Raw genomic sequence first — 125689 nt, 5'->3', positions numbered from 1 at the left:
GATTTTGATTTAGTTTTTTGCATATTTGTCACAATTTTAAAATGAAAAAAGCAATCCAAACCTAACTGGCCCTGTGTTAAAAAGTACTGTCCCCCTGTTAAACGATGAATGATGAAATGATGATTAATCACATTTCTTGGAATGCAAGAAACCGATTTCACTGGAAAACACGCAGTCTTGATTACTGCCAAATCTGATAGAACCTGTCTGACAAAGCATGACAAAAGATCTCAAAAAGCAACACATCAAACTTGATCTAAACAAACTCAATCATTGACATCTATGAAAAGGGTTATAAAGCCTTTGGAACTCCAGTGAACCAGAGTGAGAGCCATTATTCACCAATGGAAAAAACTTGGAATGGTGGTGAATCTTCCTGGGATTAGCTGGCCTGCTAAATTACTCCAAGAGCACATTGAATACTCATCCATGAGGTCACAAAAGAAGCCAGGACAACACCTCAGTTAAGGTCAGTGCTCATGATTCATCAATAAGAAACAGACTGGGCAAAAAATAACAATAATGGGAGAATTCCATTATTTGTTTGCCAAAAAACATCTTTATGAACACCAAGACTCTTTACTTTGTGGAGAGACAAAAGCTGAACCTTTTGGAAGGTTTGAGTCTCGTTACATCTGAAATAAAACTAACACAGCATTTCATGAAAAGAACATCACGGTGGTCGTGTGAGGGTCTGGAGCTGCTTTGCTGCTTCAGGATGACTTGCAGTAATTGATGGTACCATGAATATCTGGCTATGGATTCATACCCTGAATGCCAATAGCACCTTGGTCATGCAGCAGGAAAGTGATCTGAAACGCACCAGCAAGTCCACCTCTCAAGGGCTCAGCGCTAACAAAACAAAGGTTTTGGAGTGGCCTAGTCAAAGGCCAGATTTAAAAGCAATCAAAATGCTTTAATATGACCTTAAACAGATGTTCATGCACCAAACCCTGCAATGTAGCTGCAAAGAAGAGTGGACCAGAATTCCTCCACAGCGATGTGAAACATCGGTGTCAGTCATCACAGATGTTGGATTGCAGTTCTTGCTGCCAAGGCTGGCGCAACCAGTTATTACTCTTCGGGTTCAATAAGTTAATGAAAGCATCATTTCAAAATTGCATTTTTTATTACTAAGGTTGCCTTTGTCTAATTTTTAAATGGGTATGTTGATATGAAACTTGAGAAATATTAAATAAAATACTAATCAGGAAGGGCATTATGTACTTTTTCACACCTTTGTATCTCCATCCTGAATCATCAGCTTGGCAAGAACTCTGTTTTAGGGCTTACGCAGCGCTTTTGAATTACAAACTTATCAGATGGACTGAATGATCAACTAATACCCCCTACTTGGGGAATTTCTAGCAGATATCATCGGAGCATGTGAGTCGAGGGCAAACTGAGGGAGGTCTGTCATGAGACAAGAATTTAGCGAACAGAGGCACAAGGAAGAGGAGTTGGCTGAGCTCAGCATTTGGCAGTGAATGCCCACAACAGAACCTCCACCCTGTGGGATTACTAGTGGACGACCTAGATTGCGACACAGTCCTCCATCTTTTTTTTTTTGCCCTCGCTCCCTCCTCTGACTGGTCAACAGAGATTACACTCAGAGAATGAGCCTGGCAGTCAGACAGAATCACTAAGCATGTGACTGAGTGACACACAGAGGGACGGGAGACAAAACAGCATTTCTCTTTCTTCACTGCCTCACATCTCTTCCCTAATTTATGCTTCATTTTGTGCACTTTGTGTTTTTAAGCTCCGGATTTTACAACAACAGACAAAGTTTCATATGAATATCAAACAAAAAAAACAAAACAAAATACAAAAGGAGTGGCAAGATTTGTTATAAGTGCACAGTGAGAGGAAACTGGAGCTCGTCAGCTCGTCGACTGTGAAAGATTAACTTGCAGGTTTCTGTTTACTGATTGAGTAAACTGGTTCAAGCTTTAATCCCCTGAACGCTATATCGTGCAGAGAATCCTCACCGGCATATTAAACTAGTACTGATACGTTGATCTCTGGGTGTCGAGGACTTCCTTACTTTACACTAATGTAACATATCGGATCACACACACATACCAATCCCACCAAGCTGTGAAGATTTGTTTCACTAACAAAACCAAACTGCATGTCTGTGTGTGTGAGGATGCACCGGATTAATCTCCACACGGTTTTTCTGCCGCTTGTTTACAAGTAGGCCAGGACACATGGCCGCTCCACTAGGGGAAAATGAGCTAATATTAGCCCTCATACATCCACATCCTCTCATAAGACTGCCTGCCTCTAGTGTATTACACAAATATTTTACTGTCATTATTGCTTAATGCCTTAGTTTTTCCATTAAAGACTACTAAACCTACTTAACTGGGCAGATCAGTCACGCCATTCAAATGGCTCTGTAATAGTCAGCTGTTTGTTTTTATTTTGGGGTTTTTCACTGGTTTGTCTGTAATAGTGTGTCAAACTAATTTTTCACTGTGGGCCAACTACAACCCAAGCAGGTCGGACCAATTCATTTCACTTCAGCTCACTTTATTTCATTTATATAGCAACAAATCACAACTGTAACCTCAAAGCCAGCAAAACCCCCCTTTCTGTAAGTTTAAAGACATTAACTAATTGCTGAGTTAATATTATTTTTTATTAGTTAATACTAGTTTCTCTAGATAATAAAGAAATGCTTCTTTAGTAAATGAAAGACATGTACCAGCACTATAGTGTTGTGAGAAATAATTAAAAAAAAATACAGAAATGTTATTGTTTTCTGTTACTTATTACTTCAGTGTAGTATCAATGTAGCAAAAGCTGTAAAAGAAAATACAGTGCAATGCAATGCAAAGGGGCCAGACTGGAGTTTTTGCAGGGTTGATTCTGGACCCTGGGCCTTATTTTTGACACCCATGGTTTATAATAATAAATCATATAGCATCTTTACATGAGATAGGCTGTTTCAAAGTTGAGGTTAGGTGAGGCTACATTACACCCCTGTCACTATCACTGATTTCACACGTGTGGGACTAAAAAATCCTCGAGGTTTGCGTCGCCTTTTCCTGGAGCTTCGCCCCTTTTCGAACCTCTCTGAAGTTTAGCAGAGAGCAGCTAATGAGTCCTCTGAACCTGCTCGTCGTCCCGACTAAGCAGCTACTGAGGTTTCCTGAAGGTGTGTCACTCTGACGTAAGAGGATAAATATGCACAACGTAGACATCCTTTCACAGCGCTGGGCAGTCACGTCGCACTCGTCTTCCTCGTCTGGGGTCACGCCTAGCCCCGCCCACAGCAGCTGGCGTCACCCTCGAAGCACTTTGTCATCCTGTCGGATCAGCCCGCGGAGATGCGCTGCAGACAGGGTAGAAAACAAAACAAAACACCCATATGCGGATATTTTGGTCATGCCCCTGTTTAACCTGTGACTGTTTGTTTATGTTGTGCACTGATTCTTGTGAAAGTGAAGCAAGCACAAGCTTTGTTTGTATGGACCACAGAATTACGCAGACGTTTAAAAAGATGTAAACAATAGGCCTTAACCTACATTTTATTAAAATAAATATTCCTAATCTTTCATTTTTCTGTATGAATTGTGTGAAAAGCGGTGACCAAATGCAGTGTTTAGCACTACAGGAAGTTGTGAAAGTCTTGAGTAGTGCTTTATTTCTTGTCTTGAGCAATAGTTCTTCAGGATTTCTGAAGGTCTTTCAAAGTTTTTTATTTCGACATTGGCTGCTTTTCAGTCCCGTCCTTGTACCTGACCATTTCAGAGGTATGTTGTTTTTGTTTGGTAAGCCAATCGACCCTGACCTTTGAACCATTCAAGCATGAAAAGGGCACCCAACTCAAGGAACCAACCAGCATTGTGATACACACGACAACATAACAAGCAAAAGACAAGTTTTAAACTGTATTTTCAGAAACGTTTTTCTACTAATCTGTTTTTTTGTTGACAAAAATGAGAAATATATTGTTTAAGAGGCATAAAATAGTATTTTTGCAACCAGCAAGATGATCCTTAAAGAGCTGTTAGCCAAAAACAACAACAACATTAAAAAAAACCCCAAACTTGGCATGATGTGGAGTTTGTGCTTAAATAATGAGGAAACTAGACAGGTGGAGGACAAAAGAAGAATTGTTAGGCCTGAAAAACTACCTACAACAGATGAACAGTATCTGAAAGTCATGTCCTTAAGAAAGTGGGAAAAAAATCCAACAAACATCTGACATGGGACCTAAGAAATGCCGTTCACATGAGCCAACTGCTGTTCACTGAAGCCCCATTTCTTAGGGTCTTTGACCTACAATAAAAGTGCCCACTGTGGTTGTGATTTTGAGCTACATAAATAAAATGGTCTCAGTGGACGGCTGTAAAGATGCCATTCTTGAGGAAGGGAAACAGGGAATAAAGGCAGAGGTATTCCACATTATACAAGAACTGGACTGAAAATCAGTGGCAACAGATCTGATTGGGTGATGAATCCAAATTTGACATTTTTCCTTGAAATCATTACATGCATAACTTCATGGCTTCATGAGTGTGGTAAAAAAAAAAAAAAGTTACAGCATTATGTTGTTCAAACACAAGTTCCTTTTATTCATGTTAATGATTTTCATGTCTTCAGTCAGACTTGCACACAGCAGCAGTGGAGAGTGCCACGGTGGGTGGGCAAGTGGGTCAAGTCACATATTATGTGAGTTCAAAGTTTTCTCATGAACACATGGGGGACGTGCTATACGGACACGTTTGTGTTAGTGTTACTGCTTTTCAGGACTTTTCTCCTCTTTACTTTTTCAGTTTCAGTTTAGTCGTTGAGGCCTGACTTTACAGTTTGGTGGATCCAGTGCAGAAGTAAAGCATGACTCCATGGGTCTTTGTTTTTAAAAAAATTTGACTTATCAGAGAAAAGGCTCTGGGGAGGACACCTGTTGCAAGGGGCATATTAGCAGAAAAACCAATGTCCCCATTGTCTCAGGAGCTTGGAAAGAAAGTCCAACTGGTGCCAGCTGGTGGAGAGCTCTCCACCAGTTGCTCTTAGAACTGAAGAAGCTTCTCGGATGAGAGGTGAAATGTCTTCAAGAAACTTAAAGAAGTCCAGACGCTTTTCTTTCCAATCTCCTTAAACTACAGTGACCTGGATAACCGAGAACCTTCAGACAAAGTCCCCATTCCATGTGCTAATTGCACGTTCAAGTCCTTTGCACCTCATAGTACTTTTAAAATAACTTTTATCAACAGTACTGAGCATAGCACTGACCTTTGATTTACAGCGGTCATATTTTGGCAATACATGACATGCTTTTTTCAAGGGCGGTGTTTGTTTATCCTCACCGTGTGCCTAACAAGGGATCATTAACATCTGGGCTATTTGGGTCACCTCCTCATTCTCCTTGGTTTACCCACTCCAGAACTGACAATCATTGATCTGAAAACATGGCAGACAATTTTCTCCTTCAAGTAGTCATGTGTAATTTAGCCAGCGCCGAGTTAATCAATTGTAAATTTTCCATTACGCGTGAGGGCACGTGCTTAACCAAAACAACCTTCAGACACAGAGCCATGCAAGAGTCTCCTTTTAAAGGTTTGCCATCAACTTTTAAGTACCCTGTAAAGCTGTTTGGCTAGTTGGAAAATATATTCTTTGTTTTCATGCCGCAAGATGGGTGAGAGTGTCATTGCATCTCTTGTAGATGTTTTTTTAAATATATACCAAAGCAGCCAGACATTTCGCCCGGCTTTGTCAGAAGATAACAAAATCCCCACATGTTTCTTAAAGAGGAGTCGAAATTTCCTGCAATTGCCACTGGTTGCCTGACAAGACTAGACTAGCCTTAAAGGTGTGAGTTGGAAGACCACTTTGGGTTTAGCTTTTACATCCTATACAGCCTTGAAACTATATAGCCATGTCCACTATTTCCAGTGGTGGTAGATAGTGAACACGGCTCTGACTTTTGACATGAGGTGAATGAGGTGCGTTCTCTAAATAGTCACAATTTTGAGTCAGTGCAGTCCATAATTTCTTTAATTCCCACACCAGTGACCCTCACCTACTTTCCATTCTACTGATGCCTATATCAACAGCTACACCCATCCATCCTTTCCTTATCTATATTGCTGGACACCACCTTAACCACAACCCAGTTATCCAAGCAGCCGTGCACTCTGTTTATATATAAACACAGTTTTCCTGTTGCGCATCAACTTTTCCTGTGTGAAGGGCAAGTTAGAGCTGAAACCCACCCGCAACACAGCAGGGGCTGTTATCACAGTCTCCCCTCAGTATGCCACAGACCACAGACCCTCCCATTAAAAGATATTACTCCAGCCATTACCTCCAACAATACTTGCAAACTTACTAAGTAATTAAATTGTGCAGTGGAATGAATATCTGCCCAACAGTCCGCATGCATCCCTTTAGTGGGGTGCAGTCTTGCCTGCCAGCTAATATCCTGGCATTCTGACCTCACATATTTTACTCAGGAACCAAAACACAGGCTGGTTAAGGTGCAGTTTCCACTTTAGCGAGCGGTCCAACTTTGTCAGTCGAGGCTGATCTGTGGCTGTTGCTGGAATGTGATGCTGCTGCCAAGATTCACTGTAAAAAAAAAAAATAGAAGAAGAATTAGGTGGGATTTCCACATTCCTGAAAAAGTTACATTTGTGGGAGAGACGCCATGTAATAGAGCGCAAGAGGCAACAGAGACGCTTTAAAGGGGTTGCACCAATCCTAAGCCTGTACACAACTGCGATTTAAGTGTGGCACTGTGTGAAAACCCACTGAGAGTGTTACTGCAGCTTTGTTTAGCTGTCATCAGTACCCACTGTGCCCTGGCATGTTTACTGTGTCTAAACTTGGTGCTGGCGATAAAGATATTAGGCCTATGATGGAGAGCTTGACGAACAGTGACTGTGGCTTTGAGGGGATTAGGGTTAGCTCAATTACGCTCACTGTTTGCATCTTGTTCTGTATGAACCGAGTGTACTCAGGTACGTGCTTGTGCTTCATATAAACGATTTTTAAACGAGCTGCATAGTTGGGTAGCCACTGTTTTGCCTTTTGTTAATAATTTAATGAAATTATGGTTGACTTTAAAGGGCAGTGCACATAACTGGTTATTTGTTAAACTTGATATGTTACCAGTCTTGTGCTTTCGGCTTGTGTAGATAAAAGCCAAAGGTTGCTGATTCCATTTTTAAGAGTGGGACAAACATTGTGGTTTGTCCCACTCCTTTGAGAATGAGTCAGCTGACTGTCTGGTTGTGACTTTCTCTATGTGACTAAACTACTTTCAACAATGTCTGACAAACGGCTTTCGTGTAAGAAGACTGCTCCTTCTCTCTCTTAAGCTGCAATAAAATTAGCTGACAATTATAAATACCTGAAGACAAAGGCATACTTCAGTGGGCAAGGTTTAACTTTTGCCCCCAGGAGGTCACAGGCAGAGACAAACAGTGCTATTAGGATGTCAATGTTCCCTGATTCTATATATCAGGAACGTTTGCCTTGGTTAGTCACTCAGTAACAACCTTATCAACATCAAGAGGACGGTCTTATCAGAGCACTTACTGCACCTTATTGAGACAATCAATATTGAATACAGGTCAGGCTCAAATTTATGATTCAAGAGATGAGAACATGACTACTGATAACATCTCTTTACAATCAAATAAAATGCAACAGTTTGTTTTGTTTGTTGGCGTGTGATGTGTGATAGCAATTGCACAAATTCACTAAACATGTGGATGCTCTCTTTAAAGGACTAAAACGATAACCACACAAAGCAAGTCTGCTCATTTTTTACACTTAAATGCTTCAAATCTTTAAACAAATGTTAATATTAGACAGGGAGCGATTGTGTCAATTATCATGGAAGCTGAGTTCAGTTTCACTAAACACATCCAGACTTGATTACTGTCATACCTGTTGAATCAACAAATCACTTGAAAAGCATCTGTGTGACTAAGTAAGGTACGCTGTAAGATCTGAAAAAGCAACACAAAGCCATTTCCAAGTTTCTGGGACTCCAGTGAACCACAGTGAGAACCATTATCCACCAGTGGCGAAACGTTGGAACAGTGGTGAATCTTGTGAGAGTTGACAGCCTACCGGTTACTCTAAGAGTGCATTGATGACTCATCCAGAAGGTCACAAAAGAGCCAAGAACAACATCTAAAGAACAGTAAAGGTCAGAGTTCATGATTCAACAATAAGAAAGATACTGGGCAAAAGTGGCATCCACGAGAGAGAACAAGGTGACCAAGAAGGACACAAAGGCTCGTCTCAAATCTCTCCCCAAAAAAGTGGAAAAGCCTGTGCAGATGTGCAGATGAGACAAAAGTTTAACTTTTTGTGAGATTCAAGTCCTCTTACACCTGGCATAAAACTAACACAGCAATTCATGAAAAGAACATCATAACAGCTAAACATGGTGGTGGTATATGCAGCTATTAGTTCATGCCCTGAATTCAAAAGCACTTGATCTGATGATCAGTAATCTGAAACTCAGCCTCAAGTCCACTCAAAAGCAGTGAGTGTGGCCTATTCAAAGTCTAGATTTAAACCAAATTTAAACGCTTTGCTATGACCATTAACAGGATGTTTATGATCAGAAATCCTAAAGTGTGGCTAAAATAAAACAACTATGCAAAGAAAAGTGGACCAAATATGAACTGAAATGTGCAAATACGTACTTTAATGGCAGTGTATGTCAGTCATTTCCCTGTGTCTTCAGTCTTTATGCTAAGCTACCAAAGTGATCGTAGCTTCAAATGCAGAACATTTGAAGTGGAATCTTTTCATTTTTTATTTCAGGTGTATTTTCCACAAATATTGAACTATTCTTTTAAAGCTCTCCTTGACCCACGAGAGGCAAAGGTAGCCAGCACACTGCGTTTAATGATTCATCTGCACCCTACTGGTAACTTTGAAAAGTCACTTTTCCACTTTGATCATTTTCGAAAAAGTTTATAAACATTTACCGGTCGAGTCCACACCCATTATTCTCCAAAATATAATGCATTACTCACACATTCACAGTCTCTTACTACGTGACCTACAAACACATGTCATGTGTGTCTGAATCACCTTTTTTTTTTCAGGCTTGTTGCATCATCTCAATTTTCATGACCAGTTGAATCTAGCTCAGAGTCATGCAAACAACCTGGTTTAGGTGTGCGAAATGAATAAAGCAGAGGAAAAACAGATGTGAGGAAACAGCCTACAGTCATGCTGTATATGGTGTAAATACACTTCTGCTGACCAACAGCTGTCAGGGCGATCTTTGACTTTCAGTACAGAAAGCTAACTTTCTGCTCTGTTTGCACTGAACAGCAGCCATGAACTGAGAGATCAAGTACTCTTCAACCCGTTGACCCATTAAAGCCTTGCAAAAAGACAGAGGGCACAAAACAGATTTCCCCTATGACACCACTGTATAGTCCTACTGTATTAGAAATAGAGCTAAAAGTAAAAGAGAAACAAGAATGGAAAGAGCTAACGTCCTTGAGTGCTCCTTTGTTTACGTTATTTATTCCCATATCAGTCTTTTGCTTTATGACAGGCCTTACACTCTGTCTCCTTAGACTATCTCAAGTTTTATTGTTCTTTCCTCAACACTGTGTAAAAAGAATGAACGAACACAAACTCACTCAATACAAACAGCAAAATGGAAAGAGAGTGAACCTGACTGTTAAAACAAGTGGGTTTTTTTTTTTGTTTTTTTTAAAAACATTCATCTTAATTACCTTAATTCTTCCAAACAACCCGTGGATGGTTGCAGGATGTGCTGGAAGAGTTTTATTTCATTTATATTGCCAAAAGAAGTCACCAGCTGCTCCCACAAACACAGCCAGGTGAAAGTCCACTGGTTTTATCGTGTACCGAGACACCACGACCTACATATGCTGCACTAAATCGCTCACAGCAGTCTTTCAAAGGTTGTCAGTGCTTCAAAATAATAAGTGGGATGAAGATACAGAACTAGGAAGATGCTCCACAAATACAGGAAATGCTGCATTCTGTTTATACACATTAAGGTGTCGGGTATATATTTTGCTTGTTTGAACTATGCCCATCAGCACTTTTGGTGGTGTCTTGCAGTGTAAGTGACTGACCTGAAATTAGCATAGTGCTCATATTTTTCCCCCCTCCAATGCGCCTATTATCCGATGTGTTCCTATTGAGGGCCTCACATTACAAGTCCACAGTAGTGCTATTGTATCCTGACAAGGACCTTTCACACAGTCATTGCCAATACTAGCACTTATTAGCAGATCCACAGTATAGCAGTCACAGTTTTGCAGATGTGGAAATTTCCACACACGAAAAAAGACCCCTCCACGTTTAACTATGCTCCATGAATGAAAAACCTTTAAAGACAGACTTCACACCAGATGTGTCTGAAATCATTTGTATCGGGGGCTTAAAAGATGTTTCACGCAGTTTCTTGAAGTAACATCTCCACATCTACTCACACAGAAAAAAAAACATCCTCCACCATGCTATTGATTATATAGGACAGACCAGCTTTGATTAGTCAATATCCATGCGTTATCAAGGAAAGGCGTTATGATCTAACGCGAGGGAAGGGCTTCCCTTTGTACAGACTTATCTCCTCTTGGCCTCAAATCAAGGTTGCAGGCCTGGCTGCCTTCCTAACTCGGCAGACAATGGCTCAGACACATCTTAAAAAACGGTCACATGCTGCGACTGCAAGAATGTGGAAACACTCGCTTAGTTACAGCAGAGATAATTTGTAGGTTGGTCTAAGAAAAATAAAAAATAAAATATAAGCATGCATGTTAGAGTCTTTGCACAGCGGAGAAAAGGGGCACACTTGACAGAACTATTAAAGGACAACGTGGGTCTTTAGAAGTTGCAATGCACGTAGTAAGAATGTATACAAAGGACAGATCAGAGGGAGATAAAATATCACACAGTCACTTTAACATTTGAGCTGCGGGGTAGCCCCCCAAATTCCTAAAAATAGGAAGGCAAAAGTCCTAAAATAAAGTCGGCTGTCACCGGGGATAAATCGGGTGGGCGTTCTTTTTTCGTGCATCTCACCCGAGAGTCACAGCTTCCTGGTCATGCAACCGCTGGAAAGCTGCATTCTCAAATCCCACAGCTGGTGTTGCCCAATAGAGGCGGCGGTGGGGAAAGTGGGCCGGGCTGCACGCCCCCAAGCTTTATAAAATTCCCTCATACATCCGCCTGGCGCAACACGTAAACAAAGCAACGCTGCTGTTTCAAAGAGAAAGAAGGAGAGAGAGAGAGAGAGAGATTGCAAAAGTTTTGAGGACTTTTTTTCTCCATCTCTTCAGGAAGTTTTCATTTCAGGACAATCATCTGCTAAACCAACAGGTAGGTTTCTTTTTGGAATTATGAACTCTACTATGAACTCCTTTTTTATGGGTTCCAAGGAATTGTGCGCTCACTTCCTACTCAGTTTCCCCGTTATTGACGTTGTCTGTGCGCAACCGCTGAAACACAACTAAAATAAGAAACTAAGGCTGCATTATTTCTTTCCTTTTTCTAACCCCTTTATAGAAACTGGAACCACATTTTTATTTTTGCACATTTAAAAAATGCTTTCTATTACATGTCCACGTGCATTTTCCGAGAGAGCTTTCTCGCACTTTTGGGCATGTTTCTCAAAAAAGATCAAATAATCTGTGGAATGTGTTTCATAGCAAGGAAGGTGCCATGTGTGCAAAGTGTAAAAGATCTTCGCAGATCAACGTTCATGTCACACGTGACACTGGTGGCACGCGAGCACACGGGAAACATGCAGTTTTATGTCAAATGTTGCACTCATCGTGAGGCCAGATAGTTGCATAACAAATCCTCTTTGCTTTCTAGCCTTGGTATTAATGTAACAAACAAACAAACAAACAAACATGCACGAGGGTGGGGGCTGGAGGAGGGAGAGAGACTGGGCTGTGGCTGATGCTGATCGAAGTATTAAACATTTTCTTTATTGACTTATGGTATTAACAGCAAGTGTTCCAAAATGCATAAATAAATAAATCTTTGCTAGGAAAAACAAGACTGCTCCCCATCAGATCTGCGTGACCCCTCCTCACCAACTTCACTATAGAGAGGAAGACGCCCACAATTTGCTATCTCTTACAGTGAAAATGTAGGTCTGTATGAGCTTAGTCCAGCAGGCCTGCTGCTGCTCTGCTGATATTCCAGAACCAGGGATTTGACAGATTAAGCGAGTTCCCAAAGATTAGGGAAGCAATCATTGTTTCTGCAGATGGATGCAGCAGGCTCGTGGATTTAAAAGTATATGGAGGCAGAGGAGTGAAGGGATGACCTGCCCTTGATTCTGGCTCTCTGAAATTGAGACTCTGTCCAAATCTAATCACTACATATGCTTCTTTCTGTCAGTGAACAAAGAGAGTTTGAGCCCATGCTTGTTTTGTAACTTGGATGTTGTGGCTTAAAGCAGCGCACCCCATCTCCTGGATTTACTGTGGAAAACAAGCGCTGATGTTTTACGTAGACCTGAGCCAGAGTTGTTGTTTTCCTCTAAAGCTCAAACCGCAGCATCTCATTGTCAGGTGATATTTTTTAATATTCAGAAAGCCAACAACTGCCCTAATCAGTCATCGAAACCAGTCGGTGTCGAAGCTTGAAAAACTAAAACCTTGACATGAAGTCAAACTGTCAACAAATAAAAATGCTTCAAATAATTTCGAGTTTGTGGTTTTTTTGGGTTTTTTTTTTTCTGAGCTACACTTTTAGGATCATCTCTTAGAAACGTATATCCTCCCACTGTTTCCTGTTTAAGATTGCATAACAGTCTCACTTCTGCCAAGCCAAAGCTGTTTCAGTTACTGCTTTTGTTTCGTTTCTTTCCTTCTGCAATGACATTTTTCTAACAGGAGCCTTTGCATGCAGGGACAACTGCTGCCACTGGCACCTCTTTGTGCTGAGGCCGGTTTTAAAGAAGGCACCGAAGGCAAATTCCTGTGAGGGAACACGCTCATCTTAAAATCTGAGAATAGTCTTTTACCCAATGTGGCCAAATTTGAGGAAGCGATTGTGCTCGGTGTGCCACAATATTAAGAGCAGCAGAGCAGCCTTGCGTTCAGTGTTATTCACTCCATCTCATGTTATTCATCGACATTATAAATACATTTTAAGTGTAATGGGCCACTGTTGAATATTTATCTCTTTCCATGACAGTCGTTTGAAATCATTTCATAAAACATGTCACAGCAGCAGCACTCCTATCGTGTTGCTTAGGCTCAGACTCTGGCGTGGGTAAACTAACACTTCCCCTTTCTGCACTCCTCTCAAAGAGGTGAAACATTAGCTCAGCTTGGCTAACACCACAGGTGTAAACAGCAGGTGACCTAGTTGTCTTAGCCTGCTGCTCTGTCAGAGCTTCTCTCTGATGTCGACATGCTGGCAGGTAGTGACTGGTAGCCAAGCTTGAAAAGAGATGCGTGCTTTTATTTCATTAATTTAGTTTCTGTTGTTTTCCATTTGGTCCCACGTTGTCATTTACTCACCAAAGTGAGTAAATCAAAGTACAGCACACCTGTAAGTCCCATAAGATTTACAAAAAGAAAAAGAGACACCAGATATGATAAATGTTGCTTTTCCATATGGGTGAACTTACTTGTCTGGTTTTATTTTTGCTGTTTGCAAAAAAAGGCTTAAAAACAGAAAACAGGCCGAGAGGTTTGCTCATGTTGACATGGGAAATTACATCCCCCCCCCCTCCATTTTTTTCAAATTATATAATCAAAAATGGCCTGAGCATTTTCTTTTTCTTTCGATATTATGAAAATCATAAACATGGTTTCTGTTACATGGCTGTGGAATCTCAGCGGGGGCTGCTCTCTTGTCCTCTTCAACAAAGCTCCTGCAGTGTAACCGCAGCCATGTTTTTGGAAGGGCCGCAGTGAACAAACGAACCTGTTGTTTGATACTCCTCTTCCTCTGCGGCGCTGTGAGAGCTGCCTGGCGCTGGTGTGTGTTCTCCTCATCAGAGAAACACAGGCATACAGGTGTTTGTGTGTACCCAGGGCGTATTCTGCCAGACACCCATATCTGAAACATGAGTTGCTTCCTCTAAATGGCAAACTTGCTCTGATGAGCACTCTGCAATTCTGAAGGTTGATTAAGTTTTTTTTTTTCTATTTTCTATTTTTGCTGGCACAAAAGACATTGTCAAAGCCTGGAAATGGCAAACGGAGAGACTTCACCCAAACAGAAACCAAGATAAACACAGAAAGTGACAGGAAGCGCAAGCAGGGCGCTGAAAAGAAGCTGGGAAGTTTAGATGGGAACCAGGGTGTCAGTTGCTTCCTGTATATGGATGTGTGTCTTGGTCATCATGGCCCCCCCGCTTCAGCTGTGGGAGAGAAGTGGGCAAGCCCCTGGCCTGCTGCGGCCAGTGGACAAAGGGCTCTCTTAACTGGCTAATTTGATTTGCATGCAGAGTCACAGCCTACATGCTCTATTCCAACACAGCATCATGATCTGCACAGCCTGGCTTCTCTTCCAGTTTTCTGCCCCTCTGTACAACTCTTCATCTTTCTTTTCCTTTTAATGTTGTCATTAAGCCCCACTTTGATGTTATTTTATGAAATGTCTTCCCAATCCCGAAACCTGGATTTAGGGAGGGTCTTTTTCAGCTCTAAGTTCAGTGGATAATTAACTTGAGTCCAATCTTCAAAGTGCATGTGTAGTAGATCTTTTTTTTCTTTTAAATCTTTCAGCAGGGTGAGAATTACCCAAAAATCACACTTCCTCTTCCCCTCACAGCCAAACCTTGCTTTGTGCCTGTCAGCCACCTTGCGCACTGTCTTTCAGGTTATCCACGTGTTTCTCATGTAGGCGGTTCGCAGGTGTGGTCCGTTATGTGAGCCGCATGTTACTGCAGATAACTGCTGCAAGCCTCTGCATGTTGCGAGTGTGTCTTGGACTATATTAAACTTAAGCCCTCTTTACTTTCGTGTGGAGAAACACACCCAGCCAAAGTTCAAGCAGGCCTCATTCTATTGTCTGCAACTCCTCAATTCTGACAAAAGTCTCCCAGCAGTCCCCTTAAAGACGCTTAGGAGCAAAAGAAAGGGACAAATCTGTACTTTAACAGGCCTTTAATCACTCTTTTATTTTAAAATACAGTAATGCATATAAAAACCTTGATCCTCGTACACAGAAATATGCTGAACCAGTCATTAACTAATTGCTCCAATCTCTCCCAGGCTCTGCAGCTCTTTGAAATGGATGATATCCAGGTTGTTGAGTCCAAACCCCTGCTGGTTGACAGGGAGCTGCCGGTATGTTTTGTGCAAAGTTTTGTTTAACGGTGACTCTCAGATAAATCTTAAGCTGTTGGAGTTCTATGCTGTCAAGCTTTGTATGCTTTTTGCTGATTTATTTGTGCCTCTTAGCTTGACTTTTCTTTAGATATAACTTTTGGGATATTGGTGCTTTTATATGAGAACGTAATCACTGAACACTTCATAAATTTCTATACACAGATTTCCAAAATATGCACAGTAAAAGACAATTAAGCTGTCTGTGGTCGGCTGTGTGTTAGAAAAATGGAACTAGTGCAATAAGAAAATCATGCATATGCACCAGAATACCACAGTATGATTCGCTTTCACATAATTTCACAGAATGTTCTTCATGTTTGATGCATTATGTTGACTGTGCAGTCAAAATTATACTTGATTCAGGTTGGGTTCAGTGATGGGAATCGACTTTGGGATATTAGATTATAGCTTGTTGCACCGTAATCATGTTATCTTTTATGTTTTCATTCCTCTTTTCTCTCTTTCCAGGGCTTGAGAGAGGCTGTGCAGCAGCTTGTAACCAAGGTATGTTTGCATAAACACACATTAAACACTTTATCATTCTGACAAGTTGCAACATTTTGTTTTAGCAGTTAAATCCACTGCTTGGTATCTCATAACTTTACCTTGAATAGTACCATCTAGTGGCTGATAAAATGAAATACTTTGATAATTATTAACATAGCTGTGGCACTACCTCATTGACCTTTTATCTGCTGTGATTTTATTAGGACAGAAACCTAATTAGGGTTCCACTAACTGAGTCAGCTACAGGAAATGATGAAATGCATGTTGAACTGGATTTGATGATGCAGCCTATCGGGAGAAACTGCATGTGTTTTGGTGCTGCTGAGTCTGGGGGCGATCCTAACACCCTGTACAGAGCTCCTTATAGTCAGAAAACATTTGCTGCCTCTTGAATCTGTGTTGTTTTTAAATAACAGTAGGTGTGAGAAGTGCATTGGTTTCAACTTAAAAAAATCTTTTCTTCAAACTTCATGCGAATTTAAGGGTTTTGTGCTCAGGCAGTGTGTGGATGGGGTTCTTTTACTGAGAGTCTGAGCTCCATCAGAGTCCTTCTGACTTTCTTTGCTGTGACACTGACAGATTGGTTGACCTAAAGTATCCAGGGCAAGTGTTTGATGTCTCTGTGGGGACTAAGCTTCCAACAGTCAGTCGCGCAGGATTAGTTGGCTCTGATGATATTCCCTGATTTTTATTAGCGAATGCATTCATGACACCTGGACACACACACACATACACAAAAAAGAAATTCCACTGTAAGTTTCACAGATGTGCGTGTGTGCTTATGAACACTCTGTACACACAGACACATGCTCGCTGCCTTGCAGGATTATCTCCACTGCGTAGTCTCCACGTTTGAGTGTGCCCTGCAAAGCGTGGGTGGAGCGAGCTGTGGTGAATCCTGTACATTACATTTCGTAAATAGGTTTTACCTCCTTGCTGGATGTTCCTGACAAGTAGATCCCATGCAGTTAGAACTGGTTTGGGGGTAAAAAACAAACTACCTAATAGGTTGTCTCGTGACATACCCTTGACCTGCTGATGGATCACCATAGAGCTGCTGTTGGTTAATAATAAACCTTCATATAAACAGTTTAAGTTTAAAATTATTAGAAATAAAGAAATGAATGACAATGTAAAAGCAATTTTTAGCTAATAATCACTCTACATATTTAGATTTTATAGAAAAAAACTTTTTTTTAAAGGAGTTAAATGTTTTTTTTAGTCTAGTTCTTAAAACTGATTTATTCATGGATTATGGCAGTATTTATATTTGGAGAAATTTTTAAAACTTCGTTTCACTATTTAACTAAATTTTTAATGTATTATGGGTGAGTTTTAACCAAATACCGAATGTGTAATTTAGAAACAAATCAAAGATTTTCATCAAAAGGGCTCAGTCTAGTCTCGAAAGACTGTTTGCTGCCGTATATCGTGCAGGATCTATATTTAATTACCAACACTAAGTTAAGTCTTTGTTTTTGTAAATCTTCTCCCCTAAATATTACTGAATAATAGCTGCTGCCTCATTTATTCATCATGTTTTGCCACTCATCGCATGCTCATACTTATCATGTCAGCGCAGTAGCTGATGCCCCTCTCTGACATTGGCTGATCCAATTTAAGGATATCTTCATCTAGAATTAGCTTGTTTTGACCAGCCTGCAAGGCACCATGGGAGGCCAGGAGCTTAGGCCAACTGGTAAGCAGCAGGGGTATAAAATGCAGTTCTCACTGAAGGGCTGAACGACTTCAGAGGCTTACCAGCTCTTGGATCTATAGCTCAGAGAGCCACTGTAACTACAGTTTTCAGTAGCAAGCAGTGTTTAACTCTATTCCTGCAAACATGGTTCTGGAGGATCCTGATGTGGAAATGATTGTCGCTGAGATTGAAGTGAGCGTGAGTAGACTAAAAGCTTTATTAAAATGTTTGCTGTAGTTTCCAGCGGATTTGTGGGATTATGCTGCCTGCTGGACAATCGATACTAAAGTTGGAGTTGTTGCACAGGTGCTAAACGGGGAAAAAAATATTCTTCTTTTGTGGCTCATGTGGAAAAAATGTGTTGTGTTTTACAGTGGCCAGCCTTTTGAAATGGCTTTGCTTACTTTTCAGTTGGTAAAGTAGATAGAAAACTAATATATTTAATGGAATGATAAACCTCTGTAACGAGATGCGGCATGGTTGGGTAAATTATTCCTGGTGAAGAGCCTATCATTTCGATTTTCCATCAAAAAAACAGGCTAATTATTGGAGGTTGTATTTAACAAAAGTATTTCAAATATTACTGCAACAGCTTTACGTTGTCATATTGACTATGCAGCCCTGTTGCACCAGCATCAAGGAGTAACTTTAAAGAAATATATATAAATATATTTATGTATTTTTTGTAACCTGGAGCTATAAAAGTATGGTCATGTCTGTGTATCTATAGGAGCACGATGTGGAGACTCCTAATGGAAGAATTCACTGTACAATGAAGGGGGTTCCCAAGGGGGACAGACCAGTCATTCTCACCTTCCATGACGTCGGCCTGAACTGTAAGCCTACCTCATTATTTCCTTTATCTTGGTGAAACGTGCTGTGGTACCGAAGGCCTTGTGTGTTTTGAATGATCATACCAATTAAAATGAAATTAGTTTCTCTGAACTACCTTTATATTAAGTCTATCTAAGTATCTAAGCTGGACTTATAACCCTTGTATCCACGCTATCATTTTACGCTCGGTCATGTTTGTGTATCTGTAGGAGGAGGTGTGGAGACTCCTCGTGGAGTCTTCCATGATTTCTTTTTTCTTTTTTTTTGTAATGAAGTCAGATTTTGTAAGATGATTGCTCACGGCACCTCCAAACCTGAGATTTGCTCATCTATTCAGGCGGTTTGAGTTCTTCTTTCCCCCTCTATTAAGAACCACTCATCCAACTCCACCATCTTTTCACTGTTTTCCAGACAAAACCTGCTGGAACACGCTCTTCGACCATGAGGACATGGCGGAAATCATGCAGCACTTTGCTGTGTGTCACGTCGATGCCCCGGGGCAGCATGAAGGAGCAAACACCTTTTCCACTGGGTGAGCCAGATGCACACATGCATGTGCGCACACAGTCACAAACAGAGAGACACTTAATGTATGTCAAGCAGTCTGTGACCTCAGAATCAACAGGTAGATCACTGTGAATGTGCTTAAGGTGACCTAATTTGACAAGTATTATCTCTTGTTCAGCCTAATCTCTGCTTTAATGGTGAGACTTTGCCTTATGTTAAGATTAGCTGAACACAAACTGCTGTCAGGAGTTGATAACGGTAATATAAGACCATTGCTGATTAGATAGTGTCTGTAACAATACTCTTTTTGTTTCCCCAGATATGAGTACCCTTCTATGGACCAACTCGCTGAGTCTCTCCCACTGGTCTTAAAGCATTTTGGGTAAATTGAGCTCCAGTTCCCAGCCTGACACTTCACCCTTTATATTTGAGACACTTTCTAACCGGTTGTTCTAACAGTACCCCTCTACTTTTGTGCACTCTAGCCTGAAAAGTGTGATTGGCATGGGCATGGGAGCCGGGGCCTACATTCTGTCCAGATTTGCTGTGAGTTTACCCCACGCTCTCTCAGTCACACTTAATATTTTCAGTATTAATCAATCTTGGATTAGCAGAGCTGGCTAATGGGTTTCTGCTCTTGGCTGATTTTTGGCAACACACTGCCGCTTATTGCTTGAGCCTGCAGAGCCATGAAAGCCTCAGGAATGTACAAGATCAGCTCACCACTAACACTGTGCTCAATAGTAAGCCCCCCCTCCCCGCTGACACAAAGCTGGCAAAGATGCAACATTTAACTCTTTGCAGCCTTTACTTTAACTAGTTCTATATTGTTCAACAGGGCACGATATAACATTAAAGAGCTTTAGATTAAAACCTAACCCTCACCAAATTGGGAAACAATAAATAAATAGATGGGCTATACAAAATATTTTTTTAAATCGGTTGTGGGGCACATATTTAGCGAAATGTGTCGTGGTTTATTTCTAAAGTTCATTTATGTATCTTTTAGCTGGACTACCCAAATATGGTAGAAGGCCTTGTTCTCATCAACATCAACTCGTGTGCTGAGGGATGGATGGACTGGGCTGCACACAAGGTAATGCGCGTATAAACACACATATGAGCACCTACAACTGTTCAAACCATTTCCAAAAACTGTGGTAACTTTGACTTTTGGATTTGCAGAACCATTAAAGCTAAACATAGCTTTTTCTGTTTTTTAGATCAGTGGCTGGACTCACGCAGAGCCCGACATGATCATCACCCACCTGTTTGGAAAGGTAAAGATTCAAATTCTCATTATTAAATTAATTAATATCTTCATTACGCTTAAAGTACCTCTGTAAACTGAAACTAGGATTTTAGTTAGATTCATTTGTAGGTCGTGGGTTTAACCCGTCTTTTGTTTTGGGTACCGCAGGAGGAAATTCACCACAACCATGATCTAATTGCCACATACCGCCACCACATCATGAATGACATGAACCTGTTTAACCTGCATCTCTTTGTCAAGTCCTATGAAAGGTAAGCACAGCATCTAGTTTATGTAAATGTTTCATGATATAATCTTGGTGTTTGAGTTCATACACTCTAATGGAAAGTGTGGTGGCTCCTTAGTGTAGTGCTGTACACATTTGAGATACCGATCCCTGTGGAGTTGAGTCAGGGAGGCCATCGGGTGCAAAAATTAGGGAGCAGCCGAAAGTAGCGTGTTCTGCGCACTAACAGATGTGTCTGTCTACAGTCGAAGGGATCTGGAAATTGAGAGGCCAGTCCCTGGAAGCCATGCCAGAACCCTCAAGTAAGTTGTTCTCAAAAACGGCATCAGCTTAAATGAAACAATGTTATTTCTAACACGGAAACATTCACTGTGTGGTTGTGTGTCCTTTATCCAGGTGCCCTTCTCTGCTGGTGGTTGGCGATAGCTCTCCTGCCGTGGAGGCCGTGGTGAGTTCACATGGCTCAAGTGCTAATGATTAGACTTCCCACTGCCGTTAACACGGTTCAACTTGTGCTGGACGTGTTTTCCATTCGCTTCAGTCGTCTGCTTAAGCCCAAGAGATATGCAAGGATAAGTGCTTAAGGACAACAGTTTAGCATGTCTTAGGCAAGAACCGAATTGGAAACAGAAACGGAGTGATGCAGATCAGCTTTAATCTGTTAAAGTTAAGAGATTTGTGTGACTGCTGCTGCTTTCAGCTGCAAACAGGTCCCAAATCCAAAACGTATTTGTTAGTATATATTATCCATAGGAATAACTGGATTAAGCACACAACATTAAAAACTTGTTGGTCATCACACATCATTTGCCTAATAAATGTTTTGCGTTTGTTCCTGCAGGTTGAGTGCAACACTAAGCTGGACCCCACAAAGGCCACCCTTCTTAAGGTGAGGGCCCCACTCATTCCCTCTGTTGTGGCCTTTACCCCACACCTCCTGTCTCCTATTCTCATCCAGATTATAACCACCTTGATGAAAACTCATCTGCTGATAAGATTCCATTGGCTCAGCATTTACCTGGTGATATATTAACCAGTGGTATGACAGCTGAGCGTTTCCCCAGAGCTCACTGACCTACTTCGGCTGGCCTGTGGCGAGCTTTTTATGAACCGCATCTCAAATCAAATGGCTGTTTGACTTAAAGTGGTGCCTTTTACTGGGGTTAATGGTTCTGCGTGTTCAAATTGGACTTAATGAGCGCTGTGGGGGGTTATGGAGTGTGCACGATGCTGCACGAATACACAAGTGACAACATGCAAAATTCTAATTTTGTGTTCTTTTACTCTTCTCCCCAGATGGCCGACTGCGGTGGCATGCCCCAGGTTGACCAGGTGTGTATGTGTGAGAAAGAAAATAGGGAGGGGGAAATAACATGAGAGACATTGATGCTGTAGAACAGGCTGGACAGGGCTGGATAATCAGCACACGGGGTCAGGTGGAGGGGTGGATGGCGTAGGAGGGTGGCACTTAAGAGCATTAACAAGTACCAGACATGAACCACAGTTGTCAGGTTGTAATCCTCCAAACTGCACAGCACCTGTTCATAACAGCTGTCATATCACAAACCCTGGGAAGTAAGCTGGTGGCTGAGAGCTTGAACCTGTCAATGTTATGCAAACAAATATAATAATTACTGAAAAGAGGACTGATTATCTTTATGTTCTTCTCTGCAGCCTGGCAAGCTGACCGAGGCGTTCAAGTACTTCATTCAGGGCATGGGATACAGTAAGTATCACATACTTTCACTTTGTTTTACTGAGATATGTTCAGATTAAAGTTTCTTCTTCCAACGTGCATGAAAATAAAAACGACACAGAAAAAAATGCCTGCCATCACCGGTGCTTACAGATTTAATTCTGTAAAAGATGTATATTCTGCCACCTTGTGGTGAGAGAAAGATCTCTTAGCCTTCGAGTTCACCTCATCCAGTGTTGAAAATCAAACACTCTGAAAACATTAATGCACTAATTAATTTTGTTAGGCTCCTCATTACGTTGCTGAGACCAGTAATATAATTTCTAGTTTAGAATAGCACATTAAACCTTACGTATTCCCACACATCAGCACAAACAGCTACCCTAAGAAGGACATGCACAAGATCTGAGCACTCGAGTGTCACATTCTTGTCTCTTTACGTGCCAAAATTTATTATTTATGATGAACTGCACTGAGAATGCCCCCTTTGAGAATTTTTGCAATTGGTCAAATGCGCTCCACAAAGTGAGTTCAAAGCATGTTTGATTATTCAGATACTTTAGGATCTTGTGTAACTCTTGCAGGTGACTCAGTTGTTTGATTTCTGACTGTAATGTGATTAATGAATTTGGGAACGGGAATGCTTGACTGTACCAATGTACACACAAATATAAGGTGATTATAATAATGCCCCAACACAGCCTTCGCACCCCTTGTTTTTATGATTGATTAGGGCATGTACTCACTATGATGTAACTAATGCTCAAAGGACAGACCATATGTGCACCCACTGGCAACTTTATTATACACAGCCATTCAGCTGATTTAATAACTAATCAGCCAATCACACGGGAACAGTTCAGTTAATTTGGGCATGTAGACATGGTCAAGACAGCCTGCTGAAGGTCGAATTGAATTTGACAACTTTGCACTACTGCTCTCAAGCATAAAGTATTCGCTGTTTAGTTTAAATGGTGTCCGTGTGAACTTTCATTTGACTGACACGTTTGCATTTGCTGATGACAGTAGAACCAATTTTAATTGTCTGCATCTGTTTGGATGGCTTGCTTTCATTGTAACAACACGTGGCAATTTATATGCTCGCCATACATTTATTACAAAATTCTGCAAATCTTCTTGAAGGTTGTGATGAAAGGTAGTGAGCAATGGGAAAGTGGACGTCAGTAAATTCTTTTCCTCTTCCCTCAGTGCCTGCTGCCAGCATGACCCGCCTTGTTCGCTCCCGCACTGCCTCTGGCTCTAGCGTCACCTCGTTCGACGGCAACCGCTCCCGCTCCCACACCAGCGAGGGAAACCGCTCCCGCTCCCACACCAACGAGGGCAGCCGCAGCCGCAGCCACACGACTGAGAATCCGCACGGCCGCTCCCACACAGACAGCTCCATGGACACCACGGCCAACAACAACGTGGACCAAGGCGTGAGCAAGTCCGCCGAAGTGTCCTGCTAAATAACCCTCCACTCAGCAGACATCCAAACCTCTCAAGGATCCCCTTCAGTCTCTGCTGCGCTACCTCTAATTCACACCTGGCCCATCAACCTGGAATTGTTTAAAAGAGAGGGGAAAAAAAGAAATAAAAAAACGCACAATACACACTCACCTGCAGATTTCTCAGTGCAGATGAGTTGCCCTAGTTTGGAAATATGTTTGAGTAAGAAGTTGAGGTCGTGTTTATTGATTGCAAGCAGAAAATGTTTGGGGCCACAGTGTAATTGGAGGCAACGCAGCATTTGGGGACATCGAAGCAGAGAATGTCGGAGAAAGCTGTGGCTAAGAGTACACCAGCTTGTAATATATCCCTCATAATCTCGCATACAAAAAAAAAACAACCTCCCCTTCATCTTTCCCTCCAACCTCATTTTTTTTGGTCCATTTTTACCCTACTGACGCAGCTTTCTCAAATTTACCCGACTGTAAATGTGTTTCCTGTTCTCACTGTAATTGTTCGATCATTTATCCGTTTATTTTTCATGTATGAGTTATTGTTCGTATGTAGGAGCAGACTTGTAGATGTGGAGAGTGAATGGGGAGGCACTACACGTATATCTTTGAAAATTGAAAGGGCAGACTTAAAGTATATCATGCACAGCAAATTGTTTGACCTTGCAAATGTCATTTATTTCCCCCCCTGTGAATTTTCTTTCCCCCAAAAGATTGTTGAAATAGCAGTTTGCAGGTGAATTTAAAATTAATCTAAATTGTATGCTTTGTCGTCAATCAAAACACTGAAAAACCAATGCTAAAGCTTCAGGATCACATGGTTTATTAATGGATCAAAAACGGTTCTCTCTTAATGATTTTTATGATGATTTCTATGCAATCAATGTGCCATGAAATTGTTCACCTTTGTTAGATTGTGCTGCTCCTGTGTGTGGATTCTTGAGTGAGTGATAAAAGAGAGGTCCACATGTAAACACGAGGATAGCCATAGAACTTACCTGATACTTTCTACTCTTTCTTCTGTATTTTACTTGCACTACAAAAACATTTGGCTCTGTAGAACACGTACATACAGCTTTGTAAATACACAACCTTCTAATGCTGTAGAAAAGCATTAAAATGACATAACCGTTTGTATTTATTAAAAAATGACAAAAAAATGTGTAACAGCTTCCCTGATTATCCTTATTTCATATGAATATGTAGTCTTGGGGATCTTTGTTCATCTCTTAACACTTATAGGGAGAATTTAATGAAATAGATGAAGAAAAACCTACAACCTCCGTTGATATGGGAGTTTAAAGGCAGGCAAGCAATGTCCATGTGAGACGTCGTCCAAAAAACATAGCATGCCAGTACATATGCCAAAAGCCTCATAAATAAATTAAACCTTCAGTATTTCACATGCGTTGTTGAATATTTTCATTTGCAAACACTTCTTTAAATAGTCTTCAAAAGCACACCATGCTTTATGAATACACATATGTGATATTTACAGATTTTTCCAATAGGAAAAAGAAAACGGAACAAAATCCCTTGTACATGATTGGACTAAAAAAGGAAAGGAAAAAACTGCATAGGAAATGAAAGTCAGGAAAAAGTTCTAAAGCTCTTTACAGATGGGACAAACCGACAGGTCGCTTCTTAGTTCATAACCTCTGGATAACCGTAATAATTCTCCAGGTCAGCAAAGATGTCATTGGGGCTTCTGCAGCTGAGGTTGCAGAAGCAGGCCTGAACCCACAACATCTTCCAGGTGAATCCCGTCCCGTTGGGACACTCAAACTCCACGTCAATGGTTTTGGATTTGTAGGGGATGCAGCAGCGTTCGTCGGTGCAGACGCCGCAGTATTTGGGCCGGTACGCTTTCTTGCTGGTGCAGCCGGAGATGGTGAGGTTTGTTGGCTGATCTTCCCTGTAGATATTAAGACATTTCTTCCCTGGCTGAGGGAGCAAAGAAACAGGAAGATTTTAAATATAAAAACCATTTCAGTTTGATCAGTTATTGTACGTGTTTGTGAGACTACTACCTTGATGTGTTTGGTGATGTCGACCTCGCACGGCCGCAGGTTACAGAGACGAGACTCTTTAAACAGCTCGCATCGCTCATTGGCATTGGAGATCCTCATGGACAGGCCGCGGCCGCAGGTCTTTGAGCACGGGCTCCATGAGGTAGTCTGGGTAATGCAGTTTTTGTGCCAGCTCGTGGTCTCGGCTGGGAAAACTAGACAGCAGCATAGACAGAGAGGTGTGCAACTAAATTACGTTCAGCGCCATTTCATTGTCAAAGTGCTCCAGGTCGCGACAACTCTACTCCATTTGGCAAACCAAGAGTTAAATATAGACAGTTTTAATTAAAGTTTTAATGAAATTAAAAATTCACAATATTTCAACCAATCGTTTGGTTATTAGAGACCAAAAAAAAAGTCAAAACAAGGATTGTTTTTCCAGCTGCAGTTAAATTTAGCAGCATGGCTCCCCGGCAGACCCCAGCATAATACAGAGCAGTGATAAAAGATGTAACAGGAGTCAGCTTTATAATAACTGGATCAATAAATAAACGGATCAATTAAGGAATTTCAGGAGAACAATTCCACTCAATCAACCAATCACATATCCTCTTGTTTTAAAGTTGTCTTTTAGCAACATGAATATACTTGTTTAACATTCAGATCATTCAGATCCTGCACATGTAATGTCGGAGAGAACACGAGAAGCACAGTATGACTGTCTCCCCTCGTGTCGCATCTGTTTTTAATCCAAACTGTTAAATTGTGTCTGCCTAGAAGTCTGGATCTAATTTGTTTCCTTATGCAGCACAAAGAGATCTTCATTCACATTCTTGCCTCCACTGGCTTCCACAGGAAAGGATCGATTTGTCACTCACACGTTTACGACAAACACATACTTCACGATGCGTCTGGACTACCAGCTTTACTTGCACAGCTACTTTGTGAGATGCAGTTTCAAACAGAGCAGATTCTGTTACTTCTAAAGATTTATACTGGTGTAAATAACACCACTCAATATCAGAAATATTCACGGTGTACTGTATGTATGTCTACATTTCTGTGCAAACAATACTGCCCAAGAGAGCTCCAATTAGTCATGTAAAATCCTCACATTTTTAAGAATACTGAGGGCTTCCTAGTAATTTGTTCACTATATTTGTACTTGAAGCATTCCCTTCCATTTAAATGACCTCTCAGCCATCAACTCTGAACATTAGATTTAGGGGTTAAAACATACAATATTTTTTATCCAAAGCTTCCTACCCTCGACTGCATGTCGCAGCGCTGTCTTGCGCCCTCTCCTGGGCTCGTCACAGATCCACTGCTCGCAGCACTGTCCCCGGACTTTGATTCGTCGTGGGGTCTGGCACCAAACACGGGGAGGCTGAGACTCTGTGCACAGCCCCACACAGCCAATAGCACCGTTAACACACACGCACTGGTATTTACAGTTGGGCTGGAAACTCTCCCCGTTACGGTAGATCACGCCATTGTGCTCGCAGCCGATTCCCACCATGTCTGCCAGAGAGGGATGACAAGCAGGAATATATTATAAAAGCAGGGCAAACACACAAAAGCTTGGACTTGTGCGTTGCTGCTGAACTGCGTCCGCCATTATTAGGAGGACATTTGTCTTGCAGAGCTTGGAAAATAAAAGCAATCGATAAATGAAACATTTTGCACTTCAGAAATGTTTGAAAACTGTTATATTAGTCTCCATTTTTTATTTTCTTATTCCATCTTCAAACTGTCATCAGATCATGTGTAGGTAGGTTTTAAATGAACCTTCTATTAGAGATGGAAAATCTGTGACACCATAGGTCTGTTTTTACTATTTTTTTAGCAGCAGACATCATTTAGTGGGAGGTAAGTATTTCATTTCTCCACAGCTTATTCCAAAAAATAAAGTCCTTAAAAGTGAGCACAACAAGCAGCGAATGAACAAAAGAGAATAATTAAAAAAGGGGGAAAAATGGTGTGAGTGAAACTAAAATGATAAATGGTATGAAAATAACAACACATAGACGTATTAAAATACAAAAAACATGTAATGCAATAATTACATTAGAAGCTAGTGCTGTGCAATATCTGGGATAGATTTGATCTCGACATCAGGCAATGATTAAGTCTGCACAGTCTGCAAGGATGTAGAACAAAGGCAAAATAATAAAATGAAAACATGAAAACATGAATAACACAAAAAGTTATTTGCATGTTGGAGACTTGGATATAAAACTTGCAGATATGTCCCTAGACTGAGGTCAGTAATTCTCTTCCATGTGTGCTCTGTGCTCTTTGTTGAATAATGTGCACATGCTGCCTGTGCCATGAAACCAAACCAAAAATAGCTTTTTCTAATATTCTCTACTCAAGTCTGTGCTGTGCTGCAGTTTGTGTGCAGTTTGGACAATGAACGTGACTTGCAACATTACAAAAATGAACTTTTGATGCGGTGTACAGCGGTAGTTTGTTTTGGTGAGTGACACTTACATGCACACACTCCTTTTTCGTACCTAGGCTTGTCTGAGCTGTAGTCGCAGTACAGTCCCTTGTGGTAGTCACACATGTCTGCCTCGTTGCACACCTCGCCCACCTGCCGGGCGCAGGTCTTGCAGCAGTCGCAGCCATCCATGAGGAGGCTTACACCTGGCGGGCACTTAGGGGGGGTCTCTGGACACTCGCAGGGCCACTTGCAGTACTGTGTGCGGTTGTACAGGTCTACAAATGGGGATGTGACAGCTGTGGCAGGCAGCATGGTGGTGGAATTCAGGGAGTAGGCCTGCAGAGAGGAAAGGGGAAAGAAAATGAGATTCCCAGTTCATATACTCTATATTTTATTAATCTAATATGTCCAATAGCTTTCACATCATGCGTACAGCTTATGTCACATCATCAAGCCTGAGCCTTTGTTACAGTGATTGCACAAAATAAGTCATCTGCAACTACTCTTTCAACCTGTTTGTCCGGAATTTTTTTTTATTGCACAAAAGGTATTTGACCCCTTGTGTGGGGGCAATATTTTTAATGCCCTTAATCATGATTTTTTTTTTCATCTAGCCCTCTTTGGTAACCATGTCTCAGCAAGTAATGGACTTGAAAGGTTTAAAATCCCTTACTTGTACACTTCTGCTTCAGTGCTAACATGTGTTCGTGCTGTGCAATAAATTAAATAAGACTATATAAATGAATTAAACACCCAGTGGAGATAATCTTATTAAATCACCATCGCCCCCTGGTGTCTTATGTATTAACACTGGTTTCCGTTGCCATATTTCAAACAAGAACTGTGCTACTTACAGTTATAAAAATCCTGCCAATGAAATGAATTTCATCTCCCTTGGCATTATGACTCTTACAATCTGCTCTGTGTAGCCAAGATCACACAGTAAAGAGCTTTGCAGCTCTTAAAAGCAGATGTTCTCACAGCAACGCTGCACATAAGGCACATTAACAGCCCAGAGCTTAGAGGTTAGCTTTGGACAGAGAATGCATGAGCCTCAACTGATGAAAGTTTGGGAATGTGAATGTTTTTTGTTATTGTTTTTTGTAAAAAAAATAATAAATGGTTGAGTCTGAACTGAATTCTTTTTGTTTTGAGAGCATGGTGTGCTTGAGAAAGGAGCAGGAAATGATCTCCAGGTTGTTACTTCGTGTGACAGAAACCGAAACTTCCCTCTCAGGGAAAGTGAAGTCATGTTGCATTTATGATGCAAATCGAGCAAAACTTCAAACGCAGATGAGTCAGTTTTGTAGCAATAATAAACCACAAAGGCTCTTTATGAATAAGACTTCAGCTGAAGCAGATACCGTGTCCATCCTAATTAAAAGTACAGTATGTGGTCGGGGCTGGGCGAGAAGTGAAACATATAAAATTAGCTCCAGTATTGTCTCTACAGCCATAAATACTTATAGCAGAGCTCTTAAATGGGGAGCTTGAAAGATACACGTGCGTGCACACTCTGTCCGCGGTTAACTGTGCGAAAAGATGCTTAATCATCTTAAGCACGGTGGATCCGTTTTCCTCGGCTTGTTCTCAGCACTTCAGTAGAATTATGGTCATATTAAAGATAATGCAGATGAACGACTTTTAGTCACAGTCGTGCCACAAAGCTGTTTTATCAAAAGACTTAATTTATTCTGCAGCCATGAGGCTAATTTGCAAAGTGGCATACATATTGTTCCCGCTAAGGAAATCATCACCCTGACACAGAAAAAGGAGATCATGGAAATCAAGATGTGAGTGCTTCATAAATTAATTATAAAAGCTGGGCTGGGATTGATACAAACATCTTATTGAAATCATTTATCTCTGATGAACACATTTTGCATGTAGGACATTTAACAATACCAAGACAGAGAGATTATTTAGTGAGCTATTTGTGGTTATCATCATCATCTTTTCCCCCCCTTTTTAAATGCTTTCTAACGTGACCTCAAATACTTGTCATATTTTTGTGGCAGCTGGTTACAAAGAGATTACAAGTGCTGATGACCCTGGCTCCACTCCTGGTTTAATCTCTTCTTCCTGTCAGCCTGCAGTCAGGTCAGATGACCCGCGGGGAGGTGTTGGCTTGATTTACCCTTCCTCAGAGCAGAGGAGAAAGGACTTTTCCCAGGGGAAACTGTCACTCAGGCGTTGTTGTTATTTCCCTCCAAACCACATGAGTTTATTATGCAATAATGAGAATATATTTAATACTGACTATTCACAACCACACTGTTTAGGGGTATATTTGACATTGATGCTGAATAACCCAAATCTTACAAAAACGAAGAATATCGCCGTGTTTAACGTGTTTAACACAAAATATCATTAATTTAAACACTCAGTTTCTGAGGTTAGACCACAAACTGATGTCTTTATGAGTAGAAAGGCTCTGAGGAGGCAGTGGGATACAAGAAAGCACATGAGTACCCCCAAATATCCACCAGGTGGCACTAAAATATAACCGAACGAGCCTAGACACAACTTTGAGCATCCCACAGTGCAAAATTAAAGCCAGATAACGGATAATAATAAATAAAGGATAATAGGATAATAAAGGACAACAATCAGTTTTTAAGCAGATTTTAATGGAAATATTTATTCAGCCAAAGGTTAAAAAAACTATTTTTTTCTCTTTTTTTTTTTTTTTTTTTTTTTTTTTGCCATAACCTGACGAATAAATTGGGGGGGGGGGGGGGGGGGGCTAAAACGGAGGAAACACTGATTTCGTTTATTACGTTTAAATGAGCTTGTCGTATAGTGTATCTCAGCCTACCTTACTAACTTTAAAATAACCCCCTATGTCTTCTGCAACTTGCATTAAACGTCTGAGTTACATGCAACCTGGACGTTAAAAGAAAGAAAGAAAAACAAAAGACAAAAAGGTACTTTGGGAAATCTGTCCTCCATCCCACCTCTTGAATCCCGGCTGCTGTTACAATCCACAACAGGAGCCAACTCATCACTGGTGAGGAACTGCACACGCATTGAATCCAGAATTAGTTCCGTCTCTCAAACGCGCCACACGCCGCTCTCCTCAGGTGTGCTACATCCTCGTCCCCTCGCTGACATCTCGGCGCCCTTCGGTTTGCGCTGACAGCCTGTTAATAAGAGTCCGGACCCGCATAGCCTGCCCTCAGGTTTCCTCTCTTCCCCTCAGCTCCACTTTCACCCGAACCTCCTCTTCTCCAGAGCGCTGGCAGCTGTGGTGGTTAGGGCGTGTCTGGAATAGTCTCTGGAAGGACTCTGACACTCCTATTACTGCTGCTTAATTTAAAGGCTCCAGATATTTCCAAGTCAGTCTGAAAAGCAGTGCGCGTATGCTTACGTAGGCTACAGAATCATTGCCCTCTACTCCACAAGTCATAATAAGTTCCTTTGAGGATTTCAGTGTAGTTAATGGGTCATTCTGCACAGGCAAAATAGAGATTCAAGTTACTGTCTTTGTTGCATGTGAGTCTCCTATTAAGATAGGCCTCACATACACAGACATTACAAATACAATCATGTAGTTTACACTGAGGCCTGGACTTTGTGTAATGCTCCCGATTTGGCTTCCTCTGAACTTATTTACTTCAGCAAACATATTTGGAATTATTTATCATGCGCCTGTCATTGCATGAGAGTATTTTCTTTTAACACCACTGTAACTACAGCAGGTCGCCTACCTCTCGCCCATTGTGTCTATTTTAAGGCTCCGACTGTGCCTGGCCTCCAGATGTTTAGTTTAAATCAAATGATGTCATCTATCTCACAGTCTGCTACTTTGCTTTCCTTTCATTTTTCTGGAAATTTGAATGTGTCACATTGAGGAGATGCAGGTGAGCACCAAATGCGCCATATGGAAACTCTCTTGTAATGCTGCACCTTTTACCACAGCACCTTTTGCTTTTAGTCTGCTGAGTCTCACCCAGAATAACCAAACGTCTGTGAGAATTCGACCCCACAGGCAACAGAGAGAAGGAAAGAGTGATGGATGAGAAATGAACACTTTGTCAAAGAGCAAAGTGCCCCAGGTCTGAACCCCTATTATTTACAGGCAGTCGTCTAATCCCTGTCAGAGAGCTGTCAGCTTCTGGACTGATCTGAGCAGGCTTTCCTCTTTGCCCTGACCAGGATGACCCGCCCCATCCACAGCACAATGCACTCTGTCTCTCTCTTCTTTCCTTACTCTAAAACTCAGCGTCTCTTTACTTTCCATCTCTGCTGGTCTCCCCACCTTCTCATCCTTACTCCTGCTGAAGCAGGGCTGAAGCCCGTTAACCTCCAACCTCCAATTTCAGTTGTTATCAAAGGTTTTTTCCCCATCATCTAAGATTGTGTATCTTTTCATTTCTTTCGTTTCCTAAGACATTACTTTTGTCTTTTTTTCCTCTTTGAAAGCTGTGAGGTAAAATCTTTCATGAGTAATGATGGGGGAATTCAACACTGTGAGAAACTAGTGCTGATATTAATTATTGCCTTTAGGTGGCAGTCAATTAAAGTAGACACTGTGTGGGTTCATGGTCACTTTTAGGAACCATTTTCAGCGAACGCAGCTTTTGCTCCATCCATAAAGGTCAGCTAAAAATGTACCAGAAAAAGAAAGAAAATTACATATATAAACCACACCTGCATATAAAACACAGACAGAGCCATGCTGAGGTTTTCCACTAGGTTTAGATTCTGCATTTTAAAGTCAGGCTTTTATCAGTGATTTCTATCAGTGAACTATAGCAAAGCTACTGAGGCTACAGTCATGTGAGGAAAGAACGTGCACCCTCTTTCAATTCCATGGTAAATAAAACAAAATAATCCTCTGGTCCCTCTCGAAATTATTTAAATACAAACTTTATTATATATTATGTTATTTATTGAACAAAAAAGACGATGAAGAAGCAGTGTGTGACAAAGTATGTGGCATGATTCAGGACCTCGTAGAACCACTTTTCTCAGCAATAAGTTTAAGAAATCATTTCCAGTGTGACTTCGACAGTCTCTCACATCATTGAGAAATAATTTTGGTCAGTTGTTCTTTACAACGTTGCTTCAGTTTTTGAGGTTTGTGGGCATTTGTTTATGCGCAGCTCTGTCAAGGTCCCGCATCAGCGTTTGAGCAATTGGGTTGAGGTCTGCACTATGACAGGGTCATTGCAACACTTTGATTCTTTTCTTTTTCAGTTCATGGTTGATTCAGTGACAGCAAGGTGCCCGAATTATCACCCGTCCACCACCGTGCTTCACCGTTTATGTCTTGATCTTTGTACTGATGTTCTGTGTTTGTCTTTTGCTTAATGCAGCACTGTGCATTATGACCAAACACTTGGTCTCCACTTTGGTCTGGTCTGTCCAAAGGACGTTGCTCCAGAAGTGTTGTGGTTTGCTCAGATGTAGTTTTGCAAACGTAAGCACTGCTGCCAGGTTCTTTTAAGAGAGAAGATGCTTTCCTCTGCAAACACTTGCAAGCAAGCAAAACTTGTTCAGGCGTTTTCTAATCGTATTGTGATGAAGTTTAACATTAAACATGTAGATTTTAGGTGTGTTGGAGCTTCTCTTAGCGTGACACGCTCTGACCTTGAGATGAATTTGCTGGGACGACTGACAGCTGTCTTCAGTATTTTCTAGTTATGAATAGTCTTTCTCACTGTATAATGACAGTGTAAAATTTCATGTGTTATTCTAGGACATTAGTTCTTAATGTCCTAATAAGGAAACCTTAGATCTGAAAAGGCGTCTTTCACTTTCACATGACTTTATCTCAACAGACGCTGTGCTAGTGGCAGAGTGTATCCTGGATAGGGTTAGAAGTCTATCACTAACGCAGTGATAACACAGGAAGACATTTACAGCCATTCACACTCACATCTACACCTACAGCCAGTTTAAAATTACCAGTTAACCTAACCTCCCTACAAACCAAGAACCTTCTTGCTGTGATACAACCACAATGCCACCTTCAGGGTCTAAACGATTTGTTCATATTTCCATTTTACTCAGTGTTCCAGCTTTCTCTGAAACACAGGAATCTAAAACCACTTGTTTAGCATCATTTAGACAATTCTGAAGTTGTACTTTTCCAAGAAATTCTTTTGATTCCTTTTTTCCCTTTCATGGCTTCCTTGTGTATAACAGTGATCTGTAAGGAACTACTGTACCATTACCCTGACGAGATCAGGACTCAGGCTTAGATGTGTACTTATGCAGTTGCATAAGAGACAAGTAGTAGAAATCATAGAACTTAAAAAATCCATTATACATGGTTGTCTTAATTTCACAAGTTAATAAGGCCAAAAGCAAAACTATAGACCCCAAAAAATGCTGTTTGCTCGTTGTCTTCATTAGTGCTCCTGATGCTTCTCTCTTTAATTCTCTAAAACTAACACAGGCTGCCTCTTTGAACAATGCAAAACCTCTTCTGAAACAATTCAGAGAAAGAAAACGAGCCGTATCTTGTTCGTGCTCTCATGTTTCATGTTTGCATTTGTCTTCTATTTTCGGTTCTGATATGGTAACTAACCTATAAACGGACCAACAGCAAGAATAATTAGATGTTTGAGTAGTATGAGCTCAGTAGTGTACTACTTATTTTTGCATGTTGAGGTCAATTGAACAGAAATAGCTAAAAATGAAAACCAGGTCTGAGGTGACGGCTGCTCTGTTTTCAATGTAGCTCCGTGTTCTCGGCTCACTTGAATTATGGGTGTTCAATGACTCAGATGGTGCTAAGAGGCGGGGGATCTCAAACATTTTACAAGTAACAGCCTTTATTTGTGAGCCACACCCAGATCAAACCTGCATTTATAAAACTGTACAATTCTAAAAATGTGATATGTGTATTTTTGCCAAGAGCTTTGCCTTAATAAGGATAAACAACTGAAGAAAGAGCTGCTTTAAAAGCTTTATAAGTGGACGTCACCGCCTTAAAGGCTTCAGAGCAAGTCAAGCTGTTTCCTAGTGTTTCAAGTCTTTAATGTAATCTAAATGTGGCATTATTGCTTTAATCCCAACATGCATTAAGCAGGAAACAGACACATTTCTGTCACCCATTCATGCAAATTCAGTCTCAGTTTGTGTCATTGTGTATTGAAATCCTTGACAGAAACATCTCCGAACACAACTATTGCTGACCCACATTATGCCCTCTATTACTACCCCAAGTGTCATGTGGGTGAGGTAGTTCAGGTAAAAAAAAAGTGTGACAGATGACCTGATTATAGAAACTGACCATCTACCACTCAAGTCCTGCATAGCTGGTCAAACCGAAAATCCCCTCATTAAAATCCCCTCATTAAAATCCCCTCAACTCCCAGAGAAGCCTTGAAGTCAAACCATGTTTTGGAAATCTTACAGCTTCAAAGTCAAGTGGAGTCGGTAATCCTCCTTAGAACGGGAGAATGAGTTTACAACACCTCGAGGCGAACAGACACCACTAAGGTGATGCATAAAAAAGTTCTTTCGTGGTACAGTACATGTGTGGGAACATTTTCCTTTGTAGCTACTGGCCTCAAAATCAAAGACATACAGACTGCACTTTCAAAAAAAAGGTTAAGAGGTCATTAAAGTTAGAGTAACTTTAGCAGCAATAAATAAAATCAAATAAGAATAAAGAGATGATCATTCTGAACAAATGTGCTTTTTAAACAACAGGCTGAGATTTTGTTTTTCTTTCCGCTGGCACTTCAAAGGTGCAATATGTACGATTATCACCTGAAGCTGTCACTATAACCACCTAGCACTATAAGTAAAAGTAACTAAGCACAAGTTATTTATATAAAGCTTTTAAAGAAAAGAACCAGTCACAAGGTGCTTTGAAATGAGAACACCTGGACTAAAGCCCGACTGAATTTATCAGCGTAGTTTCCAGTCAGTTTGGTTTTTGGCCCATAGCACCGCTTGCTGCACTTATGTTTCCTCTCTCGTTGCTCTCAACATCCCCTACCCTGGGAAACAGTGAGCGATAAGGGCCCCAGCATACCCACCGCAATCGTCGCTTTGCATGCTGCACACACTCGCTGCAGTATTCTCCTGAGCGACAGGTATCAGGCAGCACTGACACAGCGCTGGTATATGAGCAGAAGGAATTTTCCACAAAGTCTCATCTTTTCAAACTGTTGCAACATCTCCCCTGTAAAGTGTGAGTCTCTGAGCTTCTGCATCGATATATCGCAAACCAACACGATCGTACAAGGTGCCAGGTTACAAAAATCGAGAGAACCAGCAGAAACAGCAGCGGCTAGCAGCAGTGGATGTCACTTCAATTTGTTATCAAGGCCCTAAAACTGATCCCTACAGCAAGCCAATATCACGTAGCTTGAATTTTGTGAACCATATGTAGGTCTTGCTTAAAGTGTACAGGGGATTTGTGTATATGTGTGTGTGTTTGCCAGAAAAAGGGCATGGCACGCCGTGCTCAGACTGGTCCAGTAATTATACTGTCTTTATATAGCTGTGGTCTGAGACTGCTGGACTGAGGAAAACATCTGCTGAGCTCCAAGAGTCTCACATAAGGTTGGGGCAGTTTAATAGGCAACGATTGCTCACGATGGAGGCATTTGTGAACACTGTTTACCGGCTAATGCGGGATAATTGACGGCTGTTGACCTTCCAAGAAAAACCAGCAGCACATGTGTACTGGTCAAATCGAAACTAAGCTCAAATTATTCCACATCCAATTCAGCTAATTAACTCTTAATTTAATGGGTGAATTGCACACACTGGTCTTATTCTCGTCAGATTGCACAACTTTATAAATGATACTGTCTTTAGTGAATTAAAATGATGAATACAGACATTTATATGAAAGCTGACTTTCCATTCATGCCTGTTTTTGTTGTTAAGTGGATAGGCTATTAAGTCACAGCTGTGCCAAAAGCATCTTTGATTTTAGATTTCGATCCAGTGCTGCTGACTCCGTATAATTGACTTCAGATGAATAGTGAAATGCTGGCCTGTATGTGCAAACACACGCTGCATTTCCACTCGTGTAACTGAGCTTTTATACAAATTCCCAAAAATCGTAATGTTGTAACTACCCGGTTAGACTATAACAGATTATTCAACATATTATAATAATCGACATGCTGCATGGAAACAAAAAGAGAAAAAAATTGTAGCTCTCAGGTTTGAGACCCATTTTAAGATTTTATTTTATTGATTGTTGATTGTTTTTTCTCTTCTCACTTAAGTATATGTTCATCACATTTAGCCCTTTTCCATTGGGGTTGTCTCAGCACGGCACGGCTCACCTCTGTTTTTAGGGTTTTCCATTAGGTGAACCATCAGGTACTTTTTTATTCAATTCAGTTTTATTTATACAGCGCCAAATCACAACAACAGTCGCCTCAAGGTGCTTTATATTAGAAGGTAGACCCTACAATAATACATACAGAGAAAAACCATCAATCATATGACCCCATATGAGCAAGCACTTTGGCGACAGTGGGAAGGAAAAACTCCCTTTTAACAGGAAGAAACCTCCAGCAGAACCAGGCTGAGGGAGGGGCGGCCGTCTGATGTGACCAGCTGGGGTGAGAGAACGAAGACAGGATAAAAGACATGCTGTGGAAGAGAGACAGAGATTAATAACAATGCAGAGAGGTCTATGAACACATAGTGAGTGAAAAAGGTGACATCATGGAAATCCCCCAGCAGCCTTCATCTATTGCAGCATAACTAAGGGAGGATTCAGGGTCACCTGACCCAACCTTAACTATATGCTTAAGCAAAAAGGAACAATTTAAGCCTAATCTTAAAAGTAGAGATAGTGTCTGTCTCCCGAATCCAAACTGGAAGCTGGTTCCACAGAAGAGGGGCCTGAAAACTGAAGTCTCTCCCTCCCATTCTACTTTTAAATACTCTAGGAACAACAGGTAAGCCTGCAGTGTGAGAGCGAAGTGCTCTGATGGGGTGATATGGTACTACAAGGTCATTAAGATAAGATGGGGACTGATTATTCAAGATCTTCAATGTGAGAAGGAGGATTTTGAATTCAATTCTGGATTTAACAGGGGGCCAATCAAGGGAAGCCAATGTAGGAGAAATATGCTCGCTCTTTCAAGTCCCTGTCACTACTCTTGCTGTAGCATTTTGGATGAACTGAATGCTTTTCAAGGAGATTTTTTTAGTACCTACTCGGCTGGGGTTCCAAGTGATCCCAGGCGATCCGAAAACATGATGTCAGTAGACTGCATGCCACTGATTGGCTAGTCAGTGGCGTCACTCAATGAGTCATGAGAAAGACTCCTTCCCAAAATCAAAACCCGCCATTTTTAAAATGATGTCATGGGACTTTCGACCGCATTGTTATAACGACCCTGTGCACATCAGGTGGTTCTTGACTGTAAAGGAAAACCAGCAAGACTGATCATGTCTAGCTGAGTAGGTACTAGTGGAAAATGGCTATGAGACTGTAAGCACAAGGTGGACGTGGTATAAAAAGTGAAGCTAGTTAATGCAGACCTTGAAACATGCGTTCTTCATAATATCCAGTAGGAGGCAGGTCATCTGGTTGCATAACAGTCTGCGGTAAAAGAATCCTACTTCTCTTCTTGATTTAAATGTTTTCTTCACGAGTTTACGATCTCAAATGTTCATTTCGAGTCTTCTCCTTCAATACAGCACGACACTCCTTTTGTAAATTATGGTCTCATTTAGTGTGAAAAAAAAGATAAAGAAGGGCATACTCTGGGGTGCAGCTTCCTTGTGATTCACACGTTGCTTTGGCGAGAGATGCTTTAATTTAAGTCAGCTCACCCTTAAAAACAAGATGGCGACAGATGAAATGGGATGTTAGACTAATGTTTTCAACAATGTTTTAAAAACGTATTTGTCTTCTTAACACTAACTTGTTAAAGCCTAAAAATACAGAGGGGGTGAATACTTTCTCGTTGCACTGTAGGTTTGCGAGACAATGTGCCTGCACCCAGCTGCTGCAGTGCTTTGTTCATTTGTTTGGTTTTTGGCCGGCAAGAGGTGGATTTAGGATGCTTTATGATGCCGACTGCTCTCAAGATCACCACTTTAAACAAAAGTCCTCTTTTATAGTATCTGTGTGTAGATCAGCAATAAGCAGCCCAGTGAGGCATACACATTTCAGCTCACTATGACTTTGGCTGCAATTCAAACCAAACACTGGCTTATGTTTCCTTTAGCTCTGTGCAGACTTTGACTTCTATGGTTGAAAAACACAAACATGATGCTGTTTTGGGATATGCCTTGGTCGTAAATGAACATTTTGTTGAAGTCTTGGCATTTCTTAACGTATGGGCCAAGCCCGCCCTTGGAATGCTTTGTCTTGGAGTGTTAATCCTGACTGATCCCTTATCTCAAAAGGGCTGGCTGGCCTCGGGATATGTGATTTTGAAGACCTCATTTTTTCTGTGCTGGTTATAGAGATCAGGCCTTTGCTTAGATTTTTCACCAGATGTCGATCTATTGATACCTCCTATGTGTGTACACACACGCGCGCGCACACAGAGTTCAGCTAACACCAAATGGGCTATAAAATGCTGTGGATTCAGTAATTCACATTTATTTGGCTATTTACCACTCACTCTGACCCTATCAAACTAATGGTTTCTGAATAATGAATGGCTTAAAATGGAAATGCATTGTGTTACTGTTGAAATGACACCATGCACTGGGTCTAACATTTGAAAGGGTTTAAAACCTGCAAAACCTCATTGCAAGGGCTCAGAGAAATTCAAAAGGTTAGAGGAATCTTGGAACCGTCGTGAGGTGAATGGATTTTCTCAAAAGCAAAGCGAAGTCGTAAACACGATTTAAAGCTGAGCACATCCCCAGAAAACCCACCACAACTCAAACCACGCTTTCAACATCTGTCTGCAGTCACAACCGAAAACCTGCAGGGACCAGTTAAAGCCGCGATGGTACAACAGCGATTCTTTTTTTGGATCCTTTTAAGACAGAGCATTACACAGCACCAGTCTATTTTTTCCTCTACCCTATTCTGGTCTGTAAAGCTGGTAATGGGAAGGAATGAGGTCCAATTACACACAGGGTGGAAAACAACAAAAAGTGGACGTCTCTTCAGGAGTGTCAACACAGAGCCATGTAATATGTTCCTGCACAGCGGTTAATAGCTGCACACAATGTCTGCATACAGTTGTGACCTGAGGGCAGACCCTCTCCGAAGTACCTCCGAAGGTGGCTGTAGCTCAGGTGGCAGAGCAGGTCAGCCACTAATCAGAAGGTCGGTGGTTCGATCCCAGGCTGCATCCTGGCTGCATGCCAAATATCCTTGGGCAAGATACTAACCCCATGTTTGCCTACTGGTGGTGGTCAGAGGGCCCGGTGGCGCCTTTGTCCGGCAGCCTCGCCTCTGTCAGTGCGCCCCAGGGCAGCTGTGGCTACAATGTAGCTTGCTATCGCCAGTGTGTGAATGTGTGTGTGAATGGGTGGATGACTGAATGTAGTGTGAAGCTACATTCTATGGACTAGAAAAGCGCTATACAAATGCAGGCCATTTACCATCTCAAGTGTTTTTGTTTATTACTGAAAATACCACGGCCATCTTTCTCATCTGTTTAATGTTGCAAAACCTAACTCTAAAGATACCTCATTTTGGAGGCTGAATAAAAAACTTGAGGAACATAATTATAACAGATACAATACAACCCTGTGCTCTGATTAAATAATGCAAGTGTACGTTGGTCAGTCGCGGCTTCAGATGGCATCTAATTGTCTTTTATATTGGGCTCAAAGGCAACTTTTTAACTGTTCACAATTAGCTAATCAGCATGTGGCAATAACAGGATACTGTTAGAAACTCTAAAAAGCAGAACTAATTCAGTAATGTCAGCATAGCAATTTTCTCGATTTCTCGGTATCTAATATTAGCAACGTCAAACTACTGAACATACCAATATGAAATACGGATATAGCCTTCTGAAAACATGTGTGTCCTTTTATTTCTAAGATAGGATTATGTTTTGTCCAGAGTTGTATAGATTCACTTTAAAGAATGCAGACTGTTAGGTTATGTCTACAAAGGCTTGAGTGTTACAAAGACTTTTATTTCATGCATATATTAGTCTGCTTTGTGCCAAGCATCACAGTCTGTCTAACATCAAGCACACCAGTGTTGTGCGTTCATATGTGGTCTATATTCTAATAGGCTGATAAGCTTTAACAGTCATGGCTGCACAGTAAGTAGAGTGTAAATTAAAGAACTGTTGGTAGTAAATTTTCACTGCTCCACTGAGGACTGTTTCTCAGAAAAGTAATAAAGCCAATAATCAGCCTGGAGTACCAGCAGGTCCTCAATGATCTGTAAAGCAGCCAGTGGAAAAAACATTTTGAGGGCTTCCTGTATTATGTAACTCTCACTTGGCTTAACTTTTCCTTCAAAAGTACAATCATCAGCTACTTATTTGCTACTCAACATAACCCCAAAAGACTCAGTGTTGTTTGTGTTCATTCATATTCCTTCTCTTTACTTGAACTAGTAAGATCACTTTCCACCAGTGATTTCACTGAACTTAAAATATGTTATTATTTGTCTTTACAAACATCACTCTCGAAAAATATACCCTTCTACCAAGATAGCAAAGATCACAGCGCTTAGATGACAAAATCTGCTCAATTATTACATTCCACACATTTGTACATCACTCAGTATATGTTTCAAGTTACTAAACACATGCTGCACATCAGATCTGGCTCTGGGGCTTTTAGGGATTTAGATGTCTTGGAAACAGCAGTGTGCCTTCAGTGGGTGGACATACTTTTGCAGGTGCACAGCGAAGACATGCGGCACGAAAACAGCCCACAGCCCTGTAATAAGTGGGTAACAGATGATGATGCAGCGATAAACTGTAAACTCCCATCTGCGTTGCTGAAGGGAGTGAGTGAGTCCACTGATGCAGACTCTCATTATGGGCTTGACAGGGCTGGCTGGCAAAGTAACCAATAGTTACCCAACCCTGCACGTGAAGACTGGCATTATCCTCACTGTGTGCATGTGTGAGTGTGCACATGAAACTGGAGGGTGTGGCTGACATAAAAATACACAGGTGACCCTAATGGAAGCACTGGTTACAGAGCTTAAAGAGCTTAAATGATGGAACACTTTTACTATTTGCAGAGCACAGCTTTAGGGATTAGAGTGCAGGTGGAACTGTTAATTTAATGGCACGATTACAGCAAGACCGCACCTCATACTTGCTTGCACAATGTCACATCTGTCCTGGAAAACCTTGGATACCCTTACTGTCTTGAAGAGATTTTATGCTGATCACTTTACTTGTTATACTCAGACAGAAACTCACCAGACACTTTATTACCGACACTTTCCTAGTGCTGAGTTGGACCACGTTTTGCCCTCAGAACTGTATTAATTCTTTATGGCACAGATTCAAAAAGCTGCTGGAAACTTACCTCAGAGATGTTGGTCCATATTTACATGATAGCATCACACAGGTCCTGCAAATGTTTTGGCTGCACATCCAGTTCCACCTCCTGTTCCACCAGTCCAAAGGTTGGATTTAGATTTCGTGACTGTGGAGGGTATTTAAGTAGCTTCGTGCTCACTGCTATATTGGAAGCAGCCACCACGGTCAGCAAAAATGCACAGGTAGGCCATGGTGTTTAAAAGATGCTCAGTTGGTTCCAAGCGACTGAAAGTGTGCCAAGAAAAACATCCTCTACATAATTATACCACAAACAGCAGCCTGATGATGACACTAGACAGAATGGATCCATGCTTTCATGTTGTATATGTCAAACTATGACCCTGCCACCTAAACATTATTGCAGGAGTTAAGACTCCTCAGACAAGCAACTTATAGCCTCAGTTTGCTGTTCTTCACTGGGAGGAGTGGCACCTGGTGTGGTCTTCTACCGCTGTGACCCATCTGCTTCAAGGGTCGACATGCTGTGCCTTCAGAGATGGTCTTCTGTTTCAGCCCTGTTTACCTTTCTCATAATGACTGGTTATTTAAGTTACTGTTGCCTTTCTTTCAGTTGGAAACAGTCTCCTCTGACCTCTGGCATCAACAAGAAATGTTCTTCCAGAGAACTGCTGCTCACTGGGTATTTTCTCTTTTTCAGAAAATTCTGAGGAAAAATTGTGTTGGAAAATCCCAGCAGATCATCAGTTTCTGAAATACTCAGACGAGCCTGTCTGACACCAACAAACACGCCACATTTAAATTCATTCTTTCCCATTCTAAAGCTAGGTTTGAACTTCAGCAGGTCACCTTGACTGACTCTGGGTGCCTAAATGTACCCAGGTGCTGCCAAGTGATTGGCTCATGAGATATTAACAAGCAGGTAACCTGGTAGCTTGTGAGTGTTAACAGAAGCGTGTTTCACTCAGCCTGTAAAATTGTTGTGAAACTTCAAGAAAATAACCTGAATGAAATATTCAGGTAACAAAGAATGAGACGAGATTTTCATAAGAAGCAGCCTGGAGTTACGATCTGTGACATGTGTCATCATGTATTTAGACCTAGGTACAAAAAACTAATAGAATACTTACAAATTACGTATTCAATTTATAAGTTTAATGTTTTTCATGACATTTACAGCAGCAGCTGTGTTTTCTGGCTATTTCCTAGATATCAATATAAGTCAAATGATGAAAGCTGAACCTTTGGATCTGAACTAGAAGCTTTTGGATGATTTTAAATACACTGGCTTCATTATTTGACACTTTGACCACATTTACTATATAAACATTTAACTATGCACAAAGTATTTACTGTATATATACGGCACATATAACAAAAAGAAAGGAAAATTGTAACTGGCACCCTATAAGAAATAAGTGAAAATGCAGTTTCACAAATCAACAAACACTTGCTGATAATGTAAAATTAAACAGGATATCAGCTGAGCTATCACACGCCATCACAAGCTGCATGCTTTTATCACTAGATATAGGCAGTGCTGACATGGAAACTGGATGGCAAGCAGGTTTGCATGCACATGCATACATTGTACAGACAGACATAGTGCGCATACACAGGCATGTGAAACCAACCCCAATAAAACTGCCTTTGCTGACCCTGCAGTAAAACTGGTTTTAGTATTTGAGTTCAGATAATACAGTTATTTTGACAAAAGGTAAAAAGGTAGCCACAGTTCTGCTTAACACAATGCCATCCACATTTCCCAGTAGCGTTTTGTCTTTATAGTGGTCACAGTTCATAGTAATGTTAGTGATGTAATTGTCATGAGTAATACTTTCCTATGGCGTCATGTCAGGCTTCATTTATTGTAGCTGACTGGACTTAATGTTTAAGGACCGGCGAGGCATTCATGTCTAAGACGTTGTTGTTGTTAATTCTCTGTGGAAGTCTGTTTCTGCTTCACTGGCAGCCAGGAGAGATTATACAGTGGGCGACTTTTCAGTTCTGTGCCCTCTTTCGTCACAAAGTCCATGATAATGATACAGTGGTTTGCAAAAACACATTTCTGCATGCAATTTTGTCCAATTATGTTGCCATTAAAATCCCCAAAACGGGTCTGCTGAAACAGACTTTGGGGAAAACTCTTGGTCAATACGATTGTTTTGATTTGTTAAATTAGCAAATAGAAATAACACTGCTGCCAAAATTCAAAGGAATATCATTGGAAGTTCAGAGGAATGCATTAATAGATGGGAGAAGCAGGGAGGGACGATTACTCCCACAGACGGTTTAGTGGATAAGATGCTCCAGATGCCTGAATGACCCACATACAGTGACTACATTATATTAATAATAACAGGTTAACTGCTGAAGGATTTTAGCTTTTTTTGCACGCATAATTTGGATTTTGTTTTTTAAAACGTAAAAGTGCTACAAACATATAAAGCCTGTGGATAAAAACTGTTCTCAAAAACCATTAAAAATGTTCAGATATATTCAGAAGCAAATGTAAGCAGTTCACGCCCGTTCCTGTCAGTTCTGTGGTTTAGAGTCCAGTGGGGTCAGTTTTGCTTCTGTATTTAGATACTGCTTATTACTGTGGGAGAGCACAGCGACCACATAAAGACCAAGTCTCAGTGTCCAAACAAGAGGAATGTGTATTGTTTTTTAGGAAAAAGAGGAACTGTGGAGCGATTCATTACAGCAGCGCTCACATCTTGCTTTAAGAGGTTCAAGGCATCCGAGTGTGTCTTGATTTAGAGGAAAAAAAATATGATGGGAATTCCTCACAGCTAGTAATTTAGTAATTTTAGAAAGAGGGCGTGGCGGTCAATTCTCCTTGAAATGTTCAAACACATCCAGACTGCAGCACAGTAGCCTCTGGCAGCAGAGGCCAGCGTCAGCCACAGACAGACAGCTTTTGTCTTTATGAGAGTCGGAGTAAAAAAAAACAAAAACGGTGTTACTCTCTTCCCCAAACCCCCATAAAAACAGTGCTTACAAATCATCGACCATCTTCAAAGCGAAACCTCACAACTTCCCCAACACGCGTTATACACCAGCACTGGTGCATCAATCACTTGAAAACTATTTTACTTTTATCAAAGATGGGAAACTGACTGGCAGCAAAAGATAATAACACAGCCAGTGTGACACCTCTACATACAGCAGCTGTATGCAGCTTTTGAATAAAGACATGTTTTTTTATACGACCCAGATCTAAGGGTACTGATGGGCTGATATGCATATTTTAGGAAATATGCCTTTACAGCTGTGTAGAATGGTTGCACAGTAGTTAGTACTATTTCCTCACAGCAGGCGGGTGAGGGGAGGGTTCGACTCCAACATCTGGCCAGGGTCTTTCTGTGTGAAGTTTATATGTTCTCCTTGTGTCTGTGTGGGTTCTCTGGGTTCCTCCTAAAGTCATGCAGTTAGTGGGTTTAGACTAATTAGTGATTTTAAACTGACACTAAGTGTGAGTGCTATCAGACCAGTGACCTGTCCTGGATGTACCCTGCTTCTTGCCCCTTGACAGCTGGGATAGGTTCCATCCCCCTCCACCATGACGCTGAATCAGATAAATGTAAAACGTCTGGACTTCTTTAAGTTGCTTTAAGACATTTCACCTCTCATCCGAGAAGCTTCATCAGTTCTAGGCTACAATGACCTGGATGACTGAGAACCTTCACAGACATAAATGTAAAACAATGGATTATCCGATGAATGATCTACAGGATATATTTATGACTTCACAGACAACATCTTGAAATAGGTCTTTTTATTTAAGAAATGTATAATAAAGGAAATATTTTCCCGAGCCAACTGAACCAAGGCAGTTGTCTTGGAATTTTAACTGACCTTTATGTGCTCCTGAGTGGGATGGAAGAAGTCGCCATGGAGGGGAAAACCTGGACTTCTCTGCTTAAACTGCAGCACCTGCAATACATATGAAGTGTTTCACCATCTATGTATATTTCCTCCACTGGTAACTGGGTAAGCAGGAGAAGATAAATGGTTGGATGTATGGATAAATAATAAAGAACAATGTATAAGAGATCATAGAACGCAGATCTCAGTAAAAACAGGACTGGGTTTCAAGTCATTGTTTTACAAGTAATGGAAACAATAACAGCGTTTGGTGGTGTAATGCCCACTTATAATTTCATTTCCTATGTTTTTAAATAACTGCACTAGCCCACACACTGTTGTTAGTCTAAATGACCAAGTAAACAAATACTTAGTCTAGAAAGATCTCAAAAGGAAGACATGTGATGGAGAATGAATTGCCTTAAAGAAGAGGGGAAATAAATATCTGATCTTTAAGTAACAAAGAGGCTCATTGAAGTGAGGCTAATGTGGACAGCCCCGCTGGTTCACGTGTGTAATGTCTGATGAAAGTATGATTCACTCAAAAACACACATCGCCCTGGCACTGCAAGAGACAGCAACCAGGACCTGAAGAAGTAGAAAGTCTGTGTAATGAAAGAAAAAAGAAAAATGTTCCAGGCTTTACAGAATTATCGATTACCTTTGTGTGCTCTAATACTACTTACATCTTTTACTACTTACATCTTTTACTACTTACATCTTTTTCAGCTTCATTCATACAAATTGTTTTTTAAACTAACATTTTATATTGGTATCACTTTTTCAACTTTTTCAACATTTCTTTACACTACTTTACGCCCTGCCACGTTTATAGCGGGTAACACTCTAATAGTACAGCTATAGTTAGCTTAGTGTGAAATGTGATGCATGTCACACTGCTAAACCTTCTTCTCTATTTAGTCATCCACATATGACTGTTAATGCCTGAATAGGACAGAGATGGCATAACAGATAACTGTCCTGTGAAAGCTAAAAAAACAAAACAAAACTACATAGAAGTGCTAAAAATTCTAAAGATAAAAGTAAATTTGGTCAGCACACAAACTACCTGGTATTTATTTTCATTCTAAGCTGGTGGAGACTTCCTTCCTGGCAACCACAGCTGTTAGAGTCCTGGAGTCTCACGGTAGCCACCAAGCCACAGTATCTGCTGCTACGCAGAACAGAACTGCGTAAAGCATGGTTTAGTCGCAGTTCAGTTGGTACATGATGTGATGCATGACTCTGTGTACTTCCTCTTAGGAATTTTATCACTCAGAGCTAACCTTATCCCCCTTTCCACCAAAAACTAAAAGGAAGGACTAACTCAGTCTTTTAAAGATTTCACTAAAGCGTAGTTTTGAAGAAGAATAATCCAGGTTTTAATATGAAAAATACAGTTACATAACCATATTTTGTACTACATTTTTAAACATTAGCTGAGATTATAAATAGCTGTCCAGAGTTAGTTGGTTGAATTAAGGCACATAGGAGACACATACTGGGCTCTGCCAGTGCCGGGGGCCTGCCAAGCACTTTTTGGCATTTTTGTGGTACCCCACATGTTCCATTTGTGGGATCAGAAATAAAAGGATACAATACCGCAGCCTCACGTTCCCAGTTTGTCACATTGGGATGTTTGGTACCATTGTAACACATCTTCAGTGCCGCTTTTCAACATGCAGGGTAATATGAGTTCCTGCCTGAGACAAACACCTCGAGACTGCAAGAAAAACACTTGTGATGTCACAAGTGTTGCATGACTGCCAGAGAAGCTTGTGTGTATTTTTTTATATATATTTTTTTCATGTAACATGGAATATAAGCTATAGGCTATTATAAACTTTGTATATGATTTGAAAATACGGACAGTTGTTGTAAAAGCAGTGTTCCCTAACAGTCAGATGTTTCTCTCTGGATACTTAATTCCCACAGTCTACAAACAATAAGGGTAGTTTTGCTGATTCTGTCAAAGTATTCTTATTCTTCCCTTGAGGGGTTTTCAAGAAGAGAACTACACTGATATGATTTTAGCATTTTGAATACTACTGGTTTCACCTAACCAAGTTTGAAACTTCCCCATGGGGCTTGAATGATTTGAACAGATTATTACTGTCATCGTTATTTTGGGGGAAAAGCACACTCACTATTGGCGATCAGCACTGACTTTGTGAAACCAAAACATTATGAAAGAAAGCCCACCTATAAATTTAAAATGTCAACAACAAAAAACCCCAGCGGCGCTTTTGGTTTCCCTAACAGCGAGGCTGTTGTGAAGTCTCTTCTTGCATGTTTCACCGTGTTTCTCAACAACACTCTTGCCTGCTCTCTTCCTCATTTCATTACAGGAAGTGAGTTTGCAGTCAGATGCAGAGCTGTCACCCCAGTGGGTGACATATCATTCCTGTAAACTCTTGTGAAGATGGTGCCGTTCTAGTTCCAGATTCTGCTGCTGCCGCGATGCCCTGTTTGGGTCATCATCTCTCTCGCTGGCCTTGATGCCATCGGAAACAACGAGCCACAAATTTTGCAAGTAAGTGTTCACACTTTGCTGAGCTGCATCTGCTCAAGCGGACCTGTCGCTTCTTCATACTAGCCAGCTGTCTTGCTACATACTGTGACTTATAAATACAGGCAGGATCTGTCGAAATGCTTTCATGGATTAATCATAATATGCGTTATGTAAGATCATTTGAAGTTTAGGTATATGATGTGGCAATATCTAAATTCACAGTCTGTTAGTTAGTACACAAAGCTCGGTGCTGCAATGGAAAAATAGGTTCGATAACATCTAGCCTCAGCTTCCCCATTTTGCAACAAATGTGTCAGTTGAGATATAGCTCAATGGTCAGTATGTAGACTACAAGATCAAGAGCAGAGAGACGTGTACTAGTGATTCCTGTCTGTCTATTTTCTTTTTGTCCTGACTTCAGGCTGGAGTCTAGTCCATCTGGAGGATGGGGAATGTGATGCGAGGTGTGAGTGCTGAGAACAAGGTCAACACCGGAAACCCTGAAACCTCTCTGAAGGGTAAGATGTCCTTTTAGTGTATAAATAGCGCAGGCTGATAAAAACTACAGATTGGGAGCTTTCTGCACTCTTGGCAGCAACAACAGTCACTGTGATAATCCCTGACCGAAGAGACACTGATATCTTGAATACCAGAATTTACTGTTTCGCCATGTTTCATTATGCATGCCTATGATGATGTGGCAATTGAACCTAGGCAATTAAACACAAATCACGAGTACACATACATAAGAAATCACAAATCTAGTCTTAAAAACTGATTTCGGACAGTTTTAGTTATTTCTAAATCACAACGGCAACATTTGGCTGCCAGTAAAGGCTGCAAATATTACTGTTTTTGCAGGCACAGAAGACGAGGTGGTGGTGGTGCTCCAGGACTATCCTGCTCCTGAAATCAGCGAGCCGATCTACAGACTGGGAGAAAAGCTCAAAGTGGTTGCGCAGTAAGTTCATGTGCTTGCTTTTCTAATTGAAAAAAAGAAAAGAAAAGAAAAGAGAAAAGTTTTGGAGATTATGTGCAGCAAAAGGAAACCAAAGTCAAAAAGAAAGGTTTGTTTGTAATGGAGTGTTCTAAATGTGTAATTTAGAGAAGTGGCTCGGCAAAAGGTCAGTTTTTAATTCCTCTTTGCTTCTGTGTCGTTGTCAGGGAGGCTTATTGGTGGAGAGTGCGCTCTATCCAAACGGGGAAGGAGAACTACATACCCGGCAGCCATGTAGCACGAGTGTACCATGGGTAAGTAACACCTCACTGACACTATCTTCCGTTCCACTGGTCTGGTTGGTTTGCTTGAACTTGATAAAAATAGGTCCTTCTGCTTTACGAGCTGTCGTTTTAATAGAATGGGCATGACATATTGGTGATGCGCCCTATATTACAGCTGCGTTTGTGCTGATTTAATAAATATGGTGATTTATATTATTATCCCCACTAGTATTTAATCTGGAATTAAATACTCATTTGGGTTTTATTTTTCTTTTGGTTCAATCAGCTGGCTGTTTGAAGGTGTGGAGAGGCAGAAGGCGGAAGAACTGCTTCTTCTACCCGGGAACAGAGTGGGTTCTTTTCTGGTCCGAGAAAGCACCAGGGAGAGAGGTAAGAACAAATAAACGACTACTTTCATTTGATTCCAATTCTTGGTTTCTGTGAATAAGTTAAAAGCAATCATGAACTACCTCTGAGACTTAACTACCGACACAGGACATCAGCATAGTCACACCATTAACCGCTCAGTTAACCGTAGCTGGAAAGGGGAGGAAGCAGCAAGCTGCTACTGAGGTCTAGATAAAGCAGGCCAATGACTGCTAAGCTAAGCTGAGCCAAATGCCTGCTGGTTGCATCTTTAGGCTGAATGGAAAGCAAACAGCCTATCTCCCAAAATGTCAAACTATATCTGTAAAGACACGTAAAAAGGGAAATGACTTCTAACTGGGCCAAAGTCCCATTGACCTGTGATAAATAAATAAATCCAATGACTAAACTTGACAGGAGATGGAAACTACACCACATGACTGAACTTCACGTTGCTTCTGCTTTGTCTCAAAGCCGTAGTTATTGATGTTATTGTTATTAATCATATGGTCTTGTTTCAAGATTGATGTCATTATTGAAAGCCTGTCTTCAAAGCATGCGATGCGTGTCACATCCTCAGGTCTGTATTCGCTCTCAGTGAGGCACAGGAGTGTAAAGCACTATCGTATCTTCAGACTTGACAACAGCTGGTACTACATCTCCCCACGTCTCACTTTCCAATGCCTTGAAGATATGATCAATCATTATTCTGGTGAGTAGATACGTAAATATGTTGCTTTCTCATAGACCTTTAGTTCACATGTGAGACAGTAAACAAACTCATCATGTGTAGGGGCACACACACACACATATAAGTACTAACGAACTTCAGAAACCACACACGCTTAGATGAACAAAAATACAGTTTCATGTTCTTAATATAGAAGTATTTGTTATCAGTGTTTCAGCCTCTATATATATTTCCTCCACTGAAAGAATATTTTTGGAACACAACGGGAAATGAGATACAACTTGCATGTTTGATAAGCACTGTTGTGTACACAGTGAGGAAAAGCGGTTGTGATAATTGCTGAAGTAGTGCAATACTCTTGACACATATATAAGTTTGCTTTGTATGTTTGCTAGAGCAGTCAAGTGTTGAGTGGTTCATGCAAATTTTGCAACTTTATGTTTGTTCTTTGCTCGTCTTGCCTGGGGGCTGTATTTTACTTCCCCTATTGTTGCATTTTCAGATTCTGCAGATGGGTTATGCTGTGTGCTGACCTCGCCCTGCCTGTCTGGCACGATTCAGCCGCCAGATGCAAGTCTTGGAGCTCCACCTGTAGTGATGCGACGCAACTTTGACTGGAACAAAGTAGACAGGTACAGATGAGATTCAAATAAATATTTTGCTATGAAGGCGACAGCCATGAAGTGTGTTTATTTGAATATTTGTTAGCCAGAATTGCACAAAAGCTGCCCAGTGGAGGAGCATGTGCAGGGAAGAACTGGGGGGAAAAGTCTGTCCACTTTATTTTAAAACTGCAACATTGGGAGCTGGCCTTTGTCAGAAGATCAAGTTAGAAGCATGTTAGTGTGACAGTGCATGTTGTGTGCCCCTCCCTGAAGCTGGTTCTTCGGTCTTCCTGTTAAAAGGGAGGTTTTCCTTCCCACTGATGCCAAGTGTTGCCTCATAGAGGGTGGTCTGATTAATAAGGTTCTCTTGTATTACTGTAGGGTTTTTACCTTACTGTACAAAGTGCATTGAGGTGACTATTATGGTGATTTGGCACGATATAAATAACACTGAGCTGAACTGAACTGAATAAAATTCAAAATTGCCATCTTTGTCCCGCCTTAACGTTAAGCCTTTGAGATACAATTTTAATGCATTTTAATGAAAAACACATTTAAGCACTGTTAAAAAAAAATCTACAGCCAGCATCTAACCAACTTTGTGCAACAGTATCATGGGGATATATTTGAGCTTCAACAACAGAAAGCTCACAGTGGAGTAACAGAACAAAGCACTGTTGCCCTGGATGTTCTGTTTCTGTTAATTCACCGTAACTGTTTACACTGTTTATTCTTTATTTATTATTGTATGGAGGGCATTTGTCAGAGGCAAGATTTAGGAAAAGCAGGAAAAAAACAGCTGACACTCAGGAGCCACAATCAACATGTCCACCAGTGTCTCATCTGACAAGCTGTAATTAAATCTTTACCAAACGAACAAATACTAAAACCCATGATACAGTATTTCCTCATTATTTTCAATTTATGTTACATATTTTTCTAAGATCACAAAATTGTTTCCATTCATGTTTTTTTTTTTCAAAAGTCTATTTTTCACTTTAATTTTGGTTTTCAGAAATTATTATTTTTTAATATTTAGTTTCCATTTAAGTTTTAAGTTACATTTTAAGTTTAGTTATAATAACCATGGTATGACGGTTATAAGTTTCCTTTTTTTAATCTTTATTAAATATGCAAAAGATATTTTATAAAGAAATCGGTGAATCATGACACTAAACAAGAGGCAGCAATGAATATCTGAGGCAGCTGTGGAGGTGGAGCCTGGTTAACGGTTAAATGTGAAGGTCAGTGGTTCAGCCTCTGGCTCCATTTTGAAATTTCTTTGGGCGACAGACTGAACTTTGAATTGTCCCTAATGCACCTGTTTAAATGTTAGGTTAAAAGTGCTTACGTATGTGAAGAAGAAAAAATGTGTGAATGAGGCTACAGGTTAGAAAACACATTAAATGCTGAAACTGAGTAAAAAAAACAAAGAACCTGACCACTGCACTCAAATCCAGCATTTTACTGAAGGTTTGTCCTTATTCTAAGGTGGGATTAATTGTATTCATCTCTACACTTTACAGGAACCAGCTGGTCAGCACAGACGCCTGCAACGAAAACATGGTGAGCTATGGAGTCAGGAACAGCATCGCTGCCTACCTGTCCTTTGCTGGCGATCAAGACCCTTCACAGGTGAAATCAGATAGCAGGAAGAAGAAAAGCAAATCGCTGTATGTGCTTCCTGAAAATGGCCTTCCGAACACTGACTATGACGAGGACTTCTAGATGCAACAGTGAAGCTAAAAAGACCGGACTATTTTTAAGTGGAGGCCAGTAGACAACTTCCTCTGAAATCTACTAACGATTCCTTCAGAGCCAGCAGAGAACAGTACTGAGCCGAAACTATTACCCCAAAACATCGAGGCGTTTCATTGTTTCTACTTTGAGCACTTTGAAGTACTTTTAACAATAACGCAAATCGCATGACCAATTACACTTGTGAAGTAGTTGAACTGGATGATGGTGCAATTTAGATGTGAATACCCGAACGCAGGGCGGAAAAACAAAGCTTGGCATTATGGTGTGATGAGTGATGTGGGAGAGATTCTAATTATATGCATATGGCTTTTTGTGGCTTTCAAACTATTTTAAGTTTTATTACTATGGTAAAATGGTCATATTGAGACACAGGCAAACTCAGATCATTTGAATTTGGGGGCTAAATTGATGCATTGAAGATGAAGATCATATAATGAGTGTGTCTCAACCAGTGATTTATTCACACACAAATATAGGGGGGATTGAGCGAAATGTGGCTTCCTCTTATAGTTGCCATCCTACGATTTGTCATTCAATATTAATTCTCACTATGAGATTCACTACACAAGCCAGTGTCGCAGTTATCAACAACCAACCTCTAATTAATGGCTTTCATTGTGGTGTGACCCACCGATCAAGAGAGTGAGACCATGTGTATAGACAGAGGTTGTAAAAAATATAATCCGCTTTAGTAATTTGAGTGAACTGGCCCTTTAAATATCCCCAGAGGGTGGAAAATAATCACTTCTGTGAAGCACGATAAGGCTCCAAATGGTTTATCAATAATATATGCTGTGTGGGTTGTTCACAAAATAGTTTTTTTTCTTCTTCTTGTAATTTTCTTTTAGTTTATTAATGTTTCCTAAACACTGAAATGTATGTTCCTGTGTAATAATTTATCTAACTTGAGCAACTCAGGTTACAAATATCGTTACCGGGCTTGGTAACAATATTTTAGTGTTACTAGTGCAACAGGATCGTGTGAATACTGTATATAATTAATATGTACCAGTTATCATGTTTCATGTATCAATCAATTACAGGTATGGCTGTTATGGTAATAGTCTGATGCTTTTTTGCCTTATGTTTTATTTAATGTTTCATGGGAATAAAGACCAGTCAACTGCAATACTAACCATTAGAGAGGTCACAGTATTTCTGGTAAACATCGGTGTACTGCATGTTTAAATTTAAGCAGAAAAACACGCACATGACCTAAAAGTAAGACAAAAATATCCCACCAGCTGTGAAGGTGTGTGAAGCTCAGGACTCAACCCGAGGATGACTGCTGCGTATAAAAACCCCAAAAACAACAACATCAAAAAAGCATATTGTGATTCAAGGTTAGGTTTACTGTTAACGTAACAGTTCACTGAACCAAATTAGCGAATAGTCATCAATTAGTTTCATTACCAATCTCTTATCATCATGCTTGTCTGTGCACCATTTGCAACTCATGCATATATTTTGCACTTTCTGCACCAGTGCTGAAAAATGGAGAGAAAAAAGATATTAAAAAAAAAAAAAGACTGCCCCTTTTGAGAAAATGAGCTGTTAACCAAATAGAAAGGGATTTGGGCTTCCCCCTATTTAGCATGAGATTTCTTTAGGCAAATGTGAGCCCATGAGAACAAAAGTCAAAGCATCCTGTTTTTCATTCACCCTCTCAGATTTAATACTGTACCCACTGTTCATCTGATGTGGCGGCATGATGGGAAATTTCTGAGAACTTCTGAATTCTGATTTCTTCACAAACACACAGTCGGCCTATTGATATTTGCTCAACTTCCGCTATTCTGCAAGGTCTTATGGAACAACTTCTTTTTAATAAGATCATATCTTACTGCAAATCTGCAATGAACCCGAGCAAAACTGCCGATGTTTTCGAGTCTGAAACTAAGAATGACGAACGCGTCCGAGGAAGCAAGCAGAAGAGCTGTCGAATCAGTCAGATGTGTGGGAAAATTTCAACTACGTGTAGTGCATTATGGCTGAAAAAGGAACAGTGTCCTAGAGGTTAAAGCACAGGTCTGCGTTTGGCCTGTGTTTGCATACAGAAAATAACAAAAATATATGAAATACTGGACTGTTTGACCTCTTTTACATTCTGAAATATTTAAAAAAAATGATGAAATGATTTTGATGAAGAGGAAAGGGTTTAGAGAAAATGAAATGAGCCTTGGAGCATTTGCAGAGAATGTATGTTGTAGAAGAATAGTTCAGGAAATTGCTTTACGTTCCAGAACATATGCGCTACAACTTTGGCGACCTTGCCAAATTGTATTTATTTGTTTTTTTGTGAAATTTATGAGCCAACTGTGTGTAATCAGTACAGGCAAACTCAGCACTTTCTTCTCTGTTAAAGAGCAAGATCAAATAGTTCTGTTGGCTTGTTTTAAAGTCTCGTAAAATATCTGCAAGTGGGGTTACACGGTGTATGCGCGTGAGTGTGTGTGTGTTGAATGGAACAATCAGTGATGCAGACACACACGTCTGGTAGCCTACTGCTGCACCATGCAGAGACTGCTTTCCAGTCAGCGTTAGTGACTTCTCACATAAGGCCCCCTCTGCAGACCATGTGCAACCAGTTGAGAAAAGACTGGAGGCTAAACCATAGGAAGATTGCGCGCTGAGCGACTTTGCTGTTTTGCTGTTAGTGCGGTTTGTCCACATGACACATTTTCTGCTTAAAGTTGAACAACTGAGGTGAAGAAAGCGGGTTGAAGAGTTCAACTTGGAATCAGAATGAAGGCAGAGCCATGGGAAGCATGGTCCATCAAAGGTCACTTATACATTCAAAACAAACTCTGCCTCTGATCACTCTGTTCATCCATATTCAAATCAGTGAAGATCCAACACAGAAAAAACAGCTGTTCCCTGAAACCATGCAAGCACTTACTGTAACACTAATGCAGATAAGAAAGGTGATACCCCGTCACCCTGCCAATCATCACACTTTTGTTGTACATGGTGAAAACAATTGCCCTCAGTGAGGCGCAGAGAGGAAAAAATACAGCTCAAACTTAACGTAACCAGATCCCCGTGCAGCTCATGCCGACTTACGAGAAACCCCCGGGTTCTGTGACTTTATGATGAGCAAAAGGGATTCAAGCTTGAGTCTCCTGTTCTCAACTTGATTTTTGTTTGATGTTGCAGTGGATGTTAGAACCAAGAAAAACACTCCAACAACGCACTCTGGCCTCTTTTCTTCTTCCTGAATGAAAACAAAAAGAGGAAGAAGAGTTGAAGCCTGCTCATAACTCGGCCTCTAAAAATGGGATCAAGGCACAGAACAAAAAGGGGGATAAGTGAAGGAAATGAAGAGATGGATGGGGATCCCTTATCCTACAGCCTGCTTTCTGTTAATCACGTTCTTCTGATCACATCACATCCTTTCCACTACCCCTAAGGCCCAGCTATAAAAACCTCTGACTTTGCCACTGTGGGACCCAGTGCTTGTTTGTGAGCTCCTAAAAATCCACATAAATGTTTCCTTTGCTTAATTAGAAATATTCTGTTTTAATTTACATTGCTGCTTTCCTTCTCCAAACTATCACTTTCATTATGGCTTATTTTTTAACTTCTATATGGTCTTAATAATCAACTTTAGGAATTTTGCTCATTTAAGTGTTGATCGTGTCATCAGAGCAGCTCTGGCTTTGACTCTCTGGCTCTGGCTTTTTCCACCACATTCCTTTTAATGCTATATCAAAGTAGGACGTGGGGAATTTGAATGCTGGGTTGTTGTCTTGAATCCTTTGTCTGCTCGTTGCATCAGTCATCATCGGTTTTTAAGTATTTTTTTTTCTTTGTTTGTTTGTTTTCACCCAGGACTTGTTGCATTGCAAAGATAAGATGATCATTGTTACGCACTTCAGCTTCCTCAGTGTCGTAGCAGATCAGTGTATGGTGCAGATAGACATTAGTATGTTCATTTCCTGTCTGAAAACCTCACACTGCGAGCTGACGTTACCCTGTGCTTATTTTGGTGTGAAAAGTGGCTTCCCGCTCTAACTTTAACTCTTACCACTTCCTGCAGACATAGAATAAAAATCAGCCTAACCCTGAGTTTGAAATTGAACATTTTCTGTTTAGTTTGAGTACATACTCCAAGTATATGTTATTGCAAATGATTGGGACATATATTGTACTGCTTTGCCACTGCTGTGCCATGACACTGACCCTATGAACTGTAACTCTTTTGCTCACATTTTACAGATAACGAGGGCACTTAGTAACTTTTGCAGTATTAGTTTAAACACCTGTCTGTGGACTGATGTGGCAAATGAGAATACTGGCATTTTGGCATATTTCATTTCATGTTATTTTCACATGGTTATTAGGACAAACCCCAAATGTTTATCCCATTTTAGGCTCAAAACAGACACGAACAAGGTAGCTGCACATTGAAAGATAATAATAAGGTTTTACTAAGAAGCCAGTGGTTCAATAATTACACTAATCAAGTGTAAATGCTTTTGACAGTTTCTCCTAATCCGGTGAAAAACCTCCTCCAAAGAGTAATGTCAACAGCACTGAGTGTTCTTCTCAGAAACAGCACATGAGAACATGGCCTTTAATGTTGAACCAGGGGCCTCAGCCAATACACACAACCAAATCCAAGGCTGTCCAGAGACCAAAAAGAAAACAAACAAGAACCGAACAGTCACTAGAGAAAAACTCCAAAGGTCCACATCTTCGCCAGGGAATGGGAAGGTCTTATGTGCGCTGCTAGGAATCTCTATCTACTTCCATTTCTGAAGCTTTTTCACATAAATACCAAAGAATGAGGAAGTGATGTGCATGATCATTACAGAATTACTTTTTCACATGTTTAATATAGAAAGGTTACAAAAAAAAGCCAAAGTAAACACAGTGACAGATGCTATTACCCACAAGCGCCATGCTGTGCACTTTCTGTGGTAATCCTGGAGGGGACGGCTTTGTAATATCATTTTCCACATAACAAAAAAAACGTTGCTTTTAACACCTTATTATCCAGACTTGAGTGACTTAGTTCACAGTTATTAGGTGCGATTGGTGTCTTTCATTCACAGCCAGTTACCACCATAACATAGCTAAACAATACAGGCACGTTTTATTTGCCAAATAAAATGTTGTGAAATCTGCAAAGCCTGCTTTAATGGGCAAAAAAACCTAAGAGGGTAAATATGATGAAAACAGCCACTTGAATCTGGGAAAAGTCAGCCTGAGGCATAAATTATTTTCTGGAAGTAGTTGAAGGATAGGTATTCGGAGAGGGGGGGGGAAAAGGATAACTCGGCTCTGCTGTCACTCAGTCGCCAGCTGAGTAAAAGCTCAGAGCATCCTTTCCTGCTGCGCTATACAGCCATTACAAGAGGTGGATGGGTCCTCTTGGAAAAAAGCTCATTTTCAGTGAGGAGATTTTCGAGCAGCTGTTTGCCACGTGGCTTCTTCTAAATAATTAACACAAGCTTTCCACAGGCACTTTCTAAATGGGAATTCAGTTGTTGGTAAACCTAAATAAGCCCAGTTGGTGACTTAATATGCAAGCATACACTGCCTTCAGCATGCTATAAAAAGTCTTGTTAAATTTTCACTGCTCTGGCAGGTGAAACCATGTGTCAAGAATTTAAACATTTAATATCTCAATACCTGTGAAAAATTGCTTAAACGTGCAAGAGGACTTTGTGTCACTCTTTCCGTTGTCTTCAGCTCCCGTTGAAGCCCATCGCTCTCTGGCAGTGAAAAGCAGGATGGCAGTTGTGAGCATATTAGCGTCAGGAACAAGTCTGACGCACTTCCTAGTCAGTGAAATGAAGAAAAATAAAAGGCAGTTAAGATGGATGGGTTTCAGGTCAGACTCTGGGCTGGAGATGAATGCTCGATTAATAAAAAATACAGAGTTGATGAGAGGGAGAAATGTCAAGACAACTACTGGGACATTAATCTATCACATAGCTTACGTGACCACTCATACTTGACATTACAATGGCACAAAAGACTGAATCATAGTTCACCTTCAGTGCAAGAGGACAGAATGCAAACAAAATAAGCTGCAGCTTTTTTTGTCTTCACACTTCAGTGGTCACATTGAAATGACGTCACCACTGGACCAACTTCAGAAACAACTTGCCTTTGTGCTCCAATTTTTTATCGATCCAACTAGAGAGCCCTGAACAGCTCTGGAGAGATCCTGAAAGTACAGCCACTACCAGGAACACCTAATCTGCTTCTCTTAACTCATTCACTGCCAGCCATTGGCAGTGAATGAGTTAAAAGCTCGCATTTAAATATTTAAATACTGCTCGCTGCGTTTAGCGTTCTAATTCGATGCAGGTGTGAAAGTTCCTGGCAGCGGTCATGCTTTCTGAATATTACCATGTTCCTCATGCAAACTACTGCACCATCAGAGACATTTTGGGCAGCGCACATGGTGATGGAAAGTTATACAAATATCTCATATGAACCCACTTAAATATGCGGGGACAGGCGGCTGCTGAGATTCAAACTCTGAGATGTGCCTTCACACTTTCCTTTTGATTCAGCATTAGGTGCACTTCGGCACATTATTTTTTTTGCTGCTCAGAAATCCCCATTAACAGAACAAAAAGGTAAAAATTTCAAGAGCTCAAAGACATTACTGCCACTGCGAGAATGTGATTACTTTCTAAACAGCCAACCACATATTCATCCCCTCTAAAACATTTGCTTGTAAACTATCTTCCTGCTAAAGACACTGACCTGTTGACTGACACGTAAGCGCACACATACACACGCACACTTTTCAGTGCCTGTGGCTGTGCTGCTTTTGGAGAAAGACCAGAAACAACAGAAAAGCTCTGACATGGTTGTTTGCACCTTTGGCTGCTGATTACCGCACAGATAGTTCCAGGAAGAATAACATGGCTTATCACAAGTTTCTCAAAGTGATCACTCCACTCTGCAAATACAATCTCTTTATTAAAAAAATAAGAGATCTCCAGATTAAGGCGCTCTGGAGTTTCTATGGTGTTGCGTTTTAGCAGATTAACCATTTAAATCTATCAGTTGTAGAAAAGTATTCTTTTAGTTGTGATACTGACGATTCCTTGATTTAGAGCATTTCATGTATGCAGAAAGTTACATGTGACAACATTAAAACAAAAAACAGTATAACATTTACATTTCTTATTTGTTTTCACCTTTTTTTTTCACACGCAATCGTGAATCAAGGGCTTAAATGTGCATTTTGGCAGCATGTGACCCAGTCTGTTTAATGTCAGATACAGATGTGCCGTGGCGCTTTCCAGGGAAAGAAAAAAGACAGGCAGTATGTCTAAGAGCAGCATACCTCCTGTTTTCCTGGACTTTTATTGAATGATGAAAAGTGAAGAACAAACCTGGATTTCATAAAATGTCTCTCCCTGATAATGAACTGCTGGATGTCTTTCTGACGCCTTGTCTGCATGAACCACTTCCATCCCCTCCCCCATAATAATTCTTTTTAGGTAAGTGCAGAAGAAGCCAGAGTTTTGATAAGCCACGCAGGCATCACCTCCTTCTTGGTTGGAGCCCTAGTCTTCCCTTATCAGGCAGTCATCTGGCAAAGGGAACTATCTGGGGAAGGACTGCTGGAGCCAAACAGACAAATAGCCGCCCAGAGAAGAATGGCTGCTTGCTATTGCAGTAGCTGACGTGGACCTACGTGTGCATCCCACACAGAAGCCCGTGCTGCTGGAGGCCCTAGAGATGCTTGTCTAACAGCCTGCAAGTGAACCTCGACATCGACTCTGAGAGTGGAGAAGTGAGCAGTATTTTGTTCCAGTAATCAGTGTTAAATGGGATGGAAATGTACACAAACTGACAAGTACATATGGGGATAGGCAGACTGATACACAGATGCAGACACACACCACAAGGAAACATTTAAAGTGAGGTCATACAGTGCAAACCTCTTTCATTATGATATAACAATCGGAGATGAGAAGAAATTGGGCATTTTTGTGGGTTTCACAGATTGTCCTCTGATGTGACAAAAGACCGCATAACATGACAAATGCAGGGTTCATAAGGAGCAATGTTAGTTTATATTAGGTATGGATATGTTTATTGGGCATGACTCCATTTTTACTGGCTCTGCAGCCACTCTTTCTACGATAGTTTTGTCTTTTCATTGCAAATTAATTGCAGACTAGAGCATACCACAGGCGAAAGAGTAATGGAAACACTCATTAGGATGGATCTTGACAGCAAAACTTTCCAAGTCTGGGTAGTGGTGGTGAGCAGATAAATGGAAAACTCACGTTGTGAATCCAAACGTCAGCCGAGTCTCACTCTCTCTCTCCCAAGTACGTGCCCTAGATGAAGTCATCATTACTGCCCCGTGCCGATACCAGTGCCCCAAAACTGTTCTCTCAGCAGTGTCCACAGTGTACGAGTGGCATTTCATGCCAGATATGTCCAGCATGTGGATGAGAGAAGCTATTTATCAGGTCTAGAGAGGGAAACATTCCTTCATTCCTCCATCCATTTTCTCCCAGATCTCTTGATTACATAATAAGGATGCAGACTCAACATACTTATACGCCATCTGCAAGAATCATTAGAGCTACGTGAAAAGAAAAATTACGTGCAGTTCAAAGTATGGAAATTAAACAAAATGGGCCAAACTGGGAATCTGTGATGTGGCAATAGAGCAATATTATGCCTCCTGGCGCTGGTTTACATAGAAACTAATTGGTGCTGATTAAATGTGAAAATATTTATCTGGAAATAAAATAATACATTTCTTTCATATAGATGGTTATGCTTCTGGCGAGAAGTTAAGTTGCATTAACAGTACTGTACTCTGGTTGTTTGCCGTTGCCTGACATCTAGTGGGCATTGTGAAAAATCATGATGACAATAGTGTTTTCCACATGTGCAGCTCAACCTCACTTTACCACAGAATGAGCATGGTGAATGAATCTGCGATGGGATCAGCGTTTAAAAATAAGGTTGGGTTCCTCCTGGTTTTGCAATAGAAAAAATAACAAAGTGGCAGTGATTCTGACATTGGGCCCCACCTCGAGACACTTTAAGCCTTGCCTGGTCAGGCTTTATGGAGACTTGAGCTCTCGCTTTTTCAAAAATGACTACAGTACTCTGTACTGGTTTTAAATATTGAAAGGATTATGGATACAGATTGAAGATGATTACTGCTGCTGTTCTAAGAAAATTTAGTACAAAGGAATTCATGTTCAGGTGAGGGCCACAGTCCTTCTACAACAGTGGCTCTCAAGCTGATACGGCATAAAGGCATGAGGCATGGATGACCATAAAATATATATAAATAAATAAATAAATAAATAAATATATATATATATATATATATATATATTTTTTTTTTTTTTTTTTTTTTTTATCAAGTGAAATAACATTAACCCTTACATACTGTTCTTATTGTATGCCTTCACAATATGTTTTTTTCTTTTTTTTTTACCCAGGTCTAAGAATTCCCTCATAATAATTGTCTATAACTAATTTCAAACTGCAGGTCTGTTTAGAATGCATTACTAGCCTGTCTGACATCAATAAATGGAGTATTAATCCTTAATTAATGTTTCCAAGAGCAGGGAGAGTTTATTTACTTTAAGGTTTTACAAGAATTGTTTTTTGTCAGAAAACATCATCATGTCCTGTTTTCCCTAAGACCTAAAAATACAACAGCTATAAAGATTACATGATGAGATGCAAAATCTATCTGTGTGCCAGTTGAGAACCTCAAATAACATGCATGTTTTGGACTGTGGGACGAAGCCAGAATATCTACCCAGATATGCAAAATACACACAGGCAGGATGTGAAACTGTAATGCTTTTCCTGGGAAGCAACAGTGCTGACCATCCCACTTTTGTTCTGCCCTATTTCAAGTCCTGTGTCTGTGTGGAAGCACCATCTTTCAAGGCACACTCTGACCTCTGTTTCATGGGTGGATCATATATGATCACTCTTGGCTTTTTACTAATTCACTATTCAAAGATTCCACCGTGATTCTTCAGAGACCAGCAGGTTCTTGTCTCTGAAGGAACCAATATGGCAAATGCTGTGGGAATGCATACAATTCTAATGACAGTGTCAAGATCAACCACTGTTCCATTAAAAATATGCACAGCCATAATATGTATAGTTTCACAATTTCACAAACATTCTTCTAAAATCACAATTTTCCTTGATTTGACCCACATTTGACATTTGTGTCTGTCTAAAATTTAAGCAGGTACTGGTCAAGTTTGACTCAGAGCAGTCTTAAGGTGCAGAAATGTGCAGCTCCTGTACAACCTTATGAAATGTTTATGTATATATATATATATATATATATATATATATATATATATATATATATATATGTATATATATATATATGTATATATATATATATATATATATATATATATATATATATATATATATATATATATATATATATATATATATATATATATATATATATACACACACACACACACTTACTTGTAAATAAATGTACTTGTGTGTTTATTCCACTATAACTTAATGTGGATTTCCCTTTTTTCTGTTGTGTAAGATTTGAACGCTTAAAGCACGTTTCCATGCATAGAAATAATAAAGACCGTTTTTTAAAGTTTTGAAAGACCTTTTTTCTGGAGGGTTGAAGTTTTTTTGTTTTGTCTCAATCTTATATATTGTGATTAGTGAAAAGTGAGAGACTGTTCAAAAGATACTATCTGTAGTTAGTTACCAGCTCTTCTGGTGAACATATTAAACTTAATAATTTATTGTTTATTGCTGTCAATGAAGATTCACTACAAAGAAATGCGAATCGCTGTACAAAACAAAAGAACAGCCAGAATTATTTGCCTTTGGGGTTTTCGGATATATTTCAAGGACGGACTGCCCGGTGCTGCACTATTTACTGTCCGACAAGACAAGTTGACGCCAAGCTAATACCTTAAATTAATTTTCCAGTGTTATTATTTTACATGGAGAGCGTGGAACATGAAGATACCAAAGCAAATGCTCCTTCAGTTATCGACCGATATTACACACGCTGGTACAGAGCCGGTAAATAACGTCCATGTGAACGTGTCTCATCTATACTTGCTAAGTAGCTAAGCTAAGTGAGCTAACGTTAGGTGAACTTAAGTGTTCAGGGGGAGATGGCGTTAACTTTTAGTTTTAGTCTGAATAGATGGGGTTTTTTTTATTTTGCTTTTAATGTCACGAACACCTTTTTTCATTTTTTGTTTTTAGACATGAAGGGAAAGCCATGCGAGGACCATTGCATCTTACAGCATTCAAACAGGTAACAGGAGGTTGACCAAGTGACCATGAGTCACACCAATTGCTATGATTCACTGTATGTTAATGGCCCTTTTGTATGTTTGATTTGGCTAAGATTTTACGCTGGATGCTCTTCCTGACGCATGAGAGAAGACAGGTGGTGAATTAGGGAGTGAGAATAGCCATGAAAAAGATGAAGAGTGGAAAGGAAGTTGGTCCAGAAGACATACCCGTGGAGGTATGGAATTGTCTTGGACTAAGATTTGTTTGGCACGATCTTGGAAAGTCAGAGAATACCTGAGGAATACAGAAGACGTGTATTGGTACAGATTTTCAAGAACAAGTGTGAGCTTTAGTTACTGCAGAGGGGTAAAGTTGATGAGCCAAACCATGAAGATATGGGAAAGATTTATTGAAGCTATGTTAAGAAGAGAGGAAGTACGCTAAGAAAGAGCACTACAGTTACAAATATGCTTTGAGAGTGATGGAGGAGTACAGGGAAGGTCAGGAGTTGGATCAAGAAAAAGAATGTGATACAGTGCCAAGAGATGAAGTGCGGTACTACATGAGGAAATCAGGGGTAGGAGAGAAGTATGTGAGAGTGGTGCAGAACATGTATGAGGACCGGGAGACAACAGTGAGGTCTTTGGTAGGACTCGCAGATGAGTTCAAGGTAGCAGTGGCATGGCATGACATCACCACTCTGAGCCCCTTCCTTGTTTGCAGTGGTAATGGACAGGTTCACAGATGAGGTCAGCCAGGGGTCTCTGTGGACTATGATGTTTGCAGACAACATTGTGCTCTATAGGGCGCAGGTGAAAGAGAACCTGATAAGGTAGACATACGCATTGGTGAGAAGAGGGATGAAAGTCAGTTGACGCGAGACTTGATATGTGTGTGAATGAAAATGAAGACAGATGGAAAGATGAACATGCAAGGAGTAGAGGTAGTGACAGTAGAAGAGTATAAATACCTGGTGTCAAAAGCAACAGACAGCACAAAAAAGAGGTGAAGAAGAGAGTGCAAGCGGGGTGGAGATGAATGTCAGAGGTGATTTGTGGCAGAGTGATAGCAGCAAGAGTGAAAGGGAATATTTTTCTGATCGTAGTGAGACCTACTATGATGTATGGTTGGAGACGGTGGCTTTGACAAAAAGACAGGAAGCTCTGAGCTGGAGGTGTTAAGATTTTCATTGGGAGTGACCTGAATAGACAAGATTAGAAATGAGTTCATTGGAGGGACAGTTCAAGTTGAGTGGTTTGAAGAAACCCCTAAAGGGAACAGCTAAAAGAAGAACAGCAGCTTAATGTATTTTGTAGGCCTGATCATGACTAAGTGGAAGTTTTCTCAGGAAAGAAATTGAGAAAATGGGGAATAATAATAATTTGATTCTACATTACACTGTATTTGTTACACAACATAGTCCCTGCTCGGTATGAGTGATTTATATCACTTCTACATCAGTATGTCGCTAGAGAAATATAGATTTTAAAAGGCGCTTGATAGATTCTTAAAATGTTTTTCTTGGCAGAATATGTGTCATCACTTTAGCAGAGACTCACCCAATTCTACAAAACGGACGCACAATCAAAAGCATCAATTACCAGATCAGTAATGGCTGCAGTCGGCTGGAAAATAAAGTCTCTGGGAAGTCCAAGCGGGTAAGTTAATAAAGCTCTGGATTTTGGTCTGTGTGCTCGTACATTTATCCTAACATTCCTTTTTTGGCCTGTACGACAGGGGGGACAGTTCCTTACTGATTTTGCACCGTTATGCAGGATAACATGCACAGATGAAACAGAGTACACAATCTACAGGTAAAAGTCTGTCTTTGACTGTTAAAGTATATATTTATCTTCCACGTGCTCATACATCTTCATCACTGGCTGTTTTAGCTGCATTCGGGGTCGTCTTCTGGAAGTCAATGAGAACATTTTAGAAACTCCGAATCTCTTGCTGGAAAAGGTAAAACCTACAATTTTACCTTACACATGTAAATGTAAAGTACATTACATGTCATCTTTAACATGTCTCCATCTGCATACTATTACTGCGTACTGTACCTTTTTTTTTTTTTTCCTGTTAAACACCCTTACATGAGTAGTTGACATTAATTTAGCATACCTGATGGTGACACGGCTTCATATGCCTATGAGGAGATTAGATAACACTAGTAAAGGTTCATAAACACATGTAACAATGCTTGGTTTGTCAAATCTCTACAGCCATCCACCGAAGGATACATCGCCGTCATCCTGCCAAAGTTTGAAGAGAGCAAGAGCATCACAGAAAATCTTCTAAACAGAGACGAGTTTGAGAACATCGTCTCCAAACGCAGCTCTGCCCAGTCCCAACCATCTTGACAGTTCCCCACATTCCTGCCTTATTCAAGCCCGTTCTATTGTGGGAGAGTTTCTTTCCCTCATGCACTTAAAAGTTAGAAGACTGAAAGGCTTTTGTTTATAATGAAGCACTGTGTATCTAGGTTATTCTATATTTTTCCTTTTTTTTTTCTTTTTTTTTTTAAAGTGTTTAACATTTTAAGGATCCAAGAAGCAGTCAGATTTCAAGTAATTTGTCTATGCTTGGATTTGCCAATTTGATAAATATAATAAGGAACTAGTAGAACGCATGAACAGTGGCTTTTATTTTCTTGTTACATACTAATCATGAGTTTGAAGTATTTCTGTCGAATATAAAGAAAGACAAACAATAATTTAAGAAAAATATTGTTTATTTTTTTGTGTCACTTTTATTAACCTTTGAATCGTCAAAAGAAACGGTGGTCCAAAACTAGATACGATTTCGTCACATCTCTGGCGACACTACGTTACCCAGCAGTCTTAGCTGCTCTCACACTGTACAGTGATTCTCTAAAGCTTCCTGTGTGGTTATACATTTCATTCATTCTAACTCCCTCTCCTAGTACCAAAGTGATTACCTCGGGATACATATGCTTCAAGTACCAAGTAATATATACCATTTAATACATAATGGTCTGTTAGGCAGCTTCACAATGATAGTCTTCATAACAAGTACACTTCAAGGTTCCACTTTACACGTGTGCCAGTTCAAACTTGTTTCATTTCTTTGAGAGAAAGTATGCCATGTAGACTGGTTCGTATAATTCTCAGGACAATATAAACAGAGGTTCGATCAAGTCGAGAAACCCGGCTTAAATAAAAGTGTCTCCATTAACACTGGAGGACTATGTTTTATATTTTATAACAGTAAGAAGACGCAAGAACAATCGTATTTGGCATTTGTTTTTGTTTTTTTTTTGTTTTTTTGCATTTTCCTACTAGCATGGCACATGGGGAATGTCGTACAATAATGGCTATTAGACATCCATTGCATGTTATGTAGTGTGGTCAGCTTGTAAAACCTAATGTAAATGAGGTGCTCAATATAATGCAAGTGATCGTGGTGTACTGCTGTGGCGCGCATTACAAAGAAAGTGTCACATTACAAGGCTGTGACCACAGGAGACTCAAACACGGGGGTTTGGTAATGATGGCGTCATGCATTGTGGATCTTAATTTTACTTTTTTTTTTTTTTACATAACTTGTGCAACACAATTACAGAACACCACAAAACACAGAGGCTTGTCACACAGAGGCACATAGTGAAGATAGATGTATGGCTGAGCTGAGCATCAAGTGGAGTTCTCTCCTGACTTTTAATTAGTTTATTAATTCAGAAGCAAGAAAAAATATTTAAAAAAAAATCAGGTTTGTGACAGGCCTCACTTTTTTTGAAAACTTTTTTTTGTGTGTGTGTAGTAATAACTCCATCTTGTGGACTGGGGTGGAACTGGTGCTTCAGGTGAAACGCTACCTTGGATTAAATCAACCTCAGTGGGAAAGAGAGCATAGACTTGCTTTTCCTTTTTTTTTTTCCTTGTGCAAACATCATCCAGGCAGGAAATGCAAATTCCGGTTGAGCCAAGTCAACCATCTTTACCAGACTAGTACTGAATGACGGATGGGGGTGGGGACTGGGGCTATTTCTAAGATCATATTTTCTCCAGAGAGGTGAGGTCAGCTATGTGCTGCTTTATCGGGAAGAGTGGACAAAGGAAGAGATTGCCTGGGATTATTTGCTCTCAAGGAGGTTGAGACCAGCCATGTGCTGCTCCAAAGATTTAACGCCAAATCCGTTGCTGTTCTTGGTGTTGAGAGCTCCTTCCTCTTTGACAGGTGTGGATGAGTCTTGCCTTTCTCTCCAATCCTGCGGGGAACTGAGGCTGTTCCTCTCTGACTTGTACTGAAAGTAAATGACACAGGAGAGTAAAAGTGAAAAAACAAACAAACGGCAAAATACAATGGCTCGTTTCTAACTGTTTATACACACAAAGCTGGCATAATCAATATTTTTATATGAAATATTGATTGCTTGTACTGGAGTCAGTTCTTTTTATGTTGCTGTGTTTATGTTATTAAAAAAAACCAAAAAAACTACATCACCAAGCTTTTTTTTTTTCAGATATTAGTTATGGAAATCTATACCATCTCTGGATGCAACTTTAAAGCGTCTTGAGGCAACTGTTTTATAAATAAAACTGAATTTAATTGAACTCACTACCTAGCCGGTAACATAGCACTCCTTCACGCGCTGGTGTAGATGCGGTCACTTGTGGCTCTCGAAAATCATGATGTGTTGAACTTAAAGCCCAAAGAGTGGCTTCGAGTAAAAAGTTGCCAATGCCAGCTGCAGCTTGCTGCTTACAGTCTACGGTTTGATCTTGTGAATGTGCTTCAGTGGCAATCAGTCCAACAACTGACACCTTTTAGCTTCAACAAGGATTTCAGCTCAAAATCGCAGACACTTACCAACTCACTGGAGACTTTTTTGATAGACAGCAAAAAAAGGAGGCAAAGATATTGACCATCCCCTGCAAAACATAGCTAGAAATGAACACAGGCGCTGCTGTATATCTGCTGCGTGCTAAAAATAAAAGGTACATGTTTGCAAGTGTCAGCGTGCTGTGATGTTTGCATATGTATCTGGATAATAAGATCTCCAAGCTTTTTCTATACTTTCGTATATATGTTCAAGCTGCCTGTCAATAAAGTGTCCAGGTCAGTGGATGTCACCTTTCTATTGAGCTTGTTAAAGCATGGCAGGAGGGAGAGGACCACACTCAGGATGCTCCTGGTTGCCTGAATGAATGAGTCCACCTGAAAGCACAGACGTAAAATAATACATCACTAAGGGTCCACGCATAGAGATTCACTGCAGCAGCAGCACTAAACTACACTGACCCTGTAATTTAACGTTTCCTCATCCATGTCCTACCAACCCCCGTAAGACAGGCTCTCTCTACCGTTCGAGATAAATGATACGGTCGATGTGAAGGTAAAGAGATATAGAGGCGGGAGCCAATACATATAAAAGAGGCACTAATTAATCAGCCTTGAGCATGCTACTCTTCATCGTGTCCTTTTGATTCCAAACCAGCGCCTTTATTACAAGGTGAGCAAAGGCAGCTCATCCCCGTCCAAGGTGCTCATTAATTCCTCATAGACATTCATTAACCCAGCATCCTGCGTTAGATGTTCGTATTACTCAAAGATAACTGAAAGATTATTCTGAAGCCAGTAATGAACACAATTAGTCATGCCCTATTGTGTGTTCAGCGCTTTAATGATACCCATTGGTTGTTGGGGTGATAGTTGTGATAGTGTCAGAGCTTCTTCGGTCCTTCAGTGGAAACACTCTTTATCTGCTTTGTTCGATCTCTGTGATATTACTTATTTAACGTCCACCAAACCGAACAGACTTCAGGCAAAAATAAGTAATTGGTTTTCTTTTTTTCCTAATAAAGAGTGCAGACACTAACAAGAAGAGAGATAAAAACACAGACAGGTGTAGTATGGTTACCTTCTGGAAGGTGGCAGCCTTGCCCTGTACAGGAGTCTTAGCCCCCATCTGCAGCTGTTGGCACAAAGCCAGCAGCTTCTCCATTTCTGTCATCACCACAGTCTTTTCCTCATCAACCAACTGGAACAGAGAGAGGTACACACAGAGGGAGGGTGGGATGTCTTTCAGAACAGAAGACACTGTTTTATAACGGCACTTCGCTGGGAGAGTTAATATGTGCAGACGTTGATAGATTTACTGAACGAGATTCACAGGGCTCGTGGTCAAATACAAATTAAGCATCGGGAAAAGGAGAAGTGGATTAAAGAAAAAGACGTTTTTTTTAAAAAAAAAGGGCTGCTTGATGTAATCCATCAGCAATAGCCATGATCTGCTGCTTAAGTCTGTTATCCATCCGAGTTAATCCCCAGATCGTAGTCTACACAGATACATGCCACCAATGACCCAAGACCTCAATCCCTTGTCATTCATGCCCAGCAACAACATATAAAACCTCTTAAACCTTAGTAAGAAAAAAAATGCTTAATCTCATCTGCATAATTAGAGCTACACAGATGTGCTTTGTGTGTTTGGTGCCAAAGAACTACAGGAGTGGAGGGTGAGACAGAGGGACTCCATTAGCACCAGTTTGTTTGATGTAATTAATCAGAAAGCATGAAGGAAGCTGAAGAGCCGGGCCTCCTGATTATGAATTGCTCCTGGGCGGTCGCAGTCAACCCACCTCCCCCTCCGCTCTCACCCCCCTCTGCCCATTCACATGTGCGCAAACACACGCAGCCTCGGACACACGGCGGTGACAAATGGCAGTCGTTAAAGGCTGTCAAAAGGAGCCATTTAATTAAACTTGGAGGACCTGAGGAAGAAGTTTGTTGAGAGCTAAAAGGAAGGAAAGCACCAAGGCTACTTTTGTTGAAACTGGAGTCTGAGAGGAGGACAAGAGGATGGTGAAAGTGTGTGACAGCCTTAATTTCCTGCTCTCGCTGTGTGATTTATAAGCCAGACCTGGCACCATGGCATGCCACAACGTGTGATACGGGTGTGTATTAGTATCGGAGGGTGTGTGTGTGTGTGCACACAGAGTTGGTTAGTATCTCCCCATTTTCAGGAGAAAATAAACAATTCTTTCATTATAGCTTTGCTATAACGATCTCCTTAGCTCTGTCTTACTACGCTGCAGCCAATCACATGCTACAAGACAAGCAAGAAAATACTGTGCATAAAGTGAACTTCTCTCCTGGTTCATACTCAACTGTATTCATTTTATTTCTACTTGGAAAAAAAACCCTTTTGTTCTTTATATTAGATTTCTTTATAAATGCCTACTGTAGAAAAAAAACATTATTTGGAATTGCATTATATGAATCGTTGTGCTTTGGTGTGTTCAAGATAGATTAATTGCATGGGAATATACCTGAGAGGAAAAAGTGCGGAGAGATGAGCACAGCTGGAGCCCCTCTTCAGAAAGAACCTTAAGAGTAGGTCAGAAAAGAGACAAAAATCAAACAACTTGCACACACACACAGAAGAAAAACTAAAGCTCTCTTAACTAAAAAGAAGCCTAGTCAGTAAATACTATGATTTTTCTTGGCTCTTCTTATCAGTGTGCCTTCCCGTCTCTTTCCCCTCTCGCTCCTCTTCCTCGCTTATCTCCCCTGCTCAACACAAATTGAATAAATCCTGTCTGACATTTCGGTCCCTGATTCTACAAATGACTGTACATTACTGGCAAAGATCCCAGTTCAATAGGAAACACTCGTACGCACAAACCTTGTTACACCATGTGCCAGAGATGGCCGGGAATCTGCCACGCTATATTCCCACTGCACTCATAAATCCCCGTAATGCCCGGTGAAATCTGCATTTCAGGGTCGTGAATGAAGGGATCCTTGCATTTACTAACCTATCGATCTGCGAGCTTCAGCGTGTATCAGGTGGAACGGGACGATAGATGCGTTCATTTACAACTTCAATAAAATAGAAGGAAAACAAACAGAGCAAGCTTAATGAAAAATACCTCAGCTTGATGAAAAAGATCTAGCGTTGTTTTCAACAGTCCCTCCCCTCTGTGGATCAATCATGCAGGAAATAATAAAGAGAAGCTCGGATTAGAAATATGCACAAGGGCAAACATCTTCCAAAGCAATCAACTCTGTTTAGAAAATATCTGTGAAAATACAGTACCGTGCAGAAGTCTTGAGACAAGCCACATTTCTTTAGAATTTGCTTCAAATGACTGAAATGTTCTTGTAAGTTTTTAAAGGTGGTCTTGAGCAATAGTTCTCCAGGCTTTCTGAAGGTCTCTAAAAGTTGGTTTTTTGGACATTGGCTGCTTTTTCACTCATTTCCAGTCCAGTCCTTGTACCGGACCATTTTCAGTACAATGTTTTTGCTGTTTATTTGTTAATGGACGTTACACTTTATGAATCATTTAAGCATAAAAAGTCACCTAAATCAAGCGATGAACCAGTGTTGCATCTGCACATAACTGACAACTTAGCAAATTGTGTTTTTAGACACTTTGTTACTAGCAGCCTGTTGGAAAATTTAAAAAAAAAAAAAAAGTTCCCATTTATAAGTCGAATCCAGAAAAAAAACCGTCAAAGATAACACAGTCTGACAGGCATGAAATAGCATTTTTGCACCAAGAGAAGAAATAGCACGGCTAAAAAAAAATACTATCTACAGCAGATGAAAAGTAGCTCAAAGTCGTGTCTTTAAGAAATGGGAACAAAACACAACCCAAGACCTGAGATGCATCTGGACCTTGTTCTTGGTGGAAGTGTGTCTGTCAAGGCAATCCTTCAAGAAGGGAAAGTGGGATAAAAGACTGAGGTGTGCTAAATTACACAAGACCTCAATTGAAAAATGAGTGACAACGGGTCTTATAGTGTGGTAAATGGTAAATGGATTGGTTCTTATATAGTGCTTTTCTACTTTACTAGAGCACTCAAAGTACTTTATATAACATTCACCTCCATTCATATGGCACTTTTTTCTATGCCTAAGTACTTTCTAACTTTCACGCTGCAATGAATGCATTTGGAGAACAACCTGGGATTTAGCATCGTGCTCAAACTCCTGAGCTACAGCCACCCCAAGAGAGTGATGAATCAAAATTTGAATCTAATGGCTCGAATCACTGTCGATATGTACAGAGGAAGTCAGAAGAGAGCTACAACACTGAATGTCTACATTCATCTGTAAAAACACTGCTGTTGTTGGGTTTGGGGATCTTCTTAAAACACTAAGATCAATGATTAATGGTCTTTGATCAGTCACTTGGATAAATGACGAAACATTTCTCCCACTGAAAACGCTACGTCCAGATGAACAGAATCAACCTTTTGGGAGTTATGAACACAGTTCACGTTTTTGCAGTAGCATTTGGGAAGTGTCTGAGTGGCTTCAGTTTCATTTTTCAGCACGATAATGATCACAGACACATTTTCCTAGCAAAATATAAAGAGTGGTGGCTCAAGACTTTTGCTCTGTATGTCTCTTAAGAGATTAACGGGGATGATTAAGGGGATTGACAACACTGAGCTTTAAAATAATATAAAAAAAATTTGTGTGCATGTGTCAGTGCGATACTAGAAGGCTACCTGGTGAACAGGTACATGTTGTAGGCCATACTGGCGAGGCTCTGGCTCTGCCGGACAATTTCATGCTCCTGGTCCTCCCACTTTTCCACCTCTGTGTCTACATCTGACGACAGAAGACGAAGTTCCAGACCCAGCTTGGCCATACTTGTCTGCTCCTGGGCACGCAGAAGCGCAAAAGGAAAAAATAAATAAATAAAAAATTTAAAAACCACACAAATCTTTTTGATGAAGTGTAATTGATGTCTTTTTAAAAGTGTATATTAGCCAGCATGGTACTTTTCACTTGTTTACACACTCGGAAAGCCTGTAATCAGCATAATCCTGCTTTCTGTGGCGGTACAGCGTGTGAAAAAGTGCTGCCCAACAAAATTGCAGCACATTACCATACAAACTCGATCAATTCTTCAAGAGAGTGACACAATGTTTCCTAGAGATGAATATACTGCTGCCAAAAGACGGTACAAGATGAGACGTGATGTATTGTGCTGAAAGCCCGAGGATTTGGTGGTGTGTGCGCTACCTCTGCATCCAACTTGACAGCCTTGGCAGTCTTCATGTTCGCCAAGTGCTTCTGTGGAGAAAAAGAGAGCGGTATTAATCAGAGGATTACAAACGTTTGTATCATTGAGACATTTATGAGGATGAATGGTGTGACACTCACCCCAGGTCTAGGAAGTGACAAATAAGGCCTTTTGTCTCCTAGGAAGAAAGAGTTATTGTTGTTATAAGGACAGCGTGTAAAAGTACTTGGATCTAACTTTCAAACAAATACGTGCACACAGACTTCTGCGCAGCACACGTGAATACACTCGAGTATCTACTTTCTGTCTCTGCGTGTGTGACCGAGTGTGCAAACAGCAGAGCTCGTCAGAGCGGTTGTCCATGACTCGGACACTTCTGGTTATTGGCACAATAATAAATAGAGAAAGTGTAAAGAGGTGGAATGAATACAGGGATGTTCAATGGCATTGATGTTACTCCTTTGATAGAAAGCTTCCCACAGTCTGTGATGACTAATTTTGAAAAGATACATTCATACTGCCTGCCTTAAGTTTTATTAATACAGCTGAAAATTTCAAGAAGAAAATGATTCATCAAGGTTTCTCATAGAATTGGATCTTCTTTTCTTTCCTTTCTTTTTTTTGTCCCCCCCCCAAAGTTAAGACACCACAGATGGCACATTGACCTCTACTCCCTTGCCCTTTATAACTCACCCATACTTGTACTCTCCTTTTACCACAACTCACCTGAATGGACACAGACAACCAATGAAGTGATTTCAACTGACCTCGCCTGCCTTCAAAGACGTCGTTGATCTCTCTCAGCAGCAGAGCCATGTCACAGAGCTGCGACTCCCAGGCCTCGCAGAACACCTCCAGGTTCTCCTTTGCAATTTTACTAGATGGGTGGAGAGCCAGCGTCTGGGCTGCTGAGATGATCTGAGCAGAAGAGTGAACAATTCTGATACATTCTACATTCATACATATGCTGCTGTTGATCTAAAATGTAAACCAAGTGCCTGTGAATGAAGCTCATAAATTGAGCTTGTATAACTGTTAAGTATTTAAGGACTTATCATCATAAAATGGGTTCAGGCAGCTAAGTACAGTTCAGCATGAGTCACGCTGAAGCGGTTTCACACATATGTAGCAATTTATATCTACACTTCTGGTCCTGACATCAAACTGACGTACGATGTTCGAAAAATTTGACAAATATGAAACATGACCACCAGCGCACTTATTCACCACCTCCCTTCCCCCAATGTCCATCCTCTACAGTGTAGTATTTAATAGCCAATTACCCTCTGGGCCACCCCCGCATTACTCTGGGTGCAGAGAGAGAGAGAGAGAGAGATATCACCACTACCACCATCATGCCGCACGGTTATTGATTGGCTGACCTTTGAACTTAGGAGCGGATTCATTACTGCGGAGTCATGTGGGGCCTGACATTAGCGCTGCAAGGCGGGAACATTCTACATTGCCGGATAATTACGGGCATGGATGGTTTCTAAGAGCAAACATAATTAGATCTGGGATGAGGGACTAAGTGGACAGCATGTTCTCAGCCAAGGACTGAAGATGTGGGAGGAAGACGGAGGAGATGGGAAGTTAAGCGTCTACTTTTCCTCCGTATTAAGAAGACTATTACCCATGTTTGATTTTTACACCTGAACCACAGAATGACCAGTTTGACTTAATAGACACACAATTAAAGTGCTGAATGGAACGACCCGTATCTGCAGTTTAATTAAGTCAACTTTTATTACTTACCAGACTCTTTACTCCCATCTACTGCTATTTACACATTCGGTCAAGGGCGTATATTAATAGTGCTGAATTTAATAAAGTAATTATTTATACGGATAATGTTTAGACAGATTGTGTTACCTGTGGACCAATGACATGGAAGGTCTCCTCAGCGTGTATGCAGGTGATCTCTAATGGCTCTGTGCCCGACACATGGCACAACAGCCGACACGTCTGGAGTGAAACAGATGGAAAATAAAGCTTCTGACATAAAGCATACATGAGGCAATCCCTAAAAAGAGCAGTATGTATACCCCCAGCACAAAAAGTCCACAGCTCTAAATTAAGAATGTGCAATTCTTTTTTTAAAATACTTGACATGTTTGTGTGAAGATTGTGACGATCCAGTTTTGCCCTCTCCCACAATGGTAAACAATCCTTCCAAAAAATTCCTGGCTGCAAATCTGAATCAGCTCCACTTCCATTTAATCACTTCTATTTGGACCAATCTCTTAAAATGAGGCCAACCTGGTGAAGTTTTCATGCAAATCTGTCCTTAATGTTTTTTGAGTAATTGGTAACAAACCTGTCAGATCACATGACCTTGTTGGCAGAGGAACATGCTAACGGCATGACACTCGGCGGCAAAAACGCAATCATTTGGCCAAATGATTAAAATTATAGACAAAAGTCTTGCATAAACTACCCTTTGTGCTCAAGCATTGTGGAATCTCACCTATTAGAAACAAAATCCCTTCCATTTTCACCAATAATCCACTCAAAGTCATCTTCTGAGCACCTCAATGATCAGTATTGTTTTTGATTTTTAACATTTTAAAACATTTTTTTCTTTTAAGCACCTGTTTTTTTTAATGTGCTATTTTAATTTTTTTATTTTATGAGTATGTTTTCCTAAAAAGGCGCAGTGATTACTGTGACATCAGAAGGTAATGAACCAGATAAATGCAAACATTACTACTGATTTCCATCCACAGATTCAAGTAGCCGTCACCCTCCTACTAGTTCCTCTGCTCCCTGTGCCCCTGATCCCACCTACCTCCACCAGCTGCTCCTTCTGCTCAGTGAGCGTGCGCGAATACTCTGCCACTTCCTCCAGGTTTCCCTCGGCGCCTGCTGCTTTGAGAGCCCGCAGAGGCAGCTGCTCCCCATGAACTTTCAGCAAATCTGAGGCTCGGCCCACCGCAACCTTGTGGAGCTGACGGAGTCAACAAAGGTTAAATAAAAGAGCTTTTAAAAAAAGGCACAAATGAGAATGATCATTTGAAGAGAAACGGGGACAAAAAAACCAAACAAAAAAAAAGGTAAGAAGAGCAGAGGTGACACAGGCAGCAGCAGGTGGGCTGAGGTGCTGGGAAAATAAAAGCGAGGAAAGCAGCTACAGAGGCACCACCAGCAAGTCAGAGGCATTTCAGTTATGTCCGATTCTGTAACCGGGAACATCTTTTCACAGTCAGCAACAGACTGCTGCTCACCTCACGTCTGAGGTCGCTGACACTCTGGGACGTCTTCAGGATGGCCACCTCCATGTCCTTTGTGGCCTCTTTGGCGTGGACAGACTGCTGCTCCGATGACAGAAGAAGAGGAGAATAAAACATGAGACACCGTGTGCTTTTACATGCTCCATCCATTAGATAAACATGCAGCAGAAGACTAACACAAACACAAATTTACATGAGTAGAGTATGAGATATGACTGGAAAAAGAGAGGAATTGAGTGCATTAGCAGCACAGGTTTTGATATTTTAATTACATTTGTGGCTCATTATATCCTGGATATGAGGAGAGAAGAAGGCAGAGCGCATGATTCAGTGCAATATGAATAAAAAGATTCAAAGCAATTACATAATTGAAGTAATTCACTGCAATTTCTCCAAATTTCAGACAGAAATGCTGCTAAATGTGCTACAACAACACTGAAAAGCACAAATTAAAGATCCTAGAGTATTTGCACATCTTTCTCAGCAGTTTGAAAACATTGCAGTGTTCCAGTCCCCACACGACCTTCAGCTGCAAAGGCTTGATGAGGCAGTACTGTACAGTTTTGCAGCAGTAGCATCTCTGTGTACTCCGAGTACACTGGAAAAAAAAAAGTTTACAACTAGAAACTGCAACATAATGACTTGCGTTTCGCAAGTCCATCAATTCTGAAGGCCAAGGAGCCACCGCTGAATGAGGAGGAACACAACATTTTCTTTCACAGCTCAATGAGCCTCGGTAAAAACAGTGATTCAGGTGGGTTATTATGCTATGTTGTTCCAGGAGAGATGTGTGAAAAGAAACTGAGGAGGCAAGGTGAATGAGTAAGTGAGTTTGTAGGAGGAGGGGGGCCTAATGTTAATGTGTGTGGGTCTGCCTGTATGAGTTTCTGTCTGCGGAGCTGTGTTTAAACAGCCACACTGCATGCTGCGCAGAGATAAACACAAGATTGTTTCCACTTGAGAATACATTTATCAAAGCCTGACTATTATGTTCTTTAACAATTTCTTAATATTTTAATTTTTCAAATCTATTACATTTTGACTTCAGAATTTATCTGAGGTCACTGTGGTGGTTTAAATGTGCTTGTTTTGTCTGACTAATAGACTAAAAACAAATGCAGTGAATGTTCATACAGTACTGGCTCCAAGGAGCCAGACTGCTTTTGTAAAATGGTATTAAGCAATAGTTCTTCAAGCTTTCTGAAGTTTTTCTTTTGACATGGGCTGTTTAAAACTCATTTTCCGTCCAGTCCTTGTGCCTGACCATTTTTTTGTTTGTTAAGTCAAGAGGCCTATCAATCATTCAAACATAAAAAGGGATCAAACTACGCTTAGCAGACAATTTAGCAAAGAATCAAAGTTAAAATGCATCATCAGACACTGTTAGTAAAAGCCAGTCACCAAAACACATCATTTGTTCCCCAAAAAAATATTTCTGGACCAACCTAAAGAGCTATTAACGGAAAACTCTGCATCTCTCATAATTGTGTGCAGTGTCTCTTTCAAAAAAATGAGGAAATTGTGTGGAGGATTGGAGAAGTGTCGGGTTTTAAAAATAAAAATTAGATGAACAGTGTCTGCAGGTCAAGCAATAGGAAAAAAAACCCAACCGACACAGAACCTGTTAGTGGTAAGGTGATCTTTTCATCAGCACTGTTGGTCAAAGCCTTATCAGAATTGGTCTGAGGTTTGCCAAATTACACAAGAACTTAACTGAAAATCAGTAGCAACTGGTCTGAAGTTGGGAGAAAGGTGCAACAGTAATAGTCTACAACCATCTGCAAAACATGGTGGAGGCTCCGTCTGTCTACAATCTGATTTGATCCACCATGTAATAGCATCTGGAAAACATCATCGGTGCAGTAAAAGCATACTTAGATAGGAAAACACAGAAAGCAGCACTATCAGTCATGGATTCACCTCTCCAGAGTCTGTACCGCAACATTTTTTAAGCATCTTGGGATGTGATCATGATGACAGAGAACAGAACTAATGGCAGCCAACATCCAAAGAAGGGCTTTGAATGTTCCTCAAGTAGCCTCGACGTCTATTCCCGAAGACTACTTCAACAAATTACAAGAAAGCTGCCTAAGAGAGTTCAGAACAAAAGTCGTCATGCCAAATATTGATATTCAGGCTTATTAGAATTGTTCTCGCCTTATATTCTGCATTTCCATATATGTTTGCAGATGTTTTTTTAATTACTGCACCCATTTCCTATTTTCGTAGCAAAATATAAAGAAATTAGGGCTGCTCAAGTCTTCTGTACAGTCCTGTATATGATAAACAGCAGTCTTAAAAGGATCAGAATAAATACATATTGTATTTTCTTTGCAATAACTCAACATCAGCATCTATAGCTCCTACTCTTTGCATCTTTTTAACCTACCAATACTTGAAGCCTCTTACAGAATACTTGAAATGTGCAATTCCCTTGGATTCTTTTTCTATTTATCCCTTTGTATACTCTGTATTTATATATGTCTCTGTATTTATATATCTGTATATATGGTATATTTCTGCTCACATTCTGTAACTTCTGTCGGTGCTGTGCTATTGGAAACCGAATTTCCCGGAGGAACCCACCCGAGGGATTAATAAAGTTTTATCTAATCGAATCTGATAAGAACTTGTGGATAGTCTTTATACAGAAATGTATGGTTTTTTATGAATATTCCTGTGTCTCTGTGTACATCTGTGAAAGCCTGTCTGCATGTGCCAACATACCGCCTCAACCCAGGCGTGTACCAGCTGCTGGGTGTCCTGGCGCGCCAGCTGGCACAGTCCAAGGATGGCCTGACGCTGCTCATGACTGGTGTAGGCCGAATCAGTGAAGTCCTCTGTCCGCTCGACCAGAGCCTCCAGCTGGCTGGACATGCTCTGCGGTGACAAGGAGTATAGGTTCTCCCGCAGGCACTCCACGCCGGACTGCAGAAGGCAGGGTGGGGGGAAAGTTGGGAATTGCGGTGAATTGAAGGAGCATTTGGAGAGTAGATGAGAAGAGATTAAAAGCAGCCGGGACGATCATTAAAAGCAATAAGCATCTCAGGTCTTTTCATTAAAATACTTTCCTCTTTCTTTTATCTCAGTGGAAAAAACCCCTCCTTAAAAATGTTTTTACAAGTATTCGTTTGTTTCATCTGCACATCAGCGCACACGGAGGAGAGAGAAGATTAGTAAGCATGAGGTAGGTTTACTGGTGATTCACTCAACCGTATGAGCCAAATAACTAAATGAGTAGGTCTGCTCCTCTGTGTTGATTGTTTGAGTCACATCTGAAGCTACAGCAAACACCGTGAATGCAACAAATGCCAATTGTGCGACCACAAATCAACACTCCAAAAATCTGATGATGAGTAACTGCTGTGACGCTTAAATAGCGCTTTGCATTAACAAAAGAGGATCACTACTTAACTTCACGGGCTAACACACGTCAGCGTCATTAATCTGAAGCCTTCACCATGACTCGTGCGAAGTGTAATCTCTAAACCTACCTTAAATTCCTTGATGCCATTGTAGATGCTGGCAGGAAGGATCCTGTTCTCCCCACAGCTCCGTGCTTCAGTGACAATCTCGATGACCTGCTCCAGGGCACAGCGCATTCGGTGGAACACGGCGTCTTTGTTGATCCGCGCCGACTCACAGTCTGGGTGCCTCAGGCAAGTCTTTGGTAGGGATAAGATGTGAAATGTCAAACCTACACCCTGTCGTGCTCTTCTGAACTTCTGTCATTTTTCATGTTTTTCAACCACAGATAGTATTTTTCTTTTATGATGATGTGACTTTGGTTGGTGTTAATAATAAAGCCAAAGTGGGCCAAAAATCTTGAGTCTTGAGAAACCCGAGAAGGCTTTAAATCTTTAAGGCGAACAGAATTTATAAACCTTGCCTCGAGGCCCAGTGTTGGTGGGCCGGCGGTTTACCTTGGAGGCTGTGAGGAGCATCATGGTGCACTTCTCCAGCACTGCTCTAGCTGCTGCCATCCGGGCTTTCTTCTTCTCATCCTTCAAGTCCTGCAGCGCAAACGCACACACACACCAGATGGCTTTGGGTGGCTTTACTTAAGTTACAGCGTCTTAGAACTCTCAGGGTGAGCAAGGGACATGAAGCATCAAAGCTATTCAACAAATCTTTCTAGCTCTGTCAAGGGACGTCCAAACGAAACACAGATCCGTTTCCAAGTTACACACATGAAACTTAATAGGTGAGCTGTCATCTATCAAAAAGAGATGCTACCGGAATAGAAAAGAACATACACTGTGGCTGACCTGCCGCATCTTCTTTGTGTACTCCGCTCAGAAATAGGCAGCTTGAATTATGTAGATACTGGATTTGGAAAAGGCAGCTGAATCAACTCCTTTCTGGGCACTTCGCCATAGATTACAAAGACGGTGTGATTATCTGTCATTATTTTTGCCTCTGTGCTCGCCTGGCCTCAATAGATGAAGATGGTAGATTTTCTAAAGCAATGTGTGCGCGTGTGAGTGTTTGAGCTGGAGTTGACACTCACACACACACACACACACACACACAAAACAGGGTGGCAAATGAGGGGAGAGAGCATTAACAGCAACGAGGAGCGTTGGAGAGAGACGTGACGTGTGTGTCAAAACACGAGACCTGATGAAATTCAGAAAGAGGGATGGTCGATCCTCCCCTCCCTGTAGAGATATCGCAGCCGTTGCACTTTGCATCAACTTCTGCAGGCAAAGCGCTTTATCTGCAGAGGCTGGATGTATGGATCAAAATAGGATTAGCACTCTCTGACAGTACAAAGTTAGCTGCCTGAAGTTGGACTGTTTTTGAAGCTTTGAGCAAAAGTTTTGTCTTGCAAATTTGGATAGCTGATAAACTGCAAAGAGAAAGGACTGCTAAAAGCACAGCTCAGACTCGTGTTGCAAACTGTATTTGAGAGATGTGAGTCATAACTGACCAGTGCATTTCTTTTATGGATTGAGACATTGGTTGGGAGAATAAATAGACACTGAAAGAGATGAAGAAACTTGATGGAAACAAAAGAAACCAGAGGAAGCCTTGTTACTCTGTAATTGTTTGATTTGCTGGGGAGTGTAAATATTTGACACGTGTGTTATTGATTTGTTCTGAGTTTGCCGGCACATTCACAGTGTAGGTACATGAGGTTTTAAAGTGCAATTTCATCGCCTGCTTTCACATTCAGAAAATCACGTTTACGAAATCAATGTTTGCAAGATTAGGCCGATATGAATAAACAAACATGTTTTTCAGTGTTGCAGAATTGAAAAGACTTCGGATACAAATTTGCAAGCGTTTTCATTTAATGAGGGATTTTTTTTTTTTTAAGTAAACTGAGGATTTTTATCCTCTTCAAGCAAAAAGAACCAGATTGTGTTTCTTAAGATGCCACTCACATTCTGTCTGTCTCCCGTCAGGTGAGCAAACTCCACCATCTCGTTGCCAAACTGGCTGAAAATCTGAACAAATTCCTGGAAGGTGCTGACTCTTTCCAGATGATCGAGCGTTACCAGAACCTGAAAGCAGGAAGAACATCAGAGTAGCACTGGAAATGGCCACATAGTTTGGTATCATAGGCAGTATAAAACCTGGTCGTTGCTTTTGGGTTAGAAAGATGAAGCCACTGTGGAAGTGCTTTAAACCTGGATTCTACTTGAAGGCCACCGAATGGTGACCGGTTTTACAAACACATGTCACACTCTGAACGCATGACAATCATGGGTGACAGTTTAGGATCAAGTAAATAAGGACTCGGTCAAAAGGCCGAGAGGCAGGTCTGCAATCATTTGGCAACCACCAGTTGTGAACAGTGTTTATTACGTCAAGCAATAATTTTCATCCACGACCACTTTTTATGAAAAAACAAGACGATCACTTAATAAAAACAAATGCACGAGCTCAGACGCAATGTTGAAGTGTCCTGACACTTTCATCAATGAATAAAAACAAGATGAAAATGTTCTGAAAAGACAATTTCCAATCAGAACTAAGTTTGGATTGAAGGTGATCTAATCAGATGTAATCCCCTTCGTGCAGTAAGGTCAGACGCACACATTTAATCTGCTGTTGACAAACAGGGTGCGAAGGAGCCAAGCTCCTTGTTTGTCACCCACCATGTGGAGCAACTCTCACGGTAAAAACACAAAACTAAAAATAAATAGAATTCGGAGGCTTAAATTATGACTAAACCTAAATGTAATTTTAGTCAAAAGACTAAAGCTAAAGCAAAACCAAAAACAGCTGTCAAAATTAACACCAGTTGTGAAGAAAAAACAAATATTCCCCGAATAGTTGGTGAATGGTTGCTGAGGCAGTCGTGTGGAAAATGAGTGCCAAAGTCGGAGTCATGCAGGTTGGCTAGGACCTGCCTGTAAGGAAAAATAAGAAGTCCCCAGTCAGTTAGCAAATAACTTTGGTTGCTAGCATATTGATGTGGAAGAAATGGACTTCTCTACAAACACTGTCCAGCTACCCTCTGAGCTGCAGTGAAACTTCATGGTTAAAAAGGTGCAACTTTTATTTTTGAAGATGAAACCTCTCCATTTCCGATGCGTGTCCCACTTGCAGACAAACACGAAAAAACTACAGGAAACCACGGCAATCTGGTAGCAACCAAAGCAGTCACTAGGATGTCTTTGGTGTAGCACTTTCTTTTCAACCAATTTCATCCAGCAATAGTCACAAACCTTCAGGATCCACTGCCAGCAATGCCAATAATTACCAGTTGGAGAATAAAAATGTTTCCCATAACAACTGGTGGTATCATACGCAATGGCCAACAATTGAGCAATGAGTGCAAGACATCATACGAGAAACCTGAATTGAAGTTTGAGGGAAAGAATGCCTTGACATGACCTCTGTTAGAAAGTTCCTCGTGACTTTGTGGACCCAGTCACTCATTTTGGGTCATATTGAACAAAAAATTAAGTCTATTTTCAAATCTTAGTCAGTGGATACCGGAAGATTATCCATGGTAAGCTCATTGGCTATTGACAAGTGATTCCCAGTTAGCCAATGAGCAAGCTATTTCACACTCCTTGCCGCAGTCGGGTTTTTGAAACCAAATTGGCAACATTTAAAATGATCTCTGTGCTTCAGAAAACGGTAAAAAAAAAAAATTCATGGCAGCGACATTCATCTTTTATACTGTCTATGTTGATGAGAATATTAGTAGGGAGACTAAAAACATGATTTGCCATACTAGAGTAAATATATGCTTTTATTTCTGTCAACCTCATCCTGCCGTTTGTTGCATTGACAGTTCAATGTGATAGAAGTGTATTAGCAGTATCTTTTTTACATTGATTTGCATTACATTTATGCTAGCCAATGAGGCCATGCTAGCATACCGAGCATAAGCAGCTTTTATCCATGCCATGCAAAGAGGAGGAAGAGGTATAATTGCGTTTGCCAATAATGGAGAGCAGGGGGCTGTCGACTGTCTGTCGAAACGAGGCTAACCAGTCATGATTAGGGCCCATTTCCATTCTTGACTCATTCTACAGAGCTACATCTGTATCACATTGTCTGGCTAAGAGCATAGCCAGGTACGACAGAGAGAGAGAGTCTCTGGTTCTGCGTTTTTATGTGGTTGCTAAATGTGCTGTTTCCCTTCAATTACCTCCAGAGCACTTCTTCAGAGAGCCAGTGCTTATCTGTTAGGACATAAAGGACTCAGGATGGAGTTTGCTAGTGTGTGCGCGTGCGCACGTGCATGTGTGTGTATTTCTGTGTGGACCAAAACGTGTAGAAGATAAACAAAGCAAGCGAACCCATTCATGTGGTTATATGGCTATGGCTCACGTCCGTTATGACTCACCTTGTTGCGTGATGTGATTATCTGTTTGATGACGATGCGGTCGGCCAGCACCAGGACTTTGGTGACAGAAGAGAGGAGCAATCGAGCAGCCTTCACCATCGCTGTCCTATCACTGAACACTGTGACACGTCCATCCAACTGGGACGGCAAGGCCGAGCCAACATCTGTCAGCTGGGCTATGGCATCACCTGTGAGGGACAGCGTGGGTCATCAAGCCACAATGGTAGAACTTTAAACCATCTGAGATGATACACTGTTTGACATTACTTCACCTGCAGATAAAGATGAATGCTATATTAACGGTTATGAGTGTTCTTTTTTATTCTCATCCAAAAAAAGCCTAATTGTATGTTAAAATAAAAGTAGTTTCACTAAACTTAATCTCTGAGATCAAACACAGCTTCACACATGAAAATTAAATATAGTTTGTTTTTTTTGACATCAGTTCTTTATAAGCTTGTGTATATTGTAATTATACCAACAGAGGTTCTTTTTGCTATCCACCATCTGTTTTAGAGGGGGGTTGTTTCTACACCTCGCCAAATACGTGAGCTGGAAACAAAAAGAAAACAGGTTATTTTGAAATGATCTATTGGCCGAGAAGCAGGGGGGGGAAAGAAGAAAAAAAAAAAAGTTGTGCTCGGTACAACTCTGCTTTTTAAATGCTTTTAATGTGTTTATGTTATGTAAGAAGTCCAGTTCTAGTTGGGCTATATCCAGCAGGGACATTTTTTGGACTTTTTAACTCTGTTTATAAAAACTGAAAAATCAGATTAGGCAGTGAAAGGTCAAGTCACACGGCCCAAAAGCTCACTTTGAAGAGGCCATGGAAACTTGGTTGGCCCTGAACACTTTCTGACTTTGTGTCAGGCTATCCAAAAAGGATCTTATCCTATTTGTGGAGTCAGGCACAGAACATGCTGCAGGGTTTACATATCCCATCTGGCCTGGAAGTACTGAGAAGGATTTGCAGGATGTGGCAGGAAGAAACACCTCTAGGGCTATTTTTCTGTTGCCTTCTGTCACTGAGATCTGGACCCAGATAGGAGGAAGAAATTGGACGGATGGCCAGTCAATTGATCATGGCCTGTTAGTTATGACACTGTTATGTTGCTCCAGTGTGTCACTCTTCACCTCTGGCAGTAAAGTCTTGGACAGACTGGAACTTAGCACATTAGCATGTCTGCTATTACAACACAGCCCCCAACTTACTGGTATGCTTCCAATGTGACTTGTTTTAAGAGTTAAAAAAAGTAGTTAGTTCAGATAATACTAATACATAATGCTCCAACCCCCCACCCCACCCCCCAACCAGAAAATAATAATTGCTCATGTCACTAATAAATGAAGGAAACAACTGAGAAACTGACTTTATTCCAGCCTATGGTTCAGTAAGTGTTATTATCTTTATAGACCACATACAACGGACCTGATGTTGTACCCAACTTTATTACAGTTGCACAATGGTTAAAAGATTGCCGGCATCACACACCACATTGCCGGCTCCTTTAGATGATCAGACAACTATTTAGACAGATATGGCTAACAACACAAAAAGGACTCACAGCAGTGTTTCTCTTCGGCTGGGCGGTTGGTCTGTGCTTATGAGAAAGCTGCGAGCAGCTATACCAGAGGTCAAGCAATCAGCCAGTTCCGAATGGGCACACTTTGGAACAGACTGTGCACTAGAACTACCCCCAAAAGGGAAGAATGTAGAGTTATACAGAGCAGGCTGAAAACCCATTACCAAAATATCCTCTATCAAGAGGAAAATGTACAGAGTTAAGAAATCCCAGCAAGAGTTCAGAGTTCAGAAAGGAAAGGGAAGGGGATAGGTCGCTAGCAAGTGCTGCAGCTTAGCTGTCCATTATGTTTGGCTGGTCCTTTAAAAGAAGCTGCAGTGAGGAACTGATTGCATCCGACAGGCTGCTTTTCAGTGCCAGCTCTGCTAACCAGTTAAAACATTTGAGGCCCGCCTCACAAAGAATGCTGCACAACCCCCCCGTGACCACGACCAGGGTAGATAACAGAGGCCTGATCCAACTCTCGCCTCTCCATTAGCAGAATATAAATTGTGCCCGGCACAGATTTTCATAATCTTGAGTTGAAATCAAACCTATCCTACTGAGCCTTTACGTGTCAAATCTATCTGTTCATGTACAAAGCAGTTTTGCCCAACACAAAAAGTTGTGTGCCGTGTGAATGAATTCTGCTTTTTTTCCCTGAATCATCGACTCTTTATTGATAAGTGAAAACCAGACGGTGTAGTCTGTTGTATGCTGGTATATTGCCTGGATCAGGCACATTACACTTAGAATCTTATATAATCTCACTTTCAACTACATAACAACTTACAAAATTAATATGTACCCCACCACCTCAGTTGTACTGTGTGTAGTGCAGGCTAGTGCAAGTGATAACAACTATCTAAACTAAGGGTTGTGAGAACATTTGGAATCTGACATCTGACAGGAAGCCAGAGAGTGTATAGGTGCCAACATTGCTGTAGCCGTGTTTCTGTGTCATTCATATGTCATATGCTACTTAGATAAAACATTTTGATAGTTTACTTTACGCAAATTCATTCTCATCCTGATCCCATCTACCCTTCTTTGACATCTTGGGAAGAAAGGGAAAGGCAGAAATCCGGGAAATGTGAGAATGACACTAAGAAACTGAGTGAAACTGACAGAGACAGAGATCCAGCACAGATTGCCTTCACTGACCTGCCTCATTGGATCCCTGCGACGCGCCGATGATGGGTAGCATCTAATTAAACTAGTGCTTTCAGCCTGCTTTTATTTCATTCATTACAGCGCACACAAGGCTGAAGCCTGCCTGATTAAACTCTGCCTGCGGCTAGGTATTAGAGAAATGTCAATCCTTCACTAACTAGCCCTGCTTTCTCCCAGAGACTTTAACAAAATCTAAGAGAAAAGACCTTTTTTATCATCCCTCAAGACGCCTCCATTATTTTATTTTATTTTTTTAAATAGTCAGAGACTAGGAAAAAAAAGGGGGGGAAAGTTTTTTTTTTAAATCAGGGAACAATTGTACCGACTGTCAGTATAAGTATGAGGGAAAACTGTGAAAACACCTCCCTGAGAGGAAAGCAAGAACTGGAATAAATTAGTCACAGTGGGCAAGCAACACACACGCACACACAGGTGCACACATACACTTTACTTGGTTTTACCTCAGCGCACACAGCTTCACAAACACACACACTTTCTCATCAGTCTATTCTCCTCCTCCCACCAGCGCTCTCTTTGTTTGAGTTTTAGCAGTCTTTACAAATCAGCACTGTGAGAGGATTAAAGCTACACAAGCTGGTTCCCACAACATAAACCTATTATCACGGTGTTGAGGCTAAATTCTTATCCGCTGCGATATTGTTTCCGGTTTGCTCTGTAGAAGGCTAAATGAGGTCCTTGTTTTGTCTGATAAGATTGCAAGAGTTGGCAGAGATGAAGAAAAGTTACACTTGCAAGTGATAACAACTATCTAAACTAAGGGTTGTGAGAACATTTGGACTGACAGGAAGCCAGAGAGTCTATATTTTTAGACAGGATCTTAAAAAGGCAATACAAAGGGAAGTGCTAAAAACAGTGGGAAAAGCAAATCTCTCACAAAAACATCACCTTGTCTTTTCCATCTTCAGTTAGAGCTAACAGTTCGCTCTTTCTTGTCTTTTAACACTGGTGGCTACTTTTTTGACCTCCTCCTAGCATCTCTCATCAAACCCCAGGTACAGGTTTCAGTGTCAACAGATATGTTATGCATTTCTAGCTTAGTCATAAAGAAATAAATAAAAAGACCGTAGCCTTGCAATGAGCAGGAAGAAAAAAATTAATAAATGAAAATGAGACTGGCAGCCTGTCCAGGGTGTACCTTGCCTTTTGCCCTATGATAGCTGGGATAGCCCCCGACCCTGATAAACATAAGCAGAAGAGGACGGATGGATGGAAAAAAAATGAGGGGTTTCCTGGTGGGTGGTAACCTGTCTTCAAACAACTGTCTGTCAGACAGACTGGTGAAGGTTTACAAACAAATGCCATTTAATTGCCAACACGTTGCAATCAGTCTGAGCTGAGGAACACGACTCGTCTGCAACCCGTCTCCTTACTACAGGAGACTCAAATCAACTTTTTCTTGGTATATTCCTACATAAAACAATAGTTGCCGATTGCGTAAGTCAGCAACTATGTCACTATTTCTGGAGGAATTTCTGTTTCAGATGTATGAGAATCAAACTGGACTCTGAATGTAAGTAATTAATGTGAATTTCTGTGTATGTAGACAGCAACAGATTTTCAAAAGATGCTACCAGACTTACAGTTTGTGCTGATTTATCACCGTAAACTGCTGTATTATAGAAAACCGACTGCATGTAACACAACCCAAACTAATACCAGACTGATAACAGACTAGCTGCGCCTGGCTGCGAGTGGTCGCAAACTTCGATCCTCTTTTCAAAGCCAATACTTTAAATGGCAAAGAGATTACAAGCTGGGGCGGTAACAAAATATTGACCATGTGCTATAGTCTCCAACCTCCATCTCAATAATGAGATGGAGGTTAAAGCAGGTTTAAATAGCATGCATATGAAATTTGCCGAAAACATCCAAACAAATCTGCTCCGATCTGCTCAGGGTTATGAAGAAATGGTTTGCACTGCATCCCGGGAGAGAGGGCAACTATTAAATGCTCAACTCAACTCCAGGACCTCATGAGCATGTTTTAGAACTTGGGCTGAAACCCTGAAATGTTCAGCATAATAACTTTATCAGAAAAATCCCATTAGGGTATCCAATATGATATAATCTGTAGTATTGCTACTACTACTAATACCACTAATCTTAATATAATGATTGTAGTGTATGTTTGTATGTCTGTGCCTTAACATAAGACACATTACATAGAATGTTTCATCCATAATAATTAAACTTCCAAGGACACCAGGATTATCCACATCGATATAGCTTTTGGGAAGAATATTTACAGAACACTTAGATCTTTACAAATGTAGAGATGTTAGTAGAGAATCTCTCTTTAGAGATGCAGCCGTGGAGAGAAATCAACACAGAAAAGGTCAATTAATATAAATCGATGGGAAAATATGATTGGTTCTTCAAACAGGTTATAAATATGTATCTGCATAACAAAGAAACTATCAATTTCTGTTTGAGGTGCTGAATATTAGGGGAACTACAACCCTTTTAATCTCACCAACAGCCTGCTGCATAAAGTCTCCTATTTCCTTCTATCAGAATCCATTATGCAGTGCTTCCCAAGCCCACATACACACATTAATTCCGTCACTCTACACAGCACCCTTGGGTGCAGCAGCACTTTTTCATATTTTACTTCCAACCTAATAACGGCAATGTGTTTAGAGCACTCTGGAGGTCCTCTGGTGTAATACTGTTTGACAGCCAGGCTGTTCAGACTAATCGAAATTTGATAAAATTTGATAAGACTGAAGCCTGAATGTGATGCTCGATGCTTTATGAAACTGCCGTTGGTTGTCTTAACAAAACACTGATGAGAAGCCTGCAGCTTATTGGATAACCAGGTCAATACACCCTCAGTGGAAAAAACAGAGCATCATAAAGAAATGACCAAGTTTACTACAGGAAAATAAAGGATCCATCACGAAGAAGCCTTTACGATAAAAAAAAAACAACCCAACAACACTTACTTTATACATCAAACACATAAAAAGGAGTGAAAGCTAGAAAACAAACACTCCACTATGTGCTACGTTTATGTGCAGCAGTTCAGTAAAAATGTCAAGTAAGAACGAGGCCCAACCAAAGATGCTCACCTGCTCTGCGAGCTTCGAAGCAGGCTTGACCCATCTCATCCTTCAGCTCCTGGTTCTCTGCGGCGATGGCCTCCCCAACTGCTACAAAACGCCCCACTGCTACACTCACCGCCTGGCCCACCCTGTGTATAGCTGCCAGGGTGCGCTCTGACTTCTTTGGCTTGTCTTTGTGGTTGATCAGAGTGGTGATCTGCAGGAACGAGTGGAGAAAGGAAAAAACAGGAAAGCAGGACAGCCTTGTTAGAAAACAGATTCGGCTGTAATTCTCGTGCTTTTGTTTAAAAAACAGTGAGGAGGGGGTGAGTCTTTGAGCAACGGGCCAGTTTTTGAGGCTGTAATATAGTTTATCCTATAGCATACACCATCTTCTATAAACAATATATAGCATCTGCCATATGTGTCTGTGGGACATGCACCCAGTACGATAGAAGACCAGTTACAAACACCAGTTTGCTCATGTTTACGCACATCTTCTGTGACCTATACACAGAAACGCGTGCACAGAGACAAGTCAGGTGGGCCCTTTAGTGGTAATTGAGAATATTAATAATAAATGAGCTGGACCAATTAGCATCCATTATTTATTGATCGCTTCTATTCTCTCCAGTTGTTACTATCATCATCACTTTGAGTATGTGGCTACGAATGAGGGGCACGTGTGTGTGCCAAACCATTTGGGTCAGGAAATGGCGGGTGGTGATTTTAATTGGTCTATGGCTGTAGGTGGTCCAAGTAGGGGTGGGGGGGCTTTTGTGGTAAAGTCTTTGAGGGGCTGCAGAACCTATGCTGCCTCTGCTGAGTTCAGATGGCTGAACAAACAGCATCCTGACACAGGAATGTTACGCAGCAGGTTGTGGATTTTCCTCTGCCAAAAGATTCTGAATGAGACCCTTTGAAATGTGACCTGATAGATTTAAACGACTATAACACATTTAAATATCAGATGTCTTGAAAAGCTGTTTCTTTTAATAAAAAGAAATTTAAAAAAAAAACATAAAAAAACCCCACAAGTGTGTCATCAGGAAAACTGTTACTTTCTTACTCGTACATTTGTAATGTAAGGTGTGAAATGCATTCGGTGTGACTGTCAACGACCAGCGCCATCTCATTCTGTGCAGGATTCTTTAATGTTTGCTCAGATTTTCCAACATTCAGTTCATCTTTTTTTTGTATACATTGCAAATCATTTTAAAATATGTTTCATGCAGCTTTTTCTGCACAAAACACATATCTAGAACGTTCATAACCTAAACCATTGAAAAAAATACTTATGTACTTCACAAATTTACAAATATTTATCTGCATGACAAAGAAACTATACATTTCTGTGCAAGACTTATACAGAAAAACTCAGCCTTACTGTAAAATCTAAGTATCTGTGTAGATTAAACTGTGCTTTGGCAGTCTATTTCAATGGAGTGGGACAATGGAGCCCTTTCTCTTGAAGAGACACTCTTTGAAACATTGCGTGGAACATTTTTGCCATGTAACTTGTAATTTATTTTGCCGTCTTATTTTAAGATTTTATTGGTGTTCACTTCGGTGCCGATTCACCCAATGTCAATTTAGATTTGATTAACTTCAGCACCAGGAAGATAAAACAAAGAATTCTACAAGAAAATTGCCTGTAAAGACAATTTTAATGTTTTATTTTCGTTTGTGCACACTGTACACAACCTCTCATCATTTCCTTACAACAAAAAATAGGACAAGGATGCATGTGTGTTTGTCCTTTTTTCCCCCCTTTGAGTGCTGTTTACTGTTCAGTGATTTGTGTTACTTTGACCCTTTTGCACTCCAACACATTTGGGGGTTATCCTTTCATTTTAGTGTCCTCTGTGGGTTACACAAAGGTAGAAGCCGAGGTAGAACATGTCCGGTATTTCATTCAGACTTAGTGTTTCTCAGACCCTCATGATGACTTGGAAGTCTTTTGTTTGCTCGTAGAAAATACTAAAAATATATTTTACTTGAAGACGAAGTACCTTGATAATAATTATCACGATTACATTTCCACCACATAATCTTAAGCAAGGATTTTCTTCTACCTGCCCCACCGCAGGGTGGGCAGTCAGCAGCTTGAAGCGCTCCTTTGTAAACCTACAACCAGCTTTATGAGCCAAACAGCACATCCAACAAGGCCACAAAGTTGAGTAGTTAGTTTAAGCACCACAATATACAAGCAAAACACACACCACCTGGATTTGTTCAACAGAGTTATACTGGAAGGTATAAAAGGTGGTTTCTTGTCCCTCCATTGTAATGATAATAACTTATATCAACAGAAAGAGCAGATGACATAAATTTGCAGTTCTGACAATGTCAAAAATTTAGACGTAAACATTCACCAGACACTTAATTAGCTACACTGGCTCAATAATGCAAATCTAATCAGCCAATCTCAAGGCAGCAACTTGTATTTAGGCAGGTAGACATGGTAAGAAAGCAACACTGACTCAAATAACTACTCATTACAACCAAGGCAGAGGACCTCTGAATGTACAGCATGTCAAACTTTGAAGCAGATGGGCTACAGCAGCTGGAGATTGAGACTACAATTCACACAGCCCAAAACTGGATATTAGAGGATTGAAAAAATGTTGTCTGGTCTGATGAATCTCAACATTCAAATGGAAAAGTGAGAATTTTGGCATAAACAACATGAAAGCATGAATCCATCCTGTCTTGTATCAACGGTTCAGGCTGATACAAGCGTAATGGTGCGGATCACATTTTCTTGGCACACTTTGGCACCCTTGGAACCAGCTGAACATTGTTTGGGCATCAGACCCTACCTGAGTATTGTGCTGAACATGTCCATCTCTTTATAATCACAGTGTGCCCACCTTCTGATGGTTGCTTCCAGCAGGATAATACTGCATCTCAATCCAAAAGATCATCTTTGAGATTTTGTTGGAACAGGAGATTCATATCATGGATGTGCAACCGATGAATCTGCAGCAACTGTGTGATGCTATCACCTATATACACACAGGCCAAAATCTCTGAGGACTGCTTCCACTACCTTGTTGAAGCTATACAATAAGGAATTAAAGCAGTTCTGAAGGGTCCAACCCAGTACTAATAAAGTGGTCTCTGAATATATATACCGTAATTGTCGGGCTATAAGCCGCTACTTTTTGCACAAGCTTTGAACCCTGCGGCTTTTAGTCAGGTGCGGCTTTTCTATGGATTGTCCATGATTTTTGTGATATCGTAAGACGATTTGTTTTGTTTGTTCTGCTGTTGTACGGCACCACGTTGCCTGGCGGAAGGATCGGGGTTCAAGAGTGGTATGTTGGTCACATGTCCATCCGCCAGGCAACATAGTGCCGTACAAGTAGCGCGAAAAACAAACTTCAAAGTAGCGCTATGCGTTCAGCGGGAGTCGTGGATGACCAGCGGCGATAAACTTGCGAAAAGCAAGTTATGCTCAACACCACCAGTGGATTCTGACAGCGTGGAAAAGTGTGAAAACATCCACGATCACCAACGGATTTCGAAGGGCTGGACTGCTGCATGATGAAGAGGAGGACACCGCCACGGCCCTTCAGAGGGTGTTCGACTCTGACACTGACAACGAGGATTTCTTTGGTTTTGAAAGTGACAACGAAGGAAAGAAGCTGAGAGTGGATGACGAAGCCATCCTGAGCCTGTTCGTTTCCGACACTGGAGAAGAGGACTTTGGTGGTTTTAGTGCGCAGGAAGATGGTGGTGAATGACTGACTTTTCTTCTTGTTAAAGCCGTGTCACTGCACCTGAGCCTAAAAGGTAGTCCGAATCTATTTTTCTGGTGTGCTGTAGGTTACTGTTATGTACTACATTTGTTACTCATTTATGAAGCACAGCACATGTGCAAATATGTACCCATAACTTGTTTTTCAAAATATTAATAAAAGGGGTGTGTCTCCAAACAGCCATCTCTTTCCTGACAATTCCCTTTGTGCATATTCTCTTACATATGATAAGTCAACATTGAAACACCTGCGGCTTTTGGTCAGGTGCGGCTAATGTATGTACAAAACAGGATTTTCCCCTGATTTTAGCTTGTGCGGCTAATATTCAGGTGCGCTTTGTAGTCCGGGAAATACGGTACACTATTGGTTTCACATGATAAGCTGTACTGGCAGCTACAAGGCTGAAATAAATCATCTGTGCCTTGATTCTCTGTTGTTTTTCTCTACACGTACCCCTCTTTCACTTGTCACAATTTTTCCCCTCATTCTCCATCCGATGACACACTATTGTTTTCAAGCAAGATCATGACCCTGAAGCGCTCTTAAAGCCCTTCTTTTAGTCTGTCACTCGTCACTTTATATATTGCCTTAGTACAAGAGGCTCTCTTCCTGCAAGCCTAGTGTTCACTGAGTCATCCACACAGAGTGGGATACTCCTAACGAAAAAAAACAGTGCCGTCTGGCTGGACATTATGCAGCCTATCAGAAGATATTAGATCACTGTGACACATGATTCACATCTACGTCATAAAGAGACTGTTGTTCAATATTAAGTGGAGTTCATGTTATACAACAGACCTAATTGTTGCTTTTGTGATGTAAAATGCATTTCTGATGACTGAAGCGTTTCACTCAGCAGGGTGCATGCATGTCTGCACAACACGGTGCGCATGCTTTTCCTAAAAGACTTGTACAAGGAAAGGGACGTGAACACACACGGCACGAATCCAAAAACAAGCTTCCGATCACAGCGAGAGCACAATGGAGGGAGCTAGACTTTCAAGTGAGAGGTGAGGAAGAGAAAGTGACGGAGGGAAACTGTGTGAAACAGACAGAGTGAAACAAAAAGAAGGTTAAAAGTGACACAGAAAGACACCTCCAGTACAGCTTCCTGTGTTAACAAAAAAGCTGCAGCTGAGGTTGAAAGAGTCGAACAAATTTAACACGGCGGGTCTCTGAGAAACAAATAGAGACGAAAAGATCTCAGCGAATCACAAAGGGAGAGTTGGATTTCCTCCATTAGGGATTACTAGGTGGGTACGTTTACTGGGCTGTGCAAACAGGAACAGAGCAGGGTGGAGAAAGCATAATATTGATACAGTGCCATCGCAGAAGAGAGGCCTCTGTGTTTGTGTCAAGTTCCTCTGACACACAAACACAGAGGGAGGAGAGTTCATGTTCATTTTACATTTATTTTTAAAAAAGATTAAATTTTCAGGTTTTTGAAAAAACTAAATGGCATTTTTTTAGGTGTTTTAACTTATAGCTACTGGAAATCCAGTGGATACTTTTGCATCCCAAATCTCACCTTCATATGACTTTATATTTAGGCCCATTTATAGAAATTACCTCTAGACCTGAGCAATACTTTCTGATGTCTTGATTTGAAGAATTAAAACTATTTTGAGGTCAAAGGTTATGATTTGACTGTATTTTACACACCTGAATACTCTCTTACAAGTTCAGCCTTCTTCACTTCACTCCTCTGACACGCACGCACGCTGTGTCTGAATGCCAATGAGCACTGAACCAAGCAGCATCGGGCCCAAAGCCTCCAAACCCCACTGAAGATTTACATAGTATGAAATCCAATGAATGAGCACAAACGTTGCTCTAGATCAGGGGTGCCCAATCCCGGTCCTCGAGAGCTACCGTCCTGCAGCTTTTAGATGCATCCCTACTCCAACACAGCTGAATCAAATGGTTTGATTACCTCTTCAGCATGCCATCGTGTTTGGCAAAGGCCTGATAACAAGCCATTCATTTGATTCAGCTGTGTTGGAGTAGGGATGCATCTAAAAGCTGCAGGATAGTAGCTCTCGAGGACTGGGATTGGGCAGCCCTGCTCTAGATGAAAAAGTCAAAAACCCTGACAGATCTGTTTATGGACGGGGATAACTGAATACCTCTGCAACCTAAAAAAACAAAATTAAAAAACCGCACATCCTCCCTCCTGTAATAGTTGAGTCCTTGCGCTTTACTGACGTGAATACTGAAGGCTTTGCTGTGGGGGAAAAACAGCTTAATCTTCCATGTGACTTGATGAATGCGTGGAGCCAGGCTGCAATGCACATGTTGCTATTTGAAGTGGTCCATTTACCCTTGGTACTCTCTTACATACAGTGTGTACAGTACACACAGAGTTCTGTATACACGTTTTCCCCTCTCACAATAACACTGGTTCGCAACCAGTTAATTCCAAACCATTTACCTCTCTTCTCTTGTGAATAATTACGATAGCAATTACAAGGTCATAAAAGAAATGATAACAGCATACACTTAGCAACACAATACACAGAGTCCACCCACTGGTAAGCAGGAAATCTAGACTAACACCTCAAGGACACAGTGACTGACTATAAATCAGAGGGTAACAAAAGCTGGGAACATTTGCGGCTGCTTCCCGTGGCTACTGACTGAATGGCAGTACTAGGTGAAAGTTTGGCATTATCTGAGTCATTCTTTTCTTTTTCTCTGCCTGTTTTTTTTCTGTTCTCATTTAGATGTATGAACGTCTAGATAAATGGGTGTTGCTGTGGAGGAGAAATCGAATTTACTCAAAACAGATCAATTCAGAGCCTCTTCTGCGATGGCAAATTTGCATCAATCTTGTCATTTAATAAAAGCAAAGGCAGCAAGATAAACGTGAGTATGAACAAGCTGATCCTACAGCCCTGATGGGGCCCTATTAAACACACATTGTTGACATTTATTACAATAATTGCTTGCTCGGCAAGTGTTGTGTTGGTCTCCTTATTCATCTAATTTATATCTGTGCTTCTAAGCTTCACTTTCCCTCCCGATAAAGGGAATTTATCTGAAGCAAAGAGACTTTTTTCTAGAGTTTAGACAGAAATAGCTACAAATCCAGCTAATGGAACTATGTGGGGGGAAAAAATACCCATCCATGTGTGGTGACAGCAGAGCTCTTTTCCCCTTTTTTGCCCCCGTAAGCATTTGCATGCATATTTGCAGATACAGGTATTTGATTTGCTGGAGAACTGCTGCATGTTTTTTTCCTCCCTTTTTGGGTACAAAAGAAGGAGGTGACAGCTCGTGAAAAGAGAAGCGGATGAGGTGGAAAGAACTAAAAAGAGAGTTTTGACATCTTGGTCATATTTAGCTGCTGAATGGATGAAAATGAGTTTTGTTGTGCTTTTTCCTTTAATCTGACTGTCTTTTTGTGTTTGTCCTTGTTGATATGTAAAGAAAAAAATACGTTCCATCTGTTAAAACTTTGGCAGCCGTCTGTTTGTGTGCGCCTAAGATTGTATCTCTCATTAAATAGACTCTACAGCCTATGGATCACTGTGAAATGGGAAAAAGAACACTTCCAGGTCTCATTTCAGCCTATTACAGCACAAAGGAATCATTGTTGCGAGGAGTACTGCACCCAAAAGGACGCCATAAGTGTTTGTGTTTTCCACTATTTTTGTTTCCCCCCCTGCTTTCCCCGTCTTTGAATATGAGCAGTGGTACCCTTGAAAAATCCAAGTTTCAGTTTGGTCTTTATTGATGCAAGGAGAGACGGGCTGGTTGTTCACCCAGGACAGCGAGAGAGAGGAAGAGAAGGAAGAAAAACACATAAGAGGAAAGGGATGAAAGTCGCAGTGAACATGCGCTTTAATGGGTGAGCAATTCCTTCCAAATTGGCCGCAAGCAGACAGGAGTTCGATGCTGCGCTGGTTGACTGCCAGACTCTAATATATGAAGAGATGAAAAGAGAGACAAGGGAGTTGGAAGTAGCGCGAACGCAGATAGATGAGGAGAGGTGAAGGGAAGAAAAGAATAAAGTCAAGGACATGTCACATCTACATCGCTCTTTACCTCGTCTTTATTTCTTCCTCAATGAATACCTACAGTCATCCTCTGTTTCACACTTCCTTCCTCTGTGACTTTAGAAGTCTTCCGTCTCCCCTTCTACCTCCATCCCTCTCTTCTTTACACTCCTTCTGTGTGCAGCAAGTGATTTTAGTCTGTCCCTAGAGCTGCACTGCTGCAGTACATACAGTACAGTAACAGCTTGCAGTGCTTAAGCTGCATCCTTAAGGGTACACCGTACATGTGCATAACTGCACCATCCTACTCTTACTCTGCATTAACACATTACTTAGACAGCATATGCACATTCATCCCTTGTGATTTCAATGTACAAGTGATTAAACTAAGCACACACACACGCACACTGACTGGGAAAGTGGCCCATATGGATATGGACAGTGTTCAGGACAGCACCGGTCATTACTAAACACAAACACTGCTAAACAATGGCCAGTGGCCAGTTAACAGGAATATTCTGCATTAACGCGTCATGCCCACGTCTAACAAAGATATAAAAACACTAAATTTAATCCCTTACAGCTGCCTACAAATACAACAGTAAGCGCTACAGAGTCAGCTAATGCAGCAAAATTCACCTTTCGCACCAGAAGTTTTTTGTGGTGGACTTTGTTAAATTACAACCACAAGGCTGCAGTTCAATTTAGCATTAAAGCCGAGCTAAACCACATCCATATGTAGTCTCGACTAGTCATGCATTCTTTGGGAATTAGACCGCATATGCAGAGCTATTTTCATTTAGCACACTCACACACACACCTGCAGGAACCATCACACCTACTGTACCACAAGTCTGTCTGTGCTATATAACACCCTGAGGAGTGTAAATTTTAATCTTTATGCTGTTTTTAAAGCCTTATTTTGGCACCATGCCCAAACCACTTGTACTGTAAGGAAAAGTAACAGAAGCGAGGAAGAACACTGCAGCTTAAAGAAGTTAATAAGCCCTCGAATCGAGGCTGGAATATCCATCTGTCTCTCCGTCCATGGTTATTTGGTAGAGATGCATACTATATACCTGTCACTTACAGATATGCATTATTACTCTTTATAACATGTAAGTGCGTAGGGGAAGATCAGCTACAGAAACAGAGGAGAACAAAGTGACAGAAAAAGTAGGTCTTATCAGCACACACAGCTGTGCTTGCTGTAATGAACTTGCAGAGGCCACGCAGAAAGCTACAGGTTTATGACCTTGGAAATCTTTTTCGGAGACCAACTTCAGATCACTTCGATTTGGTGGCCCCATTAAAAGCTCCCGAAGCCCGAGACGGCAGCCTTCAGACCAGAACCTCAGTTTATGCCCGCTGATGCCTCCCTTGTCACAAAATGTACTTCACGGGCCGAAAGCACAAGACTGTGAGCGTGACTGTGTCTCTAGAGGGATCCCTACACTCCATCGATGTGGGAGCACAGGGATTCCCAGATGGCACTGAGGAAACAACAGGAAAAGATGAGATTTTCTGAAACAGACTGTGTTAAAACCGGCCTCTGAAGTGAGCCAAACAGAATACCAAAACATCTGGTAAAATTTCAATTCCCTCACGAATGACAAATGTAAGCCATAAAATGTCATACTAAAGATATAATAATTACAGTACAATTTTATAGAGTCAGTAAATGTTGGTAAATGTTGGTATTGGATTGCTGCCCATAGTATTTATCAAGATTTTTTACACCTGGCGCCTCGGGTCATTTTGACGGAACAGTTCAAAATTTTGTAAAATAACTGCATCTTCCTGAACTTTTGTACTTGTACTGTTATGTTGGCAAGAAACCAGAAAAGGCCGAAGGGAAGTTGCTGGTTCTAGCAAAAGAACAGATTCTCACCTCCACAAATTGTCCTCAAAAGGTTCCAGTATCTAGATTTTTGTTATTTTCGGACAAAGCCAATGTAGCTGGTTCCCTTGCTTCCAGTGTTTATACTGAACTGAGCTGACAACCTGTCAAACTGGCTTTGAATTGAGCATTCCCTGTTGTGGTGAATACCAGGGCTCCCTCAGTGTATTTTTATATAATTCTGTTATTATTGCTCAAGCGAGCTTTAATAAGCTGGGTTTTTTTGTTTTACACAGTCGTGTTTTCTTGTTTGTCAGTCGAAATTGTTAAATCTGTAACTCACTGTGTTACTTTCCTTTGTTTGATTAAAGTCTAGACGCGAGTGACGAAGGTCACGAGTCAGAAGACGAGAACATGGCATGAACCGTAGCCCACTCGCTCATGTATGCCAACAGAGATGAAGCTGATGAGACAGACAAGCATGCGGGGACACTGATGGAGGTAGACAGGGAGAAGTGGGGGCGTAATGAGGCTTGCAGATGCAGAGGCAGGCAAACAGAAAGAAGGGCTCTTTGACAGTAAAGACAACCTGAACAGAATACAGTGTAGCAGTTGAATGAGGTTGGATTTTCATCAGACTGTACCCCATCTGAGTTGTATGAGAAAAGGGCACTCTTTGGCCTTCAAGCTCTCGCTTAGCAATGAGAGGTGACATTTGAATATGTGGACAGACAGATTGAATCCACAGCAAACATCAGCGAGAAAGGTTATCGCTGATGAATAAAAACTAGCTGCATCCCACTGCGTTTAAGCAGCTGCTCAAGAAGGACAATAGAGTATCATGTCTGCAAAGTGTGTTTGTCACAGGCTTTTATGGTTTTTTTTGTCAGGGAAAAAAAAAGTGCTAATATATGATATATTCTTGTTACAAATCTTTTTTAAAAAAATCGTGAAAATGGTCTGGAGTTGAATTAAGAGTGCAGTTTTCATGTCATCTATAAGTTTCCATCACTGCAAAATGAATATAAACAGTTCATTGAATCCTTTTCTCATCGCACGCCGTTCAGATTTCCAGAAAAAAAAAAAAATAAAATAATTGTCTGCACATTAAAAGAAAGCAGCTGTGAAAAATAAATCTAACCTTCTCAAATCTCTTGTTTTTTGAGGTAATTCTTACCCTTTTTTGATAATTAAAGACTGGTGTGTCTTCATCATCACTGTAAAGTAGTCAGATGGCTCCATTTCAAGACTGCACAGAAGAAAAAAGCGACATTGCTGTCTAAATGGTAGTTTTAGTGGACGCAGTTTGCCAACTTGGACTCTGATGCAAAACCTATACAGTAACCAGAGTGTACGTTGCAATTTCACTGGGCTAACTTCCACTCTCCACATGATTCAGTGAGTAAAATAACTTGTGTACAAGTGTGACTGTTGAAATGGAGCCTCTGTGTGCGCTGCAAGCAACACTGGACTTATGACATGATGAAAAGGGCGGTAAATACAATGGTGCTTAAAACACATCCCTTTCTCCTCTGACCACTGTAGCATGCTAAGGCCGCAATGTCTGCATAGCGGTAGAGGATGGCAGCTACTCGAACACAAACACACGCAGCTCGCATTCAAAAGAACACAATACATCTTTTCATTCCTCTTGCTCACGTAATTCGGTGGATAGTCGGTGGGAGGGAGACGGAGAGAGAGGGAGGGAGAGAGAAATGGAGAGAGACAAAGAGAAAGTCAGCGAGTGGGGTCAACCAAGGAGAGCAGAGGGGTGATCTGAACATAGTGTAACTGTTGGGTCAAACTCACTTCGGCTGTCTCAACTGTTCACCTCCTCCCCCAGTGTACTTGGGGGATGTAGCCTAGGAATACGTGTGCTGCGGGGGTTAGCACCCCGTACAGAACGCCCCGAGGCGGCGGCTCATCTCGTTTCCTAACCTTTTCTTCCTGACTGGCGCACTCATATGTTAGGTTGCTATGTTACATTTCAAAATGTACCAAAATTGCATTTGTTTTCTAGGATAAGCATTCGTGAAGATTAACATGATGGTTGTTCTGCATTATAGCACTTTTATGTTCCAATCGGTTATCAAAAGTATTTCTTCTTCTTTTCATCCCTTCTACATAATGACACAGCAACTGTTTGCAAATGCATTAAAAAGGAGAACTGAAATATCCTATTGGCATAAGTATGCATACATTTTACTCGCTCCTTAACGGAAGCACTTTTAGCAGTGATAAAATTTGTCAATCTCTGCAGAAATTTTTTTTTCATGCTGACGACGAGTCTCTTGTTGGGGCACTCAGAGACATTGACAGACTTGTACCTACACTTTCTCCAGCGTCGTCTTAGCTGTGTGGGTAGGCTCGATGTAAAGCAAACTAATAAAACACCAAAGTCGCACAGCTTTTATATCCATGAGGCCTGATGGCTTTAACATGCAAGAGGAAACATGGTACTTTACAGGACATTTAATAACTTAATTAAAACATTTCCCTTTACTGTATGTGCGAAACATATGTGAACAGCAAAGGGGTACAAATACATTAGAAATTGAATCAGTATTCTGGCACATTGTGTTTTATAAACTAAACTTGTTTTTTTCGGAGCACAACAGCAAGCGCTTCATCAGCTTTTGTGTGTGAAAGGAACTCAGCCTTGGCTAGATTAGCTGACTCTGCAGGGAGCCCTTTGAATACAATAAAAAAAATGCAAATATGTTTAACTGGACAAAGAACTTGAAGCAATTAAACAAGGGGGTGAATCAATCAAAAATATTTTTAATGCTGACTACACAGATTTCTTTAAAACTTTTTTTTGGTTCTGCCTCAAAAACAACCCCCAAAAACTACATTTATGATGTTCCATAAATCATCTTTTTTCAACTGTTCCCTTTAGTGGTCTCCTGGGCGAATCACCTACCTCCATCTCGCTCTCCCTCCTCCTCTGTCACACCAACCCTGTGCAAGTCCTCCTTCATTACATCCACAAATCATCTCTGAGGTTTTCCTCCTGCCTGGCAGGTCCATCTTCACCATCCTTCCTGTCCATATGTCCAGACCATCTCAGCCTTGCCTCTCTAGCTTTAACTCCAAACCTCTCAACCTGAGCTGTCTATCTGATGTTCATTCTGGTCACTCCCGATAAAATCCTTCTAAATCCTTCCCTAAAACCACGCATCATAACAGTCTCACTACACTCTAGTAAATCATCCCTTTCACTCCTGCTGCTATCCTTCTGTCATAAATCCCCCCTGACGCTTATCTCCACCTACTGTCTGTTGCTTTGGATGGTTGACCCCAGGTATTTAAACTCAGTCACCTTCAATACCTCTGCTCTTTGCATATTCATCTTTTTTTAATTTTACCTGTCTGCCTTTTTTCTCACACACACACACACTCACACACGCACGCACACGCACGCACACGCACACAGATACATTCTGTCCTGCTTTTACTGACTTTCATTTCTCTTCTCTCCAGAGCATACCTCCAGCACTCCAGGTTGTCTTTTACCAGCTCCCTGCCCTCACTACAGATCACTATGCCGTGTGCAAACATCATAGTCCAATGAGACTCCTGCCTGACCTCATGTGTCAGCCTGTCCATCACCATTTCAAACAAGAAGCGTCTCAGAGCCGATCCCTGATGTCATACCACCCCCACCTTGAACACATCTGTCCCTTCTACCACAACACTCTTCACACCCTTTGATATTATTCTATCATGTTCCCAAAATTAAACAAAGCAAAAATCAAATGTTAGAATTAAACATCTTTGGATTCTCGTCTTATTTTGCAGCTGGTATGATTACGAAGAGCAAGTGGGTCCACATTGTATCAGTGTGACAGTTAATCAGATCTGTCTGGCCGCGAATATGCAGAGGAAAGCAGAGTAGCCGAATAGATTGCATGGCTGGCACACAGTAGACAAACCAATAAACTGAGCTCATATTTTCCAAGGGACCATTCACTGTCAAATAAACGACAAATATAATCCCACTTATTGCCTGGAATTATTGCTTGGCATCGATCCGCCGTGTTCTGCCACGGTTCAAGTGTTCAAAGCTGCTCTGAAACCTCTTAGAGACAGATTTCCAAATAGAGGGATGGAAGCATGGCCCGGGGTTTCCAGATTACATTTTTGTGATTGTTTCACATGAAGAAGCATTTATCTCTGGGGCTTTGCAGCAGACTGGCTTAGTGTTTGTGTGCCATTGTTGGGCAGTGCTTCCACACAGGAAGCAAGAAGCTCAGAGGAAAGCAGAAATGGGTGTGTGCTACCTGGTACTCCATCACTGCAGTCTAAAAATAATGGGAAATCTATCAAGTCTTAAGTGGGGCCCATTGAGTGGGCTGAGCACAGAGCTCTCCAGAGTCACTCTGAGGTTCAGGCAGTCTGTGAGTTGACAATTTTATTTTTTTTCCCCCCACAAACCAAACCAAATCAAAGGTTATTAAACCAATGACCATTTTACACCTTTATTAAGCTGCTTAGTGCTAACGTGCTTCCTTGACATTTGAGTAGATGAACTACTTAACTAAGTAGAAAACATAGCTATGAGAGAAATGAAACCCCACCCCACCGCTCTGGTTTGTTTGTGCATGCACTGACAGTAACACATAGTCTATTGAAAGCAAAGCGCTGCTACAGTGTAATCAGTACGGCTGATATGAGGTGCAGGAAGTCTAGAGGAACCAGCAGCTGATAAGAGAGAATGATAAACCTGGGAGAGAAACAGATGGACAGCTGTGATGAAGAGATAGAAAGGAGAATGAAGAGGATATACAGTAAATAAGGTAAAGGGTAGAGAACTAAGGCAGGAACACAAAAGATATGACCGAGAGGAGGCACGGAGCCAAAAACTCTACATTATCTGAAAACTTTCTGAGAGATATTGCTCTTTTTCCATTAAGAGCAAGTTTAGAGAATAGAGTGTATGAGGCAGTGTGTGGAGAGTGACCTCTGATTCAGTAGTCCTTGCTGGGGGGTAGACAAACAAACCATAGCTGCGGATCAATTTTTGCTCTGTTAACCACAATCCAAGGTTAACCAAGATGGGAAGGAGAGCAGAGAAGGGAATCGATCCCTTCGGTTTGTAGAGCACTAGACCATGACACAAAGTGCTGTTGTGGTTCACGACCTTGTTTTGCTTTGAAACCCTTTACAGTCGCAGCACAATAATAGTATTTATTTTTTTTAATCTGCAAATTTATTGTCAGCTATTAATAATAATAACGTGTACTTTATTGATCCCAGTGGGGAAATTCTTCTCTGCATTTAACCCATTCACTCAAGTGAAGCAGTGGGCAGCCACTGGGCGCCCGGGGAGCAGGAACGGTACCTTGCTCAGGGGTACCTCAGGGTAGCTGTTCAGGGGAATCAAACCACTAACCTTCCGATCATGAAGCCACCACTCTACCTACTGAGCTATCCCTGCCCCCTAATCACACAGCCTCACTGAAAAGTGAAACCCTTTATAATGATTTTAAAAAGCTACACGTTATGAAAAGACCCCTTGCGCTGGCTTTACTGCTGTGCACGTGGAGCCATTAGAATTTACTGCAGAGTTCGATTTGCACATTCTCCCTGTGTTTGCATGGGTTCACTCCAGGTACTCTGGCTTCCTCCCACAGTCCAAAGATTGCTCGGTGTCTTTCTGCAACAGCCTGCCAACATATGTAGGGTGTGGTCACGGGCTGACCCTAAACTGGATAAGTAGAAGAAAATCAACTGTTTGTATAGATAAAATAACTAGAAGTTTTAATATTTTCATATCAAAATTAAGAGCACTGAAGTTATAGCCACCAGTTAGTTAGCATAAAGTCTGGGAAATCGTTAGCATCACGCGCATAGCTGCAGCTATTCTAGGCTTGGGATTCGTGAGACTGCTGACTTTACAAAACTGTAATTTTAGATTAAAGTTCCTTACAGCTTCATTTGGACAAATTCACACCATCATATGTGCCACAGACTTGCAATTAGGACATCATCTCTCTTTACGGGTAGCGACGCTGGTTAACATTTAGCTCATTATCTTTACTAAGAGCAGTGTTTTGTTTTGTTTTTTTTTGTGCATCTGAGTGTGTGCTATGTGTTGCAACTGCTGTATCAAAGACATATTGCATATAGACATAAATTAGGATTCAAAGAATAATAATAAAAACAGTGTCAATGTAGCCATTTTTCTTTGTTCTGAGTTTTTATGCCAAGCTGAAGCTTCGGATTTGCTTTTTTTGGAATAACAGGAGGCAGTTTTATCACCTACCCTCAGTTTCAAGATTGAATCGCATACTGAATGCTGCTTACATGTGAATATGATAAATTATTCAGTAACATCTGTACAGTATTACTGAGACCATTTTCTGTCCTACGTGATGCAGAGTGGATTCAGGTTTTTGCAAGTGAAGTGTGAAAAATGTTTTGGGGGAGTCAAAAAAAGTCACCTACTGAAAAGCAGTATTCATAAAGAGTACAAAAAGTAATTTGCTAAAACCATCTGAGAGTTTATAGCTGAGAGAGAGACACTTTTATTATTGAGCAAAACACAATGCAGATGAAGTTCTTCTTTCAAAAGAATATTAAATAATGAAATCAAAACATATCTCCTTTCATATTTTATAAGAGTGGCTCCGGCCTGAATGGTGCTAAAGTATTTTTTTCTCAGCATCATAATGCTGGCACACCTGTAACAGACTACCACTTACAAATAGTATAACAAATATATTTTGGATGAATTTAAAAAAGAGAGAAAAAAAGCTTAGATTTTCCTACTTACATCAAAAAGATGGCCAAAAGCCTCATCTACTGAAAGCTTCTAGGAGGCATATCCTAGTCTCAGAGTGTAAACCATGCCGTGTCAGCTTCTAACCAACTCAAAACAGACAGAAAGAATAGCGGACAATGACGCTAATTACTTGGATCTAACTGTTTTTACATGGATCAAGCTGTTATCAAAGTAAAACCAAGACAGCCAGCCTGGCAGCACAGATATCTTTGATCTAAGCACGTTTTTGCAAAACATCCAAGATGCAATATCAAAGACATCTCTGGCTCAGGCAGCGAGGCAATGCAGATGAGATCCCACCCATTTGGAAACGTACACCATATGCAGCTAGAGATTTCTCCAGGCTACACTGAGCTCTTTGTTCCATTGAAGACCGAGGAGTTTCATAGTGACGTCCACCCCATGGCCCCAAACCCCCTCCCTACCCCACCCCAAGAAAGCCTCACCAGAGTACAGCAGTTATTTAATCTGGCAAGTCAATGTCACAAAGACGGCAAAACACTGAAGAAAAAAAACCCATCGAGACATCACTCATGATATCTAAATGTGAAGTCTTCAATCTCTTTTCACATCCAGAAGCAGGTTAGAAATTCCAGACGGTGTTGCTCAGAAGCCTTTGCTTAGACACTAAGTCTTGTTTTGTTTCGTAACATTCATTTTGGGCAAGTCGTTGCATATCAAGAAGGAGTAAAAAAAAATATATATATATATACCATTTTAGTGGATGTCTTCATTTGCAGACATGGTCCGTTGTTGGTGTGCATAAACAGACCAAAATTTCCAACTGATAAATAACTTAAACCTGCAGTCTAAAAGCTGTCTGGTATTCTGTAGCGGGTATAACAGCAGAGAAGTGGCACAAAGTCAAACATGGAAACAATTTTCTTCCTAGAAGTTAAATATTTTAGTCAATTTCACCCTACATACACCTTCAAAAGAAACATGGGGTGTAGAAATTCAAATGGACTGTGGCAAATCGTTTTCTTTGAAACCTCTGAACCCATAAAAAAAAGAAAAAAAGAAAAACCAAACACAACATGGCCCTAAGCACTGTATCTGCTTTGTCCTTGCATCTGACTTCCCTCTAAGATTTATCTTTGTTGTTGAAACATTTGAAAGCACATGAAAAAGGCAAACTCCAACTCCTGATGAGTCTTTTATCGTAGTCCTCATTCTGCCCTTTAATTATCTCAATCAAGACCTCCTGAGCCACCACTAAAGATTGATGAGTATCTTGTGTACAAGGAAAATAAAAGTTGGAATAATAACCGTAAGCAACCTGCTAGAAATACATCTCCAGATCCATCATCAAGCAACATCTATTTAGATGAAACCACGAGTATAACCCAAAACAATCAGGGGTATTAAAGCTTATATTCTCACATCATCACAAGCTCGCAAACCAACATCCTGCGAGTAAAACAAAGACAGGAGAGTTTGCTTAGAAGTGTTGACTTATTTTTTAGCCTGGAACATTGCAGCTAATATTTGTCTTTGGGTGATTTTCTTGAATGCGGTGTTGCATGACGACGACTGCCCCCCTACGAAACCCGAAGTTATGAACAATACAACCAAAACACATGAAAGTCACCCCCCTCAGGTTGTCCTCATGCTGAGCCATGTTTAATGACTGGGTAATTGTATAAAATCCTCAACAGGAAAATCCGAACTGCTTGCCAACTTGGCCTGGAAAACATTCCATCAGTCATCATAATTGGTAATTACAAGTAATTACAAGTAATGGACAACTAATACAAGTAGTAGTGTGCAGTGAAAAGTGTGTGAAAGCGGCCTAACCAGGCTCTGTGACGGCCTCACTCAGCAACAGCATGTTCTGCAGGAGCAGGGGAAGCTGACCAAATGCACCTGTCAGAAACACTGGTCTGTTCCGAAACTAATCACGGCTTGTGAATGAAAAAGCAAAGTGACAAAGAAAAATGTGCTTCATTTCTCAGCTGCCTATTGAAGGTCAAATCTGATGAAAACCACCAAAATGATTTCCACAAGCTACCTCTGGGAATTCTGGGCTACTGTGTTTTTTGGAGGGGGGGGGGGGGGTTTGGGTCAACTTCTTACAAAATGAAAGGAAGCATTTAGAAATGCGAGTTGTCAGGTGTAGACAAAAGCCAACGCAGCTACAAACTAGCCCCAGAGCAAGAGACATTCTCGAACAGACGGAGATAAATTCCTAAGAATGTTGTCTTGAAGGTTTGACATGTGAGAAGAAAGGGACTTTAGAAAGTGAAGTACTGCATTAATAAAGCAATGAAGTGTGTCAGACCAAACATCAGAAGCCACAACACGGAACGTTATACGCTGAGCTGGAGGATTCACCGATGAATGAAGAGGGGGGGGGGGGGGGGGGCAGACAAACACATGCATACCAGCCAGAATCAAGGTTTTTGCCCTTTGAGACTTTGACTTTTGACCTCAGTCGTGATGCCCTTTAAAGAACATGGAGGCACAATTTCAGACACCACACACACATGCACACACGCACATTGTGGGAGCTCGAAACTTGAGCCCTTAAAGGAATGCAGCCCCCCCTAACTGCAGGCTGTATAAAGGCCTGTGTTGTGACACACACAGACTCCCTAACACATTCTCACAGGGGCTTCGGGAACGTGCTTTCACTACATGACACATACCTATGTCTTCAAGTGGTTTGAGGTCCATCGGTGCAGAATTTAAACATCAAACGACATTAACATGAACCAGTACCTGCAACCCATAGACGAGTGTTTACTGACGATGCAGTAAACACTCTTTTCTAAAATCACTAACTCTCACACTCACATTTTAATATTAGTTTTCATATCAAGAGCTCTTTTCAGTCATTCAGATAGCAGATCCAGAGAAATGCCCAGAACAACTAGAACTTTATTTATAGGAGTAGAGTGACTTTAACTTATTTATAGGTGTTGGTCCTGGGTGTATGTGTTCTTAAGTACACATGTACACACTGGGCTATGAATCCCGGCTGACTGGCCCCAGCTGTCACCCGCTGGCTCCAGTCATCTAGAAACGGTGACAAGATGAGAACATCTTCCTCATACCAAGAGCTAGGTGTCAGAGTGTTTGCCGCACACGAACTTTACCTGGCAGGCTGCCCAGGTATATTGATAGCCACCTGAGTGTATAGGGGACTTACTTTTCATGCAACTGAGATAATGCCATCTGCCATCGATGCCTCACTGTTATTCTGAAAGTTTTTGGTGCTGCTAATCAGACTGCTGTGGCGAGATTGCTGGGGTGGTCCTTGATTTCTTTTTGCTGCTTCTACGAAAGGATGTTGTTGTACGCCACTTTTATCCACTGCACCTGTTGACAGACGTTCTGCTCTAACCAGAACATTCAGAAGCTGGTTATCCATTTCATGGGCTCCTACACAGAGCCCACAGAACAAGAACTACCATCTCCAGCTGTAGTCTAAAGTTGTACCCACACTGGTAGTGGTTCAGTCGTCGTGCATTGCTGTGAAGCTGACAGCTGGTCGCTCACAGACATCCTAGCCTCCTGGTGCCTAGGTAACCTATTAATGCATTTACTATAAGGTCATTTGTCAATCAGCAGTATGGTACATTCTCATTGGCTGACTTATAACTTGAGAAAAGTTCATCTTGGGTCCCTCCCACTTTGTGCCGCCAGTGGGTATTTTTGCTCATAGTTTCATTCACTTTATACGGTCGCCACATCACTTCCAGTGTGAACGCAGCATTAGGCAATCGCACTGGAGCTCATCAAAAGGATAAAAGTCTGCTTGAGAGGCAGGGTGTAATGGAGACCAGGGGGGTATTGTTAGTGATTAATTGTTGGATTAGGAATTTAAAATAGGGTAATAAAGAAAACACATTAGTTCTTATGGAGTCTTTTATTAGGTTATTTGACATATGATTAAATTGACAGCTTTTAACTGAAAAGAGACAGTGGGACTGGCCATCCTACCTGTGTCGGAGAAGAGCCAAAGTTAGAGCTGTTTGCAGTTAATCATTTATCAATAACCTAAACATATGTGAAATGAGAACTTGTAAAGGTACTCACCTGTCCTGGTTGCTTCTTTCAGGATGTGGAGCAAAAGAGTGAAAGTGGCTCAATCACCTGTTTAAGAGCTCTTGGAGCAGACCAATGTGCCAGGTTAGGGAGTATGGTTAAAGAGGGTTTTAATTTAGATAGAAATGGGTGAAGCTTATGTTATTGGTTTGTTTATAGTATGTGTTGGAAATATGTATATGTTTGTGATGTTCTTTAATGTTATTGTATGTTTGTTTGTGTGGAGGGTTATGTTTTCATGTTGATTAGTTAACCCCCATACTTGGGCTATTCCGGATGTTCACCTGAAAAGGTAGAGTATAAAAGGAAGCCATTTGGTTTAGTTGTAGTTAGTGTTTGTGCTGTTATCATGCTCCTTCTTTAATAAAGTGCCAATCCATGGAGGTCTTTTACTCCAGTCTCACGTCATATTATTGGACAGAACCTATGACCGCCGGCCAAAACTGACACAGGGGAATGTATTGCTTTTCCATTTCATTATAGTTAGCCCATGGAAATCTGACAATTACAAACATAGCTCAATCCTGCAAGTTAAAATTATATAAACCCATTCTTGATACAAAGTCTTTTCAAAATGTCCAAGATCCTATCTCTTTACAGCTGTGCTTTCAACATTGCATTCCTTTCAGAAAACATTTCCCCTGAAGATATGTGACGCTCAGACAAAACGTGGTAAGAATAGCATCATCTTCATCCATTCTATGTCAGAGAAAGAGACGGCCAAATCTGGCTCAGCTGGTTACATGCTATTCCCATTAGTGTTCTTCAGAATGGATGCAGTCCCGAAGATTGCGTCTCATTTTACGGTAGAGAAGAAAGAGGGAAAGATCCAAAGAAATGATTGGGCTGAGCTATTCAGCTGAGGCTATACCTGCAGCCTCTAGCTAGGTTTTCAGCAAGCTGCATAATTAATGAGGTGATATAGAGCCCCTAACTCTCTGGAGAAGTTGAGATTAATAGTTAGAAAACTGAAAGGTAAGTGGAGAGTGGTGAGAAGAAAACAGGCACAAGGCTAAAGGCAGAACTAAAGACCAAAAGAGAAAGGGGTGTGACAGGAAAACGAAATCAGGAAATTGGGCAGAGCAACAGAGGAAGGGTGGAAGACATACAAACGAGGTGCTACAGCATCTTACACACTGATACTTCCTTACAGACACACCCTGAATCACCCCACAAAGTGAGGTGATCTGGCAGTCACTCAACACGACTGCTTGAGGTTGAAGTAGTCACTAAAAGTGATATCGCACTGAATTAAAAGTGGCATGCTTGCCAATTTAGCATAAAGTGAAATTTATCATTTAAGTAATCAAAAGATTAACAAAGAAACTAAAATAAAATAAAAAATCTATTTTTAATCAAACAGTGCAGACATTAAGTGATGGCAAAGGTGACACGGCAACTTTGAAATTGTTCTGAATTACAGAAAATGTTTGGTATTCTATGTTCCCTGTGCCCTTCACACTGTCTTTGTTCTGTCATGTCAAACCTCATCTTTTTAAAAGAACTCATTATCGAGGGGGGGAGAAGTTCAAAGACGCTTGAAGAAAGCAATTAACACATACAAGCCAGGCTGAAGGATTCCTCGGAGGTAAAGTTAGCAATGTTGCTGATGGAGAAGGAGAGAAGAACAAACAGGAAGACTTGGACAGCTCTGGGATGAGTGTCAGAAAACCTTTATAGATAATACATGATCAAAAAGATAATTATACTTATATCCAACTAATGCTTAAAGACTGCTTCGTTTCCTAGACTTGGTTTTGTTTTTCACTTTGAGATATTTCTACATTCCTTACAATGCAAGCCAGGAGGACAGAGGTAAGAAGATCGTGACAAGGACCGGCTGATCAAGTACAGAAAGGAATAGTAACACTGACTGGTGCGATATTTTCAGTGACAGCAACCTCCACTTTCATATAAAGACGTCACCCTTACCATGAAACTATAGGATGGTGCAATGGTTTACCTGGAAACGTAGAAAGGGTTCCTGTCATAACCAGGATTTGCAGAGCTTAACCTCTAAACCCCACAGTGTGTAAAACTGTCAGGTCAATGTCATGGGCTCAAGACCAGAATGATCACAATGCTCAGCCACAGACACACAAAGAGGAAAACAACAAGAAACAAACAGCTGCCTGCCAAACAGTGGTGTGTTTACCTGCGGTTGTCCAGGCAGCAGATAATATAGATATATCATGTCATATCTCTAGCAGTACATGACAAGGCAAATAGGAGAGTGCATGCCTACAAGATTACAGTAAGAGGCCTGTCCTGTCTCACTCTTCAGTCTGCATGTCCTAACAGCATGTACAGCAACACTATATCTTACTTCTTAGCGAGCACAGTTTAAAAAACAGAGAAAGCTATTCAACCTGTATCTGTGCTATTTTAGTAAAATATTCCTTATGTACAGCTACAGAATGAGAGCCTAGGAAACGGTTGTGAGGTTTCTTAATACATATGTCCTTGTTTGTGCTTCAGCCATGTGTTTATACATCCATCTTAATCCGCAGGGTGTGAGGCTGGACAACACAAAACATCACGCCACATTAGGCATCACATCTTCACCGACAGAGAGATTTCCTCCTGTGTGCTCATACTTATGAGATGTCCCATCACTACCTCATCATCATAACTCAGAAAAATATACTGTAAGCACAGGGCGGCAATGGGCCAGACAATCACTTGATATTAAACAGGAATAATAAGCACCTAAGAGCCTCTGCAGGTCTTGGAGGATCATTCACACACAGTGCGTGAACACGGTGGCAGATCATATTAACAGTGAGCTCAGGGAAGTTGCGGTGATAACAGAATTTTAAAAAAGTTATAGTAATTTGCAAAAAAGAAAAAAAAATGCATGGCAACATATCTTTACAAAAATAATATCCTGGTTAGTCGAGATAAGAATCCACTGACAGCAGTTTTGTTATTGTCACTTCTTCTCTCAGGAATCTGACGGCGGAAAATTGTAAAACCTTGACGGATAAAAACCAAACACTCAGTGTTACTGCAGACAACTAGGACCCAAGTTTTCACAAACTGACAAAATGAGTCTGTTCCCCATTTTCATTTGATGGTCAATGAAAGACTGAATGAAAGCAATTTGAGGCTGACTGATGATGGGAGAGGGGCTTAATCAATACTTTATCAGCCTTCAGGATATAGCCATACATCTCGGTCAGAGGCAGTGGCTTCTCCTTAGACAATTAAAAGCACCTTCTGCTATTAGCCTCACCTTTCAAATAAGTTAAATTGCAGAGCGTGAGATTGCCTTCTTGCACCATTAAATTAACTCTGCTGTTCCCTCTAGGTGACTGATCCCATTGGGCCAGGTTATTTGGAGGTTTCAGGTGCGCACACACATAAATGAAGACATACACACACACACACACACAGGCAAAAAAAGAGAAGCACTTTTCTCATCTGGAAGTATATTAACCGAGGAAAGGTCAACGGCTCGACATGTAAGACAGACCCTTTTATCTGCACTTAAAGAGAACAGCAATCTGTAATGACTCCCCTGATAGCAATAATGAAAAGACCGCTCGAGGGGACAAGGGGGAAACACCGATCATTTAAGCTCTGCACATGTGTGTTTACATGACACTGAGTGTGTGTTTGTGTTAGAGAAATGCAATGAAAAGTGAATATGAGTCAGGGTGGGAGGCTTAGAAGAGTGGATTTAATCATCAGAAGAGAGAATGTGGATTCTCCAAATTGACAAAGTTAGCTGCCTAATGCAACCACTTTACTAGAAAACAAGGGGAGCCGAGTGGAATTGCATCTCATTTCACTTTGATGAAACAGGCTTGTTGACTGTTTACTTCCTACTGCTGAACAAGGACATGCCGAAGAGCGTCATTTATTCAACAATAATGCGAGTCAGGCTCACTGCAATTCATATATTAGATCTTTAAACCAGCTGAGAGCCCATGTGTAGAACCAACCTGCAAAACCGCACGATCTCCCAGTTTCTTTAGAGGGGAAAAGGGTATATAGTGTAGGACTGTGCGATATGACCAAAATCTCATATCCCGATATAAGAATTCTATCGTCCCGATAACGATATAAAATCAAAATTTAACATATTCTGTAAATTCTGTGACTCTCGGGCAGCTCAACTTTCATGAAGTGTTTCCAGCTGGGAGTCGTGTACCTGGAGTCGAGTGTTTTAACCGATACATTTAGAAATAAGTTGTAACGGCCGCAGTTTTCTTTGTGAGTATTTATTACACAGCGTGCTGTGGGGAAAAGCCTGTTCTAACGTTTGAGTCTAAGGTTTATTTTTTAGCACCTGGCGGCTCTTTTTTACTCCTCATCTGTAAATAATCTGCCTACTCTTTCACTTGATTCAGTTTATTTTGAAAAGTCTCAACAGGATCTTGAGCTTTATTGTGAAAGGTTTATGTGGAAAATAAACGAGCGGACACGCGATGGTTTTACCATCGTTGTTGTTAACGACAACGCATAAAAACAGGCGCTTGTCCGTCCGTAGTGTAGTTATATTAAATATAAGAGAAAGAGATAACTTTAAGAAATTAATATAGCCACTACAGTGACCATCAAAACCATGAAAAAATATTGCTGTAAACTGTTTATTTTGTGACACCACGAAACAACGATAGCGTAAAATGAAACTATAGACGTTTTTATATCGTCATCCCATATATATCGTTATATTGAACAGCCCTAATATACTGTATGGAAATATGAGTGATTGGTAGTGTTGGGGAGTAACAGAATACATGTACCAGCGTTACGTATTTAAAATACACAATAAGAGTAACTGTATTCCGTTACAGTTACCCAAAAAAAGATGATAATTGGAATACAGTTACTTTGTTGAAATAAATGGATTTCACAGCGGTCTTTTCCTGTTTCATATGTTAGGCTATCCCCTCTCTAATTCTGGTAATTCCACGCATTGTCGGAATTAGAGGCTCTAATGTAAGCGTCATGTTAATCCTGGTGGCATCAGTTACACAATGGACCCAGAGCCAGCAGTGTACAGGCAGGAATGCATTTCTTACTTGGAAATTCTGACACCACTTCACATTTAAAGAAGAAAAAAAAAGGGATGGGCCAAATCTGACCGTGCAATGCAAACTCTGTTTGCCAGCAACCAAGCTACTTTCAGCGTCAAAAGCCTCCACCTCCAACCCAAAGAAACATCTGAAAGTAAGTTCACTAGCCTACTGCAACTATTATGTTTTAGTTGTGGTAGCTACCTGGGTTATGTGCCACTTCAATGTACTATTGCTGTGTGATTTATTACTATTACTAAAAGCTACCCGCCACCAAGCTAACATTGTTAGCTGGCGTTAGTTCATAGACTGCTGACTGTTAGACTTGGATAACATTAAAAACCTGCTAGCTGCAAATAATCATGTGCAGTTCGGAAAGCAGTCTATGAACTAACCTCAGCTAACAATGTTAGCTTGGTGGCAAGTAACCTTCAGTAATAGTAATAAATCACACAGCAATAGTACATTCATGTAGTTGTAAAAAGCATGACATTATATTAAGTAATCTAAAGTATTCAGAATACGTTCCTTGCATTGAGTAACTTAACAAAATATGTTACAAACTACATTTTGGGGGCATGTATTCTGTAATCTGTAGTGGAATATATTTTACCTTCCCAACACTGGTGATTGGGAGTGTTTGTGTAAATAGCGTGGCCATTAATCAGCATCTTTCACTGATACTGACGTAACAGGAAAAAAGGTTGCTCTCAAATTGTGTTATCAGGCGTTCTGTTTTAGTCACCACCACAGTGGGTTGAACTTGGACGGGGTGACAACCTGTAGCAGCAGAACACAAAACAGACGATGACACATGAAAACCACAATCCCACCACCACAGATCTGTGTAGATTCTGTTATCCGTGAGCAGACAATCACACACATCAGAGTACACAGATACAAAGACGCTCAAACCACTGTGGAATTCCCCACCCATCTCCCACATATACAATAAAGGCATATGTTGTCCCAATCATGTTATATTTATATGCTCTGATTTATGAGTGTGTATTCACGTGCAAGCTTGGAGTGCGTTGCTATCCTCATGTGGTTTTACTTTCATGCCAGGGACCCATTTGTCTCCATTATCATCATACAACTCGAGGACGGAGATCTGTTAGGGCTCATGGCAACAGTAATGCGTCTGTCTAGATATAAAAAACAACTTCACTACCTGGACGTTTGTCATGTCACTCTACTATAGGACCAGGAACATTAGGAAGGAAATAGAGCCTCGTACCTCAGTAAAATTCAATTTCCAGTATTTCCAGAGGGCGGAACGGAAATTTGACTGATGGCCGTGCTTACGAAGCCGTTAAGTTTGGAGTATGTTTATGAAGCGTGTTTTGTCAGCTTTTTTGTTTAATGTTGAAATTTATGGCAAAATGGCAAAGCTTTGAGAAAAATCACATCCTCCGACTTTCCCCTGAGCATTTGTTTGGGTGATAAATATGCCATTTCAATCCAGGTTGAGAGCAAAAAGAACACGGGAAAGCTTTTTTCTCCCCCCCCCACAGTGTTCTATAACACTTCAGAAAGCAAAACTGCAACCACCACAGAACCCCTGGAAGCATGACAAAGTCGATGCTAACAAACGCAGACAGAGAACGGATTTTCCAGGCCCAATTATAGGAGAAAATCTTTTAAGAAACTCCTGGCTCGGGCCTGAAGAAAAATGATGGAGACAGCTGAGCTATGTAATCACAAGGCCAGGGTGTCACGAGTGTTTAACGTACACCAATCTGATCAAAGTCTTAGAGATTATTCCCAAGCTCCTATTCGTTCCCACAAGTCTTTGCTTCAAAACAGCACCTTTACACTTCATCAGTGTGGACCACCATGTCCGCACCCAGACTGGGCTGCTGCGTTTTTAATAGGAAAACACACCTCAATTATAAAAGCCCAGGAACATAACTGTTTTTTCCCCCCACTAATTACCACTTCAAAACAGGAATTGGATCTCAAGGAAAAAGCATCCAGAGTATTGCTAATTGCCTTCCAGCTGGCTATAGGCCACATCACAGGTAGCACGCACACACAACAGCAGACGTGTTTGCTTTAGTTTCCCCTTCTCTCTGCATGATGGCTATTACATTTTGACCACCACCAGAGCAATTCATTAGCCTCACCATGTCCCTGAATACAAAACCGATGGCAAAGGTGAAGCAAAGCATATTACAAAATTTGTATTAACATAGGAGAATGTGTCGTTTAGAAATCAAGAAAATGCATTTTGTAGTTTGAAAAAAAGAAGTCGAAGGAGAAAAGGAAGGAACTGGTCAAAATGATAAAGAACGCGGCCCGAAAGCATCCAGGTGGTCCATTAAGAAAACAGGACTCATTTAAATTGCAGAATCTCAGACCAGCTGGAAAGTTGGGAATGACTCTGACCTACTGGTGCAAAAAAAAAAACCCCAGACAAACACAAAAAAAAAAAAAAAATGCATACACAAAATAATCAGTATGACAGGAGAACATACAAGCATAAAAAGGAAAGCCGTAGGTGGGACTGCGTGCATCTATCCAGTTTGTGTATATGTATGCAAGACGGGGAGGTTTCCCTGGCCTATAATTACACCCTGGTGGGAGTGAAGCTGATAACAGAGGCCTGAGGATATCAACGTCAACAAGGCGAGAGGAGAGGAAATAAATAATTAAAAAATAAAAAGGGGAGAGTAAACAACATAAAACCTTATCAAACGTAGGCTCTCAGACTGACACTGCTTTTTCATTTCCGCTTTGATAGTTATGAGATCCACACACACACACACACGCGCATGCATACAACGCTCCTTAAGAAGACAAGCTGCAGAGCACAGCCCTCACAGTCAGTGTTTCTAAGTACACTAATTCAATTGATGCGCATGTATGGCAATACTCATTCTCAGAAATGTCACATAACGCCGTTAACAAAGTTATCATACACACCTGAAGCCAGGTAATTTTATTATCACAGCTGGGTTAACCATCAGCCTTTCTACTGACTTTTCTCGCAAAGCGATTTCTTTTTCTCTCATTCAGTGCATACACAAAAACACACATAAACAGCAAGTGTCCAGGATTGTTTTCCTGTAATTTACGGTGAAGTTCTTGCAAATATATTAGCCGTTATTTTCCAGCGTACCTACTGTAATCTACAACAGCAGTTTCTTACTGGAAAAACTATTTAGAATACTAACAGTTGTTTTGTTGCCAATAATTTTTGCACATTCATTGTGGAATCTCAATAAGCAGTTTATTATCATACGTGACACCTGCAAGTCACCATCCTTACAATCAGAATAAAGTTTACGGTCCTTCTTGAATTATGACAAGACAGCAGCTTTGTTGCTTTTCTATTCACTGCATTTTAGACAGAAAATGAAGGCTAGCTGGTCACGATTACTCAAATCAGAGTCCCAATTGTTACGAACTATAACCTAGCACTGTCCTAGCGTGCACAAACACCAAAAACCACATATTTACAACCACCAGTGTCAGAATAACCATCATGACCTTTCAAAATTAATGATTTGACTTAAAAAATGTTATAATTTCATTCAATTTATCTGATTATTTACAATCTGTAAAAAAAAAAAAAAAAAAAAAAAACTACCACACCTAATGCTTGAGATTTACTAAGCAATCCATGTAAAATCCAACTAAGTGACTCCGTAAAGAAGTTCACTATAACATACGTTTTTTGTTGGGGGTTTTTATGGAAACTATTTCTAGAAAATCAGAATCATACAAACAATTTTCTACCTTCAGCAATTATTCTTTGAATCAATTGCATCTCCACAAACAGCAGAAAAGGCTGACTTAAGCCCCCAGAGGACGTCTAATTTCATAATCTAAATTCAAATAACATCCATTGTCAGAATCAGATTGTCAAAATTATTACTTCGGTAAAATAGACTAATCATTTCATGCTCAGAATCATTTCTTTAAAAAAAATAATAATAATAAAAATAAAAGGAAAAGTTGTGCATTTTTGCACACAAAGAGGAACCTGTGTATCAGTTAACAGTGACCTTGATCTTATGACAAAACAACAACAAAATGTTACATATGGAGTTGACGGTCCTTGAAAATGTGGTTTCTTTCAGCATTGCAGAGCTCTGTTGCTATGGGGACAGGCCTTACACTGAGAAAAAAAGAAAATTAGGAAACACTGTCCTTGAGGCCCTCTATGGACTGTAATAAGCTGAATGCATATTACAGTTTACCCCTCTACAGACGGGAGCCCAGCCAATAACTCAGCAGGCAGGAGTGCACCATAAGTTTGCTGGACAGCAAATATTACACTAACACAAGGGATGGGACATTTATTGTACACTTTTGCGCATTATTACAGCAGTACTTAGTGTGAATATTGTTCCCCAAACTCCTGCTTGCACTGCCGGTATACGCTCGCACAGATTTAGCCCTGAGTTATCATACTACATGGAAAGCACATCCCTCTAACAGATGTCCTTTTCTGATAAGTAACCCATATCTATTCGGGACAGGATGACCTTATATCTTTCAAGTGAGCCTGTGCAATGAGAGGGAGGAAGCAGGTTGCCAGTGAGCACAGGAGGGGCAGGGACAGTGTCATGGGCCTCCCAGTGTGGTATTATCCAGACTCTGTTCACCCAGCAGTGAGATGCTGATTTCTCCCACTGTCTTTCAAGTGAAAACCACAACCCTGTCCTACAAAACAGGGGGATATTAGCATTTATAAGACTAGTGGTCACTTCCCTATTCAGGAGCAGTCGACTTCCCCATTTTTGTGACATGCTGGAAACAAGAGCGGAAGATAGTCATGCAAATTAAAGCCTAAAATGGCCCAAACAGCCTCCAGCTTCTAACCAACATACAATAAAACGATTCATTAACTTATTGACCTAAGCTCCTTGTTTTGTTTAATCCGGGGACTGTTAAAGTGTGTAAGAGTGGAGAGTTGCTGAGGGAGTGCAGTGGCCTTAAGTGGGTCCTTCATTTTCCTGTGTTTATTGAAAAACAAAGCACGTGCTTCAAAGTGGCTCAATTAGAGAAGAGAGAGCCACAGCTCGGGAACAGCTCTGGAGTGGCGAAGGAGGACTTCAGGGAAAACTTACGGCTTCTGGGCTACTCTCTGAAGAGTGTGAAGACTTCCTGGAGAGTTTGTGATCGTCTCAAAAAGATAAAGAACCATCATCATAATTCATTTTATTGCCTTCTGGGTGTGAACAGTTTCACTACCCTGCATTATTCTAGTCTGTTATGTAATTCTGTAAATCACAAACTTCCCAAGTTACCCGTTCAGCGTATCCACAGCTTATTTTCCTCAGACTTGGCTGTGCCCACCTTTGTAACTTAAGACAACTTTGAGTATCGTTACTTTTTCCGTTTTCTACAACAGTTACAGGACTACCACAGTGTCGTAACTTGATAAACTATTCGCACGTGGGACTGCTTTTAAACGCAGCACGGGAAGGAAGCACGCACTGCAGACACAGTGCACAAATAGGTAAACAACAGAATCGGTGTCATGTGCTCGACACAGCTGTAAAGTCGAAGTGTGGTTTGAGAGCACAAGGGCTTCGAATGCGATAACTAAACGTCACGGTTTAGGTTTCCGGAGTACTCACCTGCGAAACTAAAGGAATAAGCGTCTGCTCCACCGAGCGAGTTTTGATTTCCAGACCGGAATCAAAGTTACTGTTGCCGCACGGAGATGAAGCCATTCCCGCCGAGCTTTCTCTCCCTCTCTCCCTGATTGACACACACTCTCACACACACATACACGCACACACAATGCACGCCACTAACTGAGTTTACCGACAGCCTCTGCTTTGCTGTTTCGCATTTGCAAACTGGTATAACGGACTTGGGATTACACTCCGGGGGTTTCGCAGTCGGTCGTCGAGTGGCTCTCCACGCACGCACGCAGTTTTAATCCACTCCAGCTCGGTGGTTGTGCCGCTGCGCCCGCTAATGTCCATGTACTTTACTCAACTACGGCAGGGAGCGGACTGCAGCACACCACTGTGGGCAACCACGCACAGAGCACGCACACGCAGTCGGGTTTTCACTGCTGACTGCTTAAGTGGGGAGCGCTGAGCAGTTCATCAGTGCGTGCACTGCACAGTGACGAGCTATTTATGTTTTAATATACAGTACGTGTTCACGCACGTGGCAATTACACTTACGTCATTTAAGTATTAATTACATTTCAAAATGATCTATAGTGCGCCTCGTGTGCAACAGAAGGGACATTATAAAGGGAAATGTATCATTAATTGATGTAAATGTACTTTTTTTTATTGCTTTTGAAAATGAATGGAGATTTCATGGTTCTGGGCATCAGAGAGGAAGGGGCATTGCCTCCCTCACACCACAGCTCTGGTTTGATCTCTGAGACACAGAATCATATGTTATCCCCTGGAGTGTGAGAATGCCTTACTCTCCCTCTGGAAAGCCTCACCAGATATACCAATTAAAGCCAGGCAGCACTAAAGCACATGGACTGGGATCTTATGAAGTTACAAATGTTTCCCTTTGTCTGTCTTGAGGGAAAACATTCATTTTCATGATGTACCATTTGATGTCCTCTAGGCTGTGAAACTAAAAAGGGATCTCGAGTGACTGCATTGGTAAGCCTGCAGTAAAGTTCTTGTGTTTTAATTCTGCCTCCTTATTTTGGTGGAAATCAGCTAAACGGCACTGAACGCCGATATTTTGTTGTCTGGATCTGCCTGAATTCCTACAATGAAAACAAGTATTTCCTACTCAGACTTTAATAAATGACTGAAAATTTAGTTATGAAAGCTTTGCATCACTAATGACAGTCATTTCAGTTAGAGGTGTTGCTGACTTCCTTTTACAACCCTTTCCCCCCCTCTGCTTTTCATTATTTGGCCATGAGAGAGAGTCAAAATATGTATCTCTACTGAACTTACCCAGATGTATCTCCCAAATGTCCAGTCCTTTTACAGATCACAGCCTATGTTTGAATTCTACAAACCTGAGGCTCTTTAAATCTTTTCTTTCACACTCCGAAATGAGGAGGAAACGTCTCATCCTTGTAATGCCTCTTCTTATTTCGTAACCTGGTGACTTGTATCCGCAGAACAGAACCGAGTGTACTTTATGGTTGCCTGTATCCGAGGCCGACCAAACGACTGCCAAAATTCTCAGTTTCCTCAAGCAGGTCCGGAAGCTATTTCTAACTTTACAAGTGCAGTCAGTGGATGACAAGTGGTGAGAAACGATTCACATTACAAACACAGCAGATGGCAGAGACCAGATACGGCTTATAAGCACCGTGGCACTGTTAGTGACGCCTTTTGCTGCCTGCTTTATCATCACCTATGGTGGCTGGCTGGCACTCTTGTGTCAGCAGTGGAGACAACTATTGTGTTTGTGTGAGTGTATGTGTCTGCCACTGTCAGGCCTAGCCAGTATTTATTTAAAGCCCCAGAGCTATGCTTTAGTCTAACCCTCCCTGTTTACATTGGTTTCACTCCACACACATACACACATATATACACAAGCAGACATGTACACACCCACACAAATACACACGTTTGCAATGCATCATTATGAAGGCATGCAAGTAGGTTGGCTGTTGTGTGGACAAGGTTCTGTTCCACCTTGATGAATGGCTCTACTACCAGCTAGATAGTATCTGTATGTTTCTTGGTAATCTGCACTGAGGCTCTTTTCCAGCTGATAAGGCGATAAACTCCACTTGGGCTCCTTTTTGCATTGTGGTGTATTAGCTCGTTTTGGCTGAAATTATGCTGGTCACAGCTTTTAAGTTCGAGTGGAAGACTGAGATAAGAAATATGATACATCCTGTAACATTTTGACTGAAATAGATTAGTTATCACCAAGACGGATAGCTTCGAGTACACAATCTCAACCAAACGCAGTTGCGTGTCTGTTCTTGTTTCTTTCCCTTTTTTGTCATCGCCACATCTGAGCTGTGACACTGACTTGTTTTTCTAAACAGCATCTCATTTGTTCTGGAATGTTCAATATTTGCTCTTTTGCCTCTAATCTCTTTGAGGCATGCTCCATTTTTGACAATTTGCCTGAAACGGCACATAAGCAGGGAGTCCCTGATGTGTATGTTCGTCTCGCACAGTCCAAGGGTATTGCTCATTAAATAAAAGATGCTTGTGCGTGGTGTGATTGTGTTGCTAACAGCTGCTACTGTCTCTTCCCGTGCTTTAGAAGTGCTGACTTCCCTCTCTCGCTGGATCATTCCTTCTGGTCGTACAGCTCCTGGGACGGGAACTGCTGAGGCTAAAGAGATAGTGATTTCGCAGTCTACAAGATGTAAAATGAGTGCACTCAGTCATAGTCCCCTGCTGGATAAGTAGATTGAAATTTGGGGATTTCAAAGGGAGGATTGTGGTGGAATGTTGATGGATTTTTTTCCCCTTGCATTTTTTTAAAACAGTAGAACATTTTCAGCTGGAGGAAACAACCCATGCCTGCACGAAAGCATGCTTTTAACGCGCACGTTTGTGATCACAATCTTCCTCACACATTCGTACAACATTATTTTTCATTGTTTTTCTTAGCAGCTTAATGCAGTTTTTATGCACAGCTTAGAAATTCATGTAACCTACAGCGCGCCGATCAGATGAACTTAGGTCTTGCACGTAAAGCTGCCGTGGCCTTGACAGAGACCTGCAGCTGAACTCATCCCCTTAGCACGATACAGTGACCGCGGAGACCTCTGTG

General features: G+C 40.9%; 5 protein-coding genes across 8 annotated transcripts; 3 read left to right on the top strand and 2 right to left on the bottom strand.

The window, feature by feature from the left end:
• The first annotated feature begins 11198 nt into the window (after nt 1-11198).
• ndrg1a (N-myc downstream regulated 1a) lies at nt 11199-24707 on the top strand. Of its 3 annotated transcripts, XM_085263339.1 has the most exons (16): nt 11199-11355; nt 15222-15296; nt 15807-15842; nt 18275-18380; nt 18790-18910; nt 19205-19267; nt 19371-19431; nt 19895-19981; nt 20109-20165; nt 20306-20409; nt 20630-20686; nt 20781-20832; nt 21226-21273; nt 21681-21716; nt 22059-22110; nt 23290-24707. In XM_085263339.1, the coding sequence occupies exons 2-16, from the start codon at nt 15240-15242 to the stop codon at nt 23547-23549; spliced, it is 1197 nt and encodes a 398-aa protein (XP_085119465.1). In that variant the 5' UTR covers nt 11199-11355; nt 15222-15239; the 3' UTR covers nt 23550-24707. The 3 variants fall into 3 exon arrangements, with proteins under 3 accessions (XP_085119465.1, XP_085119466.1, XP_085119467.1); XM_085263340.1 differs by lacking the exons at nt 11199-11355; nt 15222-15296; nt 15807-15842 and adding an exon at nt 17581-17742; XM_085263341.1 differs by lacking the exons at nt 11199-11355; nt 15222-15296; nt 15807-15842 and adding an exon at nt 17582-17736.
• On the bottom strand, nt 23577-31523 carry ccn4a (cellular communication network factor 4a). Its single transcript, XM_085263342.1, has 5 exons — nt 30953-31523; nt 28043-28331; nt 26816-27070; nt 25571-25764; nt 23577-25484 (listed from the first exon to the last, which is right to left on the bottom strand). The coding sequence occupies exons 1-5, from the start codon at nt 30998-31000 to the stop codon at nt 25185-25187; spliced, it is 1086 nt and encodes a 361-aa protein (XP_085119468.1). The 5' UTR covers nt 31001-31523; the 3' UTR covers nt 23577-25184.
• Nucleotides 31524-48610: 17087 nt separating this feature from the next.
• Nucleotides 48611-54540, top strand: sla1a (Src like adaptor 1a). The gene is made up of 8 exons (XM_085262835.1): nt 48611-48788; nt 49189-49285; nt 49629-49728; nt 49932-50018; nt 50275-50378; nt 50935-51066; nt 51548-51677; nt 53177-54540. Exons 2-8 carry the CDS (start codon nt 49213-49215, stop codon nt 53376-53378), a joined length of 828 nt encoding a protein of 275 aa, XP_085118961.1. The 5' UTR covers nt 48611-48788; nt 49189-49212; the 3' UTR covers nt 53379-54540.
• Nucleotides 54541-64288: 9748 nt separating this feature from the next.
• On the top strand, nt 64289-67403 carry abitram (actin binding transcription modulator). Its single transcript, XM_085261356.1, has 6 exons — nt 64289-64457; nt 64647-64698; nt 66208-66337; nt 66417-66493; nt 66572-66641; nt 66902-67403. Exons 1-6 carry the CDS (start codon nt 64376-64378, stop codon nt 67037-67039), a joined length of 549 nt encoding a protein of 182 aa, XP_085117482.1. The 5' UTR covers nt 64289-64375; the 3' UTR covers nt 67040-67403.
• Nucleotides 67393-123008, bottom strand: ctnnal1 (catenin (cadherin-associated protein), alpha-like 1). 2 transcript variants are annotated; one of them, XM_085261354.1, is made up of 20 exons: nt 122584-123008; nt 91554-91743; nt 85727-85914; nt 83304-83423; nt 81837-81926; nt 81408-81578; nt 80641-80841; nt 77908-77994; nt 77472-77630; nt 76556-76648; nt 75451-75601; nt 74824-74861; nt 74683-74733; nt 74163-74317; nt 72575-72623; nt 71972-72028; nt 70561-70680; nt 69774-69857; nt 69510-69571; nt 67393-68943 (listed from the first exon to the last, which is right to left on the bottom strand). In XM_085261354.1, the coding sequence occupies exons 1-20, from the start codon at nt 122677-122679 to the stop codon at nt 68718-68720; spliced, it is 2388 nt and encodes a 795-aa protein (XP_085117480.1). In that variant the 5' UTR covers nt 122680-123008; the 3' UTR covers nt 67393-68717. The 2 variants fall into 2 exon arrangements, with proteins under 2 accessions (XP_085117480.1, XP_085117481.1); XM_085261355.1 differs by lacking the exon at nt 69510-69571 and having other exon boundaries at nt 122584-123007.
• Between the last annotated feature and the right edge of the window lie 2681 nt (nt 123009-125689).

Source organism: Mchenga conophoros, linkage group LG22 (assembly GCF_057382185.1).
Source record: "Mchenga conophoros isolate Kocher_MC1m ecotype Shallow Benthic linkage group LG22, M_conophoros_male_GT1.1, whole genome shotgun sequence".
NCBI lineage: Eukaryota > Metazoa > Chordata > Actinopteri > Cichliformes > Cichlidae > Mchenga > Mchenga conophoros.
This window is presented reverse-complemented; position numbering and strand designations above follow the sequence as displayed.

What these genes read in the sequence shown, in the direction of transcription:
- abitram (XM_085261356.1), top strand. Translation starts at nt 64,376, where the DNA reads ATGGAGAGCGTGGAACATGAAGATACCAAAGCAAATGCTCCTTCAGTT. An exon ending in CACACGCTGGTACAGAGCCG is followed by an intron (nt 64,458 to 64,646) that starts GTAAATAACGTC and finishes TTTTGTTTTTAG; the next exon opens with ACATGAAGGGAAAGCCATGC. An exon ending in ATCTTACAGCATTCAAACAG is followed by an intron (nt 64,699 to 66,207) that starts GTAACAGGAGGT and finishes TTTTCTTGGCAG; the next exon opens with AATATGTGTCATCACTTTAG.
- ccn4a (XM_085263342.1), bottom strand. Translation starts at nt 31,000, where the DNA reads ATGAGTTGGCTCCTGTTGTGGATTGTAACAGCAGCCGGGATTCAAGAG. An exon ending in GCTGCGACATGCAGTCGAGG is followed by an intron (nt 25,765 to 26,815) that starts GTAGGAAGCTTT and finishes GCTGCTGTCTAG; the next exon opens with TTTTCCCAGCCGAGACCACG. An exon ending in ACATCACCAAACACATCAAG is followed by an intron (nt 25,485 to 25,570) that starts GTAGTAGTCTCA and finishes TTGCTCCCTCAG; the next exon opens with CCAGGGAAGAAATGTCTTAA.
- ndrg1a (XM_085263339.1), top strand. Translation starts at nt 15,240, where the DNA reads ATGGATGATATCCAGGTTGTTGAGTCCAAACCCCTGCTGGTTGACAGG. An exon ending in ACATTCTGTCCAGATTTGCT is followed by an intron (nt 19,432 to 19,894) that starts GTGAGTTTACCC and finishes TGTATCTTTTAG; the next exon opens with CTGGACTACCCAAATATGGT. An exon ending in CAAAGGCCACCCTTCTTAAG is followed by an intron (nt 21,274 to 21,680) that starts GTGAGGGCCCCA and finishes TCTTCTCCCCAG; the next exon opens with ATGGCCGACTGCGGTGGCAT.
- sla1a (XM_085262835.1), top strand. Translation starts at nt 49,213, where the DNA reads ATGGGGAATGTGATGCGAGGTGTGAGTGCTGAGAACAAGGTCAACACC. An exon ending in GTAGCACGAGTGTACCATGG is followed by an intron (nt 50,019 to 50,274) that starts GTAAGTAACACC and finishes TGGTTCAATCAG; the next exon opens with CTGGCTGTTTGAAGGTGTGG. An exon ending in TATGATCAATCATTATTCTG is followed by an intron (nt 51,067 to 51,547) that starts GTGAGTAGATAC and finishes TTGCATTTTCAG; the next exon opens with ATTCTGCAGATGGGTTATGC.
- ctnnal1 (XM_085261354.1), bottom strand. Translation starts at nt 122,679, where the DNA reads ATGGCTTCATCTCCGTGCGGCAACAGTAACTTTGATTCCGGTCTGGAA. An exon ending in TGCTCCTCACAGCCTCCAAG is followed by an intron (nt 81,579 to 81,836) that starts GTAAACCGCCGG and finishes TCCCTACCAAAG; the next exon opens with ACTTGCCTGAGGCACCCAGA. An exon ending in ATGGCATCAAGGAATTTAAG is followed by an intron (nt 80,842 to 81,407) that starts GTAGGTTTAGAG and finishes TGCCTTCTGCAG; the next exon opens with TCCGGCGTGGAGTGCCTGCG.